Raw genomic sequence first — 119,526 nt, forward strand, 5'->3', positions numbered from 1 at the left:
CTGATGTTAGGGCTGCCAAGACGATGGCATATTAGAAAGGAGGACCATTTCACATTTGCCTCACTTGTAAACAATTTTATTTTTTTGGTAGTGCCGAAGAATGTCCTAACTGTGGATGACAAGTCCGTGTGGATCGGGGAGAGATCAAGTTGAGCTAGCAATGGAATCAACTCATTTTTAGTGATCTCAGGGTTACCTGGGACCTGGAAAAAAAATGCATTACTTTAACAGAACAGGAAATAGCTAGGAAATAATGAGCGAGATCTAATAAAATAAGAATATATTTTAGGACTCAGAGCCAGAGGCGGATCTAGTATTTATACGATTATAAGCACTATAAATATACCATTCCTTATTATAATTGAACCAAGGGGGGGGGGGATTGGGTAGGCTTGGTCGGAATACTGACAATTGTCCTATTTTTATAGTTGCTCAAGTAAAAAATAAATAGTCCCAAAAAAAATATAATAATAATCAAAATCGTGTAAACTTTGAAGACTTCAAATTTAACCTAACTACGCCGATTTTACAGATGTTTTTTTTTGTTTTGATACATTTCTTATTTAGTGCATTGGTGTAGGGCTAACAAGTAACTGTTTAAACAAGCATGGAAAACCTCTCATTAAAATATGTTTTCCTCTTATTTCAAAAAAATAACACAGCTTAAAACATGTTTCCAAGACGCTTCTGAGTAAGAAAATATATATTATACAATTATTATTTAGACAAATAACGAAAATGATAAAACCATATCATTGGATTTTTCAAAAAGCTTTAAATTAAAAAAATAAAAATGACCGGTGAATATTTTTAGGTGGTGGAAAAGTTTTCTTTATTAGATTTTTTTAACCGTAGTTTTTTTACTGTATAGTGTACATGTAAAATTGGTTTTGTATTAATTTCAACGGAAAAATCATTTTCAAGGACACAAAATACTGTGGCAACTTGAAAACGACAAAAAGCATAACGTTATAAAAATTATTGGTAGTAAATCGATAAAAAAAAAAAAAAAAATGTTTTACAGTGAAATATTTTCGTATTCGAAAAAATTGTACAAATAAGAACAATTACAACAACAACAACAACTGCGAAAAACACAAAAACTATTTCGTTTTAACAGCAAGTGAATAGATTTTCAATTTAATCTTATAAAAAATATGTTTATATTTCATATTGTAAATTAATAAAAAATTAAGAAATCGAAATATTTATAGCAGTATGGTACATTGCAAAATCCCAAAATGTTACCAAAAAAAAATATGTTATTTTAATAAAAATAAATGTAATAAGTTTTTTTTTTTAAATAATGTAACTGTTAAAAAATAATCATTACAACCAATTAAACAATATTGGCCATTGATAAGTCTGAAAACTTATATTTTATAATTATTAACACGTTTCTAAATCCAAAGAAACGATGGAAATGATTTTAAAACCCACATCATGTATTCTTTTATTAAACTACCTTTTTTACCGATAATTAATTATCATAATTTACAATAAATTGCCAAAAAATAAATAATTATGTTTACTACTGCTATTAAAACGGTTACGTCATTTAGACTTTGTCAAAAATTGAAAACAACCGAGCGCTTCTTAAACGTCTAAAAATGTAGTAAATAAGTAGAAAAATAATGTGCGCGAGTATTGTTCAAATTTTCTAAAAAAAAAGTTTTTATACTCAAGGGGATTGCATGCGGTATGTTTTTAAGGAGGTTTAAAAATAGAAAATCGACTTTTTAAGGATCACATTTTTCTCCGAACAGGTTTAGTTTACCTTAAAATGCTCATTGAAAAAAAAAACAACCCATTTGAAATTATACGCCAAACACAAAACGCCATTACCATTTAAATATTAAAAATAATATCATTGAAACGGAGTTACATAATTATGTTACACATTTTAACAATGTCGAGAAATCTTTAGTAAGATTATGAATAATATAGTTTTTACTATTTTGTTTATGGCGAGGTTAATATTGTTTTTAACAAGGAATCGATTTACATTTCATAAGAAATAGTTAGGCGATTGAATTTAAAGACTAGACAGCATCACTTGTGCCGTTTTAATACTCTATTAAAAAATAATAGAACTTAAGTGTCACAAACTAGTAAATGTGATCGAAGAGCCGTTCGATTTAATAGTAAATAAACTAATATTTTATTACAAATATATTAATTGAACATTTGAGTTTCTTAATGACAGGATAAATTTGATGGAATAGACAAGAGATTACTTTGGGCATGCTGAAAGTGATGGTTTAGTCGTTAAGGGAAATAAACTAATGTCCAACATATTAGTTATTACTTAGAATTATAAGGATATGATATAATAAAAATGGTGTTGTAGACGTCGGTTTTTATAAACAAATATTATAACCCGTCAACTATAACTTGAGCTGTACATTATGTAACACAATATTTTAGTTAGTGGACCGCAAAAGTGTTGTTCTACTTGTGGCATCAACAGAAATGTCAAGCTATGGTATCCTTATAAATAATTGTTATGTAATAATCGTAGGCTGACCTCAGAGATTGTGTAAAATACGTTTCTGTTGTGCCAAAATATTAAAAACAAATTATGTGAATTTAGTAAATTAGCATCATAAGGAGCGGATAAATCGGCTGTGATGGACAGGTAGGTTAAAATATTGCGGCGACATGCTGTTTCGTTAAATTAGATAAAGATACTTCAGTGATAATTTCCAGGTCTAACGATAATACCGTTTGCCTTCGTGGACACCAGAAGTAGTAGCAACAGTCCTATTCAAGTGCTACACAATATATTTATAACATTTTTCAAATACTTAAATGTATTCATATTTGATTGCTTTCTGCTTGTTTAAGCGTTGTGTAATTAATTGTAGTTAGCCAAAAACAGTATTACTAGTAAGTTTTTGTAATTGGCTATCAAACATTCACGATGCAACCTTTTAAACAGTAAAAATATAAATTTAAAGTTTCAAAAATTAATGATTTATGATCTATAAGACACATAGTCTACTTCTATGGACCAAAGAAAAAAAATATTGTAATATTGGAAACTGTTTAGCCTAAATGTAAAACTGAGAATTTAATCCATCAAAATCAGTTATATCAATTTTACAATGATGATTTTTTTTCTTTTTGAGTTTGGACCAATAAATGTTTTATTTAACTATTGGACTGACTAATGTAGCTAGTTTAGTTTCAAACTTGTGTACTTTTTTTTAGATAGTACTACCAATATACATTGATAAACCAAAATAATATCATTAACTCTTTCCCACTATAAGGGAAATTTTTTTTTTATATTTATTAAGATTCAGGGGTATTTTAAAGACTAATGGTGGGTTTAAAATTTAAATAACCACTTAAATTTTAATCAACCAACAAAATACTACAAATTAAACATGTATAATGGATATTTATTATGTATTTATATTCACTGCAAAGTATTAACCAATTTTGTTTTTTTTTTTTTAAATAGGTTTTTTAATTTCATGGTAAATTATATTTACATTTTTATAATATGTCAATATTAAATGTTTTCAATCATGCATCATTAAGACAAATTATGAGATCATAGTCCCGTAATATATTTGATGACCCAAAACAATAACAATACAAAATAAAATAGATTAAATTAATTGAAATAAAATGTAATTTAATACGTTTAAAAAAGTTTTAAATAAAAATATATTATTTGCCCCTTAATATAGGCAACGCAGTATACAGCTCAGCAGATTACCGCATTTCAGTACATGATATAGGCAACCGAACATACAGTTCAGCAGTTCAGTAAAATGGACCGACCCCAACTAAAATTAAAGACTAGTCGATGGTAAAATAAGAATGTAGTTAAGAAGTGTACCGAGTAATGAGACTTGTTCAAAGAGCTAAAATTGTCCTTACCGTGAAAAAAAATATTATGAATAATATAGTTTTTACTATGTTGTTTACATAACAATTGACAAGGTTTAATTATTTTAACAAGGAATCGATTCACATTTCAAAAGTTAAAAACAATGAAGATCTTAGATACTAATTTCCTGGCCTAACGATAATTTGCTTTTGTGGACACTTAAAGTCATAGCAACAGTGCTATTCAAGTACCAAGTACGACACGACATATTTATTACATTTAAAAAAATTTTACATTTCAAACACTGATGCAAACCTTAAAACAGTGAAAAAATAAATTTAAAATTTCATAAATTAACGATTTATGATCTATAAGACACAAAGTATTTATCTTTGGACCAAAGTAAAAAATATATTGTCCTATTCAACATTGTTTAGCCTTAAAGCCAACTGAGAATTTAATCCATCAAAATCAGTTATATTAATTTTACAATGATGTTTCTATTTCTCTTTGAGTTTGGAGCAAAAAACAAATTAAACTTGTATAATGTTCATTAAATATATATTTATATTCACTGCACAGTATTAATCAGTTTTGATTATCTTTTAAAAAAATATTTTTTCAATTTCATAGTATATAATATTAAAATTTTTATGATATGTCAATATTAAATGTTTTCAATCTCGCATCATTAAGACAAATTATGTGATCATAATCACTTAATATACTTGATGACTCAATCTCTTGACATATGTTTTTTCCAGCAATATATCTTTCACAAAAGACTCCCTTGGGTTTTTCATCATTTTTTGTGTACCACCAAGCAGTATTCTTTCCCACAACAAAAAAATTGTTTTTAATAGTAACGGCATCTGCATTAAAAAATAAAGTGTTATGAATAAATCATATGCACGAGTTAAATCTTTCATAGTATTAGTTTCATCATTTTTGGAATTATTTACGTTGTCATTATTTATACTGACGATTTTAACCAATTGCTGTGTCAAAGCGATAGTCACCGTACTACAGTATTGTCACAAGAGTAAAACGTTTACAATTGCTCTAAGACTGCAATAGGATTGAAACGTCAGATAGCCAATGACAACATGGCTAGATCCGAATATGATAATAATAATATGTTATATATTCCGATAATATTTCTCAAACATAATTATTACTATTCACTCACTTGCAAAATATTTTGCGTTGATCATATCGGGTAGAGTATCCCATTTTGAATCATTTATGTTCATTTTGTAAGCACCTTCAGGTGTTCCATGACCGCCAAATATATAAAAATCGTTTCCTCTGCTTGTAATGCCCATTGTTGTAGCGGTAGCTGTAGGCATAAGATTACACATAGTCCAACATTTTTCTCGTAGATTATAGCAGTATACACTACTTAAAAGGTCTTCACCGTCATTTCCACCAAACTTCATAGAAAAAAAAATCAATTGCATTACATGTACAACGTAAAATCATTTACAATTTTTTTTTTTAAGTTTGGCAGCTTTTGTTATTGGTTAAATGGATAAAGTTTTATTTGTGTAGCAGAAAACACTGTCCATTAGTAGACAATAATAAATAATAATGTTCTATATTTGCATAATTTGAAATAAATATTAATTATTTTCTCTGCTTGTTATGTCTATTAAAGCAGTAGCTGCTCATATCACGTTTAACAGTCCACCGTTTTTCTTGCAAATTATCGCACTCTATACTACTTAATAGTACATTGATATCTAAAAGTCTACCAAACTTTATAGGATAAAAAATAAATTACATGAAATATATAACATTTAAACTACACTTTTTTTAGGTTTTGTTGTTATGGTTATTAGCTTGTAAGGTTGTTGGATAGTTTTGTTTGGGTAAAAAGGATACTGGTACTATTGCTACGATTGAAAACCTCGTGTTTAATTTAATTAATAAATATAAGATCAATTTAGCCTAACCTCAGATTTCATATGTCACCTAAGTAAAACACTGCGCTACATGTTAATATAACATAAATAATGTATACAAAACCATAAGCCTATTCAAATTGTCACTTACTAAAACCTATAGATTAAACTATTACTGTCTATACCTGTATACAACACATTAAATATAATTTCATACTTACAACATATAAACGAGAGTTGTGAATTACTGAACTGCAGAAACTCCGAGCGGTTGGCAATGGCTCTTCTATTACAGTCCATTCCTTCGAATATGTGTCATAATATTCTATTGAATCTAATGTTTCTCCTAAAGTATCTTCACCTCCTACCTATGCGGAATAAAGCGTAAAAAGACACATATTAAATATATATTTTTAATATGTTACATGTATTTTTTGACTCAGATATATTGTTTTACGATTAACCTAAATTGATACACACCACATATATATATTTTCCTTTAGTGCAAACAGAAAAATATAACCGTGATCTATGCAAAGGCGTTGTAGGTATCCACATTTTTGATGTAGAAGTAAGTTCAAGTTCATCAACACAATTTCTCCATTTTCCTAATTCATCATAACCTCCAATTGCAAGTAGTATTCCAGTTTCCGAAACGACAAAAGTTGCATCACGACGAGGTAGACAAAAAAATGAATAATTACATGATTTCCAATTAAGATCATTTTCACACCTAAAATCCATATACATTACATAAGAATCATCATCATCGGATTGACCTTTAATTGCGAAAATAGTCTGAAGCAAATTATTAAATATTTTATTTTCTACAAATGTAAAAAGTTCTCTAGATATATCCCATACAGCAAAAATATATTTAAGAAATATTGAAACATATGTTTTATTTGTGTTTGATACCTGCTTAAAAAAATTAAAAATAGCAAATTAGTGCAATATTAAAAAATATTTTTTTACTATATGGCATGCTATTAATAAGGTAAGTAAAACAAATGTACATACATTTGGTATAAAATGAGGAGGTGTCCTCTTTGCTGCTTTTCTAATATTTTCGTCAACCTTGTCAAATCATTTTTTATACATTATATCATTCAAGCCTTGAAAGAATAAAACAAAATTTAACAGTGTTATGCAACAGGAAAATAATTTCAAAAGTAAATTATAGAAGACTCAATATCTATACATTATATTATATTAAAGTGGGATTGGAATCAGTGTAAGTACTTACATTTAATTTCAATTTTTAGTAAAGGTTCATCACATATTCGTTTGAAATTTTTTTCCAAAATTAAAGGTAACCTCAAATAATTTAGTAAATTTGATAAATGTCTACTTCGTTTCTCTATATCATGTTTTATCCATCCCATAATAAAATCAAAGATCTATAATAAATATTAACATCTTATGTGTAAAATCATACATAATTTATTAAATAAATCATTATTTAGTACTATAACCTAGTAAGAAAATAGGTGCGAGTAATTATAACAGACTAATACTGATTAAAGTAATAAGAACTAAAAAGAGTAATCAAATTATTAAAATACTGGTTTTACAAAAATGTCTAATAAACTTTGCTGCTATTTCTCTATATTTCCCAATTAAATTCCTCACAAAAATAATGATTCCATTTTTTGACATAAATGTCAAAAGGATTTTTTCTGACTTTTTCAACTTTTTAAAAAAACTTTAGATAAACATTATTTGTTAGGAGTGTAAGTATATCATAAATGCATTTAAAAGAAATCAAAATAAATTGTATTTTTTCATTTTGCTAAAATACCTTTTCTTCAGATTTAACCATCAAATGATCGTTTGATATGAGCTTAACAATATCTTCCAAATTGAATTCATATAATTGTACTATTTGCGATTCAGTTTCCAGAATTGTACTAGGAATAAAACATTTAGTATAGTTTAAAATGTTCTCAAAACTAATTCCAATCTAAAACACATACTTGAAATTTTCTAAACAATACAAGAAACAATAATTGTACAGCCCTTTTTGTGATATAGATTCAGCAAATCTCATAAAATTGAAACAATTAGTGATATTTATGTTTTTTTAACATATCTAACAAAATCCTTAGTATAGTTAAATTGAAAGTAGTCAGAAGCTCTCACTAGTTTCTAAAATACAAATAAAATTTAAAATTATTACAATAAATGTGTTTATAGATAATAATTTGGTATCCGTTTTGTATATAATATTACCTCAAGATTATTTTCCTGGATATCCATCTGAAACGTATATGCACAAGTTACAATTGACTTCAAAATACCAGACTCGATGTCTTTAATAGGTATACTAATTTTTTTGGTCTCCTTGAAGCCACCATTGAACATTGCTAATAGCATAGGGCTTGCGGATGCTAAAATTGCTTTATGTGCTGAAATTTGAACGCCATCATCACATATCAACGTTACATCGCATAAGGTTTGCTCTCTGTAAAAAATGTATCTTTATTAATAATAAATGTATAATAAAAAAAACATATATAACGGTATAAAAATGGCTTAAAACATAAAAATTTATTAAAAACTACAAATAATAAAGTGAAATTTTGACAAGTTAATTTGTTTTAGCCAATGTATTTATTTTCGATAATTATTAGTTGATCATGTACATGAAGAATCCGAAACAACTAATAAAAACATATGTTAAAAGCTGGACAAAAATATTCTAAATAACAAAAGTATATAATAAAATATAGTTTGTAAAAATTCCACATAATAAGCAAACAAATATACTGCTATTTAAAGAATACAAACAAATAGGATAATTTTATGAAATCTTTTATTTTTTTAATAATTTATAGAACTAAAGCTATGCTAAAATTAACAAAAGTTTAAAATTATAGAAATACATAGGTTAGCATCTAAGAACTAAAAAATTATTCTAGGTGTATAACTAATGTTTTTTTAACAGTTGTTTATTTTATAAATATTTTTTGTGTCACCTGAAAAATTAGGTTTCAACACATTTAGGGTGATTATTTAGTGCCAGCAATGTATACTAGAATTTTAAAAACAATCAGTACATAACACTATAACAATATTAGAAAATATTGTTATTACTCCTTAATTCTTTTAAAAAAAGGTTTTGAACACAATTCACAAAATAAAATAATCATTTTAGAATCAAGCTTATAATTATGTCATAAAACATAACTTACTGGAAGAACCCGTATAAGATTCGAAAATGTTCATACATAAGGCTCAAAGTTTTGATTGGTATGTTATGTGGAGAGTACTTTGGAAACATGTTGAACAATTGTGTTTGTCTACAAATAAAATATAACATGCTTTGTAATAAATTTTCAAAATAAAGCCAATTGGAAAGTGACATATTTTGTTTCGGTCTATCTAACACAATATTTATAGCAATTTAGACGTATTTTAGTTCTAACGGTACACAGTTCGATGTAATATCTACTGATATGATAAGGAATCTGTAAATAAATTTGAATGCTTCATTATCTAAAAGACGACCTAACAACTTATTTCATTTGATTTTGTCTAAAATGTGATTCTTTGGTGATATTTTATTTTATAATTGAATACTGGACATTTTTAAGTTCAAAATTATATAAAATGATCATGTCGTCCCTGGAAAAGATTTCAAGGTATTCAAATATGTTTTAAGATTCCTCATCACATCAGCAGATCGATCAGTACGCAGGAACACAAATATACCTAAATTCCTAAACTGAGAGTTAGACGGACTAAGAAAGGAAAATATGTCCCATCACAATCAAAAATAAAAACTATTTAACAAAATAATAACATACCGTTTAGTAGAAACTAGACACGATAGAGGTTTAACAAAGCAAAAAAACAGAAAACCCAATAAACCGTAGGCGATTCAATTTTTTAAAGGTAAAATTTTCAAATTAGAATGAACAAGTGGATGACGTTATCAATAGATATCTTATCCGTTAATGATAAGGCCAACTATTCTGTTATCTATATAATCCCGCTTGAATTACGCGCGTTTCAAATTGTTATTTCTATTTAACTAAAAATGTCTTTCGAGTCTATAATAAAACGAATGAATAAATATGTTTTTTGTGAAATTGATATGTTAAAGTCGGACTTCTAGTAAAAATAAAATATTATAACAAGAACAAACATAATAGGTATGGAAAATGCAATTGAATGGGTCAATTTGTTTTCCTCGATATCAAAATTCAAATACAAATTGAATTGTCAGTTTTGAATTCACTGGATCACTGGATTTTGTTGAGAGCATAATTGTTCAAATTGATGTATAAATAAAAGTAATGATTTTGATTTATCCGTCGCTAAGCAAGTTATTAAACATTTATGACGACCAAAAATTGTAACTGTTTTTACATTATTATTATTATTCGGCTGAAAAAAATATACTATAAAAAAAAAAAGAATTGTCATTGTGACGAATGATATGCCCAATAAGTTTGATTTTCCTTTCTATTATGTAAATCATTAGAATTATGTTCTCTCCTATTTCATCTAGAACTCTTTCATTTGATTTCCGTTCCATCCAATTGGTCTTAATCATCTTCCTCCACAACCACATCTCCATTGCTTGCAGATTGTTTTTTATCTTTTTGCGTCATTGTCCACGTCTCACATCCATAACATAATATACTCCATACAAAAGTTCTAATAAACTTTTTACGAGTTTCAAGCTTGAGGTGCTTATTACTAAGTATATTATACTTCTTAAGGAAAGCTTGTTTGGCGAGAGCTATTCTTCTCTTTATGTCCGCTGTTGATTGGCTTCTATTCGTAATTAAGCTTCCCAGATAGCAAAACTCATTAACTTGCTGTATCGGATTGTTCCTTAGATTGATATGTACCTCATCATTGTTATTTATCTTACTTATCAACATTGTTTTTGTTTTCTGTTCATTAATCTTCAGATGGTACTTATCAAATATATCTGCCAAGGTGTTGAGCATTTTATTCATATCATTTTGAGATTCAGCTAGCAATACAATGTCATCTGCAAATCGTATGCTGTGAACCCTTCGTCCATTGATCTTTATTCCTCCAGTCTTACTTTTCAGTTCATTTATTGACGCTTCAATGAAGATATTAAATAAATATGGTGATAGTGGACATCCTTGCCTGACTCCTTTTCTAATTTTAGCTTGTTTTGTTTTTCCATTTATATCAATTATAGTTGTCTGAGCTTTGTATAGTTTTAAAATAAGTCTTCTATCTCTCCAATCAATTCCATTATCTTTCAACGTTCTAAATAAACACTTCCAATTCACTTTATCGAACGCCTTCTCTAGATCTATGAAAGTGGCATATGTATACATCTATTCTTCTATCAAGAATTTGACGTAGTGCTAGTATCGCTTCTCTTGTCCCTCTTTCATTCCTAAAACCAAATTGATCTTCTCCTATTTGGTTTTCGATTATATTCTTTAACCTATGTTTTATGACATATAGGAGTATTTTTGATGCATGGGATAAAATAGAAATTGTCCTGTAGTTAGAACAGTCATTTGCATTTCCTTTTTTAGGTCATGCATGTCAAATTATATTATCATGTAGTTTAGTGTATATTCATTTTGTCGCGAACTATGAATCTTGTCTCACTGTGCCCCAGTTAGATTAGGTTAAATCCATTTAAAAAGAATATATATATATTTATATATATATATATATATAAATAAATTTATAGTTTGGTTTTTGGTCGAAAACAAGTTTTCATAAAAATTATTTTTATATAGCTATAATATTATCACATAACATACTAATACAATGTATGCTAATGTACACCTTTGACAATGTTCACTAAATAAACAGGCGCATCGTTCTAGGGCTGTGTACATAGTTTTTTTAATATATATATATATATATATATATATATATTAAAAAAACTATGTAGCATACATTGTATTAGTATGTTATGTGATAATATTATAGCTATATAAAAATAATTTTTATGAAAACTTGTTTTCGACCAAAAACCAAACTATAAATTTATTTTTGTAAAATATGACAATGTTCAATGTGTTAAACTTTTAAGAGTTTTCATATTTTTTTACATTGCTACAGTAATTTCAGAAAAATAATGTAAGAAATTGTACTGTTACTTGAGTATAGCATTCACCCTCTTTGGTGGTATACTTTAATTTTAATCCGAAAATTTATACTTCATTTAGCATTTTAAAAATACATATTTAAGATACTATTTAAGAATATGAATTTTAAAAGCGTATTTCTGATTATAACAACCGTATTATGCATGATCATATCTATGTCTAAAGGTAGGTACATAAAAAACATTTAAAAAAAAAATTAACAATAATGAGGTTATATGTTAAAATAAAATGCTTTTCCATAAGAGTAAAATATTTTTAGTATGACATCTGATGATTTTTTAGAAAAATAAATTCAAAACTATATATACTCATTAAGTTATTTATATATTATACATATCTATGTTTAAGTGTTAATGGAATATTTTAAAATAAAATTGTAACAAAAAAATATATATACTTATATCTAAAAAAGTAAAACAGGCAAGTCCAATAAAAATCGCGGTGCTCATAACGCAAATGAGTATAAATCATTTAAAAAAAATATTAACTAGCACAAAAGTTATTTTATTTGTCAAATCATTGTTGGCCACCCTGTATAATCATTAGCAATATTATATAATTTTGTTTATCCAGTAATAAAATTATTTTACATATTTAACTTATACGTCAAACATATTTTATATAGCTATAATAAAACGAAACGCTTCTGGATTAAAATACAAATATATAATTTATACATAATATTTTTATACACAAGGATAAAAAAAAAGTATTTAAGTAATTTTTTTATCAATATTTCAGGTGTACCGGGAGGTGAACGTAAGTTAATGGATAATATCAGTTTATGTGCTTTACAAATATACTAGCAGTTTTAAAATTATTTTTAATAAAGCTTAAAATGTGTATAAAATGCTACAAATGCCTTGAATTGTCGAAAATAAGAATACTTTTACCATGTTCATGAACATATTGTATAATTTTGCATAGGTATCCAGTTATAATATTAGTTTAAGACTATTACATGTGGCTATAATAAAATTAAACGCTTTTGGATTGAAATAAAAATATATAATTTATACACAATGATAAAAAAAGTATTTAAGTAATTTTTTTTCAATATTTCAGGTGACCCGGGTCAACCTCCTAGACGTAAGCTAATCGATAATATAAGTTTATATGCATTACAAATTTACTAGCAGTTTAAAAATTATTTTTAATAATGCTTAAAATGCGTATAAAATGCTACAATAGTGCCTTGAATTGTCAAAAATAAAAATACGGTTGCCATGTTCATGAAAATATTGTATAATTTTTCAAATCTAGTTATAATATTATTTTAAGAATATTACATGTGGCTACAATACAATTAAATGGATTTGGATAAAAATAAATATACATAATTTAGACACGATGCACTAGGATAAAAAAAATATTTAAGTAATGTTTTTTCGATTTTTCAGCTTTGCATCCCCAACCACGACCAAGACCACCACCACCACCACCACCAACAGGACCACCACCACCACCAACAGGACCACAACCACGACCACGGTTATAAAAGTGTAATTTAATATGCAATTTTATCATTCTTTTTTCAAATGACTGTTAGTTGGTTGATAATATAAGTTTTTGTGTTTTACAAACATACTAGCAGTTTTTTTATTATTTCTAAAAATGCTGAAAATGTTTAATAAATTATTATATTTAACATTTTTTATAACCGATTTGTTTTATGTACTATTAATTGTTAAAAAAAAATGTTTCATAATATTCATTATTCTTCAAGTTTTATTGTTTAATGTAGTTTGGAGGATGGAATGGTCTTGCAACTGTAGAATATTATAATTGTAAAAATAAATATTAGAAAAGACTCAATCCTATGCCAATATGTAATAGTGATATGGGTATAACAAAGATAGGAAACGTTATTTATCTCTTTGGTGGATTTTGTGCATCTCAAAACGTTTTTAAATTCGATTTACGACATTTTAATTGGGATGAAATGCCTACCATGCACTTCAACAAAAATAGAGCAGAATCAAGTCTGTATATATGTACTGATTTAACTATATTACACATGTTTTTAAAATTCAGGCGTTGTTATTATGAAAAAAGACTTATTCTTGTTTGTGAATTATTTCGGAAACCTTCATTGCGAAAGATATAACACGAAAAAAAAACAATGGTTATTGGTCGATTCAGCACAAGGATCATCAAACGATTTTGGTGCAATAATGTATTTTAATGATGTAACTCTAAAATATTATGGTATTCATATGTAGTACATTTTTTAAAATTTACATTTCCCTTTGAATTAATTTTTATACTAAAATTATGTACACTCTTTAAAATTGTTTTTATTGCAAATGTTTTTTCTACGCTGGAACGTGAGAAGGTTAATACTTATCCATTTTGATTGTGCCCAGTAGTGTACCACCTATATATTTTTATATTTAGTAAAAAAATATAAAAAATAAATTATTATTAAACAAATTTTAGTAAATAATTGGTTCTGTTCTACTAGTAAAACGTATCTAACGCCGGCATTGGTTATTACTTATTTTATGATATTATGTGATATACATACATATAAGGAAATTTGTGCTTGTTGACTATTTGGAATGTATTTTACACTTGAAATATTTTTAAAATTGACCTAGTAGACAAAATTATAATGAATGAAATACGTTTTATATATCACATTATAAATTATACATGTAGCTTCTAATACCAAATATTATTGCCTTTGACAAAATCTGATGAAGTTCGAAATCAATATAAATAGCAAATTCAAGAACGTTGGGACATAATTGTTGTGGCATATATCCGCCTAAGATTCTTTGTGACCTTGGATCATTTTAGCGCCAATAATTAATTTATTAAAACTAATGTTATTTAACTATATTGATGGATATTACTGGCGCATACTATCATTACAATTAATTTGTCCTTAATATAAAATTAAAATTTTAAAAAATCGTATTAACTCGGAAATTTGTTGTTCATTAGCCATACATAAGACAGGGTGTTCAAAATGTTACTTTAAAGTAGTTTGCTGTATGCAATTATTTTCTTATCTTAGTTTTCATAGTAAAACATGCTTCAAAAGACATTTTGAGGCTCAAAATAAGTGTTTTATGTACAAAAAAAATGTCTTTATAGGGAAATTAAAAAGTAATCTATATCAATATTTGATTGACATGTTATAAGGTTAATTGTAATGAAACCTATGTCTTGTCAATATTCAGCTTTGAAAATTTACTAATATAATACTAATTGAATTTGAAACATATTTAATGAAATGTAGTGAAATATAATGGGATATCTGCCGACAACTTATTTTCTCCCTTATCTAATATACAAATGATTTAAGTTATCTCTGAATTCAGGTACATTTTTTATGGCATGGAAAGTGAGGAATAAAACAACTATATGGAAATCTCTATCTAGAAAAAAATTTCTAAACTCAATGTTTTGTCAAAACATTTAGATATATTAATTAAACTTAAGCTTGCATTTGATATTGTAAACCATAATAGGCTCCTAGCAAAAATTAATTCTTTAGGTATAGGAGAGCCCGCTTATGTCTTTACTTTTTGCTGACTATTTAAAGGTATATTTACTTATTAGAAATTCTGATGATATTAAAGCTTCTTCAATTTTACTTAAAACCTTTGGTGTCATTTTATGGACTTAATGTACATTTATTTCATTTTGCCGCCGTAGAGATTAAAAATGCTTTCTAAAAACCAGAATAAATCACATAACACTATTAATTATAATTTCGAGAAAAAGAGTAGGAACGAGTTGACATTTATAAGGAATATTTATTTTGTATGCCCTCACACGTCAATTGCCTCAAATTTTAATTATACCCATTTCCCTTGCACCTAGGGGGGGGTGCAAGAATATAGGTAAGTATAATGGAATCAAAGAGACTAGGCGACGGACAGGTCATCGGTCTACAGGAATTATTGTTATAAATAAAAGTGAATAAACGCTTTGACGCTTTTTTTTTTGTAATGTAATCAATCATTTCAAAAAAGACACAAGTCACAAAATTGAATTTTTACACTAGCCACATTAACTTCATAAATAGTTTTTGCAGTGATACTAATTTCTAAAAATTCCTGTAAACCTGTGACCTCCTCGTCCCCACTAATGCACCAGTTTTAGGATCAAAGAGCTGAAAATCTCCCTGAAGGTAGACCGAATGTTTGTGCTAATACCGTGTACAGTTGTATTTTTAAACAACTTATAAGGCAATCGGTAAAATAATTTCTATAGGTACACTGCTGTTATTAATTATAGTTATATATTAACATGTTTTCGACATCGATCTATTTACAAACAAACTGATATCGAACCGTTTTTCTTCTAATGATTTAAAACTTGTGACCTCCTCGACCTCATTGTGTAGGACGATAACGAATATCGTTGTTTTCGTAAGTATATATTTTTTTTATAAAGGCGGCTACTTAAAAATAACATCCAATACCGTAACAAGTCATTATATATACAGGTTTAAGTTAGGTCATCAGAGTTTTAAACGGGCGTGGCCCACGAATGATAACGTATAATATAAGCAATAATAAGTGTACCAATTTGAACAGAGTTGTATTGAAATTATTATTGTAAACCCTATCGGTTCTTGTGTGGAAATAATAATGTATACATTTATGGTAGGTAAGTAATTGGGTAGACTTTTTGATGAAAACAACATCAGTTATATAATCTTATCTGCGCCGACGACGGTTCAACGTACTTAATAAAAACACCGACAATGGTCAATAACACTGTTACTATATAATGCACGGACGATCCTTGATCTATGGCACTTTGATAGGATAAGGACCTATTTAAAAAAATCCTATAAAAACCGCTTGGACACGCTTGCGACCGTTGTAATACGCCTTGAAGTTTCCATCGCATCCACGTCGACAATAATTGTCTAATAACTGACAACTTTCATTGCAAAAATTGAAAATGGCCATCGAAAAGAACTCCTTGAACATAGTCGTTGTCGGACAGGTCACGAAGGGAAATGCTTTCATCGACCCAATCGTGCCCTATGTAAAAAAAACAAATCGACGATCAAAGCAATGAATACTGAAGAAATTGGGTATTAAAATAAGGAAATACAAGGTATGTTACCAGATTTTGTATATATATATATATATATATATATAAATTGTATAACGATATTCGTTTATTTTTTCAAACGTTATTTTATTTCATTGTTCAAACGTACCTTCGAAAGTTCATTTTTTTTTCAACGTATACTATTGACAAAAAATGTCGTAGTTTTTTTTTGCTTTTTAGAAAATGTCTTTATTTTATTGAATTTTTACAACTATACAAAATATATGCACAACAGTAAATGGAAAAACAGAAAAAAAAAATAATATAGCTTGAATAACATGCAGTAGGGGGGCACCCAATGGAGCTACCTATTTTAAATTTTGAGTTAGTTTAACTAATAATTTACAATTTATTAAAAAAATATATATATTGTATATTACAATTATTTTTGCATAGACTTTTTGGTTATGACTAGTCTTAAACTTAATATGATAAAACTTACTTTTGAAGTTTTACTTCAAAATAATATTTAAAAATATAATAAACAAATATTTTAAGTGCATAGTGTACAGAGTTTATACTTCCTAGCCCTAATACCTATATAACTATACTAACTATACAATAACAATAATAAATATATACGATTTGAATTATAAAATTTGTTCCAGTTAGGTCAATAATAGGTTTTTTAAATACAATTATTTTTCGGTCTTAGTAGTGAAGTAAGGTATACTCACTTTAATATAACCTAACTCCGTAGTTACTTACAACTTTAGCATATTATATTTTATAATTGGTAATGTTTTTATAAGCTCTACTTATGATTTTTTCTTCTTTAATTGCTAAGTTGGTATGATTTATATTTTATCAATACCGGTATTTGTTAATTACCAATCTATATCCTACTCTGGATGTAATGGTTTTAATGCGTTAATATCATTAATGAGTTGTATTTTTATTTTTTTCAGATGATCATTTCATCCAAATCGGTCAATATTCAAAAATGCCATGACTCATGACGACTAATATTATATTATATAGTTCAATAAGAAAATAGTAAAATTTCAAATATAGCCAATTAATGTTTTAGTACATGCAAACATTCTCTGTTTTATTGTTTTTTTTTTTAATATATACCCAACCTTAAATCTTCTATTGAGGAAATATTCAACGACCATTTAGAACCTGATTGTGGACCTGTGCTCTCGTTGGTGTTATAACAGCTACTGTTGATAGTAGTGTAGGTACTATGAAACTTGTAAGGTTTTTTTATTGGTGCACTAGTAAATATTATTTGTTACTTAAAAAATTATAGACTATTCTTACATTATTACAGGCGTGCGCAGACATTTTGTCTAAAAACGACAAGTAAGCAACAAAAAAAAACTACTTCGTTTTAAAACATTATGATCTATTAATGGGCAAGCATTTTTGCGATGTTTTAAAGCGTTACCTTTTTATAATTTCTGTCTGAGATAAGTATAAATTCATTTCTCAGACAGCAAAGTATACATCTAACCCACTCCAGTCTTTAGCATTACCCATTGAAGTATTTGTAAGACATTGTATTAATAATAAAAACATTTTTTTGACCGGAAATTCGTTGTTCGAAATGTGTATTCTTTTTAAGAAATTTGTTAGCTTTTTTCTTAGAAAATCATAAATTCCGCTGTTAATAGTACTAAAATAGTTGCATTAGAAAAATAGAGCATCATTTTGATAATAATATTATGTGAAACCGAACCGAACCGAGCATAATATACAGAATGGATTAAATGGATAAAATACAACTATGACAGACGTGGGAAAAGTTCAAGGTAACCGCTTGACAGAACAATCAACGGTCCTTTGGTTCACTCATTTATCATTAGAAAGTCAATTAGAAATGTGAAAACAAAAACAATCAGGTACATCAGTTAGATCAGGCGTGTTGTACAGGCAACTAAATGTACACGCTCTATGTATTGTTTTACTTGTCTTGGAGATATTGTTATAATATAAACGACTATTGAATTGAAGAAAAATTGAAAGTCTGTCTTTAAAGTCCGTCGACGGTTGGAATAAAATATTTACAACTTTTTTGGCAAGCGTTGAAATGGAAAACTGGTATTTCAATTATCGTATCGAAAAATTGTAATTATATTTAATCCACATGCCAGTGGGGTACACAGAGGGGGGCTGAGGGACTAAAGTACTACCCCCTCGACCCATCAGCTCTTTCATCATCCGGCGTAATCCTGACAAATCCTGATTCATTGTTTTTGTGTCTTCTGCAATTCAGATGAGCTTTACACCCAGTTGTTATAATATCTAAATTACAGGTAGTACACAATCGTCGTTCATTGCCCTCTTGTACCTTTACACTTAATGAGACAGTTTCATCGCTCCCTAATCACCGTATTCACATTAATAAATGTTGCTGCATCAAATTCTATACCCTCGGATAAATTATACAAAAGCACTAAGCATAAATGTCCACACAGCGAGGGATTGTTGTAATGTTGTATACAATCAAAGTATTGTATAACAAAATGTGATGTCCCACATAGTTTACTAACTCTACCGGAGGACGACAACCAAAAGAATTGAAATAGTATTTTAAATTTTGGTTGACATAATATGACGTCCAATGACTATACCCGCTTGGTCAAAATCAGGGTTCTAAAGTGCGAGAAAATAAATAGTTTTAACATTTACTATAGTTATGTGACTAAAAAAGGTATAAAGTAGCATACAATGTATTCAGTGTTTAGTGTGTGATGTGATAATAATATAGCTATATAAAAATAATTTTAATAAAAACTTGTTTTTGGCCAAAAACCAAAAGCCCAAAAATACGTCTGAATAATGACATATTGAAATATGCCCGCTTTAGTAGCAGCAGAGCCGGTATCGCCGTACCACTTATCATCATATTTTTCAGTTGATATATATTTTTAAACTCTTTAAACAACAATTGTAGACTTTTAAGTCTCTTAAATTTATAGTTTTTGGAAAATTAATAAATCTAATGAAAAATATACTTATCGATATTATGTTTCAATTGTTTATTTATTTGTGATATAGAAATTTAAAGCTCTAGCGAATGTAGCGAATGAATTCTATTAGATAAAGTTCTAAAACCCTCCACTGCACTTCTACGTGCAAAGGTGGTTGTAATAAGACCCTAAACAACCCTAATCCGTACATGGCTTTCGGTTAGGTCTGCCAGTTAATTTCTCCAAATTAGTTTTTGTTTTTTTTTTTTTTCATATTCATGACAGCTTATTAAAGTCATCAACGTAAAATATAGACAAAGGTTTACGGTGAAATCAAAATATGTAATTGTGATCGATAAAACAATAATTATATTACACACGGGTTATTGCATATTGTATTTAAATGGTCGTGCTATTATTATATTAAAAATTGTATTTGATTAAAAATGTCCGTTTTTGCTTTAATTTGAATTTTCGGACTACGGTGTTACTGTTGAACTTGGCCCAAATGGGGTTGACCAGCCGTGGAAATTTAGCATCTTGGTGATTTTTCACGACTTGTTCTTTCTTGCCGGCCGCTGCCAGTAACACGTTGTCACACAGTACGAGAAACGGCAGGTATTTAAAAAATGCTTGAGCTATAGCATATTTTTTGTTTTTTATGACAAAAATTTAAATCAGTAGTAACAGCTATACGGCGCAATAGAATTTAGAAAGGTTTTTTTTTGATTTTTCTTATGTTTGTTGTACCATATCAAATGCAAAAAAAATCGACAACGTACATAAAAATATTATTCTGTTTTCATAAGGCCGTACTTGTTGTTGAGTTGTTATTAACGTTTTTTTTTTTTTTTTTGTCAAAACAACTACTATAGATTGTCTATCGTATCGAACAAAACAATAAAAAACAAATAATATGTATTGACTCCACTCTTCTAACTTTTTTCCTATTTATGATTTACCCGGCATTACCCGGAATTTTACTTTCGGTATTCAATGTGGTATCTTGTTATCTTTATGGTGATTAATTATTCACATTTTGAAATGTACCTTCGGTAAAATTTTTAAATCTCAACTCTTAAAACTTTGCTTGCAAAAGTAATGTACACATAAAATGTCTATCCCTTTTAAGACTTAAGATAATATTATATTTCTTATATTTCTTTGGTTTGTCAATGTTTATCGGTAGTACTATGTTGAAAAAATATTCCATACAAAATTGGAATTAATTAAATTATTTTTAAAAAAAGTTATGAAGCACCGTATTTTCGTTGAAAAATATACAAATATTTTGGGTGTTTTTTCTCAATTTTAAAGGGGAAGGGGTGACTTTTTAACATTTTTGACCCAACGAAGTACCTAAAGGTGATTTTTTACAAAGAAATGTTTCCATATTTTTTTCGCCACAATAACACTTAACAATAGTAATTTTGAAAGGTTTTTTTTTTTATCATAAGTTTGTCACACCACATTAAATACAACCAAATCGACAACGTCCATACAAATATTATACTGACATAAGACCGTAGTTGTTGTTGAGTTGTTTTGAATGTTTTTTTTTTGTCAAAACAAATACGTTAGCTTTTTAATCGTAGCGAGAAAGACTATAAAATACAAATAATGTACAAGCATTTGCAAAAATGCGAACACCTAAGTAATCAATACATACTACGAAACGTTAGGATTTTTTGTTGTTTACTATTAGATACTTTTTTTATGCATTCACCGTTTACATACACAGATACACTACACCACCGTTTCCTAAAAAGCATAATTTTTCACATGCAAATTTTTGTATAACTATATATATACTATCTCATCGATTATTGTTATCCCATATAGTATTGCCAAGTAAAATAAAATTCGCCATAAGCCATACAGAAATATTTGAAAAACACTAATATTCAAAAGATTTTATAATAATCGGTGGGTGTGTTCCCACGTACGTCATATCCAATGTTAGAAAAATAATTAATTTCAACAGGGTGTACTTAAAACGAGTACATATATTAATACCTTTGTGTGAAAAAAAATGCATTTCTATTGGAAAATTACATTCTCTTAGACTGTTCATTACTTACACTGTACACACAACACTCAACGGGTAATTACACTTTATTTTTCCCATCTTTTGGGGGTTTTTCCTTAATGAAAAAAAAAAAAAGTTTGACTACAGATATCTGAGAAAATTGTACAATACGTTATAGTCTCATTCTAGGTCTTCATTCGGTCTAATTTTCAGACCTAATACATTGGTTGAAAAAATACAAAAATTCTATTCCTTATAGAGGAAAAGCGTTATGGTATTCGTTTGGGTTGACAGCGTTTATCGTTATTACTATGTGATCAAATCACTATCAGATTCAGTGCCGTAACTACCGCCGGTGCAGGCGGTGCATCGCACCGCCAGACAAGCCTCCGGGTTATGTTTAAGGGGCCTCATATTTATGAAGACATAACAATTCAAGTCTAAACATTCTATTCTTAAAACAAGGTTTAAACAATTTTTAGTATTCGATTGTGTATTTTTAATGATGACACTTGAATATCTACATTGGCCATTGGATTTAAAATTGATAAATTTTATTTTGTTTACTGTAGTTATCGATATTATGATTATATGACCACTCGATAGCCAAACGTGTGTCGTATAAATAAAGGCTATAAATATTTATATAAAAATTAAATGGAGACCAAACACAGATAACCACCTTATTTAAGAAAAAAAACTATTCCATTTATTTCCATGTATTATCTAATAACAGGAGTGATAAGTTTCCAAAACTATGTATAGATTTATTGTATTATGATACTATCTACGCGCCCGCACCCAGCCGCTGCACATCTATTGGACTAAAAAAAAAAATTGAATCATTTGAGTTTATTTTATTACTAACAATCTGGGAAAATATATTAAGGAACTTCCATTTAGTATCTAAAAAATTACAGAGCCCAAATACAAATTTTCATGATGCATGTACATTTTTAAAGGAGGCTTCTTCTTCTATTATAAGTTTAAGGGATCATTATAAAGAGCTAGTTGCTTCTGCAAGTGAGCAATGAAATAAGTGGAATATACCAATCCAAAAAACTATTCGTCGCCGTGTGTATTCAAAAAAGATTTTTGGTGATGTTGCCGGTGATAGAAGACTCGATAGTTCTGAAGACAATCTTCGTGTGATGGTTTTTTTACCAGTTATAGATACAGCAATTTTACAACTTCAAGAAAGATTCAAAGGATTATTATTTAAAGGATTATTTGAGGTTACTAAAAGATTTGAATTTCTGGTACCGCATAATATATTATCATTTAGTGAAGAAGATATCACAAAAGCATCTTAGGACTTTCAAATATTTTACAAACATGATTTAAGTACTGATATAACAAGGCAAATTCTATCCCTTAAATCTATATTAAAGGATTCATTAAAAAATTCACATTGTATTAAACACCTTTTACAATGTATTTTAGAAAATGATATGGCCTCTATGTACAATGATATTTTTAGTGCATGTATCATATTTATAACATTGCCAGTTACTGTAGCCAATGCAGAAAGATCGTTTTCAAAATTAAAAATCATAAAAAACTACTTAAGAAATTCAATGTCTCAAGATCGCCTGATAAACATAAGTATTTTAAATATTGAACGAGGAAGAACAAAAGAATTGGATATAAACAAAATAATTCAAATATTTGCTACTAAAAAAGCAAGAAAACAACATTTTCTTAAATAAACCAAAATTGAATTATAATTATTGTTACATACATTTTTTTTTTGACATGTTATAACTTATACACATATTTAAATCATAATATGTTTCAAGATTTTTTTGTTTTTGTAATAAACTGATTTATACACGTATGTAACAAGTATAAAGGTAATTAAAAAAAAAAGTATTCAAGCGTTTAAGTTGAAGCTACCTGCCAATTATAGTTCAGCTCTTATTAAGATTAAGTAAGTATTAAATAGGGTTTAACTTTAGTTTTATAATTGGGGACCCTACAAAACTTTGGGTGAGCATTATAGTAAATAGGGGCCTCTAAAATCAGCCTGCACCGGGGCCTCTATAATGGTAGTTGCGGCACTGATCAGATTAAACAACTGCTATGACTCCACGCACTGCTTACTTTTTCATGTATGCATATGATTTACCCAGCAAGTAGGTTGTTAATAACGGGTTGGTTTTTTTCATATCATTATTTCTCGGCCAGTCGGCTAATAATAATAAACCATCCGTTCTTATCAGCCAATCAGCATAAAATACCGTTTAAAAAGTTGAACGACAATTGAAGACCAGTCATTTTGAAAAATTGTTATAGTATATTGTGATTAAATGAGTAAAATAAACACACTTCCTTCGCCAACGACCATACCACGTTGAATACACCAGTTCTCGTCCGATCACTGAAGTTAAGCAACGTCGGGCGTAGTTAGTACTTGGATGGGTGACCGCTTGGGAACACTACGTGCCGTTGGCAAAACTTTTTTTTGGTTTTTCCAATATTTCTTGTTTATACTACTTTAATAGTCAAACTCGTTGTAAAAATATATACTACTGCAACAACCTGTGTTTTTCTAAAATGGTAACATTTATGTTGAATTCTTTTTTTAAATTTTATTTATTTTTATCAATTCGGCTATAAATATTCTGTTCTTATTTTAATTTTGGAAACCAAAATCATAGATTTTACATACCGTGGAACACAACATTTTAGCTTTTCGTTACTAGGCAAACCAATGTTTTATAATAATTAGTAGTAAACAAGTATTGGAATATTTTTGGAAAAAGTATTGTTGCCAAAAATAACGGCCATAAACACTTATAACAGTATTATTTTAGATAGACATTTTGGAAATTGTGAAATACAAAATCATACTTATGTACCATAGCAATCGAAATTCAAAATATGCACTGGCTTACAAAGTCGATGTATTGTTTGTACTTATTTTGAAAAATATCAAATTTTAAAACTGCGCTGTAGGAATTTCACTTGCAATAACATATCATACATATAAGTATAGTTTTAAAGGTGTATGTTGTTTTTTTTTTATAATAAATACCTATTTCTTCCTTAAAAAGAAAAAGATTGATAGGAAAATTCAGTCGCTAAAATGGAAAATTACTCTAATTACCCATCTGCCGTTCATACTTTATTTATAAAATTCAAAGACAGGCTTTGGTAATGTTTCAAATGCCAATTTTTTATTGTATGATTGTTGATGTGAAATATTTAAAGATGCATTTACGATATTTTTTGTACTGCAATTCGAATATTACACTTTGGTTGAGTTAGGTCAATTACTTATGTATTGTATAACAACAAAAAAAAAAAATTGCTATTCATTCTGTTATACCTATTTTTCCATCTAACTTTTTTGCAACCTGTTAAAAATATTAATATATTTTAAAACAATAGAATTATATTTTACTTATTTTGCATTATTTAAATTTCATTTGTATTTTACTCTTGAGTTCGCAGGACACACAAACATGTCGTTTTTCATTTAACTCGAATTTTTATAGATACATAGATCCAAAACAGAATATAGTGTAAACGCACTACACGTAATAAGCTGACTTTGAAAATATTTTCTTAAACCTAGGTATGAATTCTGATAGCTAGATATAGGTAGGTACTATGAGTTATAACGACATTACTTTAAGACACAGTGCGTTGGCCCGACACCCTATTATGTATTTTAACCCCAAAGAAGAAGTTCATTATTTTTTGGTTTTCTTTATTTTTCTGTTTTATGTGTAGCACGAACTATAGCCTAAAAGTCAACACTAAAAAAAAAAACATCTGCCATTACGCTATTACAATAACAAGGCTTTCGGAAATCGTAAACAATTTTTGAACAGCTATTGTCTATGTATCATAAATAAAATCACAACGAACAAAAAAACAACTGTGTCTATTTTACTTTAAAACACATTATATTATATTACCTTCTAGATTAAGAGATGAGCTATTATGACAAAAAAAACAAACGTTTTTTACGATTCACACCTAAAATATAAAAAAAGCTAGTACTGCGTGGGGATGGAGCACGGTTAAATTCGTTTAAATGTTTTGGTCGATTGGTCATTTTTATCAAACGTTTATTAGACATGCCTCGAAAATATTTTTCTAAATTGTATACAACTACGTGGAAATAAATTTTAAATTAAAAAAAACATATAGTACCAGTACAGACTCTAGAGTATTTTTTTTTTGGTTTCATCTAGGTGCAAAATAGTTAAGTTACAGTAGAACTCCACTATGTTTTTTGTGTATTTTTTTTATTGAGCCAAAAGGTACTGCTGACACCAACAGATAACTGTAATTACAGATCGTATTAATGTGATGTATAATTGTACTTTTAAATCCCTTGAAAGTGACCTCGATCCCAGTAATTTCGCAAGACCATAGAAGCATTTATTTCCTGACTGAATGTTAAGAGTTGGATACAGTCTTATGGTGTCTCGTCTTCCTACTACCATATATTCCGTTTTGTCCTCGTTAATATGAAGTCCAACTTTCAGTGCTGCTTTCTCCAGCCGATTTAATAAAGATTTTAGCCCGTCTTGTGATTCCTCCATGATCACCAGATCATCTGCATAAGCCAGTAGTCCTATGGACGATTTCTGAAATTTGACTCCCTCTTGCGGTGTAATATTCATCTCCCTTATTACCTTCTCTACTACTATATTAAATAAGATTGGTGACATAGCGTCTCCCTGTCTTAAACCTGATGTAACTGATATTGGGTCTGTAGTTATGTTTCCAACCTTAACTTTGACAAATGTTTCCAAAATGCTTATCTCAACCAGTTTTATATAAGCTTGTCCTGAAAGTGGAATTCCCTCAAGATATTGATTGGGCTTTCTCTGTGTATACTATCATATGCCTTCTTAAAATCTATGAAAAGGACATGTACTTCTCTATCGAACTCCCAGGTTTTTTGATAAATTTGTCTTAAAATAAATATCTGGTCTGTGGTCGACCTTCCTGGCCTGAAACCACATTGGCAATTGCCAATAACTTGTTCCGACTTTTCTTCGCTTCCACAATATACTACACCAACTGGTTATACAAGCAAAACTATTTGCAAAAATGTATTTATTATTTACACTTGTTGTTTTCTTCGCATGAAACATAGTTGTTTTGCACTTTACAGTACACTATAAAACTGCAAAGTACAGAAAGAACATATTATTATTCATTTTGTGCTTGAGCTTATATTTTAATAAAATGTACAAGTTCGCTATATTTTTGATTATATCGTGTTTCTTAGTTGTTAACTCTGTACAGGGTGCATCGAACCAGGACAAGGTAATTGTTTTATATTTTCTCAGACAGCGAATACTATGTTATTGTCAGTATACTGGTTAGATCTAGGGGCACTAGTAAAAAAAAATAATCAAATTTAAAACGTTAACTTTTCCCTTAAAATTATTGATAAATAAAAATTGTTCTTTTATTTTTTAATTACGTAAACGAATAATTTATTTTTTATTTTATATTGATTAATTGAACTAGTTGAACAAATTTTGATTATTTAATTATTCAACGCACAGATTTCGTTTAATTTAAAATACACATTATTAAATTATCAAGAACTTGGGGAAAATAAGTAAAAAACTATACACCTATCTAAAAAAATGTCGTTTATAAGTAACAACAAAAGGGCGCCACCTAAATTATGTGTATTTTTTCTAACAAAATAAAATTATATAATAAACATGTGGCATTTCTGCTACAATGGACACTGAAGGGTTGACATGAATTAATATTTAGTTATACTATGTTTCATATTAATCATATTGCATATTGATATTTAATGTATTTTATTTCATAGACAAATTACTATAAAGTGAAATATTTATTACATTTTTATTGGATAATGCTTATTTTTTAAGTATTAAAATGTGAATAATATATCATAATATGTATATCTTTATATTATTATTTCATTCATTTCATATAAATTAAATTATATTTTTTACTTATTAATAATTATATAATTATGAATAATTTGAGTCATGGTTAAATTATTCATAATTATAAAATCATTATGAGTGAAACATTTAACTTAATTGAGATGAAATGAATGAAATAAAAACAATTATTGGAATAATGCCGATTCTTAAAATTTTTTTTTAATGATTAAAGTGAAAACAAATTTCAGGTTATACAAGAAGCTTTCGATTACTGCCTTGCTAAAACCGAATTGCCTACTATGAAAACTCTTACACTAAAAATATTTTTCTCGTTTGTGGGAGAAAATAAAACTAATAGAAAAACTGTATCAAATACTGACTTTGGGAAGCTTCCAATGAATCAACAAAGTAACTATAACATTTAAATATTTGTTTTGATGTAAAGTTGTGAAGACGTCTGTTATCACTCGCATTTATACAAATTATCATGTTATGTATGTTTTTGAATTTTTCCACATTTTAAACATAATAAATATTTATCATAAAGTAAACTCATTATGTAGACACGATCATGTAACATACTAAATATTTGATGCTTAAAATTGTATGTTACTGTTATATTTTGTTCCATAAAAAATATATTTTGGCTAAGAAATGCTAATAAAAATCTTCATTAATAGGTACACTTCTTTTGGAAAACACTAATTTTTTCGCTAATTAATAAATAAACAGTGAAGATTCCTCCTTCTCTTATAATTTTATAACTTAAAAAAAAGTAATGTAAAGTATACAAATTTTTGCACTAGTCTAAAATAAAAGCAAGAGAGTTTTTATAATTTTTAAATCTTTCTGGGCTACTGTGCAGAGTGCAAATGCTGTTTATACTCCAGAGACTTTTAAACATATATATATATATATTGTAATAAATGTTTACTTATTAGTTAAAAAAAAATACATTTTGTTTTAGACGCTATGAATCAGGAACAGTTTAAAGACCTTGTAATAGCAGTTAGCAAATCACATAATGGTGGCGACGTTGTTGAGTTTTTAACGACGAAAATGGTATAATGCTAAATTGAACTGGATCGACAGAATAAATTCTAAAATACTACCTAATCATATTCTAAAAATTAATCAGCTAATTGTCGTACCATAATGTTTACATTTAATATAATATTATTATAATTTTTTGTCTTAAGCTTTAAGAAATCAATAACAATTCTGTAATATCCGTAAAATGTTTTAACATATTGTAATAAAATGTATTAAAAAGTGTAAAGTTATTGAAATCATTTCATTTGTTCGAATATTGGTCAATTGTTATAAACGTTGTACAACAACAACGTACCATAATATGTAGTCTGCCTGGAATGCACATGAAAATCAATGATAAAAATACAATTTTAACGACTGACATCAATTAATTAAACCTAATTTGATACTAGTAAACACAATAATGAACAAATTTAAGTTACTAAGTTTACAGGGCGTCAATTTTGCCTACTTATTGCTATAACTAGTTACTTGGGATTTTTCGATAATTTTTCAGTCAAAAGGACTGTAAATATGTAATTCATTTTGAGTTGTATAAGCGTTTTGCTTAAACATCAAAACTTTGTCTTAGAATTTTTCCATTTTTTCCCTCTTGTTTGATTTTTATTACAATAATAGCAATATTTACCATGTTGTTAAAAAAAAAAAAAAAAAACCCTACTTAGTGGCAGAATCTACCGCTGTGACAACACCAATAACCAAAAATGGTCAATTAATTTAAAACCCACACTGAAATTATTAATATGTACTTTTTGGCTAAAATGGCTGACTAATGTGCAAAACACCAAAACTGGTAGTAGGGGCCTCTACACTGACATTGCTTAAGTAATGTATTTAGAATGAGTTGACTTTGACCAATTTAAAAGCCACATTTTGTGGGCATATATGTTATACAAGTGACGTTGTAGGTACGATACCTGTAATATATTACTAAATATAATGGCAAATAAAATAGTACTAAAAAAAAAAACAGCGCGTGTCGGTCGTTGGTTTGCCGTCAGCAATGTGTTCAGACCATATATTTTACACATGAAAATTTACCAATATTAATATACTAATAAATCAAAATATTGTGAAAACCTAATTTGTCAGCCGAAACGGCCTTAAGGGATTTATTTCATGCACTATAATATATTATACGGCAACACACATTGTATACTTTTTATTTAACTGATTATAGAAATTATCGAATTACAACGAATTTTATTATGTTTTTCAATTTCAATTAAACATTGAAGAAAGGTCCCCATGCCGAGCAAATTTTGAATTCAGATTACCTATACAAGGTGATCCACTCTCTGATCTCATGAGGTTTTATGAGAAATGTAATATTTTCCTGTTATATTGTTTTTATACAATGGGATCTCAATTGTTCACTTTTATTTTATTTTATTTTTACCCCCTCCCAACTTAGTATTTTTTAATAGTAACTTTTGAAACTTTAATGGAACGCATACATATGATTAAGTTTTTTAATTGAGCATAATGTACAAGAAATGTTGACTGGCCGATAACCAATTTTAGAAAACTATTTTTGCGGTTAAAAGTTTAGGGCAGTAGGAAAGGCGGAGAGTAGTATTATTTTTGTCTGCTCACATTTCCCCTTCCGTCCTAACTTTTCAACTCTTTTAAGTTACAACATAATAGCCGTCCAAAACTGGTTATCAGCCAGTCAACAATTTTAGTAAAATATTCTTAATTTTAAAAAGTCAATAAAATATATAAGTTTCAAAAGTTGATGTATAAAAAATGAGTTTGGGAGGGGGTAAAACAAAAATAGCTTCGGTCTAATTTTCAGATCTAAATCTCTAAAACTTTGCTTGAAAAAGTGAATGAAAGAAAAAAATTCTATCCCTTCTAGGGGAAAGGGTTTATGATATTTTTTTGGTCTGTTAATGTCTATCGATAGTACTATGTTTTAAGAACAATTCATATCAATTTTTTTTCAACTATTATTAAAAAAGTTATAGAGCATCGTAATTTCAAGTTGAAAAGTTTGTACATATTTTTTGGGTGTTTTTCTCGATTTTGATGGGGAATGGGTGACTTTTTTAAATTTTTAGCCTGTAATTGTACCTTCCAGGTATGATTTCTGTTCTATAGAGTTGCTACACGAAGAAATCGGTTCAGCGGTTTACAAGATATCGTGGGTCCAGACACAAAAAAAAAAAAAAAAAAAAACAAAAACACATCATTGTAAAAACAATACCTTCTCAGCTCCGCACCGAAGCTAAAAAAATAATTAAAAGAAGTCTTCTGGGTAATTATTGAATCTTTTTAGTTATTGACTGGTCCATAGTTAACCAATTTTTGCGTTGTATTTACCTTATATTCGTATCGATATGAAAAACATTTTATAAGTAATAATAATACACATATACTTAATAATGGTCCATGAAACAGGATTTTTCGCACTATTAAATGCGTTAGTATAAAAAAGACCTTGAAGTGTTGCTTGTAAAAACTAAAAACATACAATTTTTTTTACCTTTGATTTTTAGTGTCTTATTTTTTCAAGTATTTATCGGATCGATGTGAACAACATTTGATCAATAGCACTCCTCTAAACCAATACACTACCACAAAAACAACTTTACAAATTTGCCTGTAGGACATTATGATAATTTGTATTTTTTTTTATCCTAGGTAGTCATATTATACACGAATTATTAAAATTATGTATAATATGTGGGCTTGGGACGCTAGGGTATTTAAGTAGGCAATTGTGCATTTCTTATAAAGCCTTAAGAGACTAAAACAATTTTATTTCAATGATTATATGCATCTGTTAAATTGAATTGTAATTCATAACTACTATACTATACTTTTTCATAAATTTTCATTGATCAACTTGAGGTGGAAATATGTCTCTAAAACTCCCCCTATTTTGTCTTGGGTCTCTTTAAAGTGTTCCCTTAAGAAATTGTCTTATCACTCTAGTCTTTGTCTACAGCTTAACAGCACACCTTTCTCTGCTCTTCTTTATGTTCCAAAATGTTCTATCTAACCTAACTTCCTAGGTCACATGACTTAAGACCTGGCTGGCCTATCTAATTCATTTGTCAATTTTCTTTTTATGACTTCTGTTCTTCCCAATTCCTAATTCCTTATATGTACATTTATACCACTGGCTCTGTTCCTTATAATTCAGCAGATTTTGTAATTTTTATCCCTAAACTTAATTTCTTTTATTCCGAAAAATACATTTCTTATGGTTCCTCTTTTACAGCTGAATGTTACGCTATTATTTCAATACCTTTTTTCTATTGACTTCGACCGTTGTCTTATTATTTCTGAAAACCATTCATGCCTCCTGCTTTGTCCTCCAACCCCTTTAATTCCACATTCTCTCTCCTTATTATCTTCATTAAATCCACAACCTCTAGCCTATTTCTGGATAGTAAAACAGTTTAACTCCTCTGTGCCCAGACATTCAGGTCTTTTTGGTAATGAAGTTGTAGAAAAGCTAGCATTCTTTACCAGCCTCTACACCTATCCTTCCTCCTTTCGAATTCCACACACTAGTGTCGGAAAAATAATTATCTTTATTAGTTTTTTCAACCGTAGTTTTTGGAATTTTAGTGTAAACCTATTACATGTGAAATTGTTTTTTTTTTAGTCTAACAGAAAAATCATTTTCAGTGACAAAAAATACTGTGAAACCGTGAAAACAATAATATGCAAAATTTCATGAAAGCAAATTGTAGTATATCGACATGAACCGAACAAAAAATGTTTTTTAAATATTTTCGTATTTACGACATTTGTACAAATAGGAACTATTCGAAGTTGCTACAACAACAACAGGAGGAAACAAAAAAAACAATTTCGTTTTACCGGCAAATGAATAGATTTTCAATGCATACCTACGTATTTAGAAAATGTCTGTTCATATCTTTACTTTATAATGCAAATTGAGAAAAATTTACAATACTTTTATAGCAAAAAGTATTCATTTTGATTAGGATTGCATAAGCGTGGAGAAATTAGTGGAATTTGGAATTTTGGATTTAATGCGCTAATTATATGTGATTAGCTCTTCAAAAAAGTATTTTAAAAAAATGAATAAAACAAAATTTTGGGTAGGGTAAAATATGTATAATTTTTTCTCTGGGGAAGTCGAGAAAAATTTTAAATACTCAAAAAGGGCAGCAACCCTGTTAAATGAAGCCCATTTAGTAGCACTTACAAAAAAAAACATGTTCCTATACTGATTTAACAGTACCAAAAAAAAAAAAAAAATTAAATAAGAAAGTATGTGAATTAAAAATATAAGGGATTAAAAAGAGTCGTTTATTAATAAATATAATTGTAATAATATAAGTTTTAACAATCACCAATAATTAGTAGGTTATTTTAACAAATTCATTTTTATTTTTCAATAATATTTTTACATATTATTAATTAATAAATATAGTTATAATTAAAAAGTTTACTTCTTCACAGTCGAAATTTGAAAAAAACAAAAAAAAACCGTACAAGTGTTTAAGTTAGAATTTTTACTGGCTATAATTTTGAGAAAAAAAGTCGGATCGAGTTGAAATTTATAAAAATTATTTATTTGGTATGCCCGCACACGTCAATTGTATCAAATTTAAATTAAACTCATTTCTCACCCCCTAGAAGGAGGTTCAAGTTTTTATGTTTTTTTAGTTTTTTAGCCGTAATTTTAAGACCTTTAGGTTGAAAATTTGTCAGTAGTTAGAACTCATATGTATCCATAACATATTAAACGGAAAACAAATTCGGCACTACAGTTTGTTTTAATTGCCGAAAAACTGTGTTTTCGCAGATTGCCTATATTTCAACAAAAACACCTAAAATCTTTAAAAAAAATTTATCAAATCATTAAAACAACTTTATGTAGATCTATGCAGAATGATACTATTCTAAGACAATGTATACGTGTTTTTTGGTCCACAAACTACCCTAATTGTATCCAACCTATTTTTATAAGCATGTCACAAGACTGTTTTTTTTATAATAGTATAGATGTATTTATTATATTCATAGCTTAGTTTTATCAAATTTAGAACAATTAAACCAATTATGATTTTTCATGTGCTTCTAGGATTTTGATTTCGCCTTCTATAAGTGATATATTTATGATCGCCAATGAATTTGAATATTAACGTATTTTGTTTGCTATAAAATGAAATTCTCCATTTGAATGTTAATTCCCACCATTTTTCTGATAACGAAAAAAAAAGTTGAGATACAAACTCCATGTTGATTGTTACATTTCTAAAAAGGTATTCGCCCTATTAACAAAAAATACAACATTGATGAAATCATAAAGCATATTGTATGATACTTAAAACGAAACATAAGGACATGTTTTAAAGATAAATAAAGGTACAGTATTGAAACACACAACCAATCTGTCAATTCAAATTTATAAAATATTTTTGAAAATATAGTAATCATCAGCATATTTGCCTTCGTAAGATGATTTGACATTTTATTAAGTTAAATATTTTTTGCAGTTTCTTAAATCTCAATTTTGTTAAACCACATTTGTTAAGCAGTAATAAAAGATTTAGGTTTGTGGCATTTAAAAAAAAAATGTTTTTGTTGATATTTTTAGTAATTGAATTAAATGTATGAGATCTATGTGGACTGGAAAATATAGTGTTTCTCTTTCTAAATAAGGAATGGACACGCACGGAAAGCTCTTAGTCATAGAAATACTTAAATTTATTACTTGGATATCACAGGTCATTTCTCGGCTAATGTAATCTGCTTTAATAAATTTCATAACAGTATTTTCGTTGTCACACAAAATAATATAATCAAATGTTCTAATATTAACGCAATCTATGAAATGCTCTTTACATTTATTCAGCTCCAAATTCATCTGAAAAGAAAAAATAGTTTTAATTATACAAATTTTTAAAAGAAACAATTTGCAGAAAAAACCCAACACAGAGGCAACGAGCAAAGAAAAGTTCTGTCAGTGTAATGACTCTTTATATGTTAAAAATTGTAATATTAGGTAAATGCCATATTTTGTTAAAAACTTGTCGGGGCGGTGCACAGTGGTCCAAAACGCAAATTTAGCTGGACAAAATTCAATTTTTAAATATTTTTTTAAAAATCCAAAGTAAACTTCATACTATTGTATAGTACTTAAGGACCATAAAAATTAAAAAAAAAAAATGTTTTATTAATATTTTGCATGAATTACAAGGTTATATAAAAAAAAAGGCGTACAAAACAGCCGTATTTTCGATTGATTTTGGCACAAATGTATATAAATACAACTGATTATATCTCATGATTAAATAATCGCAGAAACTTGATATTTTTTTTCATTATTTAGTATAGAAAAAGTACTACTAATAAGATATATTTGATTTTTATTTTAATTTATTGTATGTTGTTGAATTAAAACAGTTAATAAAATTGTATTGTTTTTTTTTAAATAAATGGACTTTATCTCTGTAGTTACTCATAGTTACTCTTAGCGACTACACACATCTTATAGTAGAACTTCTCAGCTTTAAGATAAAAAAAAAATCGTCTGCGGAGGTTTGCGCCTTTTTTTTAAATAATTATTTTTGTAGATTGAAACAATGCGACAAGAAAAATTTGTCAACTGTATTGTACTTCAAAATAACAACTCCAGCAGTCGTAACATTTTTTTTTAACTTAAATGACCGCAACCAAGCTATAAAATGTGATAATTTAAAAACTAGTGATTAGTAAAGCAAACCTTAATATGATTATCATTATCGAACTTGCACTTGATCCAAAATAAGACGCAGTAAATATACATATACACGATTGATATTATTTTTCAAAATATTCATGGGACGCATACAACGATAGGTAAGTTTTTAAATATACGTACTACAATTACATAAATTCAAATATCTATCGTACATATATATATAAAATCAGAGTAGTTCGGACAAAACATATTTACACTTATCTTTTGGCTTTTTTATAGCAACTTCTAGCATAGAGAATGACGCTAGTACTACATACAGCTATAAAGATTTGTTAATTATTTTAAAAGCTAGAGGTCCAATATCAAATTCTCTTCATAAAGATTCAATAACATATTTAGTGACTGTAATTAAAACCCGGTATAATATCATGAATTGGAACTCTAAATTTGAAGAAAATGTTATGGCTTATATACATATTTTTACAATTGTTCTTCAAGGAAATGGGAAAAATGTTGTCATGATAGGTATGAAAGGTATCATATTTCTCACAATATTATATGAAACATTTTTTTAAAACTAATATTTAATTTTAAGATTTTTTGGAACCAATTGTGACTGACTAAAAAATGAATTTAGTTTATGGCCAGGTTTTATTGACAAAACGAGTGTTTATCTCTTTTTTCTAAATATTATTTTAACATAACATATAATATACAAAACATATAATATACATCAATATAACAATTATTATGTTATTAATTAAAATAAACTTTAAAATTACATGATTATAATTTACATGTATTTTAACTACTTAATTTTAAAAAAATGTTCCAAAAAAATATAAAAAATAATTTTGTCCAGCTAAAATTACATTTTGGACCACTGTGCGGTGTGGCGCAGTGGACACCTCAGCTGCCGCATGGCACTTGAGGTTAAGCTGTGGCCGTTGCTGCTTCAACCCGGATGGGTGACCACCCGGATAGCTATAGAAGAAGAAACCCTTCCGGTCAAATACGCCATACGAATATTGTTATTATTATTATTATTAACAACTTGAAAAAACTTATGAGGGACTCCGATAAGAATAGGTGGTTGGTACGTACGCGGTGTGCCACTACTTTCTTATAGATTAAGTAGTCCAGATCCCATATCTGTGTATCATAATACTGCTTGATAGCAGCTTCTTTTACTTCTCCAATAGACTGGTTGACGATCATTTCAAAATTGGTAAAACGAATTTTATGTTGAATAGGTTGTAAGAAAGTAGGCATGACATTCTGTTAGAAAACAATAATTGTTTAAACGTCCGTTTCGTTATTAACCACTATAATATTACCTTTGACCACACAGAACGTTTTAGTAGACATAATAAGCAACACATTTGGATTATGAAACGCATGTTTCTTTTTTATCAACGTCGAACAAACAGCGTTATAACTCGTCGATATACGGAATACGTTTGGAAGCATTTTTGACATCTTTTCTAAATAATCGGTATTCCTTGAAATGTTTATTTTCGTATGGATGAACAATATTATGTACTGGTTGCAATCATCATTATATCTGTTGTCAGGACTTTTTTTTTGTCGCTTATAGTGCAAATCGTTATGCGTGTTTTATTGTGTGTAGAGGAAACACGGTCATTGGCGATGTACTTTTATTATAAGGTAGATAAAATCACTGAAATAAATGTGTTATTTTAATTTTTTTGGTGTTTTTCTCGATATACAAGTGTGATTACAGATTTATTTTATTTTTTAGAAGTATGGTATCGAGAAGATTTATTAGTATCCGGTAATAATTTCTCTGTTTGACATAGTTTAACTCTATCATTCAGTGGCGTATTTAGGTTTTTGCTTTGGGGGGGGAGGGGGATATGATAATTATTAGAAGGAACCCAAATGTTTTTCAACACCTAATAAAAAATGGAAGCAAATAAGCATATCATATATATATTATATAATATAATATAATATACGTACAATTTGATTAAATTGTTAAGTTAACTAATTACTAATACAATAATCATAAATCAAAATTCTTACCAATACTTTTTCCTCGTATGTTAATGGACAGTTTAAATAAAAAGAAATATCTAAATTAGTGTTTTCATAAAATCAGGCCTGAAAAAATTCATAGAGAATTTGGCTCCATAAACTATTTTTAATTTATAATTTAGTTCTAGTTAGAACGTTGTGAATACAACATATATCTCTTATCAGATAACAGAGTAACGCTATTTTCGTGACAGTTTTTCGGTTATGTGCCAGAGCTAACCCCCAATGCCATCCTAATTATCCTAGTTATCCTAATTATACGGCTAGGCGTGCTCTACAATGCTAGATCCGTGCTTTGGAACTCTAATGCCGCCATTTAACTGTAAGTTTTGACAACTCCTGTTCATATTATATCAAACACTAAACTAAATTAGAAAAAAAAACAACTATAAATAATTATAGTTGCATTATAAATATATATATTGACTGTATATATATATGTATTGACCGGTCTAGTTAACAATACTTGCAAAATACATGTTATCTACTTACTTATAGAACACATAAATACGTACACATAAATATAATATAATAATTATAAAAATACCGAATACCGGAATGATACTGTCAATTCATGTGCAAGGTAAAGTATAATATTATTATGGATTACGCTACACAATCGTATCCATTCTGGAGAATAGTAGTGCAGTTGAGTGTTTTCTTCTATATTATAAATATAAGATTTTTAGTCCGTTCATTATTCAATATTTGATTTGTGTTGTGAATAAAAAGAAAGCTTAAAGATATTCATTGATTTGTGTTGTAAATTGGTCTGTACTCAAATTGTATTAGGTAACTAATGTAATATTTTAAGTTTTGTATTCTTTAATGTTTATATCTATGTGGTTTTGCTATTTTTTTAAAATTATTGTATCATTATTTGAAACTTATATTATATAGGACTAGCGTCTAGCACTGACCCGTGCACTTTGTTGCCCATAATACCACAATTTTAGTTTTATTTGTATCATAACTTTAATGTATACCATTAATTGTATTACAGTACAGTGTTTTATTTTTACTCTTAGGGTTATTTTTATTGAGAAAAAATTATCGTAGGTCTAGCACACCAAAAAGAAACGCTATAATATCCTAATAATATAAACTTGTAAAAATACATGATACGTACACACGACTTCGTTTTGAAGTAATTTCAAAAATCTATAATTTATTTGTTTGAAACAATTCTGAATAAATATTGAACATTTTAGACTATTTTGAAGTAAGAAAAATATACTGTGTTAATTTTACACGGAATAACAATGAAAATCAAAAGAAAATTAAGTTAAAAAAAATAAATAGTATATATTTTCTAGTATATTTAAAAATACATATTTTATAGCTCAAAACTTTAGGTTAGTTGTATATTTTGTAATTCTAATGTTTTGCCCATTTTTGGACTTGTGTTAATTCAAAAATGCTCATGTATGTCTAATATGTATCAATTTATGTCTAATGTGTCTCAATTTAAAACTTTCTAACTTTGCTGGTTCTACTGTGCTTGGTTTGGACTGTACTGGCTTGAAAATACTAACTACCGATTTGCGTCGAAGCGTTTTTTCGAAAGTGATTTTATCACTTTCAGATTTCCTGTAAACCTGTTACCTCCCCGTCCCCACTATGCCCCGACCCCACTGTACTGGTTTTTTTGATTATCTATTAACCTTGTGCTTACTTGGCATGTATACAAAAACCATGACGTCACATGATTGAAAGCGAAATCACCGTGACCAGAGGTTTAAGAATAAAATTGACCAATTCAATTGCATTTTCCATATCAACTATATTTGTTCTTGTTATAATATTTTGTTTGTTTAAGTCCGACTTTAACAAATCAATTTCACATATAAAATATTCATTCATTCGTTTTATTACAGACTCGAAAGACATTTTTAATTAAATAGAAATAACAATTTGAAACTAATAAGAAATAGCAATTTAGCACTATTTCAGTTTGAATTTTGATAATAATAACATAAAACGCGCGCAATTCAAACGGGACTATATAGATAACAGAATTGTTGGCGCGAAAATCATTTTGGCCTTATCATTAACGGATAAGGTATTTATTGATAACATCGTTCATTCTAATTTGAGTTTTCTAACTTGAAAAAAATAATTCTACTAAGTACTACTGTTTATTCGGTATTTTGTTTTTTTCTTTATTAAACCGTAATCGTGACTAGTTTATACTTTACGGTAGGTATATGTTATTATTTTGTTAAATAGTTTTTATTTTTGATTGTGATGAGGATTTCCTTTGTCAGTATAGACATTTAGGCGTATTTGTGTTCCTGCGTATTGATCGATCTGCTGATGTGATGAGAAATCTGAAAACACATTTAAATTTCTAAGGAATCTTTTCTAGGGGCGACAAGATCATATTATATAATTTTAAACTTAAAAGTGTCCAGTTTTCAATTATAAAATAAAATATCCCCAAAGAATTTTATTTTAGAAATTATAAACAAATGAAAAAAGTGGGTAGGCCGTCTCTTAGATAATGTAGAATTCAAATTTGTTTAAAAATTCCTTTTCACATCAGTAGATTTATCATCGAAACGTGTACTGTTAGAACAAAAATACGTCTAAATTGGTATGAATATTATGGACCGAAACAGAATATATCACTGTCCAATTGCCTTTAGTTTAAAATTTATTACAAAGCAAAATATGTTTTACTTGTAGACAAACACAATTGTTCAACATGTTTCCAAAGTACTCGCCACATAACATACCAATCAAAACTTTGAGCATTATGCATGAACATTTTCGAAACTTATACGGGTTCTTCAAGTAAGTTATGATTTATAACATAAATATAAGCGAATTTCTAAAATTATTTTATTTTGTTAAGTGTGTTTAAAACATTTTTTTAAAAGAATTAAGGAGTAATAACAATATTTTTGTAAAATTGTTATTGTGTATTAGGTAGGTACTGATTTTTTTTGAAAGTTCTAGTATACAACGTTGATACTAAAAAATCACCCTGAATGTGTTGAAACACTATTTTTTTTATCTATGTATACTTTTATTATTTAGAACAATTTAGAGCTGTTTCGATGTTCCTCATGTACATGATCAACCAATAATTATACAAAATAAATACATTGGTTAAAACAAATTAACTTGTCAATATCTCATAGTCATCAATGGAGTACACAAATTTTGCTTTATTATTTGTAGTTTTTAATACATTTTTAATATATTAATTTAGTACATTTTTATGTCTTAAGCCTGTACTCATAATAATAAATATATAATAAAGATACATTTTTTACAGAGAGCAAACCTATGTGATGTTATGTTGATGTTATGTTGATATGTGATGATGGCGTTCAAATTTCAGCACATAAAGTAATTTTAGCATCCGCAAGCCCTATGCTATTAAAAATGTTCGATGGTGGCTTTAAAGAGACCAAAGAAATTAGTATGCCTATTAAAGACATCGAGTCTGGTATTCTGAAGTCAATTGTAACGTGTGCATATACATTTCAGATGGATATCAATAATAATAATATTGAAGTAATATAATATACAAAACAGATACCAAATTATTTTCTTTGAACACATTTATTGTCATAATTTTAATATTTTTTTGTATTTTAGAAACTAGTAAGAGCTTCTGACTACTTTCAATTTAACTATGCTAAGGATTTGTGTTACGATTATGTTAAAAATAACATAAATGTCAGTAATTGTCTTAATATTATGAGATTTGCTGAACCTACGTCACTAAAAGGGCTGTACAATTATTGTTTCTTGTATTGTTTAGAAAATTTCAAGTATGTGTTTTAGATTGGTGTTAGTTTTGACATCATTTTATTCTAAATGTTTTATTCGTAGTACAATTCTAGAATCGCAAATAATACAATTATATGAATTAAATTTTGAAGATATTTTTAAAATCATATCAAATGATCATTTGATGGTTGAATCTGAAGAAAAGGTAAAAAATTACAATTTAATTAGATTATTTTTTTTTTGCAACAAGAAATTTCAGAAAAATCTGAAAGTAGATGAAAATTGTTAAGGGTTTTAGAAACACAAAGCATAAAATCAACTATTTTAATAATTTGTTAACTACAAATATAAATAAATGAGATCATTATTTTTAATTCTTATAACTCTATTAAATATACATTTGTCTCATCTTATTACCCACAGCTATTTTCTTATTATGATAGTACTTAATAATGATTATTAATTGTATATGATATTACAATTATGGTGTTAAAATTTGTTATAGATCATTGATTTCATTTTTGAATGGATAAAATATGATTTAGAGGAACGAAGGAAATATTTATCAAATTTACTGAATTATTTAAGGTTACCTTTAGTTTCAAAAAAAGCATTACTACGTATATGTGATGAGCCATTAATGAAAAGCCAATATGACTGTGAGTATTTAAACCGATGCCGATCCCACTATTATGTATATCATATAAATATTGGATTATTTTACAATTCAAATTTTCAACTATTTTCATATTGCATATTAGTGTTTCATAATGGTATTTTTTAATATTAGCTTAATATTTCTAGGTTTGATAGATATCAAAAATAATTATTTATCTGTCGATGTTGATGAAAACATTACAAAAGCGACAAAGAGGACACCTCATTTGTATAAACCAAATGTATAAAAATATATTTTTTTACAACTTATTTGTAGCATCTTACTTAGTAAAAATACTTTATATTAATCAATGTTACGTTTTTTAATATTGTAGCAATACATCTATTATGAAAATTGAAATCAAACACAAATGTTTCAATAATTTTTTATAAAATTACTAATATAAATTATTTTTGTTAAACATATTTTTGCTGTGTAAGATATCTATAGAATACGTTTTACATTTGTAGAAAATAAAATATTTAATTATTTGTTTTCAGATTATTTTCGCAATTAAAGGTCAATCAAATGGTGACGATTCTTATGTAATGTATATGGATCTGAGGTGTGAAAATAATCTTAATTGAAAATCATGTGATTATTCATTTTTTTGTCCACCCCGTCGTGGTGCAACTTTGGCCGTTTCGGAAACTGGAATACTACTTGCAATTGGTGGTCTTAATAAATCAGAAGAATACAGTAATTGTGTTTATGAACTTGATCTTACTTCTACACCAAAAACGTGGATACCTACAACGCCTTTGCGAAGATTAAGAAAATTGTTTACTGTTTGCACTCAAGGAAAGTATATTTACGTGGTGTGTATCAATTTCGGTTATTCGTAAAACAATATATCTGAGTTAAACAATACATGTGATACATTGGAAAAATATATATTTAATATGTGTCATTACGTTCTATGCCGCATAGGTAGGAGGTCAAGGTACTTTAGGTGAATTAGTATTGAACTCAGTAGAATATTATGACATATATTCAAAGGAATGGGCCGAAATAAAACAGCCAATGCCAAACGCTCGGAACTCATGCAGTTCTATAATTCACAACTCTTGTTTATATGTTGTAAGTATGAAATTTTATTTAATCTGTTGTATACATGTATAGATAGTAATAGTTTAATATATAAGTTTTTAGAAAGTGACAGTTTTAATAGGTTTACTGTTTTGTATACATGATTTATGTTATATTAACATGTAACGCAGTGTTTTACTTAGGTGACATATAAAATCTGATGTTAGGCTAAATTAATCTTAATTAATAAATTAAACTAAACCTTAGGTTTTAAATCGTCCCCAATAGTACCAGTATCCTATTTACCCAAACAAAACTAGCCAACAACCCAACAAGGCTATGAAATAAAAATAACTTCAAAACCTAAATAAGACTTGGAGATATCAATGTACTATGTAGTAGTAAAGAGTGCTTGAAGTACAAGACAAACGGTGGACACAGTTTAACCCGATACAAACAGGCAACAGCTTCTGCTTTAATAGACATTACAAGCAGACCAAACAAAAAAAAAAAATTTGTAAATGTTTATATATTTATTGCAATTGATTTGTTTCTATGAAGTTTGGCGGAAGTGATGGTAAAAACTTTTCAAGTATTGTTGACTGTTATAATCTACAAAAAGAACATTGGACGCAGTGTAATCCTATGCCAACAGCTACTGCTACAACAGGCATTACAAGTAGAGGAAACGATTTATATTTATTTGGCGGTATTCCTTATTCAACATCCAAAGGTGCTTACAAAATGAACTTAAATAATTCAAAATGGGATACGCTTCCTGATATGATCAAGGCAAAAATGTATGCGAGTAAGTGAATAATAATGTTTAAGAAGTATTGTCTTAGTATAAAATTTATTAGTTTTATCATATTCGAATCTATCTATTTTGTCATTAGCTATCTGACGTTTCAAACCTATTGCAGTTTTAGAGCGATTGTTTACGTTTCACAATTTTTGTGACTATACAGTAGTACGGTGGCTATCGCTTTACACAGCAGTTGGTTAAATCATCAGTGTAAATGGTGACAACATTAATAGATTTATAACACTTTATTTTAAAATGCAGATGCCGTTACTATTGAAAACGATTTATTTGTTGTGGGAAAAAATATCAACTGGCGGTCCACAAAAAATGAGAAAAGACCTGAGGTAGTCTTTTGTGAAAGATATATTGCTGAAAAAAACACATGGCAAGTGATTAACACATCAAATATATTAAGCGACTATGATCACATAATTTGTCTTAATGATGCGAGATTGAAAACATTTAATATTGACATTTTATAAAAATGTAAATATAATATACTATGAAATTATAAAAACAAATTTAGTAAAATAAAATCAAAACTGATTAAAACTGTGCAGTTCACAGTATAAATATGTAATAAATATCCTTTATACACGTTTAATCTGTAATATTTTTTGCTGGTTAATTAAAAATATAGGTAGTGGTCATTAAAACCGACCTTAAGTCTTAAAAATACTCCTGAATCATGATAAATATAACAAGTTTTTACTCCTTATAGAAGAATGAGTTAATGTTAATTTTTTGGTTTTTAATGTATATTGGTAGTACTATCTAAAAAAAATGTACACCTATTTGTAACTGAACTAGCTATATTAGTCAGTCCAATAGTTAAATAATTATTATTACTCCAAACTCAAAGAGAAAAAGAAATATCGTTGTAAAATTAATTTAACTTATTTTGATGGATTAAAATGTCAGTTTCACATGTTGTTTGATAGCCAATTACCTACCAATTAACCTACCTGTCCAACACAACCGATTTATCTGCTCTGTATGATGCTAGTTTACCAAAATCACTTAATTTGTTGTTAATATTTTGGCACATCACAAACGCCCTTTACACAACCTCTGAGGTTGGCGTTTTCATAACAACTATTTATAAGGATACCTTAGCTTGACTTTTTTTATTGATGCCACAAGTAAAACAATACTTGCTGTCCACTAACTAAAATATTGTGTTACTTAATGTACGGCTCAAGTTATAGTTGAGGTTAAACAAATCGAAAAAATTGACCAATACGAAATAATATTCTATCATAAATAACTAGAAATTTGTGGGTTTTTTTTTAAACGTATATTTGAATTATAATATTCAGTTGATAATTATAAAATAGTATTTAATAGCTGTACAGATTTTGTAATTTTATAATATTTTTTTCAGCCATAAAATATACATTCTCATTTTGTGTTTTGATTTTTTTTTTTTTGGTCTGGAACCTAAGTATTTTTTAAACCGCTGAACCGATTTCTTCATGTAGCAACTCTAAAAACCAGAAATCGCAACTGAAAGGCCAACCATTTTAAAAAGTCAACCCTTCCCCTTTAAACACGAGAAAAAACCACAAAAAATTTACATATTTTTCAACTTAGATTTACAGCGCTTCATAACTTTTTGGACAAAAGTTAGATCTAGAATTGAACTATGACGTGTACAATTTTCTCAATAATTGTTATTATTGATGTTTATTATTTTATTTCTAAACTTACCAAAACCATACTTTATACTTACTATACCATACTCATTACAACTACTCACTTACGTATAATACTTTCTTACTGTGCTTGCTTTATGCTGGAACAATCTTTATACTAAACAAATCAAAATTGACCAATACGAAATACTATTCTATCATAAATAACTAGAAATTTGTGGGTTTTTTTTTTAAACGTATATTTAAACTATAATATTCAGTTGATAATTATAAAATGAGATTTAATAGCTGTACAGATTTTGTAATTTTTAAAATGTGTATTTCACAATTTGAATATTTTATTACGCGAATAACTGTTGCGGCTGTGGATGAGGTGTTTCGAGTTCTATGTCGGCTGGTTTTTCAATTATTCTAGACAGATAATTCGTTTTATAGTATGGATTTGTTTACATTTTCTTGGAATTCGTTACGGTACGTACGTAACACGGGTTTTATCATTTACCGCATCGTACTCGAAGCCAACAGAGTCCCAGAGTTCACTCAAGCTCGAGTTGACGTTAAAATCTATCAGATCTTTAATTTGTCGCATTACGTCGAGGGGCTCAAATATTCCATGCATACCCCGGATATATCGCCTAATTCCGTTAATTCTATCGTCTTCATTCGGTCTGCAAAAATCATCATAGAACCTACCCAAGCGTCGCAAGGCGGTGTTCATATTATTTTCGGTAGCATTGATTATCGAGTCGTGGTAAATTTTGTCGCCGGAATCGTTATCGAAAAACAAAGTGCTGTAGAACCTCTTGAAATCTTCCAACGTTTCGGACACGTACTCGTCGTACGGTGTTATTGGGAACACTTCGGTGATACACGAAAGCGTGGCCAGAACGCGCACCACGAGCCGGTCGATTTCGCTGATCATTTGCCTAAACCGGGTTATACATACCGCGGTCGTGGCGGGATCTCCAATGTCCTTACACTCGAGCACTGCGGCCATGTTGTAACGGTAACACGTTTTCAGAGTGCTGGCGTACTGACAGCTGAAAAGCTGATGTGCTTGACGGATTTTACTGCCCGCGTTCCGGGCGGTCACTAGTGGGCGGCCGTTATTGCGGTCGGTTTCCAGTATATGTTTGACGGACAATATGCCGCGGGTGCTTCCTCCCATCCACGGCACGACTATGTTGAAACGTCTATGTTGCGGTAAATTCCTCCAACCGGGTAAATTGAATACATAATTCAAAGCGTTTACTTGATACGGCGATACCGGCACTGCTGCTGCTGCTGCTGCTATAGCGGCCGTGGAAATCGTTAAAAAAATTAAAAAAATATCACGTCCGGCTTTCATGTTTTACAAATACACGACGATCGCAACGGTCTCGAAGTACACAGGCTAGACCAAAACGGGTATGTACAAACGTCGAAAATACTGTACCCACGCGATGAACAACAACGATGATAGACGTATTTTCGATACGCGTCCACCGGGTTCGCTACACATTATGTATTCAGATGTGGTTTTGAGCTTTTGAATTAAAAAAAAACACAAAAAATATTGCCTTCGCTGCTTCAACTATTTCCCGAATTATCATCGCTACACGAGTGAATTTTAAGTTCATTAATTTGAGAAATGGTTAACTTTGTTGTAGAAAAAGCGATAAAAACCGTACCTAATTACTGTACCCGAATATGGTTTTATTAAAAAGTCTCCGAACGTTTCTTTTTATTCACATTTGTATTACAGGTTTTGGATTAAATTGTTTATACATATTATACGGTAATATACTTATCTCCACACCTGTGTCCAAACTCACTTCTACGTTAAGATTATTAATTTGTATTACTTGTAGTGGCTCTAAAAATATGTTACCATTACCTTTTGGAGATCTATACATTGGTATTACACAGTAATTATATTCATTTATTCTGATGTTTGTTATTATACAGTTCGCTTCAGTAAGTATAACTTCTTTGTAAGTGAATATACAGTCATTTATTATAAACATTATCACACCATCACTTTTGTTTACCTATATTATTATTTGTTTGGGTTATTTGATAATTATTTAGAGAAATGATATTCGTTGTATTGATAAAAAGTAGGTCGGGTTAACAATAATCTTATTGCTATTCAACTGAAAAGATTCATATTATTTATATTATTAATATTTCGCATGCATTGTATGTTTTATAGAAGTGGTTTAGAACTTACCAAAGTCTGGCCTCTTATTACTTAATTCATTGTGTGCAACTTAAAACATTTTTGTCTTATTAAAACATGTATTTAAATAAATCAAAACAAACTAAACTAAGTGTCGTATATTTGAACATCACAAATCACAATGGAAGGCAAAGACAAGAAAAATGTCTTAGGCTTGTCCTATAAGAAATGATGGCACTCAACCGAATAAATATAGAATATATTATACATAATTGATCACGATGTTGTTTGCCAATAATAATATAATATATATTTTATTAAATATCAGTTACACATATTAGAGGTTTTATATGAGTCTATAAGACGAAGATGTTATGGAGCCACATTCACTGGAGGCTGTCTTAGCTGTGGTTTCGCTAGATAGTAGATAAGGACAATGCAGTTCTCTGGATTAAAAAAATTTATTTGTGGTTAAATTTCAATTTTGGCACAAGTAAAAATTCGAAAAATTTAACGCAATATATCATGTCACATTTTTAATAAATTATAACCGCAAACTTGTGGAGGTGTATTGTTTTTTGATCACAGCATCTTGATCCAAGTTGTCTATAAGTGTATTATTTTCTGCTGGATTTCTATTATAAAGCGGTGTAAAACGCTAGTGACAGATAATGTATAAAATTTGGATTTTAATTTCAATCAGACTAGACACAACTTTGTCTAGACGAAAATAAACTAATAAATATTGACAAAAAAATTGCCCAATTTTGTTGAAATCTGCACGTGGGTAATAATATGAACAAGGTTAGGTTTTTTTAAACTAATTTAAACTTACTTAAGTTATCGAATGTATGTAGTTATGTAGTTATCGAATTGACTTCAATTCGATAACTACATGTATCTATTGTGATGGACAGTAAGTAATAATTAGGTAGTAAATTATTTAATAATTGAGCTTCAGAATTTATCCGGCTCAAGAGTCTCAAAAACTTAAGTCATTTTCAAGAAAACGTTTGTCTGACGTTAAATCGACCACCCTGTATGTTATTTTGATAGAATTATTGTATTTTCAATAATGTTTGGCACTTTTTAATGAGCGTTTCGTCGCTTTTTTTGTATATCAATAATTAAAGATATATATTATCAAACCCGCATTCAGACAGGAGCGATTAATAATTGAAATATATATTTTTTTTATGCTGAATTTCCAAAAGTATTGAAATTCAAAATTCGAACAGTCCAACGTGATTTTTTCAATAAAAATCAGATATTAATGTTTAAAAATCAAAATATTACATAAGCTTTCTTGAGATAGTAACTGGGCTGCATTAGAATCTTTATAAGAGACGTATATAATATATATAATTATTTATGATTAATTCATAAAATGGACTCTCGATACATAAATATTTTATTATAAAATTGATATTATTAAAAACCCAATATTAATTAATTTGGTTGAATATATCTTCAATAAATATATAGGACCCTTTTTTAAGGCTTTAATGTCATCAAGTTTTGTTTTCTGCTAAACATGTTTAAGTGTTTAACATGCTCTAAAATAGTTGTATCATCAAAACAATAATTTTAATTTTGAATACATGAGCTGCTGTAACAACATTGCATAAGACTTTTGGCAGTGTGATCTTCCTCATCGGACCATTAATCCGCAGCACACTCGGGTACAACTCTATACAGAAACCCTATTAATTTTTCGCTTTTAAGCGTTAAAATACCCCAAATTTGTAATTTTTTTGAGAAAAAACTCTCTTGCGGTGGAAGCCTAGACTAACCTCAAGGTCCAGCTAAGCTAACTTCGGTAGAATTTAGGAGGTGCAAAAAATTAATAAAATATTATTTAAATTTGCACTTACCTTAAGTCCTTAGGTCCTGAAAATACCAACTGCGCCAAATGTTGAAATCGTCATAGACAAAAAGGGTAATTGTTGTGAAAATAAAATATACGCCGGGTTTAAGTATCTTTATTATTTACACAAAAGGTTAAAAACAAGGTATATTCAAAAAATGTCCGTCTACAATGGAAGTGTCCGGTTGGGCGGCTGCGGCTATCCCGTCCGTGCGGCGAGCGCGGCCTGTCGGACGAGTAGGGGGGAAAGCGGCCGCGGGTGTGATTAGTACTCGGCCACCATAGGAGTCGCGATGCGACCGCGTCAACGTCATAGCGAATATCATGCACAAAGTGCATGGACAGGTGTTCCTTGGTCTTTAGTGGTCTCAAGATGAAGTGACATGTCAGAAGCAGTTGCGACCGAGGAAGTTTTCTATCTCGGCTCGTAGGCGATTCCAGGGGGCCAGCAGGAGCAGATCCGTCGCCGATGCTTGCCTTCATCTCGAGTCTGAAGCTGTCTGTCGCCAAGTGGTACCGCTGAAAATGCTGTAAAAGCTAAAAAAACTCCGCAATAGATGATTAAACACAATTGGTTAACGTCATAGCGAATGTCATGCACAAAGTGCATGAACAGGTGTTCGTTGGCTTCAGTGGTTCGCCCGGAAGGGTTCCCAAATTCGTTCGCAATTCGTCCGGTCCCACGCGGCGAAATATTGGCTGAAACATTTGCCTCGCCGCATGGGTCACATCGTAGTTCGGATATGCCAATAGCCCAGACAAAAGGTCGACGAACCTCAAGTACTGAACAGGGTCACCGTCCATTTTCTGGGCTACTAAGGTCTCGAAAATCTTCTTCTGTTCGTTCAACATTGCTAACTTAGCCGATTCGTTCCACACCTTGGCCTTGTTACGCCGCTCCTGTTCCTCCTTGATACGCCTCTTCGTTCCCACTGGCATGGTCATAGCAAATATATGAGTAATAGGCTACAACTGCCAAGCCCAGAGGGGCGATTATCCGCAGTGGGTTAAACATTCTGTAACAAATGATGAACGTATGAATGCGTTAAAACTGTATGGTCACGGCAGTTGAACAAAAAGGCGAAAGATTTATTCGTATTGAAAGGGAACCGGAGTTGAACAGTCGAGACCACTATCGCCCTGAAGATGGACTCTGCAAAGAGTCTGAAACGTCGGCATATAACTAGTGACGTGGATACATAAATGTACCGTCTTCCATATTGAATTACTTTGAATATAACCAAATGGTAAGTAAAGGCAACGTAAGTTGTAAAATATGTTACGTGTAACAATTTGAAGTCGAAGACAATTGTATGCATTTTTATTTTATTAAAACAATACAATATTGCCGCAGTAAATATATTATGTCAAAAATAAAATTAAAAACATACAAAAACAATTTATTATTAAAGCGAATAATAAAGTTTTAACTTTTAAACTTTGTCTTCATTGTAGACCAATTCAATATATATAGTACCTATAAAATATGTAATAAAATATTAAATTATATTATTTGATTACATTTTATATATTATCGGGTTGAAAATATTACTCTAATTGTCAATAAAAAAAAACAAAGTTCAAAATAATATATCAGTTATAAAGAAAAGTATACATCCGATTTCCAAATTATTTCATTTATGGGAATATTTTTTTCAGCCATAAAATACACATTCTCATTTTGTGTTTTGATATTTTTTTTTGGTCTGGAACCTAAATATTTTTTAAACCGCTGAACCGATTTCTTCGTGTAGCAACTCTAAAAACCAGAAATCGCAACTGAAAGGCCAAACATTTTAAAAAGTCAACCCTTCCCCTTCAAATTCGAGAAAAACCCACAAAAAATTTACATCTTTTTCAACTTAGATTTACAGCGCTTCATAACTTTTTAGACAAAAGATAGATCTAGAATTGAACTATGACGTGTACAATTTTCTCAATAATTGTTATTATTGATGTTTATTATTTTATTTCTAAACTTACCAAAACCATACTTTATACTTACTATACCATACTCATTACAACTACTCACTTACGTATAATACTTTCTTACTGTGCTTGCTTTATGCTGGAACAATCTTTATACTAAACAAATCAAAATTGACCAATACGAAATAATATTCTATCATAAATAACTAGAAATTTGTGGGTTTTTTTTTTAAACGTATATTTAAACTATAATATTCAGTTAATAATTATAAAATGAGATTTAATAGCTGTACAGATTTTGTAATTTTATAAAATGTGTATTTCACAATTTGAATATTTTATTACGCGAATAACTGTTGCGGCTGTGGATGAGGTGTTTCGAGTTCTATGTCGGCTGGTTTTTCAATTATTCTTAGACAGATAATTCGTTTTATAGTATGGATTTGTTTACATTTTCTTGGAATTCGTTACGGTACGTACGTAACACGGGTTTTATCATTTACCGCATCGTACTCGAAGCCAACAGAGTCCCAGAGTTCACTCAAGCTCGAGTTGACGTTAAAATCTATCAGATCTTTAATTTGTCGCATTACGTCGAGGGGCTCAAATATTCCATGCATACCCCGGATATATAGCCTAATTCCGTTAATTTTATGGTTTTCATTCGGTCTGCAAAAATCATCATAGAACCTACCCAAGCGTCGCAAGGCGGTGTTCATATTATTTTCGGTAGCATTGATTATCGAGTCGTGGTAAATTTTGTCGCCGGAATCGTTATCGAAAAACAAGGTGCTGTAGAACCTCTTGAAATCTTCCAACGTTTCGGACACGTACTCGTCGTACGGTGTTATTGGGAACACTTCGGTGATACACGAAAGCGTGGCCAGAACGCGCACCACGAGCCGGTCGATTTCGCTGATCATTTGCCTAAACCGGGTTATACATTGCGCGGTTGTGGCGGGATCTCCAATGTCCTTACACTCGAGCACTGCGCCCAAATTGTAATGGTAACACTTCTTCAGAGTGCTGGCATACTGACAGCTGAAAAGCTGATGTGCTAGACGGATTTTATTACCCGCGTTTCTGACGGTGACTAGTGGGTGGCCGTTATTGCGGTCGGTTTCTAGTATATCTTTGACGGACAAAATGCGGCGGGTTCTTCCTCTCATCCACGGCACGACTAGCTTGAAACGTCTATGTTGCGGTAAATTCCTCCAACCGGGTAAATTGAATACATAATTCAAAGCGTTTACTTGATACGGCGTTACCGACTCTGCTGCTACTAAAGCGGCCGTGTAAATCGTTAAAAAAATTAAAAAAATATGTTGTCCGGCTTTCATTTTTTCGTCAACGACGATCACAACGCTCTTGAAGTACACAGACTTGACTAATATCCGTTGTAGAAAAATGTACACCGACGATTTAATAAAAGCCGAACAAAGGAAAATTGAGAGATATTAAATTCTTTATGCGGTATGTACAAACTAGACATCGGTTAAAATTAATTTTGATACTCGTCAATCGGGTTCGCTGCATATGAATATTTGTTCAGATGTTGCTATGAACTTGAAATAAAAAAACACAAAAGTAATTGGTGGTTAAAATGAATTTTTTTTTTACAAAAAGAAATTTGTAGTTTGATTTTTGGTCGAAAAAAAGTTTTCATTAAAATTATTTTTATATACCTAGCTATAATATTATCATATATAACATACTAAATACTAATACATTGTATGCTACTTTACACCTTTAGGCTTTAGTCACATAACTATAGTAAATGTTAAAACTATTTATTTTCTTGCATTTTAGAACCCTGATTTTACATTAATTATAGATGAATTTTTAAATGTAGGATACTCAAGTACAAATACATAGGTTTGAAAAAAAAACAGATATGTGTAACGTTCTGATGACTTAGGCTCAGCTGAGTTTGATATTATAAAATAAAATTCAATTAAAATCAAATCAAAGTTATGTTATAGACTTATGTCTATAAAAAAATTGTAAAATGTTTCTAGACAACAGCTTGTGTTTATATACAAAAGACCTAAATTAACTTCAACATGTTCTTAATAAATTTGTTTTCCCAAGCTCAAACTCAAAGTATTTAATTTTGTCTTTTATTATGTCCTGAACCCAGAAAATACCATTAACTCTTTTTACCCATTATATTTATTTGGCAAAGTTTAAAAACTTAATGTATGAAAACTAAAGTACCTTTCCTGATGCAGAGGAAATAATTAAGTCTACTACCTTATTCCCGTCTATAGATAAACTTAGACCTTTCAAGGTTGATGATACTATAAAAAAAAAGTGACAAGAAAAAAACTATATATACTTTTTACGACCATGGCCAAAATAATCATACATCATAATCTGATAGTTTATATAAATGACAAAACATTGTACGAATTTATCGAATTGTATTTTTTAGTTTTTGTATGTACTCATATTATACTAACATAAAGTTAAAATAAACCAGTACAGCGGGGTCGGGGCATAGTGAGGACGGGGAGGTCATAGGTTTACAGGAATTTTTTAAATCTGAAAGTGATATAATCACTTTCGAAAAAACGCTTCGATGCAAATCGGTAGTTAGTATTTTCAAGCCAGTACAGTCCAAACCAAGCACAGTATAAATCAGCAAAATTAGAAAGTTATTAAATTGAGGTTCTGTATTTACAAATAAGCATCAAAGCGTTAATTTGAAAGTGATTTTATACAAGAGGACTAGTACAGTAGGGTACAGCGGAATCAAAGCAACGAGGGAACGGAGAGGTCACAGGTCTACAGAAATTAATATAAATAAAAGTGATAAAATTGAATAAAATGGTAACATGGGTAGACGTTACCAACCGACAGTTTTAAAGTTTGTTCGTTTCTCTGGTACACCGTGTTTGTATATCTCGAAATTATAGCCAGTTAAAGTTCTAACTTGTAAACTCATACGGTTTTTTTTTGTTTTTTCAAATTTCGACTGTGAAGAAGTAAACTTATTCAACTTTTACCCCCCCCCCCCCAAGTACCAACTAGACGAAATTTGTGATTTATAGAGTTACTACTCAAAGGAATTGGTCCAGTATTAAAAAAGTTACAGTGTATACAGATAAAAAAAAACACACATCAGAGAAAAACCAATACCTTTTCGCTTTGCATCGAAGCTAAAAACAATATTTCATAAATTGACAATTTTCACTAAATAAACTGGCGCAACGTTCTAGGGCTGTGTACATAGTTGTTTTAATATATGTATATTCTTTTGAAATGGATTTTTCGTAGGTATTTTTCGATATTCGTATGATAAATATCGAGTTTTAGAAAAACAAGTCAATCCAACTACAAAATATAAAAAAAACCTGAAATATGCCAAACTATTATTTTTGAATTTGGATTTTTTGAAAATTGAAATGTAATTCACAGCCTATATAGCCATTTTTTGGACCATTCAATAGAACCTGCAAATGCACAAATTTCTGGGCGCTATTAAAACTTTATAATATGATATCCAAGTATCCCAGAAAGGCATGAACGTGTCATATTGTAAGCATTAATCGACGGACAGTCACTGCACTGGTCAGTAATGCTATGACGTATTGTTCACGGGTACCGTTCAAGTTTAATGAACTAACTTTTTTTAAGTAATACGTGAGCCCAACTTAAATACAAATTTACTTATTCGGTGAATATTATTTCTATTGGTACATAGGTATATTTCTTAGACATAATATCTTTTATATGTTATTTGGAATACATTGTTATTAGAAAAATATGAAAGTTGATACACAATTATGATAAACAAAGATGAACATTTTACAATATACACAAATTAGTGAGCATATGAATTTTCAGAATGTGACACGGATCTTGGATACTTTAGTTTTGTTAGTAAATTTAACTGTCGTTAGTGGGCGTTAGTTTTTAGCTAAAAAAAATATACATACATATATTAAAATATTGTGTATAAATGTCGTTATAATTATCTTACACGTGAGTTTTAACTAAAATTAAAATAGGCTCCTTAATAAATTACTAAGTACAAGGCGTTTCCATTCTAAATAAAATCTCAGGGTTTACTAGTATCCATTGTTTTAATTTCAAAACAATTGTGATTTTAAAATATCAAACTATTATGTGTAAATCGGTTATAAAACAATGTTAAATATAATAATTTATTAAACATTTTCAGCATTGTTGGAAATAATTAAAAAACTGCTAGTATGTTTGTAAAGCACAAAAACTTATATTATCAACCAACTAACAGTCATTTGAAAAAAAAAATGATAAAATTGCATATTGAATTACACGTGTATTACTGTGGTGGTGGTGGTAGTGGTGGTGGTGGTGGTGGTAGTGGTGATGGTGGTGGTAGTGGTGATGGTGGTGGTCGTCTTGGTAGTGGTCGTTCTGGTAGTCTTGGTCGTGGGCGGAGTTTCAAAGCTGAAAAATCAAAAAAAAAATTACTTTGATATTTTTTTTTATCCTAGTGCATCGTGTCTAAATTACATATATTTATTTTCATCCAAAACCATTTAATTGTATTGTAGACATATCACATATGTAATATTCTTAAAATAATATTATAACTAGATATGGACAATTATACAATATTTTCATGAACATGGCAAACGTATTTTTATTTTTGACAACTCAAGGCACTATTGTAGCATTTTATAATACACATTTTAATCTTTATTGAAAATAATTTTAAAACTGCTAGTAAATTTGTCAAGCATATAAACTTATATTATCAATTAACTTACGTTTAGGAGGTACACTCGGGTCACCTGAAAAAATATTGAAAAAATAATTACTTAAATACTTTTTTTTATCCTTGTGTATAAATTATATATTTTTATTTCAATCCAAAAGCGTTTAGTTTTATTATAGCCATATAATATATGTTTCACGTATAAGTTATATATGTAAAATAATTTTATTACTGGATAAACAAAATTATATAATATTGCTAATGATTATACAGGGTGGCCCACAATGTTTAGACAGATAAAATAACTTTTGTTCTAGTAAAAATTAAAAAAAAATTTTTTAATTATTTTTACTCATTTGCGTTATAAGCACCGCGATTTTTATTGGACTTACATGTTTTACTTTTTTAGATATAAGTATATATATTTTTTTGTTACAATTTTATTTTAAAATATTCCATTAACACTTAAAAATAGATATGTATAATATACAAATAACTTAATGAGTATATATAGTTTTTAATTAATTTTTCTAAAAAAATCATCAGATGTCATAATAAAAATATTTTACTCTTATGGAAAAGCATTTTATTTTAACATAACCTCATTATTGTTACATTTGTTTTTAAATGTTTTTTATGTACCTACCTTTAGACATAGACATGATGATGCATAACACGGTTGTTATAACCAGAATAACGCTTTTAAAATTCATATTCTTAAATAGTATCTTAAATATGTATTTTTAAAATGCTAAATGAAGTATAAAATTCCGGATTAAAATTAAAGTATACCACCAAAGAGGGTGAATACTATACTAGAGTAACAGTACAATTTCTTACATTATATACAGAGATATTATGTGCTGCACAAAATTGTGGTGAAGGTAGTGTGCATTTCACAACGTCTGTTGCAATGTAAATAAATGACAAATTTCGGTTGGTATCATTAAGACACTTACTTACAACTATACGACTATATTATTGCTCTGCAGAAAAAACAAGTGGTTTTTATAATTTGGATTGTCGTTTGTGTACTTAAGTGGTTGATCCGTTTTTCTGAAATAACTGTAGCAATGTAAAAAAATATGAAAACTCTTAACAAACGTTAAGTTTTAAAAAAACAAGTCAATCCGACTACAAAAAAATGTAGAAAATTGTCAATTTTGTTTTATTTTCGTGTATCATCTTATTGATATAATTTTTCATAATAAAGCTACCAAGAAAGGTAATAACCTTGTTATTGAGAAAATTCAAAGATTTATTAAATAAGCCATAGGTAGATAAATACTTCGAAACAGGAATACTATTATTGGAATTGTACGCATAGATGTTGTATTTTATAGCTACTCCTGCTTTTATTATTTTATAAATAATAATAACAGATATATATAAAAATCCTCAGAAAATTAAAAAAACAAATATCAGTTTATATGCCGACACCGACTTGGCAAACGTTTTTTAGCAACTGTATAAAATAAAGGAAATTTAGGATGACAAGCAACCGCAACACACATACTTGAAATAGCTGTACTTTTGTCAACTGCAATAATTATATTCACTAATTATCGGTCGTGTTTAACGGTTGCCCTTTTTATATTTTTTTTTATATAAAAATTAAAAGTATTGAAAAAAAACAGACCTAAAACTCATGCTAAACATTTTTGTATTTTTATCTCCCCTTTCATGATGTTCAAGGCGTGAAAATATTCTATCTAGAATGGTGGAATTGAGCTCAACATGCCTACAGGGGAAAATGTCACCACTTATAATTATAGGATACACGTGTGTGTATTTTTATACATATAACTACAATCAAATTCTCAAGCCGAAAGGAGATTTTAAAATTAACAGTTATTTGATATTAATTAACATAGAATCTTATAAAATCGTCTAGATCTTCTATCCAAAGGGCCACTTTGGTACAGATTTTTTGAAATGTAAAATATATATTGATATATTTAAAGATTATTTGTTTAATATTATTTTAAAATATAAAACCTTAAAAAAAAACAACCGTTTTCTATTAAATTTTAAATTACATCAAATCGAACACTTTGTTCTCAACAAAATTCAGTAATTCAGTGAATTCAAAACTGACAATCCAATTTGTATTTGATATCGAGGAAAACAAATTGACCCATTGAATTGCATTTTCCATATCTATTATGTTTGTTCTTGTTATAATATTTTATTTTTACTAAAAGTCCGACTTTAACAAATTAATTTCAAATATAAAATATTTATTCCTTCGTTTTATTATAGACTCGAAAGGCATTTTTAATTAAATAGAAATAACAATTAAAAAAGTCGCGCAATTCAATTTTGTTTGGTTTTCGTGTGTAATCTTATTGATATAAATTTTCATAATAAAAATACAAAGACTATAATAAATCAGAAGTTGACAATTTTTTCGAAACAAACTTATAATTTTAAGCTAAAGTCAGTAACACCTAGTATATTTTTTTCAGCTGCTGAGAAGTATTAAATTTTTAGATATTTGTACAACGCCAAAAAAAAATGTAGGGTATACACAACACGGTTTTTTGTTACTTGTGTATTCGATAAAAATATCTTTAAGGCGTTTTCAGTTTTTCAAATTATTCGCATTTCGTTTTTTAGGTTTGCACCAATATACCTTGTTATTGCGAAAATGCAATGGTTTATTAAATAAGCCATAGGTTGATAAATACTTAGAAACAGAAATACTACTGTTGGATTTGTACGCATTGTAGATGTTGTATTTTTTTGGAACTCCTATCTTAATTAATTCATAAATAATAATAATAATAACAGATATTTATAATATATATATATATATATACAATTGTCGATTTAATAATGATTTCAAAGAAAAACAAAATGTTATATGATAAAATATATATTATTAAAATTGTACACTGTCAAACGGGAACTTTTAATATAAATCGAAAAACGACTTGTTGTTTGTCTTATGCGATGTGATCGAGCAGGGAGTATTCTTTAATTTCTAAAACAATTTTTTTATTATATTTTTATTATTTTATTATACTGATGGCGTCAACCACGAATATTCGCGTGGTTCTTTAGGTTTTATCTCCTCTCCTCTCCCCTTTCTTCCTTAGTTCAAACACTAAGTTTAGCAAAAAAAAAAAAAACTTTTTAAAAACTAAAAAATAGTTTATGTATTAGCCGAGAATTGTAATTGTGTAATTGTGTTTTGATTTTCCCTTGCGACTGCAAGTTTTCTAATGTAATATATTTTCTTTCTTAGCCTTATCTCATCAAAAAGCCGCCATAGTAAGTGAGCAGTCGGTCGCAAAGCATAACATTGTGCACAATGTGAACGATTTACATCTGTGGCATCAAGTAACATACATAAGATTTAGATTTTAAGTGTCTGTTTACCGAGTGTAACAAAAATGACCTAATCTAATAATGACACTTAATTTATACGAATAAAAATATTTACTTGTTTACCAATATTGTTCTCTAAATTATGTAGGTATTATTGAAAAAAGTTAAAATTACAAAGCTTAGAACAAAGATTTTTAACCTTATTTCATACTTTTTGAACTTTATGGAATAGCGGGGTTCACTGATAATATACTCTTATCACAAAATATATTCTTTCAAATTTTAGTATGTGATAATAATATGTTTGTTCTTGATAAATGATAATATAGTTAGTGTTATCCCGATAATATAATACTGAAGATTATAAGACCTTAAGTCATTGTGTATCAATAATTATTAATATAGTAATTTTGTTTACTCTTTAGTGTTTTGTGCTATCTCCACCATAGTCTCCTACAGAAAATATTAATGAAAGATCACCGTCAAAACGTACACCAGTAAAGTCACTTGTTCAACAAAAACTCCAGTAAAGAAGCAAGAATTATTCTAGAAAGCAATCTTCATTCAAGCTGCCAACAGAGAAAATGTTTAATATCAAACAGTCCAACAAACCAACAGCAGTTCCAATTATTAATTTTGTCAATCACTTTAATGCTACAGAAAAACGGTTAGCATCTCCCGTAACTCTGCCTAAGAGCAGAGAAATGCTTTATGAATTAAGTTCTTATGCACAACTTGCTCAATGTGTTGAATTTTTAAGGCCACAATTAAGAACAAGTTGTTTGATAGTTTGATGACTGATGAGAGTATAAAATGTGCTTTGAAAATAATAACTATTTGTGGAACTATGAACTTGGATAATAACTTCTCAGACTAAATTTCCCTCTGCAGTCTCTTCGAGTATTAAGTTGAATACATGAAATTATTATACTACAAATATGATAACACATAAAAACTGTTATCCACAATTACTACCTCATTCAAATTCAGCAAAATATTGTAGTGAACGAGCATAGCTGGATTAATTCTACGACTTTAAGATAACCGTGAGTACGTGTGTACAATATATTTAAATCAATGGTTAAATTTAAAACTGTAACCCAATACATACAACACAAAAATAATATAAGTATTTATTAAATACCTATAGTAAAAATGTTGATAGATTATTTTACCTATTGTTGTACATATATGGTACTGACATTAACGACAAATAACATTTCAATCATCCGACTATTATGATTATTATTGGCTTGATAAAAACTGAAATATATATCACAAACATGTTGGTTTGTATTTAGTTTTTTTGTACCTTTAATATTATTTTGGTTAACTGGATAGAACAATGTTAAATACATTTACTTTTATGCACTTGAAAACTATAAAAAACGTCCCTTATGCCAACAGCCAAATAGACTTTTAACCGCTTTAACCTTACTTATAAATGTATTTACTTTTTAATTTTTTATTTTTTCAGTTACTAACACCAATGGATTGATACAACAACAACAAGCTTACTACTCAAAATTATTAAAATAGTTTTCATAAATATACTTGAGTTTTAGACTCGCAAGATACATTTGATAACATGAGGTAAATATTTTATTTTTAAATAAAATATATTAAACACTACATACTTTTTATTGTTAATTACATTTTGTATTTACAGATCGATGTTTTTTAACAAAAGACAAGCTCTGCTCAGAATAACTACTTGATACAGTCGAGAGATATGCGTACGACAAGCCTGACCGAGATGTTGGTTAATTTTTATTTTTTTGTTAGTTATTTAGATTGAAATGACTAAAATTATGTAATATATACATAACATAATAATATCAATGGCATAGTGCACAAGTGTGAAAAATGATTTTTTTTTTTTAACTAATTTTATCCGGGAAAAAAATGCACTCATCACACCTGTGCACTACTATTGAAGTGTATTTTATACTTGGTATGATTTAAATTAATAATAACAATAACTTTAAATTAAAACTTATGAAAACTACAAATTATATACTTGCATTGATTTTACAATTAAAAAATTTAATAGGTAATTCAATATAATCACACGATAAATATTTTAACAGTTTAATAATACAATTCTAGCAAAAAAATAAAAAATTGAAATACTTAATAAAATAAAATAATTATTTAAATCCAAAGCATAAAGCGCACGAATGTCTTAATTATATTGGATTAATTTAACGCAAGCTAAAGATAACCAACAGTTTTTTGTTTTTGCATAAACATTAAGTTTTTTACATCATAATAATTATATATTTTTTATTTGAATATTGAATAAATAATAAACTTAATTTATTTGGTATGAATTTTACTATTAATTAGATAGTATTAATTTAATTTAAAAATAAATAAACTTGAAGGCTAAATTTACTATGTGTTTAATTCAATATGAAACTTAATAATATACTTAATAAATGTAAAAATACGTTTTCAACTATTTTTAAGGAACTTTTTTTTATTAATAAAAGAGTTTCACGTTAGTTATTATTCATTTACAAACTGTAGGTATAAATTGTATTATATTTTTATTTTGCTGCAATTTCATCTAATTTTTTTTTCTTTTTTCAGATAATCAAATACATGGGCGTCAAAGGAAAGAACGACAATCGGATGTATTATCGAACTGTATGAACGCAACTTTAATTGAACTCGAGTGCCAGCAAAGAGTTTGCTTAAAACTATTGTCAATTCAATTTGACGCATCGTCATACCGACTTTTTTTTATAACTACATGTAAAATGAATTTCTTTCTCTTAATTTCTTGATATATTTTTATGAAAAATTATGTTTGTTCATGAATCTAATATCAGAGTAATATTATTATTATGTATACTGTACACAAGTTAAAAACTGCATAATTACTTTATAATTGAAAAAAAACCCACCTAATTAATAATTAGTAAATAAAACATTTAATCGTCTACTAAAAAAAAACATTGAATTTTTTTTGTTTTTAATTTTTAAGTAGACAATTTTATGCTTATTATGATTATAATTTAAAACTAGTATAAATTTTGTGTGGAAAATTTAATATTTAATTATACCGTATACGTATTGTTTATTACCATTAAAATATTATTACATGTGAATTTCTCAATCCAAATTGTTGTTTTCTTTATCTTTACTAAATATAAAAAGTATCAGTTATAAAAAAATAGTTAAAACAAAACAAATGTTCAATTATAGTTCATATTAATTTAAAATTGGTAGATATTTTGTCCGACCGATGGGACAGTATAAAGGTTTTGTTTACTCGGACTCGTATTATACATGTTGCTATCACTAATAGTGCTATAAGCTTTTGGGGAAAATGATATATCTGTATAATATTATTATGCCTATAAATGTTCATAATAATTTTTAAAAAAAATGGGTATAAGTTATAAAAATAAAAGTTTTAGCAACATATGACATATGCATGTATATTATGTATGTTATCTTTTCAGTTTTACACTAGAACACAATTATTTAACGACTAGTTTTAGTTTCTACCGTTATTGATAAAATCCTACTACTTTATATAATATGTAAAAATAATGTAAAATCTTTAAATTCCACTTCCTCTATAGAAAGACCAAAATTCTATTCACCAAGTCTATGCAATTTTTTTCTTTTTTGTTGCTATTTTATTTAGACGATCAACAACTTTATACAAATATATTTTAATTCTATGAAAAACCAATATTTTCAAAAAATTATTATTTTACTGTTTTTGTGACCGTTACGATGGTGTTAAACAAAATATATTAAGTCATAATAGAAATTTACAAAGAACTTATATACATTTTAACTGCCAATGGTTATGTACAGAATAATAACCAAATACATAATATATATATTTTTTTTTAACAGTTAAATAATAATTATTCATAATTTTATAGGCCATAATTCACGGTTTGTTGTTGATCGAAAACTTGTGTTCTGTCTCTTTAATATTAGGCTGCTGCTACTTGATGGCAAAAGTTTTAAAAATAAACCATAGCCATTATTTTAAATTTGGTTACTATAGCAAACAGAATTTAAATGATTGTAGATTTTAACTTGTCCAAAATACTAGAGGTTTTTGTATTTTCCATAATAATTTTGATTTTGAATTTAAAAATACTAATAGATAAAAACTTTGGAATTTGACTATCTCAAAATATTATAGAGGGTTTTGACGATTGCAAAATAATTTTTGATTTTGAATTATCCAAAATACAAAAAAAATAGTAATATTGAATTTTTATGATAATTTTGGTTTTACCGGAAAATTTTTAATAATTCAAAATAGTTTGGGATTTTGAGTTTTTTTAAATACTAGAGGTTTGAGTTTTTTTGAATTTGCTTTATTAATTTTGATTTTGAGTTTTCCAAAACGCTATAAGATGAATTTTAACGGCCAAAATAATTTTGAAATTTGAATTTCCCAAAAAACCTAATGTAGGATTTTGACTTTAGCAAAATAATTTTGGATTTTGAATTTTTCCAAATTTTGAAAATAAATATTATATCACTGCAAGCATAACAGTAGTGCTATCTAACGGATGTACAGTAAAGTAGTAGAGAAGGCGGCTATACACAAATGCGCGGACCGCATTGCCTGCGGCTGCCGGTAGATACCGCTGACGCTGAATTTTTTTTGAGTTTGTGAAATTTTGGCAGGTTTTTTTCAAAAATTCGATCCAAAATCTTTACGAAATCTTTTTGAAACATATTATTTAAATTGTAATTGACATTTACAAGAAATTAGAGCAACTTTTAGCACGTTTTCGTGCATATTTCGAGCGTTTTTGACAATTTTTTCGAGTTTTCCAAAATTATCGTTCTGCGTTTTGTTTGTGCGTTTGTTTTTTGATAAATAGAATGTAGTTGGTGTTTGTAAGTATCGCTTCTCGGCCTATCGGCTAAGATCAAAGTGTAGTATCTGTTCTTATCAGCTTAACATCTGATACACCTCACATCGTGGGGTTCAAATGTTAAACTAATTTTTTCAAATTGGTGGAGAATTTGGGGCTTGCTCCTACTCCACCGCGGGTTGACCCGGTATTGCAGTACCACCGGGAACGGCCCAAATAAACGTCTTAAAAGCACATTAAAATAATACTGAATTTGTTTGACTTAATTTTTGAAAAACCAAAATAATTTTGGAAAAATCAAAATTGTGTAGAAAAAATTCCAAATTTTTTTGGAATTCTCAAAATTAATATGGAAAAGTCAAAATCCTTCTCGGGGAAGACCCAAAATTATTTTGACTTGTTCATAATCACGATGGACGACTCAAAATTATTTTGAATAAGTCAGATCCATAATATTTTTCGAAATTACATGTGTACAATACAATCATAGTTTTTGAAGAATAACAATTCATTAAATTTCGAAAATAGTTGTGGACTTGTTTAATTTTATGTTCAAATTACAATATATTATTTTGTCCTCGACTACTGTATAGTAACTAATTTAAAAAACAGCAGTCGTTTGGTTTCAAAATGATCGTCACCACCTGCTTAAGCCGCAGTAGCCCAAAAATTAAACAACAAAGACCAGTTATTTTGAAAAATGTCAAATTCCAAATATTATATACCATGGTCAACAAAATATAAAATATACATATGAAGTATTTATTAAAAAACAAATACTTAGCAACCGACATTTATTATTACTAAATTCAATCAGTTTTTATAAAATATTGTCATTACTTCATATTGCTACACTTGGTCAAAAATGCTAAATACTCCTTAGGGAACCAAACATTTTAAATTTCAAAATTCAGTTTTTAAAATTTCCTTTATTCATTCATCGCGTGGTTGTGTGATGTAACTTGGTATTTGCTAAATAATTGAATCTTACAAACATTGCCATGGCTCTTAATAACCAAAATTCCATTCATTATTACATTGTTCAACAATTAACATATTATCAGTCTGTCCATTTATCGTCAAGTACCTAATGTACAAACATATTTTAAACGTGCACAATATTTAAATAATGTAATTTAGTTTGAATTTAACTACATTTTATGCAGTGTGATATCATATTATATTATTAAAAAAAAGAATATTGTGTTTAAATAAGTAAAATAAACTCCCAATCTCCGCCAACGACCATACCACGTTGAATACACCAGTTCTCGTCCGATCACTGAAGTTAAGCAACGTCGGGCGTAGTTAGTACTTGGATGGGTGACCGCTTGGGAACACTACGTGCCGTTGGCATACTTTTTGCTTTTATTACTGTACACCATTTTTTTGTTGTGTTGTATGAACTTAAATTGTACGTCCACAGGCGGATAAGCTAAATTTTTGTTACTGGACAAATATATGAAAACAGCTCTAAGCTGTTATTACTATCATCCACTTTTAATACATATTTTTTTGTTAACATTTTTTTGGTTGAATCTTTAAAAATGTATTTCATGTTAAAATACATAATATAATTGAACACATTATTTATAAAATATAAACATACCTACATTTGTATAAATGTTATGTTAAATAATAATAATTCAAAGAATAACGCAGTTGGGTATTGTTGTATTTAATTTGTCTATATCCTTCTTAACTTTTTTTTTTATTGGAATATATTTAAACATATTATCTAGTAGTAGATGTTACAATTGCATGATAATTGCTCATTCCGCCATTCCATAAAGTTCAAAAAGTATGAAATAAGGTTTTAAAACTTTTTTCTAAGCTTTATAGTTTTAATTTTTTTTCAAATGATACCTACACAATTCAGAGAACAATATTGGTAAACAACAATATAGTTATTCTTGCCCTGTGATTATTACTGTAGATAAAAGTTTTTATAGATGTTTTTGTTGTCTGGAGAAAAACGACTGGGGCAAAAATATGTACATTTTTCTTCTGTGTGGATATGTATGGTTGAGTTATATTTATCCAATTCAGTTATTAGTCAGTTATATTATATTGTTTAATTCGAATAAACTAAAGTACTCGTTGTTCTCGGTTTTGTAGGAAAAAATATCTACAGTTTATTAATTAATACAAGCTGTTTGCGCAAATAAAATACTTATTATATTACCTGGCAACTATTTGAAGGAATGACAACAATAATTTAATTAAAACGCTCATTACAATAATTTTACCGTACACCTACAATTTGTTTTCACAGATTTGTAGGATATGAATGGTCTTAAATTTGTTTGCATGATTGATATTCGATTTTGTATTATTAGGCGTCCAAGTCTATGTAACACAATATGAATAATTAAAATAACCCATAATAGTATTTAAAATCCATATTTATAGTGTTTAAGTCACTTTTTACACAGCCTCTTCGGCTTAGATTAAAGATAATACATTTCGTGGTTTCGTTGTTGTGAAAACCAAGTTAGTTCAATTAATCTTTGATGTCTTAAGTATTTTATGTATGATTATTTAATTAATTTGTATAACTGCCGAAGGTTTAACAAATATAATACATGTTATAACATTTTTTTAATTTAATTTTTCCATTATACTTTGATTTTAATGCAATATACATATATTAAATTAATATATGACTTTATAATTTATCTGAAAAAACTACTATTTTTAAACTTGAATAATTTCGAAAGCAATTTTATAAGATAAAGTCTGTATGGAAAGTTGCGGGAATCGGTTAATAGTATTGTCGCTTAATACTAATTAGCGGTTTTACTATTTCTTTTTCCTTCCTTCTTTAGATAGACTATTTTTGGCGTTATAGAGGTTTCTGCCTTATAAAAAGTTGCTTTGTACAGGCCATGTGTACAGTGTACTCTCAATAACGCAATTCACACTTATTGTTTTCCTCTAAACGGCACATTTTTTCTGAAGTGGTGTATATCACTCTTTGACTTTAAAAAATTACCCTTTAAGAAAATATGTTTTTGTGTTTTACTAGACTACTTAAGAGGATATTACACCACCAGGATTTTGGTATTCAAACTCGCTGTGCGAGGGACGAGGTTTATTTTAAATATTTAAGATTATCCAATTTGTTGGTTTGTTTATTAAAAATTATCGATTTCAGAAAAAGAAAAAAATATAATTACAAATACATATACAATTTCAGCTGCTACGAGTAGTCCAACCCAAGACATTTTTCGTAAAATTTCAACACAATTTGTGGGCTTAACACTTTCACAACTCGGGCAGGAACAAAATTGATAAAGTCTGCATGCTTCCATTTTAGCAAGTACATTAGGCCTCCGTTAGAGTCGTTTTTCATTCCAAATACCTCCTCTGGTTCAAGTCCAACGTAGCTATCAGCGGTTTCTTCCTCCTTATTTTCGATGCTACTGAAACGTTATTATGATACTATTTAGGTAGTGTTTTTTATACATTTTTTTTTTTAAGTTTATGTATGATATTTAATTATGAAATGTTGATAAAAACAAAATGTACGCATTTTTAGTTTACACAAAACGGACAAAATAGTTACTGACTCGTTTGTGGTTTCGTCGCTGCTGTCATCAACACAGATTTTTGAACCACTATCATTGTCATCAGCTGTGTCTGATGGCTGGTGATCGGAGGCGTCGGCTTTCTCAAAATCAAACCGGTCGGTTCTAAAAAGTGCATTATTGATGTAGATCATTGATGATAATATTAATACAACCGTGTAGATCCTTTTGGGGTTACCTGGGTCGTTTGGACGCCGGTTCGTCGCTGCCGTATGACCTTTTGGCACTTCGACCGCGACAACAGTCCGGGGTGTCCCGGTTGTCTTCTAATTATAATTAAACAACACTAGGTCACTAGGCGTACCAACTTAACAACAACAACGTAGAATATGATACCAACCTTGTTCAGCAGGTGAACCGACGGTCGAAGAACGAACACCGTGAGTTATTTCTACACTGCGGCGATCGGCCATTTGATTACAATGTTAAATAAAAAGTACAATATTAAACAACGAACACAATGTTAAATAACAAATACAAAATTAAATAATGAACACAATGTAATAGTTAGTTAAATGATACACTGTCACAAAAAGTCGAACAAAACTATGTAGATGTACAAAAGATTAAATAACAACGCGTTTATAGGTATGTAATAATTTTGAAATACTCTATTGAAAAAAATCAGTAAGTCGAGACGATGAAAATTGATTTGTTATAATTTACAAACATCAATAACGATACCGGATTAACGTTGCCAAGACACGAAAATCAATATAAATGTCGTTTTATTATTAACAGGCCAACCATTTGGACACTTTTCATTCGTTTCTATGGTCAAATGTGATTACTGTAAAAAATCATATATATAAATATATATATTATTTTTTCACAAAACTGGTTTGTTTTCAAACAAAAACAACTTTTAAAAGTTTACAATTTAAGTCATTGAAAACCATGTTTACAATTACCGTTTTTGAAAAGAATATAGTGAACTTTTTAATTTTTTAACACTTAATCATTTCCGGATAATATTTCTGATCGAGTGATACTATTACTGAATCTCAATGGTTATTGGTCGATACGGCACAAGAATCATCAAACGATTTTGGTGCAATAATGTATTTTAATGATGTTACTCTGAAATCCTATGGTATTCATATGTAATACATTTTTTTAAATTTATATTTCCCTTTGAATCAATTTTGTATACTAAAATTATTTACCCATTTAAAATTTTGTTTTCTATGGTGGGACATGAGAAGGCAAATACTTATTACATTTCGATTGTGCCCAGCAGTGTAAACCTCTAATATTTATATTTAACTTTAAATTTAATTTAGTTAAAAAATATAAAAAGAGAAATTAAACAAATTTTAGTAAACAATATTTGTCTGACTCTGTTCTACTATAGTAAAACGTATCGTAACGCCAGCATTGATTATTACTTATATGATGTGATGTGATGTGCGTACAATGAGGAAATGTGTGCTTATTATCTATTAAAAATATATAACATACATCTAAGTTAGAAATGGCTAGGCTTGAATAGTCGTTATAATGGTTTATTAAATTTTAAAAAAATCAAATCGTTGTGAATGTGTGATTAGAAGAAAAACATTTGAAATATTTTTAAAATTGACTTAGTAGACAAAAAATAATTAACGAAATATGTTTCATTTCACGTAATACTTTTATATGTATATTATAATAAAAAATATTATTGCCTTTGAGAAAACCTGATTAACTAATTAAGATCGTCATTAATCTATCTAAAAATGTCATCTATCTAAAAACTATAACCATAGTTCAAACACTAAGTTTAACACAAAACATAAAACTTTTTAGAAACTAAAAAATAGTTTATGTATAAGCCGTAAATGTGTTGCATTTGTGTAACTGTGTTTTGATATTCATTTTTTTTTTGTGTCTGGAACCTAAATATGTTTTAAACCACTGAACCGATTTCTTCGTGTAGCAACACTATATAAATCAGAAATTGCATCTAAAAGGCCAAATATTTTAAAAAGTCAACCCTTCCCCTTCAAAATAGAGGAAAATCCCAAAAAGATTTACATATTTTTCAATTTAGACTTACAGCGCTCCATAACTTTATTAAAAATAGTCCAATTAATTACAATGAAGTATAGAATATTCTTAAGACATAGTACAATATCACATCCCCTTTCTCGTAAAATAGATGGTATTTTTTCTTTATTTCACTTTTACAAGTTTTAGGGATTTTGGTCTGAAAGTTAGCAAAAGGTAGATCTTGAATTAAACTATGACGTATACAATTTTCCGAATAATAATTGTTATTATTGATATTTATTATTTTATTTCCAAACTTACCAAACCATACTTTATACTTACTATACCATATTTATTACAACTACTCACTTACGTATAATACTTTCTTATTGTGCTTGTTTTATACTAGATTGGTTTTAAGCTACTATCCACCGATTTGCATCAAAGTGTTAATTGGAAAGTAATTTAACCACTTTTTGTTGTAACCGTTTATATAGATCTGTGAGTTCCACTCACCTTATTAATGCCACGACCTTAATGTATTTGTTCAATGTATTATTAAACAAATCAAAATTGACCAATACAAAATATTATTCTATCATAAATAACTAAAAATTTGAAGTTTTTTTTTAAACATATATTTGGAATTGTAATAGTCAGTTAATAATTATAAAATGGAATTTTATAGCTGTACAGATTTTGTAATTTTATAAAATGTGTATTTCACAATTTGAATATTTTGTTATGCGAATAACTGTTTCGGCTCTGGACGAGGTGTTTCGAGTTCTATGTTGGCTGAATTTTCAAATATTCTTAGACAGATAATTCGTTTTATGGTATGGATTTGTTTGAATTTTCTTGGAATTCGTTACGGTACGTACGTAACACGTGTTTTATCATTTACCGCATCGTACTCGAAGCCAACAGAGGCCCAGAGTTCGCTTATGCTCGAGCTGACGTTAAAATCTATCCGATTTTCAATTTGTTGCATTACTTGATGGGGATTTAATATTCCATGCATTCTCCGGATATCTCGCCCAATTTCGGCAATTACATTGTCTTTATTAGGTCTGCAAAAATCATTATAGAACTTACCCAAGCTTCGTAAGGCGGTGTTCATATTATTTTCGGTAGCATTGATTATTGAGTCGTGGTAAGTTTTGTCGCCGGAATCATTATCGAAAAACAAGGTGCTGTAGAACCTCCTGAATTCTTCTAACAATTCGGACACGTCATTGTCGTACGTCGTTATTGGGAATTCATCGGTAATACACGAAAGCGTGGCCAGAACGCGCACCACAAGTCGGTCGATATTTTGGATCATTTGTCTAAACTTGGTTATACATACCGCGGTTGTGGCGGTATCTCCGATGTCCTTACACTTGAGTACTGCGTCTATAGTGTAATGGTAACACATGTTTAGAGTGCTGGCGTACTGACAGCTGAAAAGCTGATGTGCTAGACGGATTTTAATATCCGCGTTTCTGACCGTGACTAGTGGGTGGCGGCCGTGAATTCCGTCGGTTTCTAGTATATCTTTGGCGGACAAGAGACGGCGGGTGTTCATCCATGGCACGGCTATCTTGATATCATCGCGTTGCGACATATTCCTCCAACCGGATAAAGTGAATATATAGTTCAAAGCATCAACATGGTACTGCGATACCGGATCTGCTGCTACTAAAGCGGACATGAAAAGCGTTAAAAAAATTAAAAATATATCACGTCCGGCTTTCATTTTTTATAATATACGACGATCACAACGCTCTTGAAGTACAGGCTTGACTAATATATCCGTTGCAGAAAAATGTACACCGACGATTTAATAAAAGCCGAACGAAGGAAAATTGAGAGATATTAAATTCTTATTGCGGTATGTACAAACTAGACATAGGTTGAAATTATTTTTGATACTCGTCAATCGGGTTCGCTGCATGTGAATATTTGTTCAGATGTTGCTATGAGCTTGAAATGAAAAAACACAAAAGAAATTGGTGTCTAAAATGAATTTTTTTTTTTTACAAAAAGAAATTTATAGTTTGGTTTTTGGTCGAAAACAAGTTTTCATTAAAATTATTTTTATATACCTAGCTATAATATTATCATATATAACATACTAAATACTAATACATTGTATGCTACTGTACACCGTTAGTCACATAACTATAGTAAATGTTAAAACTATTTATTTTCTTGCATTTTAGAACCCTGGTTATAGATTAATTATAGACATTTTTAATTAAATAGAAATAACAATTTGAAACTAAAAAGGAATAGTAATTTAGCACTATTTCAGTTTGAATTTTGATAATAACAACATAAAACGCGCGCAATTCAAACGGGACTATATTGATAACAGAATAGTTGGCGCGAAAATATTTTGGCCTTATCATTAACGGAAAAGATATCTATTGATAACGTCTCGACGTGTTCATTCTAATTTGAAAATTTTACCTTAAAAAAATTGAATCGCCTACGGTTTATTGGGTTTTCTGTATTTTTGCTTTGTTAATCCTTAATCGTGTCTAGTTTCTACTATACGGTATGTTATTATTTTGTTAGTTTTTATTTTTGATTGTGATTAGATATTTCCTTCCTTAGTCCGTCAATCTCTCAGTTAAGGAATTTAGATGTATTTCCTGTGTACTGATCGATCTGCTGATGTGATGAGGAATCTTAAAACATATTTGTATACCTTGAAATCTTTTCCAGGGACGACTAGATCATTTTATATTATTTTGAACTTAAGAGTGTCCAGTATTCAATTATAAAATAAAATATCACCAAAGAATCACACTTTAGATAAAAACTAATGAAATAAGTTGTTAGGTCATCTTTTAGATAATGAAGAATTCAAATTTGTTTACAGATTCCTTATCATAACAGTAGATATATCATCGAACCGTGTACTGTTTGAACAAAAATACGTCTAAATTGCTATAAATATTTTGTTAGATGGACCTAGACAGAATAAATCACTTTCCAATTGGCTTTATTTTGAAATTTATTACAAAGCATAATATATTATATTTGTAGACAAACACAACTATTCAACATGTTTCCAAAGTACTCTCCACATAATATACCAATCAAAACTTTGAGCCTTATGTATGAACATTTTCGAATCTTGTACGGGTTCTTCCAGTAAGTTATATTTTATGGCATAAATATAAGCGAATTTCTAAAATCATTTTATTTGTTAAGTGTGTTTAAGACCTTTTTTTAAAAAAAATTAAAGAGTTATACAATATTTTGTAAAATTGTTATAGTGTATTAGGTACTGGTTTTTTTTCAAAGTTCTAGTATACAACGTTGACACTAAAAAATCACCCTAAATGTGTTGAAACTCTATTTGTTTGTAAACATTATTATTTATTTATTGTATTTTTAAACGGGTAATACCCAATTACAAATATGAGAAGAATAGACAAAGTGTTCATAAACACAGAATTAACACAAAAATAAAAGTATACAGCTGACAAATAAAATGGATTTCAACAACACAAAATAATTGATAAAGATAAACAATATTTACACAATAAGATTATTTAAATAAATAACAAAAGCTTCTATCGAATTTTTAACATATAAATCAATATTATTTTTATTTACTAGTCGCATTATGCGATTAAATGGGGCATCACGATAATTTTGTTAGTACATTTGTAGTACATTTTTGCCCTGTTTTTAATGTACGTTTTTATTAGCCGTTTCGGGTTCCTAATTTTGATGAACAACCAATAATTATCGAAAACAAATACATTGGTGAAAAAAATTAACTTGTCAATATCTAATAGTCATCAACGAAGTACACAAATTTCATTTTATTATGTGTAATTTTTAATATATTCATTTAATTAATGTTTATGTCTTAAGCGATTACAATAACATTATATGTTTTTTATTATATATTAATTAATAATGAAGATACATTTTTTACAGAGAGCAAGCCTTATGCGATGTTACGCTGATATGTGATGATGGCGTTCAAATTTTAGCTCATAAAGCAATTGTAGCATCTGCAAGCCCTATGCTGTTAGCAATGTTCAATGGTGGCTTTAAGGAGACCAAAGAAATTAGTATGCCTATTAAAGATATTGAATCTGGTATATTGACGTCAATTGTAACTTGTGCATATACATTTCAGATGGATATCAGGAAAATAATATATAAGTAATATAATATACCAAATTATTTTCATTGAACACATTTATTGTTATAATTTTAAATTTAATTTGTATTTCAGAAACTATTGAGAGCTTCTGAATACTTTCAATTTAACTATGCTAAGGATTTATGTTAAAAAAAACATAAACGTCAATAATTGTATTAATTTTATGAGCTTTTCTGAACCTACATCACAAAAAGGGCTATACACTTATTGTTTCTTGTATTGTTTAGAACATTTTAAGTAAGTAGTAAAGATTGGAATTCGTTTGAGAATATTTTAATATATACTAAATGTTTTATTCCTAGTACAATTCTGGAAAATGAATCGCAAGTAATAGAATTATATGAATTAAATTTTGAAGATATTTTTAAGCTTATATCAAATGATCATTTGGTGGTTGAATCTGAAGAAAAGGTACTTTGGCAAAATAAAAAATACAATTTAATTTGATTATTTTTAATTGCATTTATGAGATATTAATACTGGGAGTGTAGTATCATACTACACTGAAAATGTAGTATCATAAGTTTTCTAAAATGTTGAAAAAGTTAGAAAAAATCAAAAAAGTAGGAAAAAGTATTCTTTTATGTTGATGGTTTAGATTTATATAGTTTTTTTGGTTGTAGTTTTTAAGAATAAATGCAGATAGTGTCCAAGAATGTAATAATTTTTAGAAGAGCAAAAGGTTAAGAAGCCCATCCGGATATATATTTAAATATATGTCAGGATAGTCAACAATAAAACCATTTTACTTTTTGTGAGAAAATGAATTTGGAAATATAGAGAAAAAGCATAAAGTTGATTAGACATTTTTTAAGACCAAGTATTTCAATAATGTGTTAATTAAAAATATAAAGAAATAAGATCATTATTTTTAGTTCTTATTACTTTATTCAGCATACATTTGTCTGATTTCCTTACCCACGCCAATTTTCTTATTAGGATTGTTTTTAATAATGATTTATTTAATAAATTGCGTATGTTTTTACACATAAGGTGTTATTATTTATTATAGATCTTTGATTTCATTATTAAATGGATAAAGTATGATCTAGAGGAACGAAGTAAATATTTATCAAATTTACTAAATTACTTAAGGTTACCTTTAATTTCGAGAAAAGCATTTAAATGTATACGTGATGAACCATTATTGAGAAGCCAACGTGACTGTGAGTATTTAAACCGATGCCGACCCTACTGATTACTATATTATATAACATATAAATATTGGATCTTTTTACAATTCACATTTACAATTGTTTTCATATAGTATATTAGTCTCATAATGGATTTTAAATATAAGTCTATCATTTCTAGGTTTGATGGATATCATGGAAAATTATTTATCTGTCGACGTTGATGAAAATATCACAAAAGCAACAAAGAGGACACCTTATTTGTATAAACCAAATGTATATAAATATTTTCTTGAAACTTATTTGTGGCATCCTACTTAGTAAAAATACTTTATAATAATCAATGTTACTTTTTTTTAAGTACATTTATTATGAAATCAAACAATTATTTCTATAATTTTTTCCACATATTTTGATTATTTTATAATCTAAGGAAATATATTTACGATATTATAAAATGTTATTATTTTTGTTAAACATATTTTTGCTGTGTGGGACATCTACATATAGAATACTTTTTACATTTGTAGAAAATGAAATATTTAATTATTTGTTTTCAGTTTATTTTTGCTATTAAAGGTCAATCCAATTGTGATGATTCTTATGTAACGTTTATGGATCTAAGGCGGGAAAATGATCTTAATTGGAAATCATGTGATTATTCATTTTTTTGTCCACCCCATCGAGATGCAACTTTGGTCGTTTCGGAAACTGGAATACTACTTGCAATTGGAGGTTATGATGAAATAGAAAAAGGGAGTAATTGTGTTTATGAACTTGAACTTACTTCTACATCAAAAATGTGGATACCTACAACGCCTTTGCATAGATCACGATTATATTTTTCTGTTTGCACTCAAGGAAAGTATATATATGTGGTGTGTATCAATTTATATTATTTGGAAAACAATATACCCGAGTCCAAAATTTATGTAACATATTGAAAATATATATTTAATATGCGTCTTTTTACTCTCTATTCCGCATAGGTAGGAGGTGAAGATACTTTAGGAGAAACATTAGATTCAATAGAATATTATGACACATATTCAAAGGAATGGACTGTAATAGATAAGCCAATGCCAACCCCTCGGCAATTATGTAGTTTAATAATTCACAACTCTCGTTTATATGTTGTAAGTATGAAATTGTATTTAATGTGTTGTATACAGGTATAGACAGTAATAGTTTAATCTATAGGTTTTAGTAAGTGACAATTTGAATAGGCTTATGGTTTTGTATACATAATTTATGTTATGTTGACATGTAGTAGTGCAGTGTTTTACTTAGGTGACATATGAAATCTGATGTTAGGCTAAATTGATCTTATGTTTATAAAATAAACTAAACACGAGGTTTTAAATCGTCCCCAATAGTACTAGTATTCTATTTACCGAAATAAAACTATCCAACAACCTAACAAGCTAATAACCATGATAAAAAAACCTAGTGTAGTTTAAATGTTGTACATTTCATGTAGTTGACTTTTTATTCTATGAAGTTTTGTAGACTTGTGGATGTAGATGTACTATTAAGTAGTATAGAGTGCCATAATATGCACGAAAAACGGTGGTGTTAAATGCGATATGAGCAGCTACTGCTTTATTAGACATAACAAGCGGAGGAAATGATTTATATTTATTTCAATTTGTGCAAATATAGAACATTATTGATGTCTATTAATGGACGTGTTTTCTGCTACACAAATAAAACTTTATCCATCAAACCAATAACAAAAGCTGCCAAACCTAAAGAAATAATTGTAATTGATTTTACGTTTTATATTTAATGTAATTCATTTTTTTTTCTATGAAGTTTGGTGGATATGATAATAGTGGTGATGACAACTTTTTGAGTAGTGTAGACTGCTATGATCTACTAAAACGATGTTGGATACAGTGTCATCATCCTATGCCTACAGCTACAGCTAAAGTAGAATGGGTAACAATGGGCATTTCAGATAGAGAAAATGATATTTATTTATTTGGCGGTAATGAAAAACTGAAAGGCGCTTACAAAATGAACATAAATGATTCAAAATGGGATACCCTACCTGATATGATCAATGCAAAAAGGTTTGCTAGTAAGTGAATAATAATAATTGTGTTTGAGAAATATTATCCGAATATGATTTGTATCATGTTCGGGTATATCCATGTTGTCGTTTCATTGGCTATCTGACCTTTCAAACCTATTTGGGATTTAGAGTGATTGTCAACATTTCACTCTTGTGACTATACTGTAGTACTGTGGCTATCGCTTTGACACAGCAATTGGTTAAAAAAGTCAGTATAAATAATGACAACATGAAAAGTTCCGAAAATGATGAAACTAATAGTTTATACTATGAAAGATTTATCTATATGATATATTTATAACACTTTATTTTAAAATGCAGATGCCGTTACTATTGAAAACGATTTATTTGTTGTCGGGAAAAATACCACTTTGTGGTTCACAAAAAATGATGAAGAACCCGAGGGAGTCTTTTGTGAAAGATATATTGCTGAAAAAAACATATGGCAAGAGATTGAGTCATCAAATATATTAAGTGATTATGATCACATAATTTGTTTTAATGATGCGAGATTGAAAACATTTAATATTGACATATCATAAACATTTTAATATTATATACTATGAAATTGTAATAATCAAAACTGAGTAATACTAAGTAGTGAATATAAATATATAATTAATATACATTATACAAGTTCAATTTGTTTTTTGCTCCAAACACAAAGAGAAAAAGAAACATCATTGTAAAATTAATATAACTGATTTTGATGGATTAAATTCTCAGTTGGCATTAAGGCTAAACTTAATAGAAGGCTATCACAACTCTTCAAGAGTTTTTGCCGCCACCGACACCTCCCTCCACTCTTTTCGATTTTGTACTTTTTCTTCCCAATTTGGTATCCCTAGTTTCTCTAAGTCCTGCCTTATCCCATCTATCCATCGCTTCTTTGGACGTCCTCTTGGTCTCTTCCCTGTGGGTTTCCATTCGCCCGCCGCTTTAAGGTACTCTGAGCGAAATTTGCATAAGTTAAATTTAAAAAAAGTTTGTCGGGTACACGTTTTATCAGTGTTTTCCATCTAGTCTTGCCTCCAATTTAAATCCTCATAATTATGTATTGTATGTTGTTTTGCTGTTATAAATATTTTAAACAGACCAAATCTGTGGCTTAAAAGGGCCATTGTCAATTTTGGCCATAAACGAGTTGGTCCGCTAATTGCATAAATTAAAACATTATTTTTATACACTCTGTAGGCAGGTTAGGTTAGGTTTCAATAGTTCAGTACATATGTCCCGAGGGTATAAGCAACCGAATATACAGTTCGGTAAAATAGACCGACCCAGAATATTACTATTTTTCATTCAGCCGTACTTGACAGTATAAAATAAAAACTAAAATTGTGTCGTTACGGACAATGAAGTCTTTAAAAAAAATTTTCTAAATAATTTATAGGATCTACAATTTGTTAATACTCGTTAATATTACATGGTAGGTTGTATTATGTTAGGGAATCTGACAACTGCGGTGTTTGTTTGTTCGGGAATTTTTTCCAGCTAGTGCCTACGCCTACCTACCAAATGAATTCGACTATCATTATATTAAAAAAAACTATCCTTATCGGTTATCCTTCTGCACAGTTTAAACGTTGGAGAGTTCCGGATGCACCCTGTGATAGAGAGCGGTAGAAGGGGTTGGCGCTGGCGCTGTTATACTGCCAAGTCGTGTCGACGGTCAACGTGCAGTAGCTTGCGGCGGTACGCGTGCAAAACACGGTGCTGTTTTTGGGGTTCAACAGTCAGTCACACGGGTAAGTACTAAACATTTTTTAATTATTTCAAAAAAAAAAATAGTTAATCGAGAGGGAGTAGAAGACGTGACGTCGAATTCACTGTGCTTACTTTTTTAACTTTGCCGTGGAGCCGAGACGGTATCGTTTTCGAAATGATGATCGCCTTTTATTTTTTTGTACCAAAACCGAATGTCCGATTCTCACTCGGGTTAGAGTTACTTCTTGTCGTCTGTTTAAATTATGAAGATAATGCCACTTTTTAGTGCATCTTTTGATTTTTTTTAATTTGTTGGAAGGCGGAACGGAATCCCAGTAACTTTGCCATGTCATATTTATTTTATTCCTAATAGATTTATTTATGTCTTTAGCCGGTATGTCAGTGATTGTTGGATGCAGGATGGTTTTAGTCGCTATGTCTGCTGACCTATCGGCCATCTCGTTGCCGGAAATTCCGATATGAGATGGTACCCACATAAATTCTATATTTTTTTTTGTAGAATATAGTTCTGTTTGTATGTTCTGGGTTATTTCGTTTGTCGAGAAGGGGTTTTGGAGTGCTTGGAGAGCGCTAAATGAGTCGCTTACTATTAAAATCCATATAACTATTGTTTTGGACGTTTTATTGTTTTTATTAGGTTTCTTCGAAATAAATACACCGGTAAACTTACCAGTTATGCTGAAAATGCTTGATTTCATTCACTCTGTAGTTTTATAACCCAAATAAAGCGAGGCTTAAACGTAATACTAACAATTGGATGCGATAATAATTCAGTATATAAAATTATATCTACAACGTTGTAATATCCTTCGTTCGGGGAAGTGACTGGTCTAGATTAATAATTGTTACAACTAAAAATAACGAATTTACTCTATATAAAAAAAAAACGCCTTAGAAGACAGTAATGTGCAAAAAATTGTATTTACTTTTGATGATCTACTCTAACTAAACAACCTAAAAATTTACCCCTGTCAAAGGGTAATTTGTGTCCTTTTCTCTTTGGATTTTATAACCCCAACTGAAGATCTATCTTCAGTCATATTGTCAGACCTCAGTCACAAAACTATAAAAGTTGAATAAAAAAAAAAAACATGATAACTCTTTTTGGGCGATGTCAAAGCACTATTTCTATTTCTGGAGGTAAAAATAAAGTGATTTTATTGTTATAGGGGTTATAAAAAAAATCCAATTTTCTTAACATTCTTCACTGTTGGTGGGTTAAAAAAAATTCGGTTATTGATATAATTATTATTTGTTAAAAACTCCATTATTTCTGTGTAGTTTCATTATAAGTCTACTATAAATTGAATTTGTATTTTTCTCATGGCCAGGAGAGGAGGGATAGGGGAGGGGGAATCCCACCCATCCTCCCGCCCTCTGGATATCTATATCTCTCTATTTTAATCTCTTGAAGATGCGGTGAGTCATATCAATATGAACAATACTAACCCCGTTAGGAAATTACCCATGAAATACATCTGTATATTGATATTAACAATCGCCCGAACATCTGAAAACTATAGTAGGTATTGAAATATGGCTTATGTTTGTTTTTCGCAGTTGTTGTTTTTACTAAAAAAACATGTTAGAAATACTGCAAGTACTCAACGCGAAAAACATAACGCAAAATTGTTAGAAACAGTTTTATTTCCAAGCACACCACGTACATAATAATTTATTCCACGTACATATTTTTAATTGCAGTATGTTTTTAAGTAGTTTTACAGTAGTTTTGTGTTTTGCATGTTTTATTGGGGAAAATGATGCGTCAATCGAGACCAATTCAACGGAGGTACGTAAATAATATATATTATCTAAACCTTTTAAATATGAAACAACTTGTAGTAAACGGGGTCAAAAAAATATTTTTTCTTACAACAAAACAATGATAGTAGAAGATAATATTGTACATTGAATTTTTACTAATAATACCAAACAATTAGCAGCACAGAAATAAACCATCGTGGAAATATTTATTTTTTCCTTCTTTTTTTTTTAAGAGTTTTTTACTAATTATAATACCTAGGTATATTTAGACAAAATGATAGTCTCGCAATGATATCGACGAAATGTATACAAAATGTCTTTGCACTGTTTGTTCTACACAAATTGGTCGTGTTGTTTACCACAAAATGTGTTCTCATGTAATACACTTAGGTTGTGATTCCGAAGCGAGGATGATGTGAACGATGGATGGCATGAGAAATTTCATATGTACGACCAAAACAATGATGGTTTGATCTCCGCAATGGAACTACAGCAAATGTTATTCGAAGAGTCAATCGGACTCGTTACTATTCGCCAAGCAAAAAGATATATATCTTTATTGAATAGAGACGGTAATATATTCAGAATACAAATAAAAATATACACATATATTATAAACATATACACAGGATGACCAACTTATCGTGAACCACTCAATATCTCACTGGTTTTAATAAGTAATTACATTTTTTCTCTACATAATATTTTTATACAATGTGATCTTAATTGTTCACAATTTTTTTTTGGTTTCACCCTCCTCCCAAATTAGTTTTTTCGATTACAACTTTTGAAACTTAAATGGTAACGCATACATTTCATTATTTTTTTTAATTGATAATAATGTACTAGAATTTTTGTCTGGTCGATTAACAGTTTTGTGTTACTATTTTTGAAGTTATTGAAGTTTCAAGTTCAGTACAGGAGGAAATGTGGAGTGCAGTATTGTTTTTATCTGCGCGAATTTCCCATTCGCACTTCCCCCCACCCATCCTAACATTTAAACTCTATGCGTTACCATTTAAGTTTCAAAAGTTGCTATCTAAAAAACCAAGTTGGGAGGAGGGTAAAAACAAAAATAAATTGTGAATAATTGAGTTCACGTTGTATACAAATTGTATGGAAAAAAAAAAATGTAATTATTAACTAAACCCAGTATGATATTGAGTGGTTCACGATAAGTTGATCACCCTGTATTTTGTATTAATTTCACTCTACAATTGTAATAAATATTTTCAGGTAACGTGCAAATTAAATTAGAAAAAATCAAACCGATAGTGGATATTATGACAGAGGTTAATTCCGTTGTATTATTGTTACGCTGTATTATTATTATTATTTTTTTTTTCGTATTTGTGATTTCCACATTGTGGTCTATGATATATCTGTGAGATACTTAGGACGTAACAGACATTATAAACTCTAAATGAGTACAGTGGGGTCGAGGCATAGTAGGAACGGTGATTTTTTTATCGTGTGCCACTCACTGGGTTGAATTAAAATTATTTTTTTTCATAGTGTTTTTATGTAAAATGATCTCAATTTCTCACAAATTTTCATGTTTTTATTCTCCTCCAAAATTAGTTTTTTTGATAGCAACTATTGAAACTGAAATAGTAACGTATATACCTTATTTACTTTTTAAATGGAGGATAATGTACTGAAAATTTGTCTGGTCTATAACCAGTTTTGAACAACCATTTTTTAACTTTTAAGAGTTTAAAAGTTAAAACGGGGGGAAAGTGCGCGCAGATAAAAATAATAATACTTCAAGAACATCAAAATTAGTTATCCAAAACTTGTTATAGACCACTCAACATTTGTAGTATATTCTTCTCTATTTAAAAGTTAATGAAATGTACTCACATACAGAGCAATCTAAAATTGTATAAGACGTCGTAGTCCCCTTTTAGATTTACCTTCGGTATATTTTTCAGACCTTAAGGCCTAAAATTTCATTTAAACAATAGAAATAAACAAAATGTTTCTGGCCCTTCAATTTTTATATATTCCATACAAATTTAGAAGTAATTACATTTTTATTAAAACTATAGAGCGCTACTATTTTAATTTGAAACTACGAGTATGTACATATTTTAAAAGATTTTTTAACGCATACTTTGGATCGAATATAAATATGAAATTGATTTTAAAAACTTATACGCGTCTGAAGTTTTTGTGTTTTCAGTTTTGTTGCAACTTATTAATAAGGAAGGAAAGGAAGAATGAATGAAAACTTAAAAGAGATTTTACCCTGATACTGTTTCGCTTTAATTCATAAAAATGATATAATTAAATATAATCATTGTTTTTAAACATTATTCAGATACACACAAAAACTATATATATATATATATTTTTAAACCTTTCCAAATAAGTCGTTATAAAGTTTACATGACATGCATTTCTGATATTATTTTAGAAAAATACATCGAGTGTAGTGGATGATGACTGTCCATTCGGCGACGAAGAAAATTTTCCGGTAACAGCTCTTCAGGCAATACTGTTTAAAGAATGTAAACAGAACTTTTTCAACGCGCTAGACGAAACTAAAGAAATAACTAACCTTATCGATCAAGACGGTAGTAGGAAACTTATATGTTGAAATTCATTTTTAAAATATTTACTACAACTGTTTTCAGGAAATGGTCAAATTGATTGTGACGAGTTCCAGGGAGTAGAATTAATGATGGAAGCTTCGTTAAAGGTTAATAGTTTATGTATTAACTTTGTTTTTCGTATAGTATTTTTACCTAAAATTTATATGAATAATTAGTCAGGAATTAAATGTTGAAGTGTGAATTTTTATTTTTAAATATTCTAAAATACTTTATTCAAACACTTTTTCCGATTTAGGTGTAATATAATCAAATTTATAGAAATATACTTGGTGAAAAGATGACATTCCAAGTTTGTCAACTCGCATATGCCTTCAATCATCTTTAAACGTATTCTTTATATGTATACATGTGATTTCATCATGAAACCCTTCAATTTCTCATTGGGTTTAACTAATATTAAAAAAAACATTTTATAGTGTTTTTTAATAATGTGATCGCAATTTTCCATACATTTTTATGCTTCTCCCAAACTTAATATTCTATACCAGCTTTTGGATAACTAGTTTTGATGGTTATTGAAGTTACAAGTTTATCGCAGGAGGAAAGGTGGGGTGTAGTATTATTTTTATCTGCGTGCACTTCCCTTCCTTTCTAACTTTTAACCTCTTATAAGTTTAAAAGTAGTTGTTGAAAACTGGTCGTCAACCAGTCAACATTTTTAGTAAAATATTCTTAATTTAAAAAGGTAATAAAGTATGTACGTTACCATTTAAGTTCGTTATTGTAAAAGTGAATACAGTAGTGTTATAGTGTTTTCAAAATGTATAAGATTTTTCTTAATTATTCTTTTAGTTGCACATTTTATGTGAGATGTTTACTGTAATGGACATAAACAAAAAAGGCGTTATTACCGCTGATGTGATTGCTGACTTTTCAGACTTTGTACACTCGAAATTGGCCAAATCCCAAGAAGCCAAAAAAGCCATAGAGAACTTTGATAAAAACGGTAAATACTTGATAGAAGACAACAACAAATTGTAGTGAAAATTGTTATTGATTAATACCTGAATGTTTTTCCAGGCGACGGTGTGGTGGATTTTTCCGAGTTTTTAAATAAAATCGTTAGTCTTAGTAAAGTTGAATTTACTTTACTTGACGAATTCGCCAAGAAGTTTGTGCTGGACGACATTTAGATTAATTACTTTAGAATAATGTTTTAATTTATCACTAGTATAATTTTTTATTAAAACATTTCTTTGTTGTATTGCAATCCTTTTTTCAAATTCCATTAATTAAATACAAAATTATTTCGCCTAATTTTTAATCAAAATTGTTGACTATAGTTTTATAACTTATTGTGCTATCTCTACAAAAAATTTTGTCAATATTTAATTTAACCAATATATAATTAATCATTGCGAATATAATAATGATACTATTGATAAGACAGACAACTACGATTAAAGAATAATACAAATGTAAATTCAAAATAGAAAAATCGTTAAGCCGAGTGCATAATAACAATAAAAAATAATCGTTTACAAATTAGTACTTCGCAAAACAGAAAATAACGGGAAACGACATTTTTTTAAAAGTTTAATCGACTTAAATTATGCAATTTGATTTAACTAAATGCTCATTCGAAAATTCTAATTATTCGTTAGTTGAATGACATATCATATAAAAGTATTAAAAAGTGAAAAAGATGCGATGAAGCACGCTGTTCATTCGTGTAGCTAAATTGCCTTCACTTGACGCCTTTTTCTAAACAAGTGCGTTTATTGTCGATTGCAAATAATACAACTTTGGAATCGCGCACTTTAAGGTAGATTCAATGTCGAGATTAAAATAGAGACCACGGGTATATCTGAGTACTAAGAACTAAAAAACAAACCTGAATCGGGTATTTGAAACATCACATGTTTGGCAAAACAAAAACAGAAAAACTCATTTGACAAAAAAAAATTATTCATTTTGAATTTAATTGATAACGAAAAACATTCAACAAAAAATTAAACATATACTTAAAATGGTACATTTTTTTGTAACGAAAAATCTTTAATAAACTAGTTTTACTACTATTGTTTCGAAAATAATTGTGGACTTATTGAATATTATGATCAAATAACTATATATTAGTTTTGTACTAGATTACGCAGTAGGCAGCAGCCCACAAAATTAAAAACAACAATTAAAGACCAGTCACCAATTATTTTGAAAAATGACAAATTCCAAAAATGTTACGCCTTGGTTACCGAAATACAAAAAGTATACATGACGTACCTAGCCAATGTGTTAATCATACAGCTGCTTATTGTTAAAAGGCCCTTGATGACCGTAGTTATGAACAAATTCAAATTTCTAATACTTTCGAATAGCAACCAAAATAATTGTGAAATTCCAAAAATGTTACGCCGTGACAACCAAAATATAAAATATAGGCATTTATTAAAAAACAAATCTTGAGCAACCGACGTTTACTTTTGCAAAATTGAATCAATTTTTAAAAAATGTAATCATTTAATATGCTTACACTTGTAGTGTACTTGGTCAAAAATGCTATATAGTCCCTAGGAAACTAAACATTTTAGATTTCAAAATTCAGTTTTTAAAATTTCCTTTATTCATTTATCGCATGGTCGTATGATGTAACTTATAGTATTTGGTAAAATAATTGTATCTTATAAACTTTGCCATGACTCTTAATAACCAAAATTCAAAATCGATTCATTAATACATTGTTTAACAATCAACATATTTTATCGTGCACAATATTAAAATAATGTGATTTAGTTTGTATTGTACAATTTTATTTTATTTTTTGTGCTGTGAAAACTAAATTGTATGCAGTGTGTTACATCATATTATATTATTAAAAAAAGAAAAATAGTTACAATCTTGTGTTTAAATAAGTAACATAAACACAATTCCTTCGCCAACGACCATACCACGTTGAATACACCAGTTCTCGTCCGATCACTGAAGTTAAGCAACGTCGGGCGTAGTTAGTACTTGGATGGGTGACCGCTTGGGAACACTACGTGCCGTTGGCATATTTTTTTTGCTTTTTACAACTGTACACTATTTTTTTGTAGTGTTGTATGAACGCCTTAAATTGTACGTCCACAGGCGGATAGGCTTAATTTATTTTTATCGGGAAAATATATGAAAACAGCCGAACTCGCGGGAGCCAACGCTCTGCAAACCCTCAACGGGCACAAAATGTGTTATTAGGTATACCCGTGAGTGAAAATCCCTCACAGATCTGCATCTAAGTTAAACAAATTGACTAGGTATTGTAAAAATCAATACCTTTTTTGTTTCTTAATTAATACAAATAATAATAATACGTTTTTTTCGGTTTTTAGGCTGACTTTACCACCCTTTATGCGTAATAGCGGCCCCGGTTCGGGTATATTAAACAAATATAACAAAAATTGATAAATTTAATGTTTTATACATATTTTACCAGCATTTCAAGTATTCAACTCGAGTTCAGCAATGGGCATCAGGTTGATACATATTTCATCACTATTATTAATAGGAACCACTCAGACCGTTCAAACACCTTCCAGCGAACTGGTTGCGATCATCGTCGCTAGACAGTCATGACCAAGCAAATGGTAGACCACTAGCAGCCTCACGCTCTGGCAAATGAACTAGTCTCATCATCGTGGCTGACGACGACTCCAGATTTGCACCTGGAGGGGACGATGCATACTACAGAAATGATCCTGTGAAGTATGATCTTAACTGGAACGATTGCCAACGATCCATACTTATGGTCGTCATCAGTGAGTTAACCGGAGTTACCCAAAGTGATCGAGTAAAACTGTCAAAAGTAATTTTCACCCCACGCGTAATATTTAATATACTTATTTTTTGCACACGACTTGCGTTAGACGACGCCTAGTTGTTTTCAATCAATAGTAAACATTCTCAGTCAATTGTAAGTATTTCGTATCGTCCATCGAAGTCACCGGCTTAATAGTAGTTCACAAACAGAGCCATCTAGTGTCAACAATTTACACCTAATAGACAGCAAAATACCTAGAAATGAACTATTTACATTTTACTCCAGTATCGTCACAGCTATTACATTGTACTATTGATTATATCCTGTTTATTTCATTATCGTAATCGTTAGAGCAAAAAGGTTAACTTTATTTTGTTGATTGTTCAGGTACAAAGTGTTGAACACTAAAAAAAATAATAGGAAAAAGTAAAAATAGCCATAATAGACTCAAGTCCTCGGGTACCTATTTGATTCTATATATGAATGACTGTAAGTTTCCTTATGTAATATAACAAAGCATAGCACAAACACAATGTGAAAGATTTACTACCGTGTGTATCAAAATATGACCTAATCTCATATTGAAACTTGTGTTATACGAATAAAAAGACTGTTTATTGTTCACTAAATTGTGTAGGTATCTTTTTCAAAAAATTAAAACTACAAAGCTTAGGAAAAAACGTTTAAAAAGATACAATTTAAATTTGATGCGATGGCGGGGTTCACTGACGATATACTCTTATCACAAAATATATTCTTTCAAATTTTAATGTGTGATAATAATATTATTGTTCTTGATAAATAATAATATACTTTATAGTACTGAAGATTCTAAGACCACAAGTCATTATGTATCAATAATTGTTATATTAGTGATTATAGTAGTTGTGTTTACTGTTTAGTGTTTTGTGCCGTTTCCACCATAGGCCCCTACAGAAAATATTAATAATAAAACTCCGTCCAAACGTACACGAAGTAAAGTCACTTGTTTAACGAAAACTCCAGTAAAGAATATCCGATAAAGCAATCTTCATTCAAGATGCCAACAATGAAAATGTTTATTATCAAACCGACCAACAAACCAACAGTAGTTTCAATGAGTAATTTTGTCGGTCACTTTTACGCTACAGAAAAACGGTTAGAATCTCCCGTAACTCTAACTAAGAGCAGGGAAATGCTTTATGAATCAAGTTCTTATGCACAAATTTCTCAATGTATTAAATGTTTAAAGCAACAATTAAGAACTGTTATCCGCAAATACTATCTCATTGAAATTTAGCAAAATATTGTAGCGGATGAGCATGGCTGGACGTTAATTAATTCTACGACTTCAAGATGACCGTGAGTACGTATGTAAAAGGGCTGTACAGTACCTTAATAACTTGCTAACAGCCAAATAGACTTTAAACCGCCGAATTATGTATTCAAAGTTCATGGATAGTTATTACTTATAAATGTATTTACTTTTGAATTTTTTTATTTTTCAGTTACTTACACCAAGGGATTGATACAACAACAACAAGCTTACTACTGAACATAAATAAATTCATTTTGCTGAATTTAATCAAGTTAGACTCGAGAGATGTCATAGTTAATTTATAGAAAATGATGCAAGTATGAAACTTCAATTGTCCTACATTTGATAACATTATTGTATTTTTTGTTCTTGATTCATTTTCGTATTTACAGATCGATGTATACTTAACAAAAGCCAAGTTCTGCTCTGAATGCTTAAAACTTCTTGATACAATTAAAAAGTAAATAGTTAATTCAATATAATAGCACAATAAATATTTTAATTTTTTAAAAATACAATTATAGTAAAAAAATAAAAATTGAAATACTTAATAAAATAAAATAAATATTTAAATCCAAAGCATAAAGTGCATGAATATCTTAATTATATTGGATTAATTTAAACTTAATAATATACTTTATAAATAAAAAAATACGCTATAAATAATATATACCATTTTACGCTTAATAAATTCACGTTTTCAACCATTGTTTTCGGTACTTTTTTTTATAAAAGAGTTTCGCCGTTATTTATTATTCGTTGACATACTGTATATATTAATTTTATTATATATATATATTTTTTTTAAATTTCATATCATTTTTTTTTCTTTATCCAGATCATCAACGACATGGACGTCAAAGGAAACAACGAGAATCGGATGTTAATTCAAGTTGACGCATCGCCGTACTGATTTTTTTTTTCTTAACTGCACTTATAAAATTAATTTTTTTCCCTAGATTTCTTGATATATTTTTATGAAAAATTATGTTTGTTCAATGAATCTAAATAGCAGAGTAATATTATTATTATGTATACTTTACACAAGTTAAAAACCTAATAATTACGTTATAATTGAAAAAAAACCAACCAAATAAATTATTTGTAAAAAAAAAAAAGTTTATTTATCTACTAAAAACAAAACATTGTTTTTTTTTGTTTTTAGTTTGTAAGTAGAAAAAATTTTATTTTTTATGAATAAAATATAAGTTATTATTGTTAGTAAAAACAGGTAACTTGATCAGTCATTACTTTCCAAAGCAAATTGTAGTAATTTTTAAACATAACTGTATGGACGTTACACATAAAAACAAATTGTGCATTATAATTTTAAATTAGTATATTTTTTATTCGAATATTTTATTAAACGTATTGATTTAAATAGTTTTTTTACTATTACAATATTATCACATGTGAATTTCTTTATTAAAATTAATTTCTTTTTATTCTTATTAAATATAAGTATCATTAATAAGAAATAGTTTAAACAAAACAAATGTTCAATTATAGTTCATATTTATTGTAAATTAGTAGATAATTTGTCCGACCGATGAGACAGTATGCAGGTATCGTTTCCTCTGTGCCGTATCGTGTATGTTGCCGTCAGTAATAGTGCTACAGGCTTTTGAGAAAAATGATGTATCTATATAATACTATTATGCCTATAATGGCATAATAATGTTATACAGGTACATAATTTTTTTTTATAAATGTTTATAATTATTTTTAAAAAATGTGTTTAAGTTATAGAAATAGAAATTGTAGCAACATATGACATAAGCGTGTATATTATATAAGTTTTTATTTTAGTTTTACACTAGCACACAATTATTTTAACGACCAGTTTTGGTTGCGGCGGTTAATAATAAAATCCTACTACTTTATACAATATTTAAAAATGAATGTAAAATACTAAAATTTGCCTACAGAAAGACCAATTTCTATTCACCAACCTATGCAATTTTTTCTTCTTTATTACTATTTTATTTAGACGATCAACAACTTGACAAAAATATATTTTAATTCTACAGAAAAGTATATTTTCAAAAAATTATTATTATACTATTTTTGTGACTGTTAGGATATCGTTTAACAAAATATCATACGAGTAAATTGAGATTTACAAAAAACTTATACATTTTAATTGTCAATGGATATGTACAGAATATTAAACACACAAATATATATATATATTTTTTTTTTTAACAGGTATAGTGTACATAGTAATTTATAATATTTTAAGCGACCCTAGTTCACGGTTTGTTGTTGTTAGAAAACTTGTATTTTATAAGTTTACTATTAGGCTGCTGCAACTTGATGGCAAACATTTTGAAAATAAACGATAGCCATTATTTTAAATTGGTAACTATAGCAAACAGATTTAAACAAAAAGGTATGTTGTAAGATTCGCTGGAGAATTTCAATTGAAGTGGAAAATATGATAAACGAAGAACTGCATTATTAAAAGTCAATAAAATTAATGTTTTTTTAGGGAGTTGTCGAGCATCCTCAGAAGTAATTAAATCGTAGCCTGGGGCTTTCTTAGGTGGAAAGGAACAAATACAATTCTTAACTTCACCAGGAGGAAAGGATTTAGGTGGGAGATCCATAGGTAAGATGAGGTTGAACAACTTGGCTGAAATGAGATCCAAATAAAACGGCTGTGCCTATATAATATTGTACACAATATCCATTTCAGGAAATAACAGTCCGCAATGATTATAATAGTAATTCGTATTGTCCAACTTGCTTTTTTAATTAATAGAGTAACTAAAGTTGTTAATACTTAGGTTTGATGTTGAAATGTAATATGATATAGAATTGTCATGTACCATATAATATATTATGTCAATATGCGCATAAGGATTATCGTTTATAGATTATTCTATAGTTTGAACGAAATTATTTCCTCAGATTTTTTACAAATTGTGTGTACATCAATCTCTACTACAATAAGGTATTATCCATATGGAATTGTGCTACTAAAGAAAATGATCAAGAATTGGATATTACTTCCTCTGAATTTGTTATATAATATGAAAAAAATACCATGTTTGATATTAAAAAAATCACTAATTTAGATACCTTTTTTAAAAAAAATGTATATACATACATATATATATGTACATCTTATACCATTGTACTCTTACCAATTTTACTCATAACCGTCACACATAATAGTCTTTTAATCAATACATAGGTTCTCGCCAAAAGTTATGTATGACGACGAGGACTATAGTAATTATTTCCATGGCATCTTATATTATGTTATTATTCGTTAAAAGTAGACGCGCTACCTCGTAAGACATTATAGTTTCGTTTTTGGGCTTAGGTGCCGAGGCTAACAACGCATGTTACATGCTAAAATTCACTAACATCATATTATTCTGTGCCGGCCAAAATTGTGTTTGTATTTAACTAAGGCCATCTGTAAAAACGCGTAGCTTTTTCGTTACCCATAGAACAAATTGAAGAGTCATACTGCAACGAAAGCATTGAAATTCAGCACAGTGTTGTATCTGACTTCCACTTTTCTAGTTGTTCTTTATTGTCAAGATATTTCACAGTGAATAAACAAAAAAAATGATGTGGAAAATTATAGTTCTGTTGCCGTGTTTTGACGTTTTAGTGAACGCTGGTATAGATTCACCATATTTTACGGGTTCTTCAAGCCAGGTAAATATAATCGAGTAATGTCTTTTAATTTATTTTTTAGTAGGTAAAAAATACATTTTACGTTTTTCAAAACTCCACAAAATGTGTTGAGTTCTTAGGATAAACAATTTTATCATACTATACATTTTTTTTAAATTTAAAGAGTGAAGAAGTGACCTTTTTTAACTTAGACCCAGTGGCGGCTCGTGCCATGGAGCACTTGAGCAATGCACCACCTATTATTTAAAGAATATTAATTATTTTACAGAAATATAATACATAATAACATAATATTCTATAGTTGTACTATTCTAAAAAATAGTAAAAAAGTAAAAAAAAAATTTACTACAATAACAATTTAAATTTTTTTACAATTTTAAATAATATTTTATTGTAACATCGTTAATTTTTGACTAAAAAGAAAAGCGTGGGCCCTATTCAATAAATTCCCAAATTTATTATCAGATAAATTTCATGCAATGTTTTATGTTAAGTTTTTTTGTTGTCAAGAAAACTAAGTTGGAAATGGTGTAAAAACAAAAAAATTGTAATAACATCGTATAAAAACAATATGAAAAAATAACATTTTATATTCTTATTAAACCCAATGAGAAATGTATTATTGTTGTTATGTTGTTATGTAAACGTGTATTATTGTTATAATAAATAAATTCTCTTATAAATAGAACCTGGACCCATACCGCACTTTTAATGGATGGGTAAATTCACTAGACACAAGAAATGCAAACTTGTCATCTGTGGTTCGTTTTCCTAGCCCTGAATTAAAAGTAATTTTTGTATAAAATACTACATTATTCAAAAACATGTTTAACCATTTTTATTTTTTAAGAATACCGCAAGGGACAAATTGAAGTTAAGTAAGTGTCCACCTGGTGATGTGGAAAGTCTTATTACGAGGAGTAGTTGGGATTACTGGCCTAATTATTTAAGATTAGATCAGGAACCTTTTGTAAACTTAAGTTATATTAATGGATTGAAATTTAGAAGCATTCCAGGACTATCAGCAGTAGTCGCGTCGGTTCATGAAAACTCTATAGGAGGGCTGCATTTTCCAGGAATTTTATTATTTTTCTAGCATACTACGCTTATCTAAAACTTTTATTTGTTTGTTGAATTAAATAAAATGAGTGTGTTATATTGATCTAGACATTGATTTAATAACGCCATAATATTCCTTCCTCTAATTGATTTATACTCCTCAGCGTTTAGAATGTTCTAAATTACTTGTTTTTTTTTTAATGTGGCGATTTATTTGCTCTTACCGTACAGATCTCAAAAAATATACGTCACAAATAATATTAACCTTTACAAATTGGTAAAAGTGGTTATTTCTTATTGACGTGCGATACAAATCTATAGAACCAATTAGTGTCAACAGCAACATTAAAGTTCTTAGGATGTTTTTTCTTATAATTGGCCAGCATGTGATCAAAATCAACATATGGCATGCGACACATCGTTTTGGGTTAGAATTTTATTCTCAATCCAGTGGTGTCCTTAGATATTATTTTATATTAAATGATATGTCGCATATCATATGTTGGTTTTAGTCACATGCCGGCCACTCGGTGGCCACCCTGTAGACGCATGTGTGGCCAGATACCAAAAAATCATGTTACATGTCAATTCAACTAGATTTTTTCACCTAATTTCAAATCTGCAAATAGTTTTTTTAATAGACCATTTTTTAATGAGATACGAGTTCTATTTTAATTAATTTTAAAATTAAAAAAAGATGAATACCATTTATTGTACCCATAGAGCATCCTAAATGTCTCATTTGAAGCTCGGTAGAACTTTCCATGACACCCTGCATATATATATATATAAATATACAACCCGTTCTGGGTTATTATTATTAATTAGTATTTAGTAATTTATCAGATTCTGATGACCAGTGGACTTATTGGTTCGTATTGGCCTAAAATAAGACCTCTAATTTTAATGTTGCCTTAATTTTAAATATTTTGAAACTGAGTAAAACACTAAGTAGGTAATAGGTTTTTTTTAAATTAATAAAACTTTTTTTTTTATCATTATAGAATTGGACGCTCAAACCAAATGTTTTCATAATAGTTCAAAGATGGGTTGAGTACAGTTAACATTTTTTATTTATCAAACTTTCGCATTAACTGTGAGAACATTAACTTAAAACGTTTTATAACTAGATAAACTTAAAATATTTTCTCCTTAAAATCAGTCGACATATTTAAAATAGCAACTAGTTCGATTTTTGTCAAATATTACCCAATCCTTTACCCCTTAATAAATAGCTTATTCCGAGATCGAATATCGAACATTTTTGTCAGTGGTAAAATATTTTCAAAACGATGTGGGTATCATGTTATTAGGTTTTTTTTTGTGTTTATCAGCGCTATGTCACTACAAACGAGCAGGTGTATATATTTTTGTACTAGTATAAGAAAAAACTGTTTTTTTCTTTTCAAGTATTCCATTTGGTTGTGTCTTTTATGTTTGAACTATTTTCTTACACCGTAGTAGGTACTGTGTATTTACCTAAGTTACAGTGAATACCTATTTTGTACATTCTTATTTTACCACCATTGAAGTGTTTGGAATTATTTTATTTGTAAATTTCTTCCCTAAAGACATGCAGCTAATTATACAATAATACAATTAGCGTTTAACACATAATTATTAGAAATATATAAGTAATAATATACAACTAGCACTTTTTAGTTTTAGTTAAAATCCCCTTGTTGTACAGAAACCAACGGTATACAAATAATATTTTTTTACACGCTATATTGTTGTGCAGTCAATTTGCAAACATTATATGAAAAACACCTGTTGGTTACACGCCACCTTTTAAGTATTATGACGTTATAAGAACAGTCATTACAAACTGTGTTGTTTTTTTTTAAAAGAACGCCAATGTATATTTCCCACATCTTAATGTTCATCCCGGATCCGAAACGTTAATTGGCCTTTATTAAACAACGTCATAAGTTGTAATATCATCCTATGTTTTTAGGTTGTAACCAAATATAAATATAATTAAATACAATACAAAAAGTTATGCACATATGATTCAATGGAAAAGCCATTAGGATATGATGTGTAACCAAGGCCAGGGACTGATGCATAGGCACAAATGCTAGGGGGGGGGGCTAGGGTGGGACTATCCCCCCCAAAATAATTGAGTTATGCGTACAATTTTAAAATACAAAAATATATTTACTTATATATATATATATATATATATATTTTAAAAGATGTCCAGCTCCCCCCCCCGAGTTAAAAATTGAAATTGCGCCTATGGGCTGATGTTAGGGCTGCCAAGATGGCATATTAGAAAGGTCGGGAGGAAAGGAGGACCATTTCACATTTGCCTCACTTGTAAACAATTTTTTTTTTTTTTGGTACTGCTGAAGAATGTTCTAACTGTGGATGACAAGTCCATGTGGATCGGGAAGAGATAAAGTTGAGCTAGCAATGGAATCAACTTGTCTTTAGTGATCTCATGGTTACCGGGCACCTGGAAAGAAACTGTATTACTTTAACAGAACAGGAAATAGCGAGGAAATAATGGGCGAGATCTAATAAAATAAGAAAATACTTTAGGGCTCGGAGCCAGAGGCGGATCTAGTTTTTTTACGGTTACAAGCACTATAAATATACCACCCTTATTATAATTGAACCAAGGGGGGGGATTGGGTAGGTATGGTCGGAATACTGACAATTGTCCTACTTTTATAATTGCTCAAGTAAAAAATAAATAGTCCCAAAATAAATATAATAATAATCAAAATCGTGTAAACTTTGAAGACTTCAAAATATAACATCACTACGCCGATTTTATAGATGTTGTTTTTGTTTTTCGATACATTTCTTATTTAGTGCATTGGTGTATGGCTAACTGTAAGTAACTGTTTAAACAAGCATGGAAAACCTCTCATTAAAATATGTTTTCCTCTTATTTCAAAAAAAATAACACAACTTAAAACATGTTTTTAAGACGCTTATATATTATTTAGACAAGTACCGAAAATGATAAAACCATATCATAGAATTTTTCAAAAGGTTTTAAAATGACCGGTAAACATTTTTAGGCGGTGGAAAAGTTTTCTTTTCCAATAGTTTCAATAGTTTCAATAAAAGCTTTCAATAGTTTCTAAAATACAAAAAAATATTAAAATTATAACAAGAAATGTGTTCAATGGAAATAATTTGGTATCTGTTTTGTATATTATATTACTTCAATATTATTATTATTGATATCCATCTGAAATGTATATGCACACGTTACAATTGATTTCAGAATACCAGACTCAATGTCTTTAATAGGCATACTGATTTCTTTGGTTTCTCTGAAGCCACCATTGAACATTGCTAAGAGCATTGGGCTTGCAGATGCTAAAATTGCTTTATGTGCTGAAATTTGAACGTCATCATCACATATCAACATAACATCACATAAGGTTTGCTCTCTGTAAAAAAATGTATCTTTATTATTAATAAATATAAACGAAAACCTTAGATAATGGTATTGTTATGGCCTATGATGTATAATTTATTAAGTATGTATACATTTAGGTGTCATTTATTATTTAAATTTGTTTTTTGAACACTGAATTTAGGTCTCAACATATTTAGAGAGATTTTTTAGTGTCAACATTGTATACTAGAACTTTGAAAAAAATCAGTACCTAATAAACTATAACAATTTTACAAAATAATGTTATTACTCCTTAATTCTTTTAAAAAAAGGTCTAACAAAATAAAATAATTATTTTAGAAATTAGCTTATGTCATAAATCAAAACTTACTGGAACAGCCCATATAAGTTTTGAAAATGTTCATACATAATACTTAAAGTTTTGAATGGTATGTTATGTGGAGAGTACTTTGGAAACATGTTGAACAATTTGGTTTGTCTATAAGTAAAATATATTTTCCTTTGTAATAAATTTCAAATTAAAGGAAACTGTAAAATGATATATTCTGTCTCGGTCCATCTAACACACAATATTCATAGAAATGTAGACGTATTTTTGTTCCAACGGCTCACGGTTCGATAATGTATCTACTGATGTGATAAGGAATCTGTATACAAATTTAAATTAAACTTTTTCACTTGTTTATTTTTTCTAAAGTACAATTCGTTGGTGATATTTTATTTTATAATTGAATGCTGGACACTTTTAAGTTCCTTCAAAATTATATAAAATGATCTTGTCGTCTCTGGAAAAGATTTCTAGGTATTCATATATGTTTTAAGATTCCTCATCACATCAGCAAATTGATCAGTACGCAGGAACACAAATACACCTAAATTCCTATACTGAGTTAGATGGACTAAGAAAGGAAATATCTCATCACAATCAAATAAAAACTATTTAATAAAATAATAACATACCGTATAGTAGAAACTAGACACGATTAAGGATTAACAAAGAAAAAAACAGAACATAATATAAGCCGTAGTCGATTTATTTTCTTAGTAGAAATTTCAAATTTGAATGAACAAGTGGATGACGTTATCAATGGATATCTTATCCGTTAATGATAAGGCCAAAATTATTTTCGCGCCAACTATTCTGTTATCTGTATAGTCCCGTTTGAATTGCGCGCCTTTTTAAATTGTTATTTATATTTAATTAAAAATGTCTTTAGAGTCTATAAAAAAACGAATGAATGAATATTTTATAAGTGAAATTGATTTGTTTAAGTCGGACTTAAAAAAACAAAATATTATAAATAGAACAAACATAATAGATATGGAAAATGCAATTGAATGGGTCAATTTGTTTTCCTCGATATCAAATACTAATTTGGTTTGTCTATAAGTAAAATATATTTTCCTTTGTAATAAATTTCAAACTAAAAGCAACTGTAAAATGATATATTCTGTCTCGGTCCATCTAACACACAATATTCATAGAAATGTAGACGTACTTTTGTTTCAACGGTACATGGTTCGATGATATATCTACTGCTGTGATAAGGTATCTGTAAACAAATTTAAATTCATCATTATCTAAGAGACGACCTACCAACTTTTTTAATTTGTTTATTTTATCATAAGTACAATTCTTTGGTGATACTTTATTATATAATTGAATACTGGACACTTTTAAGTTCAAAGTTATAAAATATGATCTTGTCGTCTCTGGAAAAAATTTCTAGGTATTCAAATATGTTTTCAGATTACTCATCACATCAGCAGATTAATCAGTACGCAGGAACACAAATATATCTAAATTTCTATACTGAGAGTTGACGGACTGAGAAAAAAAATATCTCATCACAATCAAAAATAACAAAATAATAACATACCGTACAGTAGAAACTAGACACGATTAAGGATTAACAAAGAAAAATAAACAGAACACAATATAAGCCTTAGTCGATTTATTTTCTTAAAAGAAGAAATTTCAAGTTGGAATGAACTAGTGAATGACGTTATCAATAGATCTCTTAGCCATTAATGATAAGGCTAAAATGGAGTTAAATCTGTTGCCGGTACTAATTTTACACGAGGCGCAAAACATATGCCAGATATTTTATGTATGATTATTTAATTAATTTGTATAACTGCCGAAGGTTTAATAAATATACTACATGTAATAACATTTTTTTAAATTTAATTTTTCCATTATACTTTGATTGTAATGCAATATACATATATTAAATTAATATATGACTTAGTACAATATCACATCCCCTTTCTTGTAAAATAGATGGTATTTTTTCTTTATTTCACTTTTACAAGTTTTAGGGATTTTGGTCTGAAAGTTAGCAAAAGGTAGATCTTGAATTAAACTATGACGTATACAATTTTCCGAATAATAATTGTTATTATTTTATTTCCAAACTTACCAAACCATACTTTATACTTACTATACCATATTTATTACAACTACTCACTTACGTATAATACTTTCTTATTGTGCTTGTTTTATACTAGATTGGTTTTAAGCTACTATCCACCGATTTGCATCAAAGTGTTAATTGGAAAGTAATTTAACCACTTTTTGTTGTAAGCGTTTATATAGATCTCTCACCCTAATATGCCACGACGTTTATGTATTTGTTCAATGTATTATTAAACAAATCAAGATTGACCAATACAAAATATTGTTCTATCATAAATAACTAGAAATGTATGGGTTTTTTTTTCCAAACGTATATTTGAATTATAAAAGTCAGTTAATAATTGTAAAATGGAATTTTACAGCTGTACAGATTTTGTAATTTTATAAAATGTATTTGACAATTTGAATATTTTATCAAGCGAATAACTGTTGCGGCTTTGGATGAGGATTGTTTCGCTTTCTATGTTGGCTGGATTTTCAATTATTCTTGGACAGATAATTCGTCGTATAGTATGGATTTGAGTAATTTTTTTTCGAAATTCGTTACGGTTCGTACGTAACACGGGTTTTATCATTTACCTCATCGTACTCGAAGCCAACAGAGACCCAGAGTTCACTTAAGCTCGAGTTGACGGTAGAATCTATCCGTTTTTTAATTTGTCGCAATACGTCAAGGGGCGTCAATATTCCATGCATTCTCCGCGCAAATCTCGCCAAATTCTGGCAATTTCTTTGTCTTTTTTCGGTCTGCAAAAATCCTCGTAGAACTTACCTAAGCTTTTAAAGGCGATTTGCACATTATTTTGGGTAAAATCGATTATTAAGTCGTGGTATGTTTTGTCGCGTGATGCGTTATCGAAAAACAAGGAGCCGTGGAACCTTTTGAATTCTTCCAACGTCCCGGACACACCATTGTCGTACGTTGCTATTTGGGTGCAACCGGGTTCGCTACACATTATGTATCCAGGTGTTGTTTTGAGCTTGAAATAAAAAAACACAAAAAATATTGTTTTCTAATGTGCAGGGGCGGCATCTGGGTCTTCTACCGTTGATTTCACCTATCAGTACTCGTTTACGGATACCAAGAACCTAGAAAAAGATAAGAAGAACTTCTTTTTTTTAATACCCAAATGAAACAATTGATATTACAAAGAACTTTTTTCTTTTTCAATTAAATCATGAAAAAACCTGAAATATGCGAAACAATTATTTTCGAATTTGCATTCTTTGAAATGTAATTCACAGCTTATCTAGCAATTTTTCGGACACTTTATATTAGGATATCCAAATACCCCAGAAAGGCTGGAATGTGTCATGTTGTAAGCACAAGTCGACGGACAGTCACTGCACTGGCCATTAGTGCTATGACATATTGAACACAAGTATCGATGACATTTTGTTTATTTACTGTTTTTAAGAAATATAAGCCCAACTCGAAAGTCGGGCATTAGGATGAAAAGAATATTCTAATTTTTTTTTTTAAATTACTTTGGCCGTGGTTGTAAAAAGTATTTATCCAAACCTTTGTTTTATCAATATAGTATCTTAAAAATCGGTTTCTTAAATAAAGTAATGTCTGCTTTCTGGAAAAAATATTGATTTTTTTTTGCTTAACAATAAGTCATTAAAATTGAGTTTCTAATCTAAAAACAAGTTTTTTCATGTTTGCAAAATTTAAGAATTTTCTTATTTTTTTTTTTTTAGAAAACTGAGACAATTTTACTATCAAAATGGTTAAAATTAAACAATTTCCGTTTTTCGACTTTTCTATGAATTTTTCCTTTTTTTTTTTTGTTTTGTTTTTGAGCGTTTTCATGGAGATCCCAATTTGAAATTTACCCATTTTATATAAAATTTTCTGAGCTTTATTGAAAAAAATATTTAAAAACTACTTAGGAAGTATATGAAAAAAACAAGTTTTTAGATTTTAATGTTGTTGGAGACAAAAACTCAAAATACTTTTTACGACCATGACCAAAATAATCGAAGAAAAAATATTTAAAAAATTAAGAACACTGCAGTTGTAGTGTAAATTCCAATTAAAACCAGCGGAAGGTCGGTCCAAATGTACATTTATACTTGGCGTTTTGACTCATATACATATAGCAACCAGTAAATACAAATTCGTTTAATTATGCAATGTTAGAATATATGTTATAAACTTATAAAATTATCTATAAAAATAATTAGTTTGGAATTAAATAATATAACAAAATATGTTTTAATAGTCAAAAACTTGTTATTATATTGCTGTGTTAGATAACAGTGCGATGGTGAGATAAATAAAGATATTATGAAGGCGTTTGTAGGGAATAATAACAATAATAATAACAATGACTCCTTCCTCTTTAAAATCGCGAATAACACTAAAATATGTTTTAATAAAAATAGTCTAACTAGGTCCGGATTTGTATGGAATATTTTTTGACATAGAACTACCAAGGTACTTTGGCCTTGTCAAACCAAATAAACTTAAAAAGTTTTTACCCAAATGGGATTGACAATAAGTGTTCTTTATATAACTCTAGCATGGTAACTGTCAGTATTAGTATGAAATGATCATTTTTAAATTAAAAATTAAAACACTTTAAAAACCCTTATTCATAGCATGAGCCGTTGATAAACACAACCATTGTACATTTTATAAATCTATAAAAAATATTATATACCTAATTGTCCTGTACAACATTAATAATAAAAGTACAATTTTCGACTTTAAAATGCTTTCATTTCTACTATCTACAAATTGGCGCCGAAGAGTTTATTTGAAAGATAATTTATATAAAATTGTGTTATAATAAATTCCTGAAGACCTGTAGCCATCTCGAATTCAATATACCTTGCTGACTTAAAAGCCATCCATAGTTGATTTGTAGTTTATTTTTTTTATGCACCTGTTATGGACGTGGTGTTCGCATTTTGCATACACTCGACGAGTTTTGAGAATTTATTTCTAATTACAGTAAATATCGTCTAATGGCTTCGAATCAAGGACTAGTTATTAAAAAAAAAAGTAATAAATCGCGGAGAAAATAATTTGAATTTCATGTCTAACAATATTTCGATTTCTTTAAAATTATTATTAAATTCTTAATGTTAACAAAAATGTGTATATTTCAATCGCAAAGCCAAACGATTATGTGCGGTCTACGTTACAAATCTATTGTAATACGGCATTTTAGTTTTTGGTACACATTACACAACAAGTACGTTTTCTATCAAATCATAAACCTTAAAAATGTACAATATGTACAACAATTTAAAGAATTTAATTTTAATTGCGTTTGTCGTCGCAAACGTACAGAATAAGAAGCCGCCACTGTCAAAAGAGCAGCTCGAGTTGGTCACATGTGTTTTCAATCCAGGACTCTGGCCCAATTTGTGGGTGGAATTAATCCCGTTTAAAAACAATTGGTTGTTTTCATTTCGGTACTTTGCACACCTTTTTGACTTCCGACTGTCATCCAGATTATCCACTGTTGAAGTTAGACGAATTGACGATCGAGCACCAGAGACTATTCCCTGAAGTTAGCCGCTATGATTTTTATGTACACTTGATGAATTGTTACATGAACGACGTAAGGGATCATTTGTTACAACTGGGTTTCCATTATGACGTGAGTACGGGCCAAACTACTTACAATTATATGTTGCAGCCATAGTATATTACCATAATCTCGGAGTTAGAGATGAATAGAATAATTTATAATGTGTTTATTTTATACATGAAAATAGTAACCATTTTATAGATTTAATAAAAGTTCTTTCATATATGACATGATAAATGTTATAGCTTTTAAGATTTTCTATAAAAATAAATTATTTGGAATTAAATGATACAAAAATATATGTTGTAATAGTCAAAACTTTGTTATTTTATTATGACTGTATTTTAATTTTGATGAAATAAAGTAAATGATCATTTGTTAACTAGGTAAATTCATGTATGATAATTGTGTTATAATTATATAGCATCATTTTTACTGACGAATAATGGTTTTTCCTTGGGTTTTTAGGAATGGCAAAAGATTTTCTTTTGTTATCTATACCTACACTAAGTGTACAAAGACATTTTCTAATGTCAAATAATTTTATATTATCAGAAATAGTATCAAGTAAGATTAAAATAACATAATAATATTTTTGTTGTTGAGGTTTTTTAAAAATTATTTTATTTTTATCTCTTTTTACAAAATTAATAAAACTATTTCATTTTTCTATGTGATGTTATTTCAGATATGGGGCCTTATTAAAATATAAAAATTAAAATATTAATTTAAAATAATTTTTACTGAAACTAATTTTGTATTTAATTAAATAATAGTAAAATATCAGATGCACTGAATAAAAATTTCAAAAATATTGTCTACACATTTAATTTCACTTACTTACCACTCTTCACTCCTTTCCCTAATTAATATAATACAGATTGACCTCTAGACATTTCATTCGTGTGTTTTACTCTCGAGTTCCTAAGTAACCGTCACAGGACTTACAAACCTATCATTCTTCAACACTTTTGAACATCTTATAAACCACCAGTACCTTAGTACAATATATGTTTCTTGTAAATTTTTACTCGATTCGACTATTTTTTTTTAAATTATGGGTAGTTAAAGTGGTGAATTGAAAACTTGTATAGTTTTTTTTGTAATTCTCGATTTTAAGGGTGAATCATTAACCTTTTTAACTTCTCCTCTTTAGGTAACAATTAGATACAATTTTTAATTTATAGAGATGCTACTCGAAGAAATTGATTCCGGTCAAAATAAAGTTACAATGGGTGAAGAATTGTAATTATTTTCTATTTGACATGTAAGAAATATTGGTTTTGGGGAATTGCTGGTAAAAAGTCACTGTGAATATTACAGGGTAAATATATTGCCTATATTGGTTTAATGGAAACCTAGTGACATTCGGCTATATTTTATAAAAAATAATACACAGTTTATATATTAACACAGTTTTTACTTTTATTGCATATTTTATAAAATTATTGAAATCATTTAATTCAACAACAATTAGTTTTATAAATAATCTTATGAGTTAAAACATACTTATCAATGCATAATTGAAATAATATTTATTAAATCTGTTAACTGGCTACTATTTTTTCTGTTTAAAATAAATACAATATAAATTATTCTATCTTTCCGCAACACTGTAAATACGATAATGTACTATTGATGCCACATCAATGTCATTGTATGAATGAGCTGTTAAATGAAATACTGTTTGTAAGCTACAATGGAGCTCTGAAGGTAGTTTGGCCCGAACCCGCATCAAAACGGAAACCCATTTTATTCAAATGAGTGCTTACTTCTTCCATGTAGTATTTCATTATGTATACATTATAAACATAGCGTTTAGCTCCGGGATGTCTTCGTTCAAACTCTAACATTAATTCGACAATATTCAACTGAGGATACGCAGCCGGTTGACAGTAAAAAGTCAGAAATTCGTGTAAGGTAACGAAATATCTTTCAATCAGCCGTACGTAATTCAAGCCATCTGGTAATACGACAGTGCATATCGCGGCGCTATATTCGTTGAGAAAATTTTGGATCCCCGAAATAATTTGGTAAAATACATTTGAACTAATATCGTCACTGGTTGTTGAACTTGTGTACAACAATGAGCGAATCACTATTGACACAGTAGACGAACCTTTTTGGACACCCTGTCTAAGTTGGTCCCAACAATCGTCAGCGTTAGCATTTGGCTGTTGCGACAATTCATTACACTCGCCAATAATGTTAACAGCCAACGAGAGAAACCAATAAAACCTTACTCCGTACATGCATCCCATCATCTGAGGAATCAGGCGCAGCTTCTTCCATTCACTGATTCCATAACGACGATTAAACAAACGGTAAACATCCGTCCAATCTTCTCCGTCTCTGACTAAGGTAATCCACGAATCGCGCCAATGGTCTTGTTGATAAAAACCGACGATCAGTCGCAATTGAGGTTCTGTCAGCGGAACAGACGACGCCGGTGCCATGGCCTGTACCCTGGTTCCGTTTGGAATGTTTGTAACGACAAACGCAATTATACAAATTGAAATTATTAGATTTTTGTGCATTATGAATTGTTAAGATTAATAATTTGATTGAAAACGTACTTCTTCTGTAATCTGCACCAAAAACCAGAATGTCGGAACTGGAAAACGTACAATTTTTTACTAACATTATAAACTTAGTAATATAATTTGAGTAATTTATATATTTTTTTTTACCTAAAAAGAAAATTTCATTACGATTTTTAATTGATTTATCGAATTTTTTTCAAAATCTTGTCATCGAACCGAAGATTTCATTGGACGTTATTGTCGTCGCATATTTAACAATAGATTCTCAAAACCCAGCGTGTGTATACTAATTTAAAAACTACGTCAACAACACGTGTAAAAACATTTTGAACAAAATATATAATAAATGAAGGACCAAATGAACAAAATAAATTACAATTTATCAATTAGAATACAGGACATCCATGGGGCTGTAATTTGGATTAGATTACATTGAACAAAATAAATAATAAACAAATAACCAAAATATTGTATAACAACCAAAAATAATTATAATAATAATACAAATCTGATCTGGACTGACTCACAGCTTAACCGGCAACCGACGACACGATAACAAACATCCACGGCAACAACCAATGGTGGATTCGCCTTTTTGCAACAAAAAACGTCAACGTCGAGATGCGGCTTGTCATAAGAGACGATCATTTTATTAACATTAGCAAATCCTTAAAATATACACCACGGGGCAACAACCAGACATGTCCATTTTTTCAAATTTTTTTTTTCTTCAAAACGTTTCAAATTTAAAAAAAAATGTAGAATTTTTTGGAAAATTTGTTGTCGAAAAAAACATACTCAAAACTGAAACCGGAACCGTTATATTATTCTAAAAAAAAATTTAGTTTTTAATAGGTTAAGCTGTTCTGATGGTATGCGTCTCGTATAAATTATCATCCACTACAATGCTGCTGGACAATGCATAGCAAACTTAACATAAGACCCCGGTACTTTAGAAGTGCTACAGTGGCGGCCGTCAATTTGAAAATCGTTAATGCCGTAATGCTAAAACACGATATCCACGATTCAATGTTTTTTCCGTGGGGCGGGGAAAACAACTAAGGTCTTACTAATTGTTTTTCAAATTATGAATAGGTATTTTAGAGTTCAAAAAGTATGCAAAGTGCATTTTGTGCGTAGTAATACGATGACAACCATTTAGGTATAATAGAAACCTAGTGACATTCGGCTGTAACGGACCTACTTGTCTAGCTGGCTAGACTAGGCAAAGTGGCCGTCGATAAGGCTAAAATAGACGGATCCCCACGGGAAAACGGTTGGCTAGGCCGCTGTCTACGCCTAATTGGCCTTAAAGTGTCCCTTATTAACTTAACATATCGCCCGACGAGCTAGAACGGGCGGTCACACTGTTAAATAATCCAACTCTCAGCTGCAGGTGAAATATGATCGTTACACGGCTTTTAGATTACAGTTTTTATAGTAAAACGTTTTAAATTTTTATTACGTATTCTATTATATTATTTAACTAAAAAATAAATTATTTTCTTTACATATTATAGTTATAACATATTTAACATGGCAATATTGAAAAATTTATCAAACAAATCTATTACCTTATATTTTCCATGTTTGTGTATAAAATAATATCCTTTACCAAATCCGACTGTAACGCCAAAACTATGGTAATGTACTATTGTTGCTGCAACATCATTGTTATTGTGCGGACGTGTTAAAATTTAAAATACCGTTTGATTGCTATCATTCATAAATAAAGATAGTTTTTCCCGTAGTCACGTCATCACGGAATCCATTATTAATCAAATGTCTGCTTACTTCTTCCATGTAAGAATCCAGTTAAGTTATTAACTTAACTGGGTAATCAAGAACCCCGGAGGGTTATTTTATTCTTTCTAAGGCGCATAAAACCGTGGTTTTTTAGATTTTTTAATCTAGCTTTTGCATTTTCCTTAATAAAATAAGTTAAGAAACTCTTCCATAATCCCTCTGTTATTCTCCATCATACTCCTCCGCCCTCCATAATTGTCCATAATCCTCCTCTATACCCCTCCATGAACTTCCTCTATAAATCTTCTCCATAATCCCCTCGTACTAAACATAACCAAATCAATCCTAAACCAAATCTAAGTCATACCGATCCAAACCTAAACCAAGCCATAACTAAACCTAAACCAAACCTAAGTTTGGACAATGTTAAAAATCACTTTAAAAATTGTAATTTTAAAAATTTTTAATTTAAATAGTCTGAATTATAATATGTTCTGGCCAAATAAACAATAATCTTGTTGCTTAGTTATTGCGCTACTTTAGTGTCGTTTTCGGGCTAGGGGACTAAGGCTAAAGTATGTTCCATGCTAAAAAAAAGGAAACTTCTTAGATATCGAGTGATTTACCGTTTTGTAGACTGCCATTTCATACCTTCAAACCTACTAAGTGGCCCCCAAATTTTATTTTATTTTTTCGCTATTAAGGAGTGAGTTGCAAATTTTTTCAAATTGGTTGCAATTAGTTGCAAATAGGCTGCTGAATATTAGCAAAAATCCGGAGTTGATCAGACAAAGTGGGGGGGGAGGGCAACTTCACGTACGTCAGGGGGCTCCGTGAATTTGGTCCCCCAAAACAGTAGGTATATTGGTTATAAAGCCGAAAAAAATGATTTACACATTCTGAAACCAGATTTACAATTATTTACAATTTATTTACAAAATTTTGACACCAGTTTGGAGTCGATGCGTTTAACTCGGGGGGCTCTGTGAATTTGGCTCCCTAAAAAATAATTTTGGAAAAACATGTAGGAAAAATTATTTAAAAATTCTGAAAACAAATTTACAATTAATTACAATTAATTTACAAAAGTTTGACACTAATTTGGAATTGATAGGATAATGTAGGGGGCCAACTTCATGTACATATATAGGTGTAATGCGATGATGCCCATTTTGGTATATTATTTATTTTGGTATAACTTTTATTATGTATTTTATAAAATCATTTAATGAAAAAAAAAACTATTATTATTACACATAATAAAGTTATAACATATTAAACACGGAACAATTAAAAACATCTATTAAATGGTTACTATTTGTGTGTATAAAATCAAAATCCTCTACCAAATCCGCGTGTACATCAAGACTAATGTAATGTAAAGGTGCTGGTGTTGCTGGTGTTGCTGCAACGTCAATGTCATCGTGTCTATGCTAATATGTTAAATAAAATACTTTAGTTTGATAGCTATGATGAACAAATAAACGTAACTCGGCCCGTATCCACGTCTTCGCGGAAACCCATATTGAACAAATGAATGCTGACTTCTTTCAAGTAGTATTCCATGTTGTGGGCATAGTAATCGTACCTGTTGGCTAGGGGAAATCGCGTTTGATGTTCGTTCGTTGATTCGTCCATGTTCAACGGCGGGTGCTCTGGTCGGCAGCCAGAAGACAAGAACGTCTCCAAGTTAGCGATAAGTGTTTCCACCAGCTGGAAGTAATTGAGGCCGTCCGGCAGCACGACAGTGCATTCCGCGACGCTATGTTGGCTGAGAAAATTTCTGATCGTCGACAAATGTGCGTAAAACCCATCCAAGTCGGTATCGTAACCGATAGTGGCATAGATGTACGCCAACGAGCGCATCACGTACAAAACAGTATCGGAACATTTCCGCAGACATTGCCCGAGTGTGTTCCAACAATGGCCGGTGCTGTCATGATGGTGTTGCGACAAACGCGTACACTCGTCAATAACGCGGATGGCCAGCGACAGAAACCAATGCAGTTTTACCCCGTACATGCATCCCATTATCCGAGGCATCAAGCGCAGCTTCTTCCACGGTCCGGGTCTACACGCCGGGTTGGACAAACGACTTACGACCTCCCATTCTTCACCGTCGTACACCGAGCTAAACCACAAATCGCGCCAATGCTCTTTTTGATAAACACCGACGATCAGCTGTAATTGGTGCCGTGTCAGCGGCACAGACGTCGCCGGTGGCATGGCCCTTGCTCTCGGTCCATTGTGTACAGTCACAATTATTGAAATTGCAAATATTAAATGGCCGTACATTGTGTTGACGGTTACTACGATTAAAGATGTACAATTTCAACGAGAATCGTACTACTCTGCGTGTGATCTGTACCGAAATGTGTCAATGTATATTTGTAACGTGCAACGCAAAAAATTGTTTACTAAATGTCTAGACATAAGAATAAATACGATTTTTTTTCTTGATTCTTTTTTTAAAAATATTTTTTATAAATTGTCTTGATCCTAAGATTCCATTGGTATATGTTGACAAATCGACTGCAGATTAAAAAAATAATAACAAAAAAACAAAAGCCAGCACAGTGGGGTTGGGGCATGGTGGGGGAAAATCATACACCTACTACCCATAAATACTATGCAAGCTGTTAAAAATGTATATTACAACATATTATTTATGGGATATATCATGGCATAATTAATTCGATTGTGTATAATAATGAACAATACAATAACACTTTATTTTTTAATTTGGTTATAAACGAAACATAATTTTTTTGAATTAATATTTTCGTTGAACATTTTTTTAAATCTTTTTCTATAATTAACACATTATTTTCAAATAATGATATAAGTCATCCTCTTTTGTTTTTATAAAATAAGTCGGGGATAATAATAATTTGATATCTTAAATTTATTCATGAATAGTGAAATTCAAATTGAATTCCTTGTTCAAATATAAAAAAATAATAATACAAAATTCTATAAACAAGACTACGAACACAATACTAACGTACTTGTATATATAATTGTTAGAGGAAATTTGGTTTTGGTAAATTGTTGGTAATAAGTCCATTACCATTTTGACTATTATAGCGTAAATATTAACTATATTGCGATAGTGGAAATTGAAACTCCAATAAAGATTTTATTGGACGATATTTTCGTCGTATATTTAACAACATATTCTTAAAGCTCAGCTCGTGTAGATTTAAGGTCTGTTATATTACCACACATTGGCGTACAGTTTCCGTAATAGTATTTATAAATTTTAATTAAATTTTTTAAAATTATTTATAAAAAAATTAAAATCATAATTTAGCCATCTTCATATATATATATATATATTATTTATATACCTTATATACTATAGACACAATTACTTCTGCTTTATTTTAGTCCCAAAAAAACATAATTGGATACAACCATTTTATTAACATTAACAGTATTAAAATAATTTTTTAAAAAAATACGCTATTAGATTTATTTAAACCGCAAATAAAAAAAAATGAAATCCTTCAAATATAATATTCGTACAACCGAGTCAAACAATAAAATCATAACAATTGAGCTGAACAACAGAATTAACTCATTTAAATGAGAATGTACTATTCATATTTAAAGAGAACAATTAAATTCAGTATTATAAAAATTTACATTACTTCACAACCCAACTAAATGTGTATCTTTACCAATTGGTAAAGATACTGATAGATATTGGTGGTAATAAGTCGATAGCACTATTATAGCGTAAATATTAGCTATATTGTTATAATGGAAATATAGCGTCATTTACTTTATTTTATAAAAATTAAAACACCATTTTTATGTTAACACATTTTTTCTTTTATTGTATATTTTATGAAATCATTGAAATTATTTAATTCAAAAACTATTAGTTTTATAAACATTCTTATAAGTAAAACATATTTGCATATTTGAAATCATTTTTAGTAAACATATTAATTTGCCACTATTGTTATGTATAAAAAAACATATGCTGCCACATTAATATTATTGTATGATTGAGCTGTTACATGAAATACTGTTTGTAAGCTACAATGGAGCTCTGAAGGTAGTTTGGCCCGAACCCGCATCAAAACGGAAACCCATTTTATTCAAATGAGTGCTTACTTCTTCCATGTAGTATTTCATTATGAATACATAATAAACGTAGCGTTTAGCTCCGGGATGTCTTCGTTCAAACTCTAACATTAATTCGACAATATTCAACTGAGGATACGCAGCCGGTTGACAGTAAAAAGTCAGAAATTCGTGTAAGGTAACGAAATATCTTTCAATCAGCCGTACGTAATTCAAGCCATCTGGTAATACGACAGTGCATATCGCGGCGCTATATTCGTTGAGAAAATTTTGGATCCCCGAAATAATTTGGTAAAATACATTTGAACTAATATCGTCACTGGTTGTTGAACTTGTGTACAACAATGAGCGAATCACTATTGACACAGTAGACGAACCTTTTTGGACACCCTGTCTAAGTTGGTCCCAACAATCGTCAGCGTTAGCATTTGGCTGTTGCGACAATTCATTACACTCGCCAATAATGTTAACAGCCAACGAGAGAAACCAATAAAACCTTACTCCGTACATGCATCCCATCATCTGAGGAATCAGGCGCAGCTTCTTCCATTCACTGATTCCATAACGACGATTAAACAAACGGTAAACATCCGTCCAATCTTCTCCGTCTCTGACTAAGGTAATCCACGAATCGCGCCAATGGTCTTGTTGATAAAAACCGACGATCAGTCGCAATTGAGGTTCTGTCAGCGGAACAGGCGGCGCCGGTGGCATGGCCTGTACCCTCGTTCCGTTTGGAATGTTTGTAACGACAAACGCAATTATACAAATTGAAATTATTAGATTTTTGTGCATTATGAATTGTTAAGATTAATAATTTGATTGAAAACGTACTTCTTCTGTAATCTGCACCAAAAACCAGAATGTCGGAACTGGAAAACGTACAATTTTTTACTAACATTATAAACTTAGTAATATAATTTGAGTAATTTATATATTTTTTTTTACCTAAAAAGAAAATTTCATTACGATTTTTAATTGATTTATCGAATTTTTTTCAAAATCTTGTCATCGAATCGAAGATTTCATTGGACTTTATTGTCGTCGCATATTTAACAATAGATTCTCAAAACCCAGCGTGTGTATACTAATTTAAAAACTACGTCAACAACACGTGTATTAAAAACATTTTGAACAAAATATATAATAAATGAAGGACCAAATGAACAAAATAAATTACAATTTATCAATTAGAATACAGGACATCCATGGGGCTGTAATTTGGATTAGATTACATTGAACAAAATAAATAATAAACAAATAACCAAAATATTGTATAACAACCAAAAATAATTATAATAATAATACAAATCTGATCTGGACTGACTCACAGCTTAACCGGCAACCGACGACACGATAACAAACATCCACGGCAACAACCAATGGTGGATTCGCCTTTTTGCAACAAAAAACGTCAACGTCGAGATGCGGCTTGTCATAAGAGACGATCATTTTATTAACATTAGCAAAAAACGTTCATTAGAAACTGATTTTATCCAAATCTATTACCTTATATTTTCCATGTTTGTGTATAAAATAATATCCTTTACCAAATCCGACTGTAACGCCAAAACTATGGTAATGTACTATTGTTGCTGCAACATCATTGTTATTGTGCGGACGTGTTAAAATTTAAAATACCGTTTGATTGCTATCATTCATAAATAAAGATAGTTTTTCCCGTAGTCACGTCATCACGGAATCCATTATTAATCAAATGTCTGCTTACTTCTTCCATGTAAGAATCCAGTTAAGTTATTAACTTAACTGGATTAGCCAGCACACGGAGTGAAATTAGTGGATTATTGAATTTGGAAAGGCAAAAGGCCTTAAAGTCGACTCGTAAAAGTCGACTTATAATGTAAGACAGTCGACGTGTAATTAGCAACAATTGTGGGCAGACCTTAATCTACGTATGAGATAATTCAGAATCATAGTATTCTGCAGTTAAAAGATGACCGTGGTCGCATCTACCATCTTCATAAAAAAATAAAACTTAAGTTATATTTTATATACGCTACGAGCCCGACTAAAAAATAAGACAAATCACAAGTATAAATGTTTTTACAAAAATGGACTAAACAAGATAACTTGAAAAGACGAACAAAGAAACATTTATACAAGAATCCCAGTGATATTAGGATTTATTTAATTAATATTAAAACACAACAAATATATAGTATACATTTTTGACTTTTACATTATTTCATTAAAATAAATTATTATTACACATAATAAAGTTATAACATATTAAACATGGCAATATTAAAAATTGTTTTAAACAAATCTATTAGCTGGTTGCTATTTGTATGTATAATATAATATGGTAATGCACTATTGTTGCTGCAACATCATTGTTATTGTGCGGACGTATTTAATGAAATACTGTTTGTTTGCTATTATTAAAAAATATAGGTAATTTGTCCCGTAGCCACGTCATCGCGGAAACCCATTTCAAACAAATGTCTGCTCACTTCTTTCATGTAAGAATCCATTTTGTACGCATAAAAATCGTACCTGTAGCGATTGGAGAATCTCGTGCGATGTTCGTTCTTTAATTCGTTCATATCCAACTGTGGGTACTCCGATTGACAGTTGGAAGTCAACCAGATCTCCAGTTTAGCGATATGCTTTTCCACTAGCTGAAAGTAATTAAGGCCGTCTGGCAGCACGAAAGTGCATTCCGCGACGCTATGTTCGTTGAGAAAATTTCTGATCGTCGATATACGCGCGTGAAACACGTCTAAGTTGATATCGAAACCGGCAACGGTATTGATGTACACCAACGAGCGCATCAGATATCCCATAGTGTCTGAACCTTTTTCGAGACCCTCTCCAAGTCTGTTCCAACAACGGCTAATGTGGTCGTGGTCGCTTTGCGACCATCGGTTACACTCGTCAATAACGTGGATAGCCAACGAGAGAAACCAATGAAATTTTACCCCGTACATGCATCCAATCATCCGAGGAAGCAGGCGCAGCTTCTTCCACGGTCCGGGTCTGCACGCCGGATTGGACAAACGACTTGCGACCTCCCATTCTTCACCGTCGTAGACTGAGCTAAACCACAGATCACGCCAATGGTTTGGTTTGAAAACACCGTGAATCAAGCGGTACTGTTCTGTCGTTATCGGAGTCGGCGGCATGGCCTTTACTCTCGTTCCATTTTGTACGTTTGCAAAGACGAATACGATAAAAATCGAAACTATGACATTTTTATACATTGCGCGAATAGTTTAGATTTAAAGTTTGGTAGAGAATGTATTACTCGTGCAGTCATTACCGAAAACTAGAATGTGTGAATATTTATTTGTAACGCATAGCGCATAAAATTGTTTGCATACACCGGGTGATTATTTTACCGCCCTACACTAGTACACTCTTAAAATAATTAAAATTGTTTAGGTTTTTTTTTTTAATGCTATTTTCCAATATTTTCCAATATTAAAAAATGTTTAGCTTTTTTAGTATTATCTAGGGTTTTATCGACGTTTGAAACTTAAAAGGTAACGCGTATATTTGATTAACTTTTTTAATTAAGATTTATTTGCTGAAAATGTTGACTGGTCGATAACCGGCTATGAATAAATAGTTTTAATGTTATTAAAGTTCTTAATTTAGAACAGGACGAAGGGTGGATAGTAGATTTATTTTTATCTGCGCCCGTTTCTCAACCGCACTCTCCATCTCCAGTCATAAATTTTAAAAACTAAAAAAACCTAAAATAATTATTCAAAACTAGTTATCGATCAGTTAATTTTTTCAGTAAATTATTCTGAATTTAAAAATGTAATAAAATATATTTATGTTACTATTTAAATTTAAAAAGTTGTGTAAAAGCCTCTAGTGTGGGGCGTTAAAAGTACTACCCGGTATAATGTTTTCTTGTAGTAGGTTTTATGCGATCACGATTATATTAGTATAATACTGAACATATATAATATTAAAATTAAAGAAAATAGGTATGCTTTGTTCAAACTATTAATATCCTCACAGCTGTCAAATACGAACAACGAAACAAAAATGCTATGCAAGAAAAATTATATTTTAACAAATTTATATTACAAATTATTTAAAGTGTGTATCACAGCAGAAAGAATTCGACTGTGTATAATAATTAACAATAAAATAACAAAGGACATAATGTTCAAAGTTTGGTTATAAGCGAAACATAATGCTCTTGGATAGAAATTTCATGTTGAAAAAATTGTTCAGCTTTTCCTATTATTAAATAATCATAACATTATTTTCAAACAATTTTATAAGTATTCCTCTTTTGTTTTCATAAAAAAAGTCGGGGATATTAATAAGCTATAATAAAATGTATTAAACATTTAAATCTTCAATTTTTATATCTTAGATTTGTAAATATACAGTGAAAAAAATGTTTAATTTCTTGTTTAGTTGTAAAAAATAATTGCAAAATTCTATAAACAGCACTATTGAACATCACAATAATTTGCTAAAATTATGCATTTCATACAAATTAGTTGCCTGCAAAAAATTACATATTTAACAGCATTTTTAACTAAAATTTTGGAATATTTACGCTTCACAAATTATTGTAGTCATAAAACGATTATTTAAAAAACATTTATAGAGAAATAAAAAAACTGATTAAAATACGAGATTTTAATTGTAGTTTACACTTAAATCGTGTTATTATAATGTATGTATTTTATGTATTTTCTATATTAAATAATAATGATTTAGTTGATCAATTATGAATATAATTCGTTTATTATTTAATTCTTATTGTGTATTATTTTGATAGTACACAATAAGAATAAAATATATATTTGACATTATAACGAATTTCTTTGTACATATTATAGTGTATAGATAACAAATCTAACACTACTGTAATAACTTAAAACTCAAGGGGAAAAAATGATTCATCCTTAACAGTATAAATGCAATCATAATACATGAATACAATACTGGTTTAATAGAAGCCTAGAGTTGATGAGCTTTATTTCATCAAATTTAAAACACAGATCATATAATAGGTAATAGCAGGTTTTTATTAAATTTAAACTTTCATACATTATTAAATTATTTAGTTACAGAATTTTAATCGAATATATTATTAATTAGTCACTATTTTTATGTATATAATAAACACATTATAAATTATTCAATCCGTCGATACCACAGTGAATGTACTATTGCTGCCACATCAATGTGATTGTAAGAAAGAGCTGTTTGATGACATACTGTTTGAATGCTACCACGGATATATGAAGGTAGTTTGGCCCGTGACCGCGTCATAACGGAAACCCATTTGGAACAGATCTGTGCTTACTTCTTGCATATAACATTTCATTATGTGTACATAAACATCGTAGCGGTTAGCTCCGGGGTATCGTCTTTCGAACTCATTCATCAACTCGCTAATACACAACGGTTGGTACAACGGTAGACAGTTGGAAGTCAAAAAGTTTCCCATGAAAGCCTTATGGTTTTCAATCAGCTGGACGTAAGTAGAAACGGGTAATACAGCAGTATATTCCGCGACACATTGTTCGCTGAAAAACCGTTGTGTCCTCAACATGTATTGATAGAATACATTTTCGATACCGATGTCAACCGATGTGGAATAGACGTACGTCAACGAGCGCATCACATCTACTATGGCATCCGAACCTTTTTGGATACCCTCTTTAAATTCGTTCCAACAGTCGTAGGGATAGACATTTTGCCGTTGCGACAATTCGCTACATTCGTTAATAACAATAACAGCCAACGAGAGAAACCAATGGAATTTTAAGCCGTACGAGCATCCCATCATCTGAGGAATCAGGCGCAGCTTCTTCAACGATCCGGGTCTACATGCCGGATTAGTTAAACGACTTACGACCGCCCACTTGGCCCCATCTTTGACTGAGCTAAACCACGTTTCGGACCACTCGTGTTCTTCACAAATACCTTTGATCAGGTCGGTCTGCATTTTCGTCAACGGCGCTGGCGGCATTGGCGGCATGGCCCTTACGCTCGTCCCATCTTGTACGTTTGTAACGACCAATACATTTAAAATTGAAATTATTAATACGTTATACATTGTAAATAATCCAGATTTAAGATTTGCAATTTGGCTACTTTAGACTGTGCTACCTGTGTGATCTGTACAAAAAACTAAAATGTCATACTATACATTTGTAATGCGTCACGTACAATTTTTTTTTAGTAATATAACATACGCTAAGTGTCTTCTTAATATCACAGATTATTGGCACATACAATTTTTAATTACATTAAGCTCATCGCGTGTATGAAAAATGCAAACGCCACGCCAGTAGTAACACGTGCATGCAAGTTAAAAAAATAAAAGTTAGCACAGTGGTGTCGGGACGTAGTGGGCACTAGCGCATTGGATTCAAGAAAACATTTGTTTGAGAGTGGTTTAATAATTTTCAGTTACAATAATTCCTGTGAACATATGACCTCCCTGTCCCCATTACACTCCATCACCATTATGCCTGGACCCCGCTGTACTGGCTTACACGGATAAAATCAGTTTCTAATGAACGTTTTTTGCTAATGTTAATAAAATGATCGTCTCTTATGACAAGCCGCATCTCGACGTTGACGTTTTTTGTTGCAAAAAGGCGAATCCACCATTGGTTGTTGCCGTGGATGTTTGTTATCGTGTCGTCGGTTGCCGGTTAAGCTGTGAGTCAGTCCAGATCAGATTTGTATTATTATTATAATTATTTTTGGTTGTTATACAATATTTTGGTTATTTGTTTATTATTTATTTTGTTCAATGTAATCTAATCCAAATTACAGCCCCATGGATGTCCTGTATTCTAATTGATAAATTGTAATTTATTTTGTTCATTTGGTCCTTCATTTATTATATATTTTGTTCAAAATGTTTTTAATACACGTGTTGTTGACGTAGTTTTTAAATTAGTATACACACGCTGGGTTTTGAGAATCTATTGTTAAATATGCGACGACAATAACGTCCAATGAAATCTTCGATTCGATGACAAGATTTTGAAAAAAATTCGATAAATCAATTAAAAGTCGTAATGAAATTTTCTTTTTAGGTCAAAAAAAAATATATAAATTACTCAAATTATATTACTAAGTTTATAATGTTAGTAAAAAATTGTACGTTTTCCAGTTCCGACATTCTGGTTTTTGGTGCAGATTACAGAAGAAGTACGTTTTCAATCAAATTATTAATCTTAACAATTCATAATGCACAAAAATCTAATAATTTCAATTTGTATAATTGCGTTTGTCGTTACAAACATTCCAAACGGAACGAGGGTACAGGCCATGCCACCGGCGCCGCCTGTTCCGCTGACAGAACCTCAATTGCGACTGATCGTCGGTTTTTATCAACAAGACCATTGGCGCGATTCGTGGATTACCTTAGTCAGAGACGGAGAAGGTTGGACGGATGTTTACCGTTTGTTTAATCGTCGTTATGGAATCAGTGAATGGAAGAAGCTGCGCCTGATTCCTCAGATGATGGGATGCATGTACGGAGTAAGGTTTTATTGGTTTCTCTCGTTGGCCGTTAACATTATTGGCGAGTGTAATGAATTGTCGCAACAGCCAAATGCTAACGCTGACGATTGTTGGGACCAACTTAGACAGGGTGTCCAAAAAGGTTCGTCTACTGTGTCAATAGTGATTCGCTCATTGTTGTACACAAGTTCAACAACCAGTGACGATATTAGTTCAAATGTATTTTACCAAATTATTTCGGGGATCCAAAATTTTCTCAACGAATATAGCGCCGCGATATGCACTGTCGTATTACCAGATGGCTTGAATTACGTACGGCTGATTGAAAGATATTTCGTTACCTTACACGAATTTCTGACTTTTTACTGTCAACCGGCTGCGTATCCTCAGTTGAATATTGTCGAATTAATGTTAGAGTTTGAACGAAGACATCCCGGAGCTAAACGCTATGTTTATAATGTATACATAATGAAATACTACATGGAAGAAGTAAGCACTCATTTGAATAAAATGGGTTTCCGTTTTGATGCGGGTTCGGGCCAAACTACCTTCAGAGCTCCATTGTAGCTTACAAACAGTATTTCATGTAACAGCTCAATCATACAATAATATTAATGTGGCAGCATATGTTTTTTTATACATAACAATAGTGGCAAATTAATATGTTTACTAAAAATGATTTCAAATATGCAAATATGTTTTACTTATAAGAATGTTTATAAAACTAATAGTTTTTGAATTAAATAATTTCAATGATTTCATAAAATATACATTAGAAGAAAAAATGTGTTAACATAAAAATTGTGTTTTAATTTTTATAAAATAAAGTAAATGACGCTATATTTCCGTTATAACAATATAGCTAATATTTACGCTATAATAGTGCTATCGACTTATTACCACCAATATCTATCAGTATCTTTACCAATTGGTAAAGATACACATTTAGTTGGGTTGTGAAGTAATGTAAATTTTTATAATACTGAATTTAATTGTTCTCTTTAAATATGAATAGTACATTCTCATTTAAATGAGTTAATTCTGTTGTTCAGCTCAATTGTTATGATTTTATTGTTTGACTCGGTTGTACGAATATTATATTTGAAGGATTTCATTTTTTTTTTATTTGCGGTTTAAATAAATCTAATAGCGTATTTTTTTAAAAAA

At 29.4% G+C, this 119,526-nt stretch overlaps 7 protein-coding genes, 6 long non-coding RNA genes and 5 other non-coding genes across 19 annotated transcripts; 13 read left to right on the forward strand and 5 right to left on the reverse strand.

The window, feature by feature from the left end:
• Positions 1 to 4,383: 4,383 nt before the first annotated feature.
• LOC126847127 (kelch-like protein 10) lies at positions 4,384 to 7,800 on the reverse strand. The gene is made up of 8 exons (XM_050587205.1): positions 7,725 to 7,800; positions 7,550 to 7,658; positions 6,995 to 7,148; positions 6,769 to 6,863; positions 6,229 to 6,481; positions 5,970 to 6,116; positions 5,034 to 5,277; positions 4,384 to 4,716 (listed from the first exon to the last, which is right to left on the reverse strand). Coding segments are annotated over exons 4-8 (867 nt in total). The 5' UTR covers positions 6,771 to 6,863; positions 6,995 to 7,148; positions 7,550 to 7,658; positions 7,725 to 7,800; the 3' UTR covers positions 4,384 to 4,495.
• Positions 7,801 to 7,846: 46 nt separating this feature from the next.
• On the reverse strand, positions 7,847 to 9,670 carry LOC126847136 (uncharacterized). The gene is made up of 4 exons (XR_007686983.1): positions 9,558 to 9,670; positions 8,943 to 9,050; positions 7,981 to 8,212; positions 7,847 to 7,896 (listed from the first exon to the last, which is right to left on the reverse strand). It is a non-coding gene; the product is annotated as an uncharacterized LOC126847136 (long non-coding RNA).
• Positions 9,671 to 16,350: 6,680 nt separating this feature from the next.
• On the forward strand, positions 16,351 to 17,994 carry LOC126847133 (uncharacterized). The gene is made up of 2 exons (XR_007686980.1): positions 16,351 to 16,955; positions 17,861 to 17,994. It is a non-coding gene; the product is annotated as an uncharacterized LOC126847133 (long non-coding RNA).
• A 6,240-nt stretch (positions 17,995 to 24,234) lies between these two features.
• Positions 24,235 to 24,353, forward strand: LOC126847276 (5S ribosomal RNA). The gene has a single exon (XR_007687024.1). It is a non-coding gene; the product is annotated as a 5S ribosomal RNA (ribosomal RNA).
• A 2,649-nt stretch (positions 24,354 to 27,002) lies between these two features.
• Positions 27,003 to 29,078, forward strand: LOC126847132 (uncharacterized). The gene is made up of 3 exons (XM_050587214.1): positions 27,003 to 27,191; positions 28,048 to 28,207; positions 28,767 to 29,078. The coding sequence occupies exons 1-3, from the start codon at positions 27,111 to 27,113 to the stop codon at positions 28,865 to 28,867; spliced, it is 342 nt and encodes a 113-aa protein (XP_050443171.1). The 5' UTR covers positions 27,003 to 27,110; the 3' UTR covers positions 28,868 to 29,078.
• Positions 29,079 to 34,025: 4,947 nt separating this feature from the next.
• Positions 34,026 to 36,969, reverse strand: LOC126846180 (uncharacterized). The gene is made up of 4 exons (XM_050585404.1): positions 36,863 to 36,969; positions 36,630 to 36,803; positions 34,557 to 34,709; positions 34,026 to 34,043 (listed from the first exon to the last, which is right to left on the reverse strand). Exons 1-4 carry the CDS (start codon positions 36,923 to 36,925, stop codon positions 34,026 to 34,028), a joined length of 408 nt encoding a protein of 135 aa, XP_050441361.1. The 5' UTR covers positions 36,926 to 36,969.
• Positions 36,970 to 40,897: 3,928 nt separating this feature from the next.
• Positions 40,898 to 44,350, forward strand: LOC126847128 (kelch-like protein 20). Its single transcript, XM_050587206.1, has 9 exons — positions 40,898 to 41,108; positions 41,193 to 41,368; positions 41,430 to 41,532; positions 41,833 to 41,986; positions 42,132 to 42,226; positions 42,486 to 42,803; positions 42,916 to 43,065; positions 43,576 to 43,822; positions 44,081 to 44,350. Exons 1-6 carry the CDS (start codon positions 40,899 to 40,901, stop codon positions 42,570 to 42,572), a joined length of 825 nt encoding a protein of 274 aa, XP_050443163.1. The 5' UTR covers position 40,898; the 3' UTR covers positions 42,573 to 42,803; positions 42,916 to 43,065; positions 43,576 to 43,822; positions 44,081 to 44,350.
• Positions 44,351 to 59,796: 15,446 nt separating this feature from the next.
• Positions 59,797 to 62,415, forward strand: LOC126847134 (uncharacterized). Its single transcript, XR_007686981.1, has 4 exons — positions 59,797 to 60,518; positions 60,950 to 61,065; positions 61,142 to 61,230; positions 62,068 to 62,415. It is a non-coding gene; the product is annotated as an uncharacterized LOC126847134 (long non-coding RNA).
• Positions 62,416 to 64,365: 1,950 nt separating this feature from the next.
• On the forward strand, positions 64,366 to 64,558 carry LOC126847272 (U2 spliceosomal RNA). The gene has a single exon (XR_007687021.1). It is a non-coding gene; the product is annotated as a U2 spliceosomal RNA (small nuclear RNA).
• A 1,016-nt stretch (positions 64,559 to 65,574) lies between these two features.
• On the forward strand, positions 65,575 to 65,693 carry LOC126847288 (5S ribosomal RNA). Its single transcript, XR_007687032.1, has one exon. It is a non-coding gene; the product is annotated as a 5S ribosomal RNA (ribosomal RNA).
• A 6,634-nt stretch (positions 65,694 to 72,327) lies between these two features.
• On the forward strand, positions 72,328 to 74,048 carry LOC126847138 (uncharacterized). 2 transcript variants are annotated; one of them, XR_007686986.1, is made up of 3 exons: positions 72,328 to 72,440; positions 72,854 to 73,042; positions 73,841 to 74,048. It is a non-coding gene; the product is annotated as an uncharacterized LOC126847138 (long non-coding RNA). The 2 variants fall into 2 exon arrangements; XR_007686985.1 differs by having other exon boundaries at positions 72,420 to 72,514.
• A 166-nt stretch (positions 74,049 to 74,214) lies between these two features.
• On the forward strand, positions 74,215 to 77,864 carry LOC126847126 (kelch-like protein 5). The gene is made up of 8 exons (XM_050587204.1): positions 74,215 to 74,309; positions 74,375 to 74,483; positions 75,085 to 75,238; positions 75,387 to 75,481; positions 75,766 to 76,083; positions 76,195 to 76,341; positions 77,021 to 77,288; positions 77,604 to 77,864. Exons 1-8 carry the CDS (start codon positions 74,236 to 74,238, stop codon positions 77,822 to 77,824), a joined length of 1,386 nt encoding a protein of 461 aa, XP_050443161.1. The 5' UTR covers positions 74,215 to 74,235; the 3' UTR covers positions 77,825 to 77,864.
• Positions 77,865 to 80,982: 3,118 nt separating this feature from the next.
• Positions 80,983 to 84,688, forward strand: LOC126847129 (uncharacterized). Its single transcript, XM_050587207.1, has 6 exons — positions 80,983 to 81,349; positions 82,014 to 82,069; positions 83,197 to 83,356; positions 83,417 to 83,481; positions 84,188 to 84,341; positions 84,416 to 84,688. The coding sequence occupies exons 1-6, from the start codon at positions 81,223 to 81,225 to the stop codon at positions 84,526 to 84,528; spliced, it is 675 nt and encodes a 224-aa protein (XP_050443164.1). The 5' UTR covers positions 80,983 to 81,222; the 3' UTR covers positions 84,529 to 84,688.
• Positions 84,689 to 86,269: 1,581 nt separating this feature from the next.
• On the forward strand, positions 86,270 to 86,388 carry LOC126847299 (5S ribosomal RNA). Its single transcript, XR_007687043.1, has one exon. It is a non-coding gene; the product is annotated as a 5S ribosomal RNA (ribosomal RNA).
• A 493-nt stretch (positions 86,389 to 86,881) lies between these two features.
• On the reverse strand, positions 86,882 to 87,086 carry LOC126847283 (small nucleolar RNA U3). Its single transcript, XR_007687028.1, has one exon. It is a non-coding gene; the product is annotated as a small nucleolar RNA U3 (small nucleolar RNA).
• Positions 87,087 to 88,012: 926 nt separating this feature from the next.
• On the forward strand, positions 88,013 to 90,060 carry LOC126847135 (uncharacterized). The gene is made up of 4 exons (XR_007686982.1): positions 88,013 to 88,476; positions 88,619 to 88,745; positions 88,821 to 88,888; positions 89,267 to 90,060. It is a non-coding gene; the product is annotated as an uncharacterized LOC126847135 (long non-coding RNA).
• A 1,824-nt stretch (positions 90,061 to 91,884) lies between these two features.
• On the forward strand, positions 91,885 to 93,244 carry LOC126847139 (uncharacterized). Its single transcript, XR_007686987.1, has 3 exons — positions 91,885 to 92,103; positions 92,769 to 92,870; positions 92,933 to 93,244. It is a non-coding gene; the product is annotated as an uncharacterized LOC126847139 (long non-coding RNA).
• A 2,915-nt stretch (positions 93,245 to 96,159) lies between these two features.
• LOC126847131 (kelch-like protein 3) lies at positions 96,160 to 97,611 on the reverse strand. Its single transcript, XM_050587213.1, has 4 exons — positions 97,484 to 97,611; positions 96,894 to 97,001; positions 96,323 to 96,554; positions 96,160 to 96,238 (listed from the first exon to the last, which is right to left on the reverse strand). Exons 2-4 carry the CDS (start codon positions 96,980 to 96,982, stop codon positions 96,173 to 96,175), a joined length of 387 nt encoding a protein of 128 aa, XP_050443170.1. The 5' UTR covers positions 96,983 to 97,001; positions 97,484 to 97,611; the 3' UTR covers positions 96,160 to 96,172.
• Positions 97,612 to 119,526: the final 21,915 nt, after the last annotated feature.

The sequence above is a fragment of the Adelges cooleyi genome, unplaced genomic scaffold (genome assembly GCF_023614345.1).
Source record: "Adelges cooleyi isolate 19-005CV unplaced genomic scaffold, UGA_ACOO_1.1 ACOO_flye_CR_arks_rails_tigmint_CR_PRNA_9, whole genome shotgun sequence".
Taxonomy (NCBI): domain Eukaryota; kingdom Metazoa; phylum Arthropoda; class Insecta; order Hemiptera; family Adelgidae; genus Adelges; species Adelges cooleyi.

Excerpts from the sequence above, each read along its gene's own strand:
- LOC126847127 (XM_050587205.1), bottom strand. Across the intron at positions 6,117-6,228 it reads AAGGAAAATATATATATGTG|GTAGGAGGTGAAGATACTTT; the intron begins GTGTGTATCAAT and ends TATTCCGCATAG. Across the intron at positions 5,278-5,969 it reads ACAACTCTCGTTTATATGTT|TTTGGTGGAAATGACGGTGA; the intron begins GTAAGTATGAAA and ends TTTTCTATGAAG.
- LOC126847132 (XM_050587214.1), top strand. The coding sequence starts at position 27,111 with ATGTACAAGTTCGCTATATTTTTGATTATATCGTGTTTCTTAGTTGTT. Across the intron at positions 27,192-28,047 it reads GTGCATCGAACCAGGACAAG|GTTATACAAGAAGCTTTCGA; the intron begins GTAATTGTTTTA and ends AACAAATTTCAG. Across the intron at positions 28,208-28,766 it reads GCTTCCAATGAATCAACAAA|ACGCTATGAATCAGGAACAG; the intron begins GTAACTATAACA and ends ATTTTGTTTTAG.
- LOC126846180 (XM_050585404.1), bottom strand. The coding sequence starts at position 36,925 with ATGCGTTTCATAATCCAAATGTGTTGCTTATTATGTCTACTAAAACGT. Across the intron at positions 36,804-36,862 it reads AACGTTCTGTGTGGTCAAAG|AATGTCATGCCTACTTTCTT; the intron begins GTAATATTATAG and ends GTTTTCTAACAG. Across the intron at positions 34,710-36,629 it reads AGAAAGTAGTGGCACACCGC|ATGAATTTGGAGCTGAATAA; the intron begins GTACGTACCAAC and ends TTTTCTTTTCAG.
- LOC126847128 (XM_050587206.1), top strand. The coding sequence starts at position 40,899 with ATGTTGATATGTGATGATGGCGTTCAAATTTCAGCACATAAAGTAATT. Across the intron at positions 41,109-41,192 it reads TCAATAATAATAATATTGAA|AAACTAGTAAGAGCTTCTGA; the intron begins GTAATATAATAT and ends TTTGTATTTTAG. Across the intron at positions 41,987-42,131 it reads AATGAAAAGCCAATATGACT|GTTTGATAGATATCAAAAAT; the intron begins GTGAGTATTTAA and ends TAATATTTCTAG.
- LOC126847126 (XM_050587204.1), top strand. The coding sequence starts at position 74,236 with ATGAGCTTTTCTGAACCTACATCACAAAAAGGGCTATACACTTATTGT. Across the intron at positions 74,484-75,084 it reads TGGTTGAATCTGAAGAAAAG|ATCTTTGATTTCATTATTAA; the intron begins GTACTTTGGCAA and ends TATTTATTATAG. Across the intron at positions 76,084-76,194 it reads AAGGAAAGTATATATATGTG|GTAGGAGGTGAAGATACTTT; the intron begins GTGTGTATCAAT and ends TATTCCGCATAG.
- LOC126847129 (XM_050587207.1), top strand. The coding sequence starts at position 81,223 with ATGTACGACCAAAACAATGATGGTTTGATCTCCGCAATGGAACTACAG. Across the intron at positions 81,350-82,013 it reads ATCTTTATTGAATAGAGACG|GTAACGTGCAAATTAAATTA; the intron begins GTAATATATTCA and ends AAATATTTTCAG. Across the intron at positions 83,482-84,187 it reads TGATGGAAGCTTCGTTAAAG|TTGCACATTTTATGTGAGAT; the intron begins GTTAATAGTTTA and ends TTATTCTTTTAG.
- LOC126847131 (XM_050587213.1), bottom strand. The coding sequence starts at position 96,982 with ATGTTTCCAAAGTACTCTCCACATAACATACCATTCAAAACTTTAAGT. Across the intron at positions 96,555-96,893 it reads AACTTATATGGGCTGTTCCA|AGAGCAAACCTTATGTGATG; the intron begins GTAAGTTTTGAT and ends ATTTTTTTACAG. Across the intron at positions 96,239-96,322 it reads TCAATAATAATAATATTGAA|AAACTATTGAAAGCTTTTAT; the intron begins GTAATATAATAT and ends TTTGTATTTTAG.